The sequence below is a fragment of the Halichoeres trimaculatus genome, unplaced genomic scaffold, assembly GCF_033239565.1.
Source record: "Halichoeres trimaculatus isolate MK-OKI-2021-1 unplaced genomic scaffold, fHalTri1.1 fHalTri1_scaffold_19, whole genome shotgun sequence".
In the NCBI taxonomy this organism is placed as follows: domain Eukaryota; kingdom Metazoa; phylum Chordata; class Actinopteri; order Labriformes; family Labridae; genus Halichoeres; species Halichoeres trimaculatus.
In genome coordinates, this window is record NW_027437197.1 from 28,764,299 (window position 1) to 28,908,477 (window position 144,179).

Genomic DNA, 144,179 nt, shown 5'->3' on the forward strand with positions numbered 1-144,179 from the left:
AGACATGGGTCTGAAAAACCTGCCTTGGTCGAGACTGTGATAGCTCGAAGAAAGAGGATTGGTTAGTGAGAATTTCAAGACTCTAATGCAGCGGTTTTCAAAGTGTGAGGCGCGCCTCCCCTGGGGGGCGCCAAAGAGTTCCAGGGGAGGCGCGAGATGAGGAACAAAAAAAAAAAGCACAAAATAACAATAAGAATAAAAAAATGTCTGAACTAGCACTGAGCCGAACGTTGTAACAGCAGTCCCCCTTCACTCTAGCTGAAGATGTTCCGTACTCTAGGAGCTGAGGTTTGAGTGAGAAACCTAAAAAGTTTATGTTGCCTAAACTGTAAAATCTCAAACACTGTTAAAGATAACTAAGAGTATTGTCATACATGACTATATGAAACATTTGTGAACATTTTAAAGCAAAAATGGAGTCTGTAAATGGAAGCGTGCTGAAGTTTTAACATCTCAAAATGAAAGAAAATTCAGGGGGGACAGTCGAAGATTCCCATTCAATCGTTGTGGGATTTTTTCGTGAATAACTCAGCCAAAAATTCATGAAATGATGAGAAAAGTTATACCACACCATTCCCGATCAAACCCCACGTTTTGATAGATATTTTGTCAGGGTCCTCTCAAAGCCCTAGGAGGAGAAGCACACTGAAATTTTGTCTGGAAGATATTGATGAAGAAGAAGAAATAAAAGAGAGGGACAAATGGAAGAGCTTGTGGCAAAGCTCGTCCCAGGCCTGAGCCCCTAAAAAAGTAAAAGAACAATATGTTGAAATGCTAAATCAAAATTTCTAAATAATGATAGATTCTACATGAGGAAGATCTGGAGAAAGACTCTGCTGCTCCACAAATGAAGCAGCTGTCTGTTTCCTCCTTTCAGTCAGAAAGCTTTCTGTTAATATTGATGTTAGTTGAGCTGAATCTCACCTCTGAAGCACTCATGGACTTTTCCTGCTTGGTCCCTGCAGTCCTCATCCAGGCTTTGGTCTTTATCTGCCTCTTGGTCCTGGGACACATGGTCCTTTTCCATCAGGTACATCATCAAAATGGTCTCCAAGAGGCTCAGCATCATCAGAGTAAAAACCCCGATACAGTAGACGGCTGAAAGAAGAAAGCAGTGACAGAAAGAGCAAAGCAATCAGTGAGCTCACAGTGAGTTAGTAGGTGCTGCTAAAGATCCATCAGTTAGTGCAGGACTCTGAGCTCCTTTACCTATGAGTGGGATCCTGTCTGAAGAAGAAGGCAGAATATCATTCAGAATCAGCTGCATCACTGTGACAGCCAGCAGCACAGTCACCTTGAAGCTCAGCTTCTCACCTCCACTTTCTGAGATTAGGAAGGAGGCCAAGTCCAGACACAGGAAGAACAGGACAGGGACTATGAAGTTGGCCACATAGAGACCTGAACGCCTCTTTATGGTCATCTGTGAAATCATGGTTAAGATCAGGTTGGTCTTTTTGTTCCAACACTTCAGTTAAGAAAGCTGAACAGTCTTTGTGCCCATTGCATATCAATGAGCTGTTCAATCAGCAGGTTAGCATCATATGGGTTATCATAGAGTCAAAGTCTTTGTTTAATGCTCACTGTTTCTCTCTTTATAGACTGAACTACACTAAACTCAGTAAGCAGTGGGGACAGTTTGGCCATTTCAAAGCAACATCAGTGTTTGGAACCAAACTAGTGGAAAGGAGAAAAACTGGAGCTTTCCAGGATGAGGGGAGCTGAACAGGTGTGTGTTGATCCAAACAAGCAACGCTCTGCAGTTGGGCTGAAGCTGTAACATAGAAGAGGGGCTCAGCACACGCTGCTCATTGAGAAGCAGCTGGTGATGCAGATCAATTCATGCTTTAATGTCAGTCTCAAAACTCCAAAAAGAACGCAATTTTTTTGCTCATAAGTTTATAGGGGGGAAAAGGCATGAGAGATGTCTGAAAAGTCACTAAATATAGCTCTATTTGGGACATCAAAAGTATAGCGTTCTTTGATCTCTGAAAATTATACGATTTCTCGAGGTGGAGGAAATTCCTGGATCATTTTTGTGATTGGGTTACTCTAATTATTCGAGGAATTGTTTCAGCCCTACTCTGCAGCAGTCCATGTTGTTCAATCAGTAGAATCAACATGTGGATAGAGTCTGGCCTGTTTGGAAGAGATACATCAATAGGCTCTATGAAAATATGTGTGTGTGTGTGTGTGTGTGTGTGTGTGTGTGTGTGTGTGTGTGTGTGTGTGTGTGTGTGTGTGTGTGTGTGTGTGTGTGACTTCTACTATTGGTACTTACTCTGTAAACCAGCATGCTTGAGGGGAAGTGAAAAATTTTGAGCCCTGTAGTTTCCACGGTTACGTTCATGAGGAGCCACTCCGACTCAGTCTTCATGTAATCACGAGTAAAATTTAATATGTATTCACCAGGCAAACCTGAAAGAAGCTTCATATGGTGCACTGATGATGGAGAAAGAGAGAAAAGTGTGAGTATTTTCTTCCAGTTCTCACAAAGACAAGGTGTCTGGTCTTGGACTCCAGACCCTTTGACCTTGGTGAACTGTTCTGGATGTGTTCATTTTAGTCACTTTTTCCAGAGGGGATCAGAAATGGCTGCAGGAGGAAGTAATGGAAGAAACTGGACAGACCTTTAACCAATCAGAGCCAAGCAGCATGTGACCCAGGGTAACTCAGAGCAACTCAAAGCAACTCAGAGGAACTTAGAGCAACTCAGGGCAAATAAGGGCAACTCAGAGCGTTTCTGTAAAAAGTGTTGAAATTGTCTGTCAGTGAATGAGAAAGTTGAGCAGTTGAAAGAAAAGGGTCCGTCACAGATTGAACAGAACGTAGAGAGAACTTTAAAGATTATTTTCTATAAACACTATCAAAGTGATGTCCTCACTCTCTGTAAACTCCATCAGATTCTTTAGAAACCTCAGAGTAATCAAACTTCTGCACTCATCTCTAACCCCGAGGGCTCTTTCTATGCTCCCTATGTTGTATTAGTTTTTAAGAGACAACCCAAAAACTCAAGAACTGTACAGCAGCTTGCACAGCAGCCCTGTGCATCTTAGAGTGCCAGGTGACCGACATGGCTTTTCTGAAACTACAAGATTAGCCCTGAGTACAGGGGATGAAGCTAGACAACAACTAATGGGTGAGCTTTCTGAATGTTATAATGTTGCTGTTTACAACAATAAGACCTTAAAAGAACTCAAGAGTTTGAGTAACATTTCCACATTTGACAGTTGACATTCATGTTTGAGGCTAGCCTTGATAGAAATAACTTGGAAACTTGGAGGAAATTTAACTTGAGACGACATTTTTTTTTAAATTAATTTATTTATAAAGGGACCATGTACAGTACAAACATCAATTGGTGTTGCAACAGAAGTTTCTATTATGAACTCAAAACGGAAAACTGTTGCACAACTTCCAAATATGTAAGTAGAACAGCCAATCACCATGTTGTACTGAGGAAAGGAATGTCTTTCCAATCATCTGTTACAGAAGGAACACTAACACTAGGATATAAAAGATGCTGCCTCTGCCTTGGGGAAAAGGTTTTTGGGCCTTTGAGAGGAGTTTTTTTTTAGGCTGTTAGAAGATTGAGAAGGGAGAGGTGGTCATTGGAGCTGAGTGTGGGGAGACTGGAGTCGGTTGGCCCACTTTGTTCAAAATGGCTTCCTTTGAATAAAGATTTGGATTCAAGCTGACTGAACTCCTTGGCTGATTGAACTCCACATCTCTTATTTTTCAACAGTCGACGATCAAGGTCTTAGAAAATTCAGTGATGAACTGTTCAGGCAGAGGAAATTGGGCACACCCAATGGGAGGCCCCCAAAGCACTGGGAAAAAAAGTTACAATGGGGAGGGACAACTGCTCTGATCAATTCTACATTTATGAATATTTGAGACAATGTTAAGCCGTCTGTCACAGCTTTGATATGTCAACATCATCATTACATTTTTAGGATCAAATCAAATCTGAGATTTTACTTTCAGTTATGGAGCCAGCTAACAAAAAGATAAATATCTGCAGCGCTCAGCTCATGGCTAAAAATAGTCAGTCAGCTTATGTGTGATGGAGGCCAGCTGGATGCTGACAGGGTTAAGAGTTGTCTTTTACTTATGAATCAATAACAGCCAAGACATAAAACTTAATCCTACTCTACCCTTAAAGAAATAAAAAACAATAAATTAAACGTCAAGAAATAAATTGACTGAAAGTCAAATGATAATGAAGATGAAAAGATGGAAATATCTCTATCTGTAAAATGAATGAAAGAAATGTGTTTTCTACACGTCCAAAGGTCCCACACAGTCGTAGTTTAGGCTCAAACAAACAGATGGTTGTAATTAATAATAGACATGAGAAAAAAAGTCAAATGTGGAGCATGTTTGGTCCCTGATCCCAAGAATCAGAGATTTAGGGCTCTAATTTCGTGGCGCAGCGCAGGGGGCGCAAGCCTGGCGCAGCCTGCGCAGTGCTAATTTCGTGCAGCGCACCGCCGTGCGCTGCCACATTTGACAATTTGGTAGACCGTCTGCGCAGAGATGGGTGTGACGGCGCACCAGGGGGAGGTGTTGGCAGATTCATGTTGGCGCAGTGACAATTTCATGCCAAAAAAGTGCGCTGAAAGCTCACCAGCTCCAACCTGGTCTATCCTCGGCGCAAGGCGGAGCGCACCCCACGCAGCTGTAATTTGGTGACAGGCGCACATGTGCGCACATGTCATCAAAGCCTCAGAGGCAGGTTTCCAGAGTGTCAGGCACATTTTGATGCAGTAAACAATCACAGCAATCACTATTTAATGTAACTGTCTGAACCAGCAGATACATTTATATCTATATTAACTGTCCCGTCACATCTGATGTCAGATTGAAGCCGTTTGTCATAATGGAAAGTTAACCTGACGGCAGCTGGAAGTTTGATGCACATCTTACAATTAAACAATAAACAGCCTTAACATCTGATACTGAGTATATATCTGGCTTCTCTCATTTCATTAAATTCAAAGAATAGAGGGAGAGAAAAGAGGAAAAAAAAACAGACAAAATAAATGTATGTCACTCAGGATTTACCCGTGATTTCCCATATTTCTCTGTTTTAGTCTTTATTTTTAACATGATCTAAAAAGATGGAGTACATTATTGTAAGGAGGATGAGGTGGAGACACTGGGAGAGTTTACAGCGTATCACCAAAGGCTCTGCTTGGCGATGACAAACCAGGAGTGCAGGTGGATTAAAAGTATTCTAAATGGATAAGCCAGCTGTGTAACTGTCTCTTCATTTTTTACTCCGAATAAAGACAAAGGAATGGATTAAATCTGTCCCGGGAGCTGGCCCACAAGGTGACGCGCGTCGTGTCCTCCGATGCGCCCCGCTGTCCATTGACCTGCTGCAAGGAGAGCGGCTCTGACCGTCTCCGCTACCAGCACTCTCTCCGCGGTGCTGTGGATCAGTCAGACCAATAAGACGCTGCGCCTCAGTCGCAGGGCATTTAAAGGCGAGGAGAGGCGCTCATTTGATTGGTGAAAACAGCGCTCGGCTGTGTTAAACCCACTCACGGCTTTTCTCCTCCCTCTCTGCCATTTGCGCGGAGGGAGGCGTGGACGCGCAGCTCTGCGCTCATGTGTGCCTGTACTGCGCCTCTCTTGGCAATGCAAGAAACTTGCAAAGTGCGCCGGTCACGCCCTGTGCGCATGGCGAAGGCCGGCGCAGGGCAAGTGCGCCTGCGCCTGCGCCTGGTCTACGAAATTAGAGCCCTTAATGTTAAAAACACAAACAGTCAGAGTTATACTCACACTCATGTTGGATTGACTTGAATGTTAAGTTGCAGATCTGAGTGTCAAAGGGAAATCTGTAGAAATCCATCTTACAGGTGCTGACCAGCACCATGCCACTCTTTTGATTTATCCATCCATTAAACCTCATGGTGAGATACTGAGTGTTAAAGAGCTTATCTTTGTTTGTTCTGAAAGAGACAAAAAACAAGTGACTCAATAAGCATGTTGTGGATTCAAACTGATGAATCATTGGATGAAAAAGTCTCTTTGTGTTTTTGTTTGAAATGAAGGCCAACAGTTTGAACAAACACATACCTGAGTGGATATTCAGAGAAACATTTCAACTTTTTCATCTTTTGAGTCAAATGAAGCTCTGAGCTCATCTCAGTGACAAAACAAAAACACTTTGACGGCACAGACTGAGCCCTAACACCTCAGACAGCAGCATGGACACATGGAGAGAGGACAGGTGCAGAGGGACTTGGTACAGATCTGTGTCCTGGTAAACTCTGGATGTGGCTTTCAGTACCACCAGTCTGTCATCTAGATAAGATCTTCCTACAAGTTCAAAGGGGGACCTTTAGAACTGAATAGACTTGTAGTCAAGACCACCTTAACCGAGACCAAGACACTACCAAGGCAAAGGGTATCAAGACCAAGACAAGACCAATACCGAGACCAAGACAGACCAAGTCAAGACCAAGACATAATCAGATTGAGACCAAGACCGAGACCGAGACCGAAAAAAAAGGACTTTTGTTGGAGTTAACACTAACCACAATTTGCACGAGTTGTAGAAAAAAAGGACTGTACTAGGCCGCTCAATATAAATATTATATCTTATAATTTCAACTACAGGCAAAACAATACAAAGACTGTGCATGTCTTCTGTGATTGGCTATTGTGTGCTGGTAAAGATTGACATGACCACAAACTAATATGCAGTCAATCATGACATTTATTTAGTCAAACAATCCATAGGAACAAAACTGTAAACAAAATACACAGGCACGTTTAATCAAGTGCAAACAAAAATACTATACAAAAATGCTCAAATGTTCAAATCTTTACATCAAACTGCATTTATAAGAGGAAGAATTGTTATCCATGTTCCTTCACTTTGGATGAGTGCAATGGCATCCTGTAACAGTACTAAACAAAAATCCTACATTCAAAGCTGTTCATCGAAGTGCACATTTATTAAAGAAAGAACAAGTGATAACAAGTTTCTATCACTTTGGATGAGTGCAATGGTATCTGATAACAATACTATCAATAGCAAGAACAGTAGAACACAGACACCACGAACAAAGAACAGAAAGATGGATTACTGAATTGAAGATTAATCAAAAACTGTAGAATAGGCATTCTATATCATGTATGCATTTTCCTGTTGAGTAAATGTGTCCTCTGTGTGTTTTTCCATCTCTATTGTTTTGTGTGTGTGTGTGTGTGTGTGTGTGTGTGTGTGTGTGTGTGTGTGTGTGTGTGTGTGTATGTGTGTGTGTGTGTGTGTGTGTGTGTGTGTGTGTGTGTGTGTGTGTGTGTGTGTGTGTGTGTGTGTGTGTGGTGGAGGGTGGAAGCATGTCAGTAGTATGGGTATGAGCGTGCTTACTTGATGATGAATAGGAGGCAGTATTTCTGTGCTGGTTTGCGCATGTGTGCGTGAAGAGAGAGAAAGCGAGAGACACAGACAACAGTTCACATTTTAAAACAGCTGTTGATTGCACTTCAAGAAAACTAAAAACTGCAACGTCCTATGGCCTAGCAGTGCTCGATGAGGTCTCATTACAAGTCCTCCTCTGCTAAAAACTCTCTCCACTGGGGCAGACGAGGCAGGGACAGGGACAGGAGAGGACTTTTAAGGCAACATTGTGAAGAGTGGGAAAACGCTCTTGGTTTCTCAACCAAAAGGTCAGTGTTGTTAGCTGCTGGGATTGACTTATTAGCCCCAAAGTGAGACTCAAACATGTCCCTGTGCTTAGAACTGCTGTGCAGCAGGTTTGTGAAATTGGTGGCCTTAGCAATGGCTCTTGCTATTGCCTTTACTTCTTTCATGCCATCGTTAACTACCAGTTGGAGGGAGTGAGCAAAGTAAGACAAACCTTCGCCTGATGACCACGGCTGTTGAAAATTTTCCATGTCCTCCCACATATTTTTGTCATCAAGTTCATCACTGTCACTGTCAGGTTGCTCTGACTCTGGTATTCTCACTTTAAAGGTCCGCTTCATATTGGAGGCGTTGTCTGTCAGAATGTAGCTTATTTTGTTGCCAACGCTGTATTCCTCAACAATTTCATCAAATGCTGAGGCGATTCATTCACCATTGTGCTTCCCTGTAAAACGCTGACAGTCTAGCAAAAAGGATTTCAAACTGTAGGATTCCTTGTCCTTCCAGGCAATATGTGCAGTAACTCCAAGAAAGGAGCGAAGCCTCCTGTCGGACCAGAGGTCAGTTGTAGTGCAACACTTGGCTGAGCTTCCAGCGCTTTGATGATGTCATCCTTAACCCTACCTACTAGATAAGGTATCTGCTTCTCAGTCAGGCTGGTCCTAGACACTGGAGTGTATTTACAATCCATGACAGAAAGAAAGTGTCTGAAGTTAATATTTTCCACCAGGGACAGGGCAGACAGCATCCAATGACAAGATCCTGGAGGATGGCTTGTGTAATGGCCAGTTGCCTGGTTGAATGTGGGGCATATAAGTGAACTGTTTGTGCAAAGGATGATATCGATGGCTGAGTTGTGTCCGTCATTGTTACTGGTGGAGATCCTGCTTTGTACTCCAAGTACCTGCAGAATAGGAAAGGAGGAGTCTGTAAGACACCTGGGCCTTGTTCTACGAAGCAAGTTCAGTCTAGCGAGATAGCCTTGGAGCTACCTCGCTGAACTGAGCGCGGTAGCCGGCAATCTCGCTACACGGTTTTACAACGCTGGTTATCAACCTCATAAGTGGATCCAGCTAGGCAATGAGCGCGTGCACAGATATAAGGCGGAGCCCGCTGCATCTGACCAATCGCAAACTTGGAGCAGTCTGGAGAGTCAGAGCAGGCGGAGAGAGAAGGAGCGCATACTTCACTCAGGAGGAGCAGGAGGTGATCATGAGGAAGTATGACGAGCTGAAACATGTAATTAACGTTAAAAGCAGCACTGTCGCCGCTGCTAAAGCACGGAAGGAGTGCTGGCAGAAAATTGCTGACAGTCTAAATGCGTAAGTGTAGTGGTGTAGTGCAAATAAAATATTTTGTGCCATTCTCATCCTGAAATAGCACTGTTCACCATGCACTTTTACTGGAACATGCAACATATCTGATTTAGTTCTTACGTGAATTTATTCATTTTTTCATTCCTATCGTGTTTACATTTTTTGTGAGACATGTAGCCCACATGAGCCTTACATGAATTCCTGTCACAATTTTAATACGGGCGATAAAATATTGTCATGGAACAGAAGTGTTGGGCTTTGAAGATCTTATTACGGCAATGAGAGTTCTTTATTCCCTTTAACTACCGTTAGAAAGTGTCATGTACTACCAACCCCTCCCTGGAAAACCGGTAAGTTTCATCATCCGAAAAAGAGAGTGGGTCGGTCTCCGATGTCCATGGGATCCTCTAAGAACGGACAAGCCATTTTTTCGTGAGGGCTCATTGGTCAGTGGGCAGGGTTTTTATAATCCGCGAGTTCAATCTGGAACCTAACCTGCCCTGGAGCAGGTTAGCCGTTCAGCGTACGTTGCCATGGAGACTCGCCTCGCTGAGGAGTGATCCCGTGTCGTAGAACAGGGAATCCAAAACCTATCCTCAAAGCTACCTCGCTAGGCAGTAATCCTGCTTCGTAGAACAGGGCCCAGTTCACAGTCAAACCACAACAAAGTATCTTACAAGTAATATTAAATCTAAGTTAACAGTCTAAAAATCAGATCTTGTATAATAAAAACAGTATCCGAGCCAGAATGACACATTAACAGAACACCAGACACAACTGGTTGGAAAATGTTACCCTAATTATCTTTTACCGCATGGGGGAGAACACATATAAAGAAACAATACTAAATTACATTAATGATCTTTTTGGTCATGCTTAGTAGGTTTTCCCTCAAAAAGTTAGGGACACATAGATGACGACTGACTGTATAGTTATATTATTTAAAATATATCATTAGCTGTGTTTCTATCACAATTTTCTACAAACTCAAAGGAAAGTTGTTCAAGAAGTAGGAAAATAAGCGTCTCTGAGTGGTTATGGCAATGTTTTGAATTGTTTAGGGCAGGTATCTCAAACTCGTGCCATGAAGGGCCAAGAGGCTGCAGGTTTTCTTTCCACGTGTTTGAGATCCCTGGTTTAGGGGCTTGCCGTAATTGTACAGTCGGCCATGAGCCTAAACGTAACTTTTCCACTCTCGTGGTGTTTGAAGAACATTTGCCTGCTAGTATTCTGAAATTTGGTATTTTGGGTATTGTTAAAAGAATGTAACTGTGAAATGTTTCTGTCGAAAGTCTGTTTCAAAACCAGAGTTTTATTGATGCATGCCAACCGCTAGCATCTAAATGCAGTTTCCTGTATACGTTAGCTTCAAGCAAGCATATTTCGTTTTCGCACAGAAGGACGTGGTAACATGTTCAATGTATGAAACAGGAATCTCTCGTCAGAGAATAACATACATATTTCTGCATGTTCAGTGGTTCTTGAGAAGAACCTCAAACGAAAAATCCAGAATCACAGATTTTTCTGGGGAAACTGTTATCCATCTGGTAAGCTAAGATAGCTGGAGCATATTAGCCAGAACGAGCTTACCTTTCTCGGTGTTTTCGTTCCAGGTGTCTGGTAAATGTTGACGTGGTCCCCGCTGTCTCCGTTAAACACACTTTGCAAAATTTTCATTTAGCAGAATGTTTCTTCTTTTTTTGTTTTTTGACAAACAAAGTCTTCATGTTCTGTAAAACCAAACCTGACGACTGATGAGTTTGCTGACATGCTGCGTTCTCCTCGGTTGATTTCTGTGCAGTACAGGAGGAGTAGGCTGCGCGCTAACGTCATCAAATATACATAAATGTCATTGGTTGGATTTAAAGGGTGCGTAATAATAATGATGTTTCATTAACCTTGTGCTGCATTTAATAGGCAGTGTGTCTGGCTATTAAATGTTGCAAATCCCTCCAAGACCACAATGACAGTCCGAGACCCATCAAGACCCGAGAGACCCGAGACCAAGACAACACCGAGACCAAAGACGGTCGAGACCGTGACAAGACCGAGACCATAAAAAAGTGGTCTCGAGACCAGTCTCGGGATCGAGACCGGCCTCGAGAACTACAAGCCTAGAACTGAAACACCAGTACATCTCTGCTCTGGCTTGATAATACACATTCTTGCTTTAAGTGGATCTTTTCAGACCTGTTCAATCCTCTTTGTCTTTAGAGCTTGTCTCCCTCTATGTGTTGATTCAATGAATCCATTTACAATAAAGCAGGATGAAAACCAGCACAGGCTGAGTCTCCTCCATGCTAACAGGCTAACTGTAGAGTCACATTGGATCAAGGCTGCTTTCCAAACCGCATTGCTTTCTGCTGACTGCTGTTTTATGTAGTATGTAGTATGTTGTATGATTGTTCTGTAGGGTCTGTTTTGTAGAAAACTAGTCAGGTTTTCAGTTTTGGATACAGGCAATTAATTTCTTTTGCCTTTATTAGAAATGCACAACACAAAGTTTGGGTAGATCTTAACATTTTATTGATTTTGCTAATCATATCACAGCAGAATTTTCATATATGATTTTTAATCTCGCACCAAAAGTTGCTTTGTTTAGAACAAATAGATCTGGCAGGGGTTTTTATTTTTACAGCTGATGGAAAAAAAATCCACATAACCCACGTATGGAAAAAAAAAAAGTGAATTAGTGGTTTATATGAGCTTTAATGAATTAGTAGAAGTAAACACCTCTTCTACAACCAGAGGTGACAAGATTTACAAGTGTTTCTTTCCCATCACTTCACTTCAATCTCATGGATTGTCTAACATTAATGTTGTTGTGTTGTAGTTTTAAAGCTGACTCATTCCAGTAGATTGCGGTAAGTCACCAAAACCTGCCACCTGCCAAACATTGTTCGCACCTTGCATTATGGGAAAAAGTATGCCAAGTAGACAGGTCTGTTGCATACTGAGACATTTTTCTGGATCAGTAGGACATAAGGGGATTGTCGGCATACTGCAAATTTTGCAAGTTTTTGCATACTGCCTACTACAGACTGAATTTCAGCCAAAATAGTAGGTACTGCTAGTGTAGTATGTGGTTTGGAAAATAGCCCTTGTCTTCCTCTTCTTCTTCTTCTTCTTCTTCTTCTTCTTCTTCTTCTTTTTTTTGTTCTACTTCTTCTACTTCTTCTTTTTCTTTTGGGTTTATTTGGTGGTTGGCAAACAACAAAATGGTGCATTTCCACCACCTACTGGTAAGGAGTGTGGACCAGATTATCTAATACTAACACTTGAACAAACAAAACAAAAATAAAATAAAATAAAACAAAATAAAATAAAGGAAAAAAAAATTCTATCAGCTTTGTTGGACGTACTGAAATAATATCTTATAACACTTACTCTCTGACTCTTTCTGTGGAATTTATATAATATCTAAACACACATTTTCTCTCCTAAGACCGCAAACTAACTGCTCTCTTTTGGTTTCAAATCCTTGACAGTGCATTACAACATGCTCCACTGTGTCCTGATGATCACAGTTATCACACCTTCCACTTTCATGCTAAGCTATTCTAAATAAAGTTCTGTTTAACCAGCGTGTCCAAATCTTGATCTTGATATAATTTTTTCACTTTTCCTATTTAAACTTGCTCTTCTCATTTTCCCAAACTTCCATTGTGCTCTATAGTACCACCTCCTGGTTCCTTCTTCCTCCCATTGTTTTTGCCACACCTCTTTCAATCTCATCTTTACTATATCCTTCACCTCTATTCCACTGCAACCCACTGCTTTGTCTACTTGGTTGTAGTTTGTGACCTTTTTCCCCCCCTGTCTGTCTGTTCATTTTCTCTGGCCACTACATGTGCAGGTTCTCTTAAAAACAGGACTGTGATTCCTATCATGTGAATCCTGTACGGTGTTTGCTTCATTTCCATTAAAATATCTGGTCGGCTGTCGTAATGGTTGTTTTGCAAGCTAATAAGGGATGAACTGGAATCTGAGCAAATAACTGATCTTAACAGTCTTCTATCTTCTAGCCACTGTGTTGCTAGTAAAACTGCTACAACTTCCCCCGTGTAAACTTATAAACCCTCACTGATTCTCTTCCCCACTTTGATTTGATACTCTGGTACCGTAAATATGACTCCTACTTTGTTAACTGTTGGAGCATGGGGAACTATCTGATAATACTGGATCTGTGTTTTTGACAGAGCTAAACTTGATGCACTCAACAAGGAGCTGCAGGGAAAAGAGCCACACCTGTCCCATATTACCAACACAGTGAATGTGTTCAAGGAAAACAAAGGTTTATAACAAAAACTGAAAGAGCTTAGTCAGAAAGCCATGTGAACAGAGCTTTTTCAGCTGTGGAGGACATGAAGACAAACTTACACCTCTTCAATGGTTAAATCTGGTTTCCACAACAGCTCAGCAGGAAAAATGATCTCATAAGTCCTACAGAAACCTTTTGGTTCCCAGTTGATGAATTCATTTTCCCATTCCTGAAATGAACAACATGTAAAGTTCGGTTAGTTGAGTCATATGGTCTTTTAACAGAGAGGTGGTTTTTAAGTCAAACAAAAAAGTCATATGAGTGAACTCACCATCTTTATCCATAAGTAAGTGACTAATTCCTGTTCCTTTTCTTTCTATGAGAAGAGTAAAAGTCCTGATCAAGCACCAAAGGTCAGATAAGCTTACATTTAATTATTATCAATGCCAGCAACAGCTTTAAAAAACATCAGCAACAACAAAACTGAAAAAAACTAAGTCATGTCAAAGAAGAAGCAGGACAAATATAGGCTCATTACCAACAGGCTAGTCACGCGACTGATTCTAAAAAGGAGCCTACAGAGAGGATTTCATCATCTACACAACATGATATCATGAGGGGATCAGAAAATCTGGAGAAACCTCTGAACAACAGGGACAAGGACCAAAACCAAGACCAGACCTCAGGCAGCTCTGCATTAAAAACAGACATCACTCTGTCAAGGAGATCACTACATTAAGAAAAAACAGACATGACTCTGATTTGCAAACCATCACATTCTTTTTTCTTTATATTTTCAAACTTTTGGTAAATGAAAAAATTAAAATTTTTCTCTAATAATGTGTTGGAATTAAGTTGACAACTTTAAAAAGTTTCCACCAAGCAGCAACCTCTGGTCTAAGAATACCAGACAATGCATAAGTGCTAAAAACCTGCTGTTTCCTCAAGTGTCCACTTGAGGCTGGCTCTGGAAGTACCAGAAGTCACATACACACCAAGCTTAAAAAAGTTGTTTTCAAAGCAGAAATTAATTTATTTACAGCCTGGATTAAAAAACAAAACAAAACAAAAAAAAAAAAAAACGCCCCCTGTCTGAATTGCTACTTTTACTATCGGCACACAATATACAGGGGGTGAATTTTTTTCTAACTAGGCAGTTTAGGATAAGGATATAAGGATATTAAGATTGCAAGCTCACCCAATCAAAGGCACAGCACATGTCATGTGACTGACAGGTGCCCTTAAGCTGTACGCCAAGCCCTTGCCACATTCAATATGACCGCAATAGCCGATGTGCTTCATTCTCGTTTCAGAAACAGACAGGTGATTTTCCGGGAGACAATGTCCATGGTTTCCACAAACATTTGAAAATGTCAATTTAATATTCAGTTTTTAACAGATGGGGGCTCTGTGAGCTGTGAGTTTGAGACCTAAAAAAAAAAAAAAAAAAAAAGACGGAATACGAGACAGAAGCTAAACCATTCGTAGCTATGCAGAGCTGCTCTGAAGTACACTGGTAGCACAAAAAACCTTGACCAGCAGGCAACAAGAAAACACAGAGACAAGTTTGGCAAATTCCTGAAGCCCCATAACAACGAGCAGGAGCATTCTGCTTCAGCTGGCACACAGTGGGTGACGGGTAACATTATCATTAACTTTTATGGGCAACTCGGCCACAATTCAGCTTGAGCTAAGGATATCACAACATCAATAGCCTGTTTTATCGCTAAGGGCTTATGTCGGTACAATATAGTGGAAGACGAAGGATTTCAGGACTTGATTCATACGTTAGAGCCCAGGTACAAGATATTGTCCAGGCAGCATATCACCAACACATGCATGCCAGCGTTGTACGCCCAAGTGAAGAAACAAGTTGAAAAAGAATTGACACATGCAGAGCAAGTTAGAGTTGCAACCGATCCCTGGACGTCATGTTCCAACAAGTCTTGCGTAATGATCACAGTCCACTACATCTCCCCAGAGTGGCAGTTAAATGTGCATGTCTTACAAACCAGGGCATTCACAGGTTCCCCAACTGGGAAAAATATCGGTGCTCTGCTGAAACAGGTGTGTGTTGACTGGAACCTTCTTGATAGAGATCCAGCACTGGTAACACACAATGCCACAAACATGGTTTTTGGCTGGAGTAGAAGCAGAGATGACCCCTCACCTCACGTGCTTTGCACACGGTAAATCTGGCCACACAGAAAGCCTTGAGACTGGACACAGTATCAAGGTTGCTTGGAAGAGTGATCCTACTCTTTTGGCCCACCAGTCCCCATCCTGTTTGTAGAGGTTTCTGTGTTCACACTTAACACCCTACACAGTGATACAGCTTTGACAGAAGAAAAACAAACAGTAAATAAAGTTTAGAAACTCTTACCACGTCTAGAATGCTGTAGAGGTATATGTACAATGTCACGTTTATGGACCTTTTGTTGTCTTCGATTGGCCTGGCCTGGTAGAACTTGACTTTGTCAGTCAAATTTAAGTGGTTTATCACATCAACGTCAGTACAATGATCAAGCCAATCACCTAGAGAGTAGACAAGACATTTTCATTTAGACAGTAATTTCCCTGTAAAAGAAGCAGTCATTACATCTGACTGTAGACTGGAGACCAGTGACTTCATGTTTCTGTTCCTGGTCTAAATAAAATAATTCTGTGAACTGGTTTTACCCTGAACACTGTAAACTCAGCCATCTCTGCTTCAGATCAATATGAGCCTGAGAAACAGGCCCGTCTGTGTGCCAGCTCCTCTTGGGACAGGGTCTGCATGCAGAGCTGGAGGAGGCCACTGACTTTGATACAAACCACATACACTAATGAATACTATCAAATATTCAGCAGTGAGTTGGTGATCATCTTCACAAGCTGCTTCAGCAAACACCAGGAAATAAGTGGCAGCAACATCTCGTAAACACAGCAACTATTTCACTTTCCAAATATGCCATGGACATGGTTCTGGGTTTATTGAACCTAAAGATCAGGTTAACACAAACAAACAACTGTGCTTACCTTTCCTTGGGATTGGATCAACAACATCAGCACCATCAACAGTCTCTGTGTAACTGTCAGCACTTCCACCTGACACAGAAAGAGTTTTCCATGTTTATGTATTGGACCACTTAAAGCGCCTCCTTAGAAGAACTTCCTGTTTAAAGCATAAAACAAGCACCTAGACAGAAAGTGGACCCAGTCTGACAGGGCCCAGACTCTGGTCTAGTTCAGCTCAGTGAAAGGCTTTCTGCTCCTAAACATACATACCCTCCAAGTGGCTCTGGTTGTAGAGGCCTTCAGCATCAGAAGGCTGTGTGTAATTGGAGCTGCTTCCACCTGACACAGAAAGTGTGATCAGCTTCTGATTGAAGCGTTCGATCTTTGCATATAAATCCCCTCCTTTTCACAATCAATGCTTTTCCTGCTCACAGAGCTCACAGCTCACTGACACACCATCAACACTTTGCTTCAATGAAATCAACTCTGCATGAATGTTTGTGAATAGTTGGCATCAAAGTGTAGAGCTCCACAGCAGCATGCTTCAAAGAGAAGAGAGCCAGCTTACCTGTGGGGAGGAGCAGAAAGAGGAACCCTGCAAACATCCTGACCGTGGAACGTCTCCTGTCACTAAGGATCCCTGTTCCTCAGACTCTCTGCAAGATTCTGACTTTACACATCACTGCCTTGTTGTGGAAGAGGGCAGGCCACACCTAGAACAAAAGCTTTTTACCTTCCCCTAAATGGCATCAAGCTCAACCATTAGCCCACTGTGGGTAAATCCATTTTCTCCTCCAAACAAAGCAGTTTACTCTGCACATCCTCTGTGGTGGCTCCAAAGTTTACCAAAAAAAAGCTTTTTAATGGAAGAGCTTCACCCAGTTCCTTCCACACAGCCATGTGTCATAGCTCTTCAGTGCTGTTGATCTTTGAATCCAGCCCGTTTTGATCAAATCACTCCCTCAGACTCTCTTCGCAAAGACTTTGTAGACCACTTCAGGTGTCAAACTGATAATAGTTTGACACCTGTTTGATCCAATCAAAGACTGTTTTTAATACATTACAAAACTTGTTTTTACCTGAGGAAACACTGGACAGTTTGGTCCTGGTTGATGCTCAGATGCTTGTTAGAATTTTTCCCAAGTCAAACCAACAACCTGCCTTTTAGACCCAGCTCCCACATCACTTTTTAAAACCTCTTATGGATTCTTTGAAGATGAGCTCTTGAATATAGTAATGTGCTCCCTTCAGATGGGGACTTTCCCTGCTGTCCTTGAAACACCAGTACTCAGACTCCTTTAAAGAGGAACAACTGGGATCCTACTGTTCTTAATAACTACAGACCAGTGTCCAACTTACCTTTCTTATCTCACTGGGCCTCACAGGGTTTCAGAATTGGTTCCATGTTGATTTGGCTGTAGTTTCCTATACTGCTCTACGTGTAGGTCCCTGAACACTAAAGAGAATTAGTAAAATCTGGTCATTAAATGCTAAGAACAACAATTGCTCAATATAAATTCATGTAATGTCAGGATACAAAAATAGATACAAATTTCTTGTACTTTTGTATAAAACTAAAGATATTTGTACAGACTGCATGAATTTACACACAGATTGTAGGAGTGGATTTGTTTGAGAATTGTCAGCACGATCTGCATCAAGAGCAGGTCAGCAGATTCCTAGGCTGAAGCCCTGGCAAAAATGTAAAATAATGCACTTAAAAAAATTAAATTCTAAACAAAACCATGACACACAGCTGTGTTTCAAAAAAAAACTTGTGTGGCAGGGAGGGGGAGGTGGTCCCTAAACACTGGTGTATGCTAAGTAGGAAAACAACCTGACAACCAAATTGACCCGACAACGCCACTGGGGAGGTGTGCCCCAGGAACTAAATGAACACCTCAAAAAGCTAATGGCAACACAAGTTCAACAACTGAATTAAGACAGAGACGTGGTTCCAAAGAAAATTGTAAATTTTATTAATTATTAAGACTGGAAGTATCTGTGAAGAAAAGGGGGGGGTAGTTATTGCTGTGAAAAAAAGGTTAAATAGTCAATTTGAGAAAATATCAAAGTTTATTACAATATAAATAGTTGGTTTTGGAGACTAAAATGACACTTCCAATCACTAGTTAATTAAAAATCCTAAATACTAAAAGAGGACGTGAGGGGTGCCAGCAGAGGGGAGGCAGCCTAACATCAATGGGTGTGTTCCAGGAGTGCAACTACTCACCACTCGTGAACTCACAGCAAACGGCAATCACAGCAAACAGGTGCAAGACTATAGTGTCCCGGTGCGCTTACCACTACAAGACAGTGCAGGGAACCACCTAGAGTGCCTAGCGTCCACCACAGCTGGCAACCACTTCACTGTAGAAGGAAACAACAAAAGTATTAAACAAAGAAAAGTCAAAACCAGTTGGTCCAATATAAAAGGTACCTAAAAGCTAAAACAACTTCACAGGCAAAACAGCAGCCGATACCCGGCCAGCTCACTGGGACAATGAGAGAGCCAGGTCTCAAATCTTGTGCCACAAGGTGAAGCCCAACAGAAAACAGGCTAGATACAAGACATAACATGAGTTCTTTGAAAAATTGTTACATCTCAGCAAGGCTTGATGTTTGACTGAACCAACCACAGTGAACCAGAACCAGAACCAGAGTTCCCACAAGGCAAAGAGGCAGACAGGCAGACACACAGGCAGGAGGAACTATGTAAGAACCAGTCAAACTGTTAATTCCAAGTGAATGCACAATTACTTGGAACCAGCTTGAAATTCTTTGATTCTCAACCTACCTCCACACAAACCAAGTAGCAACCAACAAGCAGGCAAGACAAGAAGGGGAGCCATGTGGTCACAGGTGCTTTATATCTGGTTCAGCTAATTAAGGAGGAGGAGCTGACCTACTTCCAGAAGGCTGCATTCAAGTGCAGCAAAAGGGAAAACCAAACCTGGAGCCTCTGCTCCCACTACACTTGAATTTAATATAAACTTCCCCATAATGACAAACAAAACGTTTTAGGGTATTAACACTGCACAGTGTTCTAAGCATTGCAAGTGGCTGCATTAACTGCTCAAAATGCTGAGGAAATACATATCAAACCAGGATGGCAGGCCAGGGAACTATTTTTAATGGCTAACTTCATTTTTCTGTCTTCACTGTACTTTAAAAAGGAGCTTTGGTTTGACTTAAAACAGCATGCAAAAGAGGTTTTGGGCGATAAAGGTTGAAAAATTTGAAGACTCTAAGTCAGTGCCATCACTACCGACTGAGTTAAACTTCCACACTGTAACTAGAAAATGCAGAAACTGCGCGCTGAGAGTAGATAGCATTAAAAGATTGACAAGGTTGAACAGGAATTGAACAGAAGGTCGAACAGACAAAAACCCAACACAAGTCTCCCAACAGAAGTACAGTCTCAACGTTGTCCACCCACTCTTTTTAGTACTTCTAGTTTTAAATTATATTCTCCAATAAGAACAATTATCTTTTAACCCATCTAAAACCACCGGATCACGGGTGACATCGCTGCGCATGTGTATTTCAATTTATGGTGCTTAAAGGGTTTTAAGTCATCTCTATGTTCTGTTAATCTGTGCCTAGAAAATAGAATAGAATATAATAGAACAGAAAATACTTTATTCATCCCCGAGGGTAAATTCAGGGGTCACAGCAGCAATCAAGAAAACAAAAGTAAGAAAGTGTATAGAAAGTGCAAAAAGGTCCACAAGAAAATAGGTGACGACAGCCCATCCACCACTCTCCAGCCCAGCCGGTCTCCACCTCTACAGGGTCCAGGACTGAGCCTCCCTAGCAGTCTGTTCAGTCTCGGTCTCCTGGATCCTGTCTGCTCACAGCAGGCGAAGATCCTCCAATGAGGCGCCTGCGACCGATGTCAGCTCCGTCAGCCACGTCCGTGAACAGCACGATGCCACTCTGCCCTCTGGCAGCCCCTCTGCCGCTGGGCTAGCACGGCTAGCTCGTCCATCCCACCGGAGATAGATCCCACATTCCAACAACAATGGATGGAAGGACAGGTCCACGTCGTCACCTCCCAGCTCACACCCGAGGACCAGCACCTCCTCCTCACCTCCTCCTCACATGTAGGATCTCCAGACAAACACAGGAGAAAAGTAGTAAAAATATTGTTGAAGGCACAAAAAGTTTGGTGTCCATGACCAACAAATGAGCCATAAAAAGTAATGATCAACTCCAAATAGAAAGATGACGAAAAGAGATGAAAAAAATGACAAGAAACGGACAAAGAAGAGAGAGCTGCTGCAACAGGCAGCTACTTGGGCAGCGCCTAGCAACAAAAAATCAACACTCTGACTGAAGACTGACCCTCTTCTTTCAACTCCTCCACTTTTTCATTCACTGAAAGACAATTCTAGCACATTTTACAGGGACTCTCTAAGTTACTCAAAGTTGCTCTGAGTCATGTGCTGCATGACTCTGATTGGTTAAAGGTCTGTCCAGTTTCTTCCATTACTTCCTCCTGCAGCCATTTCCAATCCCCTCTGGAAAAGGGGACTAAAATCAACAGATCCAGAACAGTTCACCAAGGTCAAAGGGTCTGGAGTCCCCAGGCTAGTACAGGACTTCATGGCACCAAGATCAGACACCTTGTCTTTGTTAGAACTGGAGGGAAAGACTCACACTTTTCTCCTTTCTCCAACATCAGGGAGACAGAAACGGCTTCTTTCAGGTTTCCCTAAAGACTATGTATTAACATTTACTCGTTACCACATGAAGACAGAGTCAGAGTGGCTCCTCATGAACGTAACCATAGAAACTACAAGGGCCCATACTGATAGCATCCCGCCAAGCATGCTGGTTTACACACATTGACTCATTTTCGTAGACCTCATTGATCCATCTCTTCCAAACAGGCCAGACTCCATTCATATGTTCAGGGCTTGACATTAACACCCGCCAACCCGCCCACTAGCCACTTTGGCGGGCTGAAGTATTTAGTTGTAGTTTTCTGAAATGGCATCTGAAATACCAAACCAATTACAATATGAAATTCCAACACTACAACTCCCATAAGCACTGCCTGCACACAGTGTTTGCTCATTGGTCCATTTGCGAAGTCTTCTGCTGACAGGCGCCCAGACACACTTGTGTCCAGCCTCCATCTTGGAACATGTGACAGCTCCCAGTGTTTAGTGCCTGATAACATGATTTAAAAGTTCACTTGTGTCTTTTTCGCTCTCTATTGTGAACAGATTCCGGGATCTAAGTCACAAACTAGCTCCAAAACAGATTTCGGGATATAAGTCACAAACTAGCTCCAAAACTCCTATAACTTTTTAAAAGTGAGGACATTCATTGGATGGAGCTCATTTAAACTCACACTGCACCGATCTCACCAGCAACACTCACCTAGAGCAAGGGAGGGGAGGAGGAGAGGAGCGTACTTGGAGAAGAGAAACTGGTCACAGATATGAGGAGCTGAAAGAACAATATTGAAACCTCCTGGTGTACAAACATTTATCAAATTTATATGTAAAAAGTTTGCTCTGAAGATACTGTAAATAAACAAAATCATTCTAATTGCAAGAAACTTATGGTCCAGTGTGACTTATATCTGTTGTTTTCCTCTTCAGGATGCATTTTTTGACTGAAACAACTTCAAAAAAGTGAGCATTAAAAAAAGACGTGAGTCACTATCAGTCCTGCCACAAAGTCAATAAAGTGTTTTATAAAATCCTTATTGTACTGAGGTAGATGATAAACCTCGGCGCACAAGATTGACAGATTTGAATCGAGTATAAATGTCTGTAGTTCAAAGCTTGAAAAAGAGATTGACGGAGAAATCCGACATAGGAAGGATGACTTAAAAACAGATGCTATCCCACCACCTCTGCCTGAGGTTCGGGGTGAATTAACATAATAACAGTTTGGAGGAAGCAGCTCGGAGAACTTGAAAGACTCACCGGCTTGATTCCACGTCTCTGTCAGGAACATAAAATCCAATCTGCAGCTACTCATGGTTTGCTTTGTACAATCAAAATTAAGTATGGAAAATGAATCCTGATTCCGCTTCGCTACAAAATAAACCTAACAGAACAGTCATAGTACATACTACATTCAAGTGAAGTATGCAGTATGCAGTACCTACTACATACTACTTTCATACACAGTATGTAGTAGGTGAATTCAAAAACAGCCTGCGTTTTCCTCGTGACATCACACATATGTCTTTGCTCCAGTGGTTTCCATGGTGATGATAAATCTCCATTCATTTAAATGGGAGCGAAATAAAGGAATCTATTCATTTCCATTGGTCTGAAACTGCAAAAGAATTTAATACAGCCAAAAATATTGTGATATAGACCTGAAAAGTCATTTCTGCATAGTCCTTTTTAATGGGAAATGGGTAATCAACAAGTGTTATTTACACATAAACATCTACTTTATTGACTTCAGATGTTATTTCTGTGAACTTTAACTGTATATTACTCAACTCATCATGAGCAGAGATTCCATTCTAACCTTTTAGAGACTCTGTAACAATACTAAAAAAAATATGCCCCCAAAACGGCAAAACTCCCCCAAAATACCTTAAACAAAACACCAAAAGTGGCAGCCATCTTGAATTTGAAGGTTCAAATAAGGTCAAATCATTATCCAAACCTTAAATATGTATTTCTAAACAAAAATAAGGTCTGAAAACATGTATTGTTCATCATTGTAGGTCGAGCTTTCAAAAAGATCATTTCCATGACAGCCATTTTGGATTTTGGCCTCTAAAAAATTTTCCCCACCATTTTAAAAAATACACCCCAGCTAAATTGGTTTTTTAGCCCTACTAGATGACAAATCCATTGAGAAACGGACCTTCGCTCACCGCAGTCACGTTTCGCTCCAAAATGACCCAACTAAATAGTGATCTGTATTTACATGGTGACAGATGTCACACAAATGGGAATCTACTTTTACAGGACTTCAGGTTCCATTTTTCCTGAATCCTGCAGATCTGCAGCTCCACAAATCACACTCTTGGAGCCCAGTTGGTTTGGACCCTGACTCCAGAACCTGAATGAGAATCCACACCCATCGGACCAGAAAACCTCGGGATCTCTGTATAAACCAATCCATGTCCAGGCCTCACTTGGTTTCAAGCCCTGGATCTTCCGGTTCTCTGCGTGGTACACACTTTAAATATCAACAAAGGAAAGTTTTCTCACCTGAAAGACACAACAGACACAGAAAGATCCTCTCCATCAAGGTGCTGCTCTGTGGACTGTGCAGGACCACAAAGAAACCCAGGGGTTATGAAGATCCCACTTTAGGTAAAAACATGTAAATTCACCAGCTCCTCATTTCCCTTGTCTTCATGACCCATCCTCAGTCTCCTTAATCCTCTCTGTGCTCTAGTTCCTCTGATGAGTCCTAGAAATGTTAAAGAAGGCTCACCAAGGCAAAACATGTGGCCCATGATCCCAGAGCGAAAATAAACCCAGCCCTATTGAACAAGAAATAAAGGGTAGTCCACTCAAATATCCTCAAAGTAGAGAAGCAGCTGGCTCTGTGGCTTAGTTTGCCTTTTATTGACGGCTGTGTTGATTACACCAACACAGGATCTCAAAGAGACTTATAAAACAGTTATGTTAATTTATAATTTGAGTTCAGGTTAAAATGTTTTTAGATCATTTATACAGTGAATTACTGTTTCTGTTATCTGTTACTATGGGGGTGAAATCTGGTTAAAAGTTTTCTGGTATGTGTCCAGCCTTTGCTTGATTCTCAGTCTGTTCCAAAATGAACACCACATGTTGAAATACGATAACTTTTCTGTTGCAGGAGCACCCAGAATCTTTAATTCAACTTCATGTGTATGATGTACAAAACATTATGGAGTTTTTTTTCATTACTTAACTTCTGCACCAAAAAAAAAACAAACAACAACAAAAAAAAAATCATCAGATAAACACGGGATTGACTCTCCTTTCAAACACAGGAGACAGTAAAATTTATGCAGGAACCAACAGACATTAGTCATCCAGATGAATAGTTAAACGCAGGGTGCTGCCTGAAAAACAAGACGACAGAAGCTCATGTAGAGGACTGACAGCTGAGCCTGGAGAGTTAGTATCTTCCTGTGGTGTGTACTCCTATAAAAAACCTGAAATTCTGAAGAAATCTTTATTCTTTAATGATCCGTCAACTTTCCTGCTGATGACAACTATATTAAAGTTTCAGCCATACCTACTGGTCAAAAGCAGTACTACAATGAACTCTGTGGTTGAAACAATGGATGTGTGCTTGGCTTTGGGGCCAGGTCTCATGGACAATTCAACCTTCAAGCCGTAATGTAACATCTCAGTGTACAGCGGGGTCTCACATCCACTGTGTCCCCTCCTCACTCACTCATGGTTATAAAACACTGTCACAACAAAAGTGACTTTGCTGTAAAATAACAGTAACATACTGTCTGCAGTGTTACCAGTGTTTTACTTTTTTTTTATACATTCATACACTATGTTCCCATATACAGTATAATACTCTAAAAAATAAATTACAGTGCATGCCTTGTAAAATAACAGGAACCCACTGAGTAAAGAGGCAGTCAAAGGACGTCCTTTCAGTCATTTTTAAACGTCTAACTTTGGTCTCCAGACTGTTCCTCCAGACATGGTCTTAGTCTGACTGTCAGGGCCTCTAGCTCTGCTTAGTGGCAGCCTCCCTTTTTTCCCCCCTCCCTTCTCTCTTTTCCTTTTCCCAGGTGGGCGTGAGTGAGGTGTGTGGAGTGCAACCAGGTGCAGGCAGTTGGTAATCAACAGCAGTTTCCCTTCCTCTGCCTTAAAGTCAGTCTGCAGTTACCACTCGGAGCCAGACCGTTGCATACCCCGGTCAGTTTAGCTTGTTGCTAGTTTCCCACTTTACACTTTGGAATACTAACCCTTGTCTCCAATATCACAGCTTCTGGACCCACCCTGCCTGAATCACCCGTTTTGGAGCTCTCTAGCCTGAAGCCTCTCCTGCCTCGCCACACACCTCCTCAGCCTGCCTCCCCTCAAGCTCTCCTCGGTCAGGCTGTCCTCCAAGGCTGCCCCTCTCTTCCTGGGTCGGCTACTCGCTAGGGAGAATTCAGTTAAGAGGTAGTGCAGTTAGTTTTGCCCAGTTTGGCTTTCTTCACGCAGGTTGCGTGCCTCTTTCTTTAGCCTTATTCTAGTCACAGTTTGGGTCTTCATTTAATCTTTATTTAAATCTCAGCACAGCCTCAGTTAGCCGTTCAGTTTCCTTTGTAGCTTCTTAGTTAGCCTGACTCCTTTGTTGTTAGCCTCTAGTGGCCAGTGCCTGTTTTGTGCCCTCAGTTTTCGTAAATAAACCTTTTGTTGTGGATTTTCTGGTCTGCTGTGTCTCCTTGTTGTCCTGCATTTGAGTCTCTGATTTGCTCCGTGACAGTACGGTCTGGCCATGATGAACTCAGCGGACAACGAGATTAGCCCTGACCAAACACCCCCTGTGATAACCATTCAGCAAGCTATTGCTAACCAGGGAGCTGTCTTAGGTCAGCATGAAGATTTGTTACGCAGCCTAGTTGAGAGTAATAATGCATTGTTGAATCAAGTCTCCCTACTCACCAGTAAAGTCGCCACACTAACAACTCAAATAGCCCAGTCTACTGCTCCATCACTGCAGGCCCCAGTTCAGTCTCCACCCCGCCCTGCTGTGGCTAGCGCTAGTCAGGGTGCCAGTCAGCCATTTCGTGAGCCATTTGTACCTGTTCCTGAACGGTACGCTGGAGATCTAGGTTCTTGTCAGTCTTTTTTAACTCAAGTTTCGTTGGTGTTCGACCTACAGCCTCACTCTTATGCTGCAGACAGGTCTAGAATTGCATATTTACTTAGTTTGTTAAAGGGCCCAGCGAGAGAGTGGGGAGCTGCGGTTTGGGAGAGTCAGTCTGGGATCTGTGATTCCTATGTGGACTTCATTCAAGAAATGAAGAAAGTGTTTGACCATCCAGTCCGGGGAAAGGACGCTAGTAATAGACTCATCTCATTGAGACAAGGCATCCGGAGTGTGGCGGAATTTGCTGTAGAGTTCAGGACACTGGCAGCGGAGAGTGGCTGGAACGATGAGGCTCTACAAGGAGTTTTCTACAAGGGACTGCAGGAGAGTCTAAAGGATGAACTTGCCACTCGGGACGACGTCTCCAGCCTTGACCAGCTAATCTCCCTGGCCATCCGGCTGGACAATCGGCTACGGGAACGCCGGCGGGAACGGAATCAGCGCCCAACTGCGGCCACACCCCGTTCCTTGCTGTCGGGGCGATCAACCTCCATGCTGCCCCAGCCTGCTGACTCAGACCCTGAACCCATGCAAATTGGTCGCGCCCAGTTGACTCCACAGGAGAAGGAGCATCGTCGCGCCACCAATGCCTGCCTGTACTGTGGCAAGTTGGGCCACTACATCGCCAATTGTCCCACACGGCCAGCAAAAGGGCAGGCTCACCTGCTACCAGGGGACTGCAGGTGAGCCGCACAAGTATCACTTCCCCTCAGCGCCTGCAATTGCCAGCCTCCCTCTGCTGGCAGACCCTTTCCATCCCCATTACTACCCTGATTGACTCTGGAGCTGAAGAGAATTTCTTGGACAGCCAACTTGCCGCACAGCTGAATATCCCATCTACACCCCTGCATTCCCCTTTGGACGCCCGAGCCCTGAATGGCCTTCATCTAGCTGAAGTTCGCCACAAGACTGTACCTGTAACTCTGATTCTGGCTGGTAATCACAGAGAGACCATACCATTTCATCTCATTAATCATTCCAATCCTCCCTTGGTTCTGGGGCACCCCTGGTTACGGAAGCACAATCCCCAGATTGACTGGGTAAAGGGAGAGGTGAGATCTTGGAGCCCCCAGTGCCTTGCTAACTGTCTCCGTTCAGCTCAAACTCCAGCTACCCCCACTACTCCCGCACCAACTAAGGCCATCAACTTGGCATCAGTTCCCCAGGAATATCATGACTTGGCTCCAGTCTTCAGCAAGGAAGCAGCTCTCACTCTGCCCCCCCATCGGCCCTATGACTGTGCCATCAATCTGCTGCCTGGTGCCCCCTTGCCCAAAAGCCGGTTATACAACCTGTCCAAGCCAGAACAAACTGCCATGGAGACATACATCCGTGACTCATTAGCATCTGGAATAATTCGCCCTTCGTCCTCTCCAGTAGGCGCTGGTTTCTTCTTTGTGGATAAGAAAGATGGTTCTCTCCGCCCATGCATTGATTTCCGTGGCTTAAATGACATCACAGTCAAGAATACTTACCCCCTGCCGTTGATTAACTCAGCGTTTACCCCCTTACATGGAGCAACAGTCTTCACCAAGTTGGACCTCAGGAATGCTTACCATCTCATCAGAATCCGTGAAGGGGACGAATGGAAAACGGCATTCAACACCCCCTTGGGACATTTCGAATACCTTGTCATGCCGTTTGGACTCACCAATGCGCCAGCTGTCTTCCAGAGCCTGATTAATGACATTCTCAGAGACATGATCAACCAGTTTGTCTTTGTATACCTGGACGACATTCTGATTTATTCAAAGAACCTTGAGGAGCATACTCAACATGTGCGCCAGGTCCTGGAGCGTCTCCTGAAAAATCAGCTGTTTGTGAAGGCAGAGAAATGCCAGTTCCACACCTCCACAGTGTCCTTCCTCGGGTTTGTCATCTCTCAGGGGAGGGTGAAGATGGATCCTCAAAAGCTCTCAGCTGTCAAAGATTGGCCCCAACCAGACAACCGCAAGCAGTTGCAACGTTTCCTTGGGTTTGCCAATTTTTACCGGCGATTCATACGCAACTATGGCAAGGTGGCCGCCCCGCTAACCGCCTTGACCTCTACTTCAAGGCCCTTTAGGTGGACCTCTGAGGCAGCCCAGGCTTTCCGGGAGCTCAAGCATCGCTTCATCACTGCACCCATCCTGATTCAACCTGATCCCAGCCTGCAATTCATAGTTGAAGTGGATGCTTCAGATACAGGAGTGGGTGCAGTCCTTTCTCAACGCTCTCCCTCTGACAGCAAGTTACATCCCTGTGCTTTTTTTTCTCGATGCCTGTCATCTGCTGAAAGAAATTATGACATTGGAAACCGTGAACTGCTTGCAGTCAAGCTAGCCTTGGAGGAGTGGCGTCACTGGCTGGAGGGGGCTGAGCAACCCTTCATTGTGTGGACAGACCACAAAAACCTGGAGTATGTCCGCTCTGCCAAGAGGCTGAATGCTCGCCAGGCCCGCTGGACCCTCTTCTTTGGGAGATTCAACTTCTCTTTGACATATCGACCTGGATCTCGCAATGTTAAGCCTGATGCCCTGTCTCGCCAATTCTCTGTTGAGGAATCGTCCGGCGAGCCTGAATCCATCCTGCCTAAGACCTGTTTGCTTGCTTCTCTCACCTGGGAGGTGGAGTCTCAAGTTCGGCGTGCACAAACACAGCAACCTGACCCAGGAAATGGTCCTCCAAACTCCTTATTTGTGCCAGACTCAGTTCGCTCTCAGGTGCTCCAGTGGGCACATGCATTCCGCCTGACCTGCCATCCTGGAACGGCAAGAACCCTTGATGTCCTGCGCCAGAGATTCTGGTGGCCTACCATGGACCCTGACACTCGTGAGTTTGTGGCAGCCTGTACTGTCTGTGCCCGTAATAAGACCCCAAATCAGCTCAGTTCTGGTCTCCTCCAGCCGTTACCCATTCCACAGCGTCCCTGGTCTCACATCGCAGTGGATTTTGTTACTGGGTTACCCACATCACAAGGAAACACCACCATCTTTACCATTATTGACCGCTTCTCCAAAGCTGCCCATTTCATAGCCCTGCCTAAGCTCCCATCTGCTAAGGAAACTGCTGACCTCATGGTTTCACAGGTGTTCAGATTGCATGGCATTCCATCAGATATTGTGTCCGATCGTGGACCTCAGTTTATTTCTGAAGTTTGGAAGGCTTTTTGTACCGCCCTTGGGGCCACAGTCAGTTTAACGTCTGGGTTCCATCCACAATCCAACGGCCAGACGGAAAGGGCAAACCAGGCCATGGAGACATTCCTACGCTGCATCACCTCAGAGGACCCTACAGCCTGGAGTAGTTGCCTTCCATGGGTAGAATATGCACACAACTCCCGGGTCAACTCCTCTACTGGGCTCACCCCTTTTCAGTGCTCTCTGGGGTATCAGCCACCCCTGTTCCCCTGCCAGGAGCAGGAGATTGCAGTTCCCTCTGTCGAGACCTTCATCAGGAAATGTAAGAGGACTTGGAAACGAGCTCAGGCATCTCTTCTCCGTGCATCACAGAGGATGGAACGCCAGGCCAACCGTCAGCGTTCTCCAGCGCCCCCCTATGTTCCAGGTCAGAAGGTTTGGTTACGGGCCAAGGATCTACCTCTGAGAGTGGAATCAAAGAAGCTGGCCCCACGTTTCATTGGACCATTTGTGGTGGAGAGGGTTATTAACCCCAGTGCAGTCCGTCTCCAGTTACCTGCTACCATGAGGATACACCCGACATTCCATGTTTCCCAGATCAAGCCTGTGAGGGAGAGTCCCCTGGCCCCCCCAGTCCACCCCCCCCCCCCGCCACCCCGGATGGTGGACAATGCACCTGCCTACACTGTGCAGCGGCTCCTGGATGTTCGTAGGCGTGGGCGGGGACTTCAGTATTTGGTCCATTGGGAGGGGTATGGCCCAGAAGAACGCAGCTGGATTCCTCGGCGCCAGATCCTGGACCCAACACTCGTCCGGGACTTCAACCGCAGGCATCCTGATCGACTCCTTCGTGCACCTGGTGGTGCACGTAGAGGGGGGGGGGTACTGTCAGGGCCTCTAGCTCTGCTTAGTGGCAGCCTCCCTTTTTTCCCCCCTCCCTTCTCTCTTTTCCTTTTCCCAGGTGGCCGTGAGTGAGGTGTGTGGAGTGCAACCAGGTGCAGGCAGTTGGTAATCAACAGCAGTTTCCCTTCCTCTGCCTTAAAGTCAGTCTGCAGTTACCACTCGGAGCCAGACCGTTGCATACCCCGGTCAGTTTAGCTTGTTGCTAGTTTCCCACTTTACACTTTGGAATACTAACCCTTGTCTCCAATATCACAGCTTCTGGACCCACCCTGCCTGAATCACCCGTTTTGGAGCTCTCTAGCCTGAAGCCTCTCCTGCCTCGCCACACACCTCCTCAGCCTGCCTCCCCTCAAGCTCTCCTCGGTCAGGCTGTCCTCCAAGGCTGCCCCTCTCTTCCTGGGTCGGCTACTCGCTAGGGAGAATTCAGTTAAGAGGTAGTGCAGTTAGTTTTGCCCAGTTTGGCTTTCTTCACGCAGGTTGCGTGCCTCTTTCTTTAGCCTTATTCTAGTCACAGTTTGGGTCTTCATTTAATCTTTATTTAAATCTCAGCACAGCCTCAGTTAGCCGTTCAGTTTCCTTTGTAGCTTCTTAGTTAGCCTGACTCCTTTGTTGTTAGCCTCTAGTGGCCAGTGCCTGTTTTGTGCCCTCAGTTTTCGTAAATAAACCTTTTGTTGTGGATTTTCTGGTCTGCTGTGTCTCCTTGTTGTCCTGCATTTGAGTCTCTGATTTGCTCCGTGACAGTACGGTCTGGCCATGATGAACTCAGCGGACAACGAGATTAGCCCTGACCAAACACCCCCTGTGATAACCATTCAGCAAGCTATTGCTAACCAGGGAGCTGTCTTAGGTCAGCATGAAGATTTGTTACGCAGCCTAGTTGAGAGTAATAATGCATTGTTGAATCAAGTCTCCCTACTCACCAGTAAAGTCGCCACACTAACAACTCAAATAGCCCAGTCTACTGCTCCATCACTGCAGGCCCCAGTTCAGTCTCCACCCCGCCCTGCTGTGGCTAGCGCTAGTCAGGGTGCCAGTCAGCCATTTCGTGAGCCATTTGTACCTGTTCCTGAACGGTACGCTGGAGATCTAGGTTCTTGTCAGTCTTTTTTAACTCAAGTTTCGTTGGTGTTCGACCTACAGCCTCACTCTTATGCTACAGACAGGTCTAGAATTGCATATTTACTTAGTTTGTTAAAGGGCCCAGCGAGAGAGTGGGGAGCTGCGGTTTGGGAGAGTCAGTCTGGGATCTGTGATTCCTATGTGGACTTCATTCAAGAAATGAAGAAAGTGTTTGACCATCCAGTCCGGGGAAAGGACGCTAGTAATAGACTCATCTCATTGAGACAAGGCATCCGGAGTGTGGCGGAATTTGCTGTAGAGTTCAGGACACTGGCAGCGGAGAGTGGCTGGAACGATGAGGCTCTACAAGGAGTTTTCTACAAGGGACTGCAGGAGAGTCTAAAGGATGAACTTGCCACTCGGGACGACGTCTCCAGCCTTGACCAGCTAATCTCCCTGGCCATCCGGCTGGACAATCGGCTACGGGAACGCCGGCGGGAACGGAATCAGCGCCCAACTGCGGCCACACCCCGTTCCTTGCTGTCGGGGCGATCAACCTCCATGCTGCCCCAGCCTGCTGACTCAGACCCTGAACCCATGCAAATTGGTCGCGCCCAGTTGACTCCACAGGAGAAGGAGCATCGTCGCGCCACCAATGCCTGCCTGTACTGTGGCAAGTTGGGCCACTACATCGCCAATTGTCCCACACGGCCAGCAAAAGGGCAGGCTCACCTGCTACCAGGGGACTGCAGGTGAGCCGCACAAGTATCACTTCCCCTCAGCGCCTGCAATTGCCAGCCTCCCTCTGCTGGCAGACCCTTTCCATCCCCATTACTACCCTGATTGACTCTGGAGCTGAAGAGAATTTCTTGGACAGCCAACTTGCCGCACAGCTGAATATCCCATCTACACCCCTGCATTCCCCTTTGGACGCCCGAGCCCTGAATGGCCTTCATCTAGCTGAAGTTCGCCACAAGACTGTACCTGTAACTCTGATTCTGGCTGGTAATCACAGAGAGACCATACCATTTCATCTCATTAATCATTCCAATCCTCCCTTGGTTCTGGGGCACCCCTGGTTACGGAAGCACAATCCCCAGATTGACTGGGTAAAGGGAGAGGTGAGATCTTGGAGCCCCCAGTGCCTTGCTAACTGTCTCCGTTCAGCTCAAACTCCAGCTACCCCCACTACTCCCGCACCAACTAAGGCCATCAACTTGGCATCAGTTCCCCAGGAATATCATGACTTGGCTCCAGTCTTCAGCAAGGAAGCAGCTCTCACTCTGCCCCCCCATCGGCCCTATGACTGTGCCATCAATCTGCTGCCTGGTGCCCCCTTGCCCAAAAGCCGGTTATACAACCTGTCCAAGCCAGAACAAACTGCCATGGAGACATACATCCGTGACTCATTAGCATCTGGAATAATTCGCCCTTCGTCCTCTCCAGTAGGCGCTGGTTTCTTCTTTGTGGATAAGAAAGATGGTTCTCTCCGCCCATGCATTGATTTCCGTGGCTTAAATGACATCACAGTCAAGAATACTTACCCCCTGCCGTTGATTAACTCAGCGTTTACCCCCTTACATGGAGCAACAGTCTTCACCAAGTTGGACCTCAGGAATGCTTACCATCTCATCAGAATCCGTGAAGGGGACGAATGGAAAACGGCATTCAACACCCCCTTGGGACATTTCGAATACCTTGTCATGCCGTTTGGACTCACCAATGCGCCAGCTGTCTTCCAGAGCCTGATTAATGACATTCTCAGAGACATGATCAACCAGTTTGTCTTTGTATACCTGGACGACATTCTGATTTATTCAAAGAACCTTGAGGAGCATACTCAACATGTGCGCCAGGTCCTGGAGCGTCTCCTGAAAAATCAGCTGTTTGTGAAGGCAGAGAAATGCCAGTTCCACACCTCCACAGTGTCCTTCCTCGGGTTTGTCATCTCTCAGGGGAGGGTGAAGATGGATCCTCAAAAGCTCTCAGCTGTCAAAGATTGGCCCCAACCAGACAACCGCAAGCAGTTGCAACGTTTCCTTGGGTTTGCCAATTTTTACCGGCGATTCATACGCAACTATGGCAAGGTGGCCGCCCCGCTAACCGCCTTGACCTCTACTTCAAGGCCCTTTAGGTGGACCTCTGAGGCAGCCCAGGCTTTCCGGGAGCTCAAGCATCGCTTCATCACTGCACCCATCCTGATTCAACCTGATCCCAGCCTGCAATTCATAGTTGAAGTGGATGCTTCAGATACAGGAGTGGGTGCAGTCCTTTCTCAACGCTCTCCCTCTGACAGCAAGTTACATCCCTGTGCTTTTTTTTCTCGATGCCTGTCATCTGCTGAAAGAAATTATGACATTGGAAACCGTGAACTGCTTGCAGTCAAGCTAGCCTTGGAGGAGTGGCGTCACTGGCTGGAGGGGGCTGAGCAACCCTTCATTGTGTGGACAGACCACAAAAACCTGGAGTATGTCCGCTCTGCCAAGAGGCTGAATGCTCGCCAGGCCCGCTGGACCCTCTTCTTTGGGAGATTCAACTTCTCTTTGACATATCGACCTGGATCTCGCAATGTTAAGCCTGATGCCCTGTCTCGCCAATTCTCTGTTGAGGAATCGTCCGGCGAGCCTGAATCCATCCTGCCTAAGACCTGTTTGCTTGCTTCTCTCACCTGGGAGGTGGAGTCTCAAGTTCGGCGTGCACAAACACAGCAACCTGACCCAGGAAATGGTCCTCCAAACTCCTTATTTGTGCCAGACTCAGTTCGCTCTCAGGTGCTCCAGTGGGCACATGCATTCCGCCTGACCTGCCATCCTGGAACGGCAAGAACCCTTGATGTCCTGCGCCAGAGATTCTGGTGGCCTACCATGGACCCTGACACTCGTGAGTTTGTGGCAGCCTGTACTGTCTGTGCCCGTAATAAGACCCCAAATCAGCTCAGTTCTGGTCTCCTCCAGCCGTTACCCATTCCACAGCGTCCCTGGTCTCACATCGCAGTGGATTTTGTTACTGGGTTACCCACATCACAAGGAAACACCACCATCTTTACCATTATTGACCGCTTCTCCAAAGCTGCCCATTTCATAGCCCTGCCTAAGCTCCCATCTGCTAAGGAAACTGCTGACCTCATGGTTTCACAGGTGTTCAGATTGCATGGCATTCCATCAGATATTGTGTCCGATCGTGGACCTCAGTTTATTTCTGAAGTTTGGAAGGCTTTTTGTACCGCCCTTGGGGCCACAGTCAGTTTAACGTCTGGGTTCCATCCACAATCCAACGGCCAGACGGAAAGGGCAAACCAGGCCATGGAGACATTCCTACGCTGCATCACCTCAGAGGACCCTACAGCCTGGAGTAGTTGCCTTCCATGGGTAGAATATGCACACAACTCCCGGGTCAACTCCTCTACTGGGCTCACCCCTTTTCAGTGCTCTCTGGGGTATCAGCCACCCCTGTTCCCCTGCCAGGAGCAGGAGATTGCAGTTCCCTCTGTCGAGACCTTCATCAGGAAATGTAAGAGGACTTGGAAACGAGCTCAGGCATCTCTTCTCCGTGCATCACAGAGGATGGAACGCCAGGCCAACCGTCAGCGTTCTCCAGCGCCCCCCTATGTTCCAGGTCAGAAGGTTTGGTTACGGGCCAAGGATCTACCTCTGAGAGTGGAATCAAAGAAGCTGGCCCCACGTTTCATTGGACCATTTGTGGTGGAGAGGGTTATTAACCCCAGTGCAGTCCGTCTCCAGTTACCTGCTACCATGAGGATACACCCGACATTCCATGTTTCCCAGATCAAGCCTGTGAGGGAGAGTCCCCTGGCCCCCCCAGTCCACCCCCCCCCCGCCACCCCGGATGGTGGACAATGCACCTGCCTACACTGTGCAGCGGCTCCTGGATGTTCGTAGGCGTGGGCGGGGACTTCAGTATTTGGTCCATTGGGAGGGGTATGGCCCAGAAGAACGCAGCTGGATTCCTCGGCGCCAGATCCTGGACCCAACACTCGTCCGGGACTTCAACCGCAGGCATCCTGATCGACTCCTTCGTGCACCTGGTGGTGCACGTAGAGGGGGGGGGTACTGTCAGGGCCTCTAGCTCTGCTTAGTGGCAGCCTCCCTTTTTTCCCCCCTCCCTTCTCTCTTTTCCTTTTCCCAGGTGGCCGTGAGTGAGGTGTGTGGAGTGCAACCAGGTGCAGGCAGTTGGTAATCAACAGCAGTTTCCCTTCCTCTGCCTTAAAGTCAGTCTGCAGTTACCACTCGGAGCCAGACCGTTGCATACCCCGGTCAGTTTAGCTTGTTGCTAGTTTCCCACTTTACACTTTGGAATACTAACCCTTGTCTCCAATATCACAGCTTCTGGACCCACCCTGCCTGAATCACCCGTTTTGGAGCTCTCTAGCCTGAAGCCTCTCCTGCCTCGCCACACACCTCCTCAGCCTGCCTCCCCTCAAGCTCTCCTCGGTCAGGCTGTCCTCCAAGGCTGCCCCTCTCTTCCTGGGTCGGCTACTCGCTAGGGAGAATTCAGTTAAGAGGTAGTGCAGTTAGTTTTGCCCAGTTTGGCTTTCTTCACGCAGGTTGCGTGCCTCTTTCTTTAGCCTTATTCTAGTCACAGTTTGGGTCTTCATTTAATCTTTATTTAAATCTCAGCACAGCCTCAGTTAGCCGTTCAGTTTCCTTTGTAGCTTCTTAGTTAGCCTGACTCCTTTGTTGTTAGCCTCTAGTGGCCAGTGCCTGTTTTGTGCCCTCAGTTTTCGTAAATAAACCTTTTGTTGTGGATTTTCTGGTCTGCTGTGTCTCCTTGTTGTCCTGCATTTGAGTCTCTGATTTGCTCCGTGACAGTACGGTCTGGCCATGATGAACTCAGCGGACAACGAGATTAGCCCTGACCAAACACCCCCTGTGATAACCATTCAGCAAGCTATTGCTAACCAGGGAGCTGTCTTAGGTCAGCATGAAGATTTGTTACGCAGCCTAGTTGAGAGTAATAATGCATTGTTGAATCAAGTCTCCCTACTCACCAGTAAAGTCGCCACACTAACAACTCAAATAGCCCAGTCTACTGCTCCATCACTGCAGGCCCCAGTTCAGTCTCCACCCCGCCCTGCTGTGGCTAGCGCTAGTCAGGGTGCCAGTCAGCCATTTCGTGAGCCATTTGTACCTGTTCCTGAACGGTACGCTGGAGATCTAGGTTCTTGTCAGTCTTTTTTAACTCAAGTTTCGTTGGTGTTCGACCTACAGCCTCACTCTTATGCTGCAGACAGGTCTAGAATTGCATATTTACTTAGTTTGTTAAAGGGCGCAGCGAGAGAGTGGGGAGCTGCGGTTTGGGAGAGTCAGTCTGGGATCTGTGATTCCTATGTGGACTTCATTCAAGAAATGAAGAAAGTGTTTGACCATCCAGTCCGGGGAAAGGACGCTAGTAATAGACTCATCTCATTGAGACAAGGCATCCGGAGTGTGGCGGAATTTGCTGTAGAGTTCAGGACACTGGCAGCGGAGAGTGGCTGGAACGATGAGGCTCTACAAGGAGTTTTCTACAAGGGACTGCAGGAGAGTCTAAAGGATGAACTTGCCACTCGGGACGACGTCTCCAGCCTTGACCAGCTAATCTCCCTGGCCATCCGGCTGGACAATCGGCTACGGGAACGCCGGCGGGAACGGAATCAGCGCCCAACTGCGGCCACACCCCGTTCCTTGCTGTCGGGGCGATCAACCTCCATGCTGCCCCAGCCTGCTGACTCAGACCCTGAACCCATGCAAATTGGTCGCGCCCAGTTGACTCCACAGGAGAAGGAGCATCGTCGCGCCACCAATGCCTGCCTGTACTGTGGCAAGTTGGGCCACTACATCGCCAATTGTCCCACACGGCCAGCAAAAGGGCAGGCTCACCTGCTACCAGGGGACTGCAGGTGAGCCGCACAAGTATCACTTCCCCTCAGCGCCTGCAATTGCCAGCCTCCCTCTGCTGGCAGACCCTTTCCATCCCCATTACTACCCTGATTGACTCTGGAGCTGAAGAGAATTTCTTGGACAGCCAACTTGCCGCACAGCTGAATATCCCATCTACACCCCTGCATTCCCCTTTGGACGCCCGAGCCCTGAATGGCCTTCATCTAGCTGAAGTTCGCCACAAGACTGTACCTGTAACTCTGATTCTGGCTGGTAATCACAGAGAGACCATACCATTTCATCTCATTAATCATTCCAATCCTCCCTTGGTTCTGGGGCACCCCTGGTTACGGAAGCACAATCCCCAGATTGACTGGGTAAAGGGAGAGGTGAGATCTTGGAGCCCCCAGTGCCTTGCTAACTGTCTCCGTTCAGCTCAAACTCCAGCTACCCCCACTACTCCCGCACCAACTAAGGCCATCAACTTGGCATCAGTTCCCCAGGAATATCATGACTTGGCTCCAGTCTTCAGCAAGGAAGCAGCTCTCACTCTGCCCCCCCATCGGCCCTATGACTGTGCCATCAATCTGCTGCCTGGTGCCCCCTTGCCCAAAAGCCGGTTATACAACCTGTCCAAGCCAGAACAAACTGCCATGGAGACATACATCCGTGACTCATTAGCATCTGGAATAATTCGCCCTTCGTCCTCTCCAGTAGGCGCTGGTTTCTTCTTTGTGGATAAGAAAGATGGTTCTCTCCGCCCATGCATTGATTTCCGTGGCTTAAATGACATCACAGTCAAGAATACTTACCCCCTGCCGTTGATTAACTCAGCGTTTACCCCCTTACATGGAGCAACAGTCTTCACCAAGTTGGACCTCAGGAATGCTTACCATCTCATCAGAATCCGTGAAGGGGACGAATGGAAAACGGCATTCAACACCCCCTTGGGACATTTCGAATACCTTGTCATGCCGTTTGGACTCACCAATGCGCCAGCTGTCTTCCAGAGCCTGATTAATGACATTCTCAGAGACATGATCAACCAGTTTGTCTTTGTATACCTGGACGACATTCTGATTTATTCAAAGAACCTTGAGGAGCATACTCAACATGTGCGCCAGGTCCTGGAGCGTCTCCTGAAAAATCAGCTGTTTGTGAAGGCAGAGAAATGCCAGTTCCACACCTCCACAGTGTCCTTCCTCGGGTTTGTCATCTCTCAGGGGAGGGTGAAGATGGATCCTCAAAAGCTCTCAGCTGTCAAAGATTGGCCCCAACCAGACAACCGCAAGCAGTTGCAACGTTTCCTTGGGTTTGCCAATTTTTACCGGCGATTCATACGCAACTATGGCAAGGTGGCCGCCCCGCTAACCGCCTTGACCTCTACTTCAAGGCCCTTTAGGTGGACCTCTGAGGCAGCCCAGGCTTTCCGGGAGCTCAAGCATCGCTTCATCACTGCACCCATCCTGATTCAACCTGATCCCAGCCTGCAATTCATAGTTGAAGTGGATGCTTCAGATACAGGAGTGGGTGCAGTCCTTTCTCAACGCTCTCCCTCTGACAGCAAGTTACATCCCTGTGCTTTTTTTTCTCGATGCCTGTCATCTGCTGAAAGAAATTATGACATTGGAAACCGTGAACTGCTTGCAGTCAAGCTAGCCTTGGAGGAGTGGCGTCACTGGCTGGAGGGGGCTGAGCAACCCTTCATTGTGTGGACAGACCACAAAAACCTGGAGTATGTCCGCTCTGCCAAGAGGCTGAATGCTCGCCAGGCCCGCTGGACCCTCTTCTTTGGGAGATTCAACTTCTCTTTGACATATCGACCTGGATCTCGCAATGTTAAGCCTGATGCCCTGTCTCGCCAATTCTCTGTTGAGGAATCGTCCGGCGAGCCTGAATCCATCCTGCCTAAGACCTGTTTGCTTGCTTCTCTCACCTGGGAGGTGGAGTCTCAAGTTCGGCGTGCACAAACACAGCAACCTGACCCAGGAAATGGTCCTCCAAACTCCTTATTTGTGCCAGACTCAGTTCGCTCTCAGGTGCTCCAGTGGGCACATGCATTCCGCCTGACCTGCCATCCTGGAACGGCAAGAACCCTTGATGTCCTGCGCCAGAGATTCTGGTGGCCTACCATGGACCCTGACACTCGTGAGTTTGTGGCAGCCTGTACTGTCTGTGCCCGTAATAAGACCCCAAATCAGCTCAGTTCTGGTCTCCTCCAGCCGTTACCCATTCCACAGCGTCCCTGGTCTCACATCGCAGTGGATTTTGTTACTGGGTTACCCACATCACAAGGAAACACCACCATCTTTACCATTATTGACCGCTTCTCCAAAGCTGCCCATTTCATAGCCCTGCCTAAGCTCCCATCTGCTAAGGAAACTGCTGACCTCATGGTTTCACAGGTGTTCAGATTGCATGGCATTCCATCAGATATTGTGTCCGATCGTGGACCTCAGTTTATTTCTGAAGTTTGGAAGGCTTTTTGTACCGCCCTTGGGGCCACAGTCAGTTTAACGTCTGGGTTCCATCCACAATCCAACGGCCAGACGGAAAGGGCAAACCAGGCCATGGAGACATTCCTACGCTGCATCACCTCAGAGGACCCTACAGCCTGGAGTAGTTGCCTTCCATGGGTAGAATATGCACACAACTCCCGGGTCAACTCCTCTACTGGGCTCACCCCTTTTCAGTGCTCTCTGGGGTATCAGCCACCCCTGTTCCCCTGCCAGGAGCAGGAGATTGCAGTTCCCTCTGTCGAGACCTTCATCAGGAAATGTAAGAGGACTTGGAAACGAGCTCAGGCATCTCTTCTCCGTGCATCACAGAGGATGGAACGCCAGGCCAACCGTCAGCGTTCTCCAGCGCCCCCCTATGTTCCAGGTCAGAAGGTTTGGTTACGGGCCAAGGATCTACCTCTGAGAGTGGAATCAAAGAAGCTGGCCCCACGTTTCATTGGACCATTTGTGGTGGAGAGGGTTATTAACCCCAGTGCAGTCCGTCTCCAGTTACCTGCTACCATGAGGATACACCCGACATTCCATGTTTCCCAGATCAAGCCTGTGAGGGAGAGTCCCCTGGCCCCCCCAGTCCACCCCCCCCCCGCCACCCCGGATGGTGGACAATGCACCTGCCTACACTGTGCAGCGGCTCCTGGATGTTCGTAGGCGTGGGCGGGGACTTCAGTATTTGGTCCATTGGGAGGGGTATGGCCCAGAAGAACGCAGCTGGATTCCTCGGCGCCAGATCCTGGACCCAACACTCGTCCGGGACTTCAACCGCAGGCATCCTGATCGACTCCTTCGTGCACCTGGTGGTGCACGTAGAGGGGGGGGTACTGTCAGGGCCTCTAGCTCTGCTTAGTGGCAGCCTCCCTTTTTTCCCCCCTCCCTTCTCTCTTTTCCTTTTCCCAGGTGGGCGTGAGTGAGGTGTGTGGAGTGCAACCAGGTGCAGGCAGTTGGTAATCAACAGCAGTTTCCCTTCCTCTGCCTTAAAGTCAGTCTGCAGTTACCACTCGGAGCCAGACCGTTGCATACCCCGGTCAGTTTAGCTTGTTGCTAGTTTCCCACTTTATACTTTGGAATACTAACCCTTGTCTCCAATATCACAGCTTCTGGACCCACCCTGCCTGAATCACCCGTTTTGGAGCTCTCTAGCCTGAAGCCTCTCCTGCCTCGCCACACACCTCCTCAGCCTGCCTCCCCTCAAGCTCTCCTCAGTCAGGCTGTCCTCCAAGGCTGCCCCTCTCTTCCTGGGTCGGCTACTCGCTAGGGAGAATTCAGTTAAGAGGTAGTGCAGTTAGTTTTGCCCAGTTTGGCTTTCTTCACGCAGGTTGCGTGCCTCTTTCTTTAGCCTTATTCTAGTCACAGTTTGGGTCTTCATTTAATCTTTATTTAAATCTCAGCACAGCCTCAGTTAGCCGTTCAGTTTCCTTTGTAGCTTCTTAGTTAGCCTGACTCCTTTGTTGTTAGCCTCTAGTGGCCAGTGCCTGTTTTGTGCCCTCAGTTTTCGTAAATAAACCTTTTGTTGTGGATTTTCTGGTCTGCTGTGTCTCCTTGTTGTCCTGCATTTGAGTCTCTGATTTGCTCCGTGACACTGACATCTACTGGATGTCCATTTATGACGTCTACAGGACCTTCCTATAAGAGTGACCCAAAAAAAAGAAAGAAAAGAAAAAAGATATGTTCATGTTAATTCAGTCAGGAACTCTTTGTCTGTGTGGAGCACCATGACTTCCTCATTGGCTGTGCTGTATTCTTGAAGACACTGGACCACAGCCATAGACACAGTAGAACGGTTGTTCTCCTGTAGGAAAACAGTGTCAGCAAGGTGGGCCAGGATCCTCCCAGATTCATCCTTCTCCAGGAGGTAATGAAGATGTTCACATCCTCCCTCAACATCTGGAGTCTCCCACGAGCTTCTTTTTCTTTGAAGTAGACTGATCCTAGGTATTTCTCCCGAAGCTGGTGGAAACCAGGAATGGCTCCTCCTCCTCCTCCTCTTCCTCCTTCATGACACAACCAACTTGATATTTTGAATAAAGCTTTTACAGCATGTTTCAACAATAAATCAAAACTTCATGATGAAACTACTTTCTGAAGCAGAACACTAGGGAATTACAGCACAGCCCCAAAGTTCCAGAGTCTTTCAGTTCTCCCTGCTTACATCCTTTGCCAAATGTAGACCTAAGTACACATTAAGACTTGAAGGAAAAGTCAGAACCATTTTTTAGTATTCGTTCTTGAGAAATACCCGGCGACATGTGAACAAGGCCTTAATCAAACCAACAACCTCCCAAACACAAGTCTATTCTCAATACTACTACACCACACAGACAGACAGGCTTCTGTTTCATGAAGAGAGGACACTTGGAAATAACTAATCATAGACAAGGTTAAGAATGTATTTATTTAGCTTGTTAGTTAATTGTAATATGAACAAATCAACCAGCAAAATCACCTCCTCACTCTGAGTCTCATTTCTGTCATAACCCCTGCTTTACCTCTCTAAGACACACTTCTACAAAATGACCACTAGATGGCAGTAAACACTCAGGAGTAATGAGCAGAAGGTGGCGAGGGGCCTGTTGTGTGAACAATAGATCATAACAACATTTTCAAGGACACCTCAACCCTTAACTACAATAATACAAACAGTCAGCCTGGTCCTTCATCTCTTTTTAATCAATAAATGTGTCAAAAATGTATTTTGTGTGAATTATTTTGCCCCTTTTTTCAGGATGAATTCAAATCTCTCAGGAATTAATCTTTTTTATTTTTTAGATGCTTTAATTGTGTGGACCAACAAAATTAATAATTGAATTTGAATTTATTTGATGGGGAAGATGCAGTTTAACTACAAAGCATCAATCTGATGTGCTGCAGAGAGAGTTTATAGCGAGTGCTAATTTCCAACCCTTGTTCCTAGCAGGGCCTTTAAAAACTAGTTCATAAAATGTACATTTACCAGTGATAAAAGGGCAAGAAAAATTACAGGATAACAGTAACAGGCAGGCAAGACACCTGCACTCAAGCTTTGTGTCAGGTTAACCGCTTGTAGTGGCACTAAAAAAATACACCAAAGGCTAAAGATCAAAGATCGAGTAAAGTTTGCTTTATCGTCCAGACCCAAGAAGACAACTGAACACTCCAACATCAGGCTAAATAATTCATAAATAATCTGATAATGAGGCATTTTACTAGTGAAGTGATCTGTGTGCACACAGAGTGAACAGAGAGCAGGTTTTTTTCATGTGAACGTGTTAAACAGGTTAAAAACACAGACAAAGCTCTGTTACTGTTTTTTGTTTGATCAGAGTTATTACAGCACACATCTACAGACACACAAACAGCTGTTAGAGCTGACTGAAAAGATGATCCAGAGGTGACCAGCTGTCATCAGTGAAACATGTGGCTTCATGTGACACTGCAGAGGAGAGGACGTTTCATTGCTCTAAAAACAAATCTCCTCAATTCCTTTCTCCTCTCTTCATTTCCTCATTTCCTCTCTCCTCTTTTTATTTCTTTGCGTGTCTCCCATACATCTCTGGTAGGAGGGACTAAGACACAAGTGAACAACTCCAGTGGAGGAAGGAAAGATGAAACTTTGGAGCTTTGAGATGCAACCTATGAAACAATGAGGCCAACATGAAAAAGTAGAAAGCTGCAGTAATCTGTCTGAGTCTTGTTCCCTGTGAGAAGAAAACAGCAGCAAACTCCAGATGAAAGCAGAAAATTGTATTTGTTCAGTGTTTGCTGCTGAACACTCTTTATTTTAAAGTCACATATTTACAGAGATCTGCTGACTCGGAATCAGACTCCAATTTATTTCTAACACAAATAAACAACAGAAGGGACGGAAAGTCAAAGAAGAGTGTTTTATGGGATGAATCCTCATGATTGAATGCCATGTGCACTTAGTAAGAGCCCTCAAACTTTCCTTTACCATAACTTTACCTTCAGTCTGACTCAGAAATCTCCTTGAATCTGTCTTGAAGGATCTTAGCTGTTTTAAAATAAAACATAAAACACGGGGATGGTATGATAATAACCACGGGGAATTAGACAATAAAGGACTAACTGACATAAATAAAGAAATAAAGTTGTAAAATTCTACTAAAAAACCCTATTTGAAAGCCATATATTTGCTTGTTATCATCAAGATATGTACTGATGTTTTCATTTTAATGTAAAAAAGATGAAACTAAAGTGGGATTACAATGACACGTTTATATAACCATATACATAAACTTTAAATAAAACATGTATAAAAAAAAAATGAAAACATATAGTTAGCCTTACTTATGACAATACTGCAACTGATAGTGAGCCTGATTTTCCTAGGCAACATTCTGGTATCGACTTCTTCTTCTTCTTTTTTTTGTATAACAACAAAATAACAAAGGCATGTCCATCACCAGGGCTGTCGTCAGATTTGAAACACTGATCTGAGTGATTGTACTTAAAGCCAGAAAAGAAAGCAGGCTCTGTTATTTCAATGATTGTCTCTGAATTTCAATAAAATACATTTACAAAGTAAATTTTGGTGATCAGTCTTTTTCTGAAGATTGGTCCTGAAAAGAGGGGGTTGTCTTATAATCATGGTCATCCTATATTCAGGTCCATACAGTAGTTTCTTTTTACTTTCTCTTATTAATTTAGTACAATTCACCAACTGGGTTTGCTTGTTTGCTTTTCTTTTGTGATTCAACTTTTTTTTTTTTCCTTTAAGAAATTGACTCTACTAGTTTGGGAGGCTAGACACCCCGTGTGAGGGCCCTCCACCTTTTGCATGTTGGTTTGACTGACTCACAATAAGCTGCACCAGATAATAGTGAGGATTGTGGTGTGTGTGTGTGTGTGTGTGTGTGTGTGTGTGTGTGTGTGTGTGTGTGTGTGTGTGTGTGTGTGTGTGTGTGTGTGTGTGTGTGTTGTCCCTGCACTTTCCTCTGTGTAGTCTGCCTCAACTTGCTTTGAGTTGATTTTGTTTGTTTGGATTTCTTTTAGTTTAGTTGGTTAGTTAGTTTATGTTGGGGAGAGTCACAGTAGTTTTACATTTTTTTATTGAATTTGTTGTAGGCCTACATTAAGTATTGTAAAACTGTGTTCAACTGTGAAAATCTTAAATATTACTCCGCCCTGCCACACGTGTTTTTGCACAGTTCAGATGGTCAGTGTGACTGCGCTCTGAGAGACAGCTGCGAGCCAGAAGTCTGTCTGTGAGTGTTTTGGATAGAGGAGGGTTTCAGCACGTGCTGAAACATTTCACTCTGTGTGAACTGAACCTAGAGAATATATGAGCTGACTTTTATGAAATGAAGCACTGGAATGAGGGAACTTTTCCATAATGAGCTCATTTATTGACATGTTCCTGTAGTTCCACAGCACTACATGGATTTGATCTTTAACATAGACTGGTTCACATTAGTCTACTTCAAGATGTGTTTGTGGCCTTTTTCTGGACATGAGGACCACACATTAAGAAACCACACTTTAAGGGGTTGTTTACACAACAACGGTTTTAGGGTGAAACGCAAAAGTTTTGTTGCGCTTCGGCCCCACGTTTACAAGGAAACAGCGTTTCAGGCGACCTAAAATGCAAACTTTGAAAACGGCCTCTGGAGTGGAATTTTCCGAAATGCTGCCAACACCGTTGCAGTGTAAACAGTAAGCCAGAATTTTCAGTGGAGCAGATACAACAGGAAAACAGTACCGTTGTTACGATCTGTGCGAAACTCTGTTGAGCTTGTGCTGCTCAGTCTGGTGAATCTTCTGACTGTCTTTTAACATAATGTGCATCTGTTGCTTCACTTCAGCAAGTGAACGAGAGCTAAGCCAAGCAGATTGACCCCGTGCCTGAACTAACGCTTTGCTCGATATAGATAGATAGATAGATAGATAGATAGATAGATAGATAGATAGATAAGTAGATACATACATACATACATACATACATACATACATACATACATACATAGGATATGGAGATATAGATATAGATATAGATATAGATATAGATATAGATATAGATATAGATATGTGCATATCAGTGTTTATGAGGTGTTGTTATCATTAGTTGATGACTAACTGTTCATGCTTGGCTTTGATTTTCTTTCTCAAAGCAACATTTTCATGCTCCCTTCATCCTCTTTGACAGCGTCTATGGCCTGTAGGCCACAGATGGCAGCTTGCTGTGCATGCTGTACAATGAGAGACTGTGAAATGTCTCACCAATCCAATCCAGGCTTCAATTCAGGCTTGTTCATTCTCTGGATCACTTTCTTCTTCTGCTTCTTTCTAAGATAAAGATGTTGGTTTGTTTTCTACCTTTATTTATCCTCCATTTCTCCACTTCCTTTAATCTCTTTAAATCACATTTCAAATGTCTCTGAATAAATTCTTCCTCACAAATAAACCTGTCAGTGACAACACTTGTTGGAAAGTGACCCTGTTCTTCTACTTCCTTCTGCTTCATTATTTAGTTAGTTCAATCAGAGGAAAAGGGTTTAACATGGTTCTAGTTCAGAAGATTAAAGTGTGTGCTGAAGCCTGCATTATGACACTAGGTTTACATTTACAACATGAAACAGGAAAGAAAGAAATACAGTTTAAGAAGCAGAAAGCCTACTGACCACACATGGAGAATCAAATCAAATAGAAACACCACTGGTTCACAACATACAATAACTTCCATCCATGCACCCTAGCAGGATATGAGCTAAATTTCTTGTCTGTGAATTCTGTGATTTAACATTCTTAGCTTGACACTTCAGTTTATCTGGACATAGTTTTCATTTGATAGCTAAAGAAAAAGTATTGTCCAAGTTAGCTGTGTTTGTTGTTAGCCTGCTAGCTCAGTGAACATGTTGAGCACAGGTGGTCATTGCAAACTCTCTTCACTGTCACTGCTCTGTAGTGAATGAAAGTTGGTCAGCTCTCTGGGGCCCCCTTCGAGCTCGGGGCCCCAAACACTTGCCTGTCATGCTTTTTGGCATGTAGCACCACAGCATCTGTCGGTCCAAGACCAGTTCTGGACATCTACACAACGTTCAAGTTAGGTTAGCTGTTTGGACATCTAACTATGACCCCACTTGGACGACAATGTGCAGTTCAACTTTGGAATGTCAGCTTTTTGGACGTCAAGTGGACGTCTGAGCAGGAGAGAGTGAGTAAGTGAGTGAGTGAGTGAGTGAGTCCACTGAGCAAACAGACGTTCAAAGGACGTCCTTTGATGGTCCCTTTGCTCAGTGGGAAGGCTCTGTGAGGACCATCTGTTTGGGGGGATTAAAGTGACACCTGAGAGGCAGGGTACACCCTGGACTGGTCGCCAGCCAATCGCAGGGCTGACGCAGAGACAGACAACCATTCACTCACTCACTCACAATTACGGACAATGTAGAGTGACCAATTAACCTGGTGAGCATGTTTTCGGACTGTGGGAGGAAGCCAGAGTACCCAGAGAGAACCCACGCATGCACAGGGAGAACATGCAGACTCCACACAGAAAGGCCCACCGGCCAGGCTGGGAACGAACCGGTGACTTTCTTCTGCACAGCCCCTGATTTAGAAATTTAGAAAGAAGCAGTTATTAACTTCTGAATAACCAACAGGCAAATGGAAAAGAGTAAGACTGTTTGAGGATCAGGTCTAGAGTCCTCCCAGGGTCTTTAAGGAAGCAGGACTGATCCTCAAAATCAAGCCTTTAACTCTGACTTGTTGAATATCTGGACTCTATGACTCTCTGTACTGTTGGTTTCACTCTTTAGATGTTCTAGCGGTCTTCATGGAGCCAAACTGAAAACACAGATACCAGGAACACACTGGCAGCTAGGAGATAAACAATGAAGTAAATCCGGTTCAGTGTTTTGGTCTTTGTGGTCCAGTAGCCGGGCTCCTTTTCTTCCTTCCTGCTGCTGAGAAGCAGAACCACTGTCTTCAAAACCTCCCTCAGCTCATTGTTCAGACTCTGAAAGTCCTGGATCTCCTGGGTCAGCTGGCTGCTGCTGCCCTGAAAAAACAAACCATGGTGTATTAGAGCAGTTAGAGGAAGAAGACGATGGAAAAGAGGAGTCATTGAGATGAAAGTCAACAGTGGACCTAACACTCTGTCTGAGAAGCTGCTGATGGGGGGAGGTGTTGAATGAAGGAAGAAAGTGTCAAATCGCTGCAGCCTGCAGGAAGGCGGGGCTAGACGTCCAGCCCCGTCCACAAAGGTCCAGGTCCGCCCAACAATTCCAAATATAGAAATCCTCCCCAGGTTACTCCACCTCTTCCCATCGTGCTTTGGTGTCAAGATGGTTCATGTCGGTGAGTGAAATTACGTTGCTACAATAAATGCAATGAATGAAAAGCTTTTTTCATATCTCATGGCGATTCTGTTGCTGTATATTGCTGTTGTATAGCTTCAGGTTATTTTGGCAGGTTAATGGTCAACATTTAGCCTGTGTGGTAACATTATCCTACGCGATATTAGAGTCAGCGTTGTGAGTGTTAGCTTTAGCATTGTTGTTGTAACCATAGGTTGCAACCCCAATTTAGCGGTGTGTGTGCGTGTGTGTGTGTGTGTGCGGGGGTGTATGTCTGTGTTTGTCATTTTCATTGCGTATGTCGAAAGTGACGAACTTGGAAGTTACATTAAATAGTTACGTTATGTAATGTAACAAAAACGTTATCTAATGTGTTAAAGTTGTAGTTAAAACTTATTTGACTGAATGAATGAACCAGAATGTAAAAGAACACTAATGCTAATAGGCCTTGTGTGTCTTGAATCTAATGGTCAGTTGTTTCATTTTTTGTGTGTGGATATTTCCACAGCATCCCACCCATTTCTGAGTGACTGATGAACATGTTTTTCCTCCAGCAGAGTACCATAGTCCATGTAGTCCTTACCGGACCCAACAAAATCATAAATGTCTTTACCATCTACAGAATCATTTATCTGGAGCAGTCCACCATGGAGGTATGGTCTAAATTTAATGATTTCATTTATTTTACTTTAACATATCACGTAATAACTTTTACTACTACCCCTCCCTTTTCATCTCCCCATTACAAGTACATGTGCATCTAGTGTGAGGCTGTCAATGGCTCTAATGTAATAAATATTTTGTCTTTCAGAATACCCCATCTGCAAATGCAGCCTCCAATGCAGACCTGTTGCACATAGAAAAAATGAAGTTGGGCTTCAAATAAGAACTGTTAGTTAATTAATCTTTTATTTGCCCACAGGCTGTGCAGGAAGGGGGAAGAAAGGGGAGCTGCAGGGAATCTACTCTGAATGTATGCACCCTGGCTTTTGTTCCAAGTTCTGCCAAATTTGTGCTGGTGTTCCTGAGTGAAGACTCTTTTATTGGTCAGTGACTATTTTTATTTTATTTTTTAGAAATGGTCCCTTTTTTTTTACTTTGAAAACAAAATGACAACAAGTTATCAGTTATATTAAACATATACTCAACGAATACTTATCCTTCCTCTAGTTCTTCCAGACTGAGTAAATATGTTCATGACTAAATAATAACTGTAGTTATCATTGAAAAAACATTCTACTTTTGTATCGAAATTTATTGTCATGTTATGCTTTCCTTTTAGGAGTGGACAGCGAAGAAGAAGAAGAATTTCAGTCAAATGTTCATGTTTTGTATTATTTTGTGTGAATAATTGTTGAAACATCTGTAGTAGATGATTTATCAGTCTGTGGAGGCAAGTGTGTTGTTTTATGCTGCAGTCTGTTGGGGAGGCTGCATCATACACGAAGATGCAAGGCTGCTGGGTAAACTACTTATTCTTTCTAAGTCAGCCTTTAGTCAGAAAGTACACTGTTTCAATCGAGTTTCTGAAATCCCGACTGTCCTTGAACAAACCACAATGGCGTAGTGGATGTGGTCGGGGCTGGGTGTGTGAAGTTGGTGACATAGGTGGGGCTGAATGTCTAGTCCCACCTCCCTGCAGGTTGCAGCCGTTAGTACTGCTCAAGACTGCAACCAAAATGGTCGCATCATACAACCTTTTTTTCAGCCTCGCGTTTGTGCGAGTGCATATGTTGTAATGCTTTCTCTATCACAGTCACCGTACAAGACGTGGTTTAGTTTCGCCCTCTTTTTTTACTGGCTCAGTCAGGCTCCTTCACCTCTCCTGTTCTGAAGAAGGAGCACCATCGAGTACACGTGCAGCGCATAAGAGCATCACACACAGACAGACAGAACTTCACAACAACAAGCGTTTCACAATTTAAGAGCCAGCCTTCTCACTATAAGATTCACACTGCTCTAAACTCTCCTTATTGAAGAGGATGCTACATTAGAGCATGCCGGAGCTTATGTTAGATAGAGAGATCAGGGCTAACCCCAGGAAAAATCAGTCTTTTAACCAGAGCAAGAGTTTAACTCAAGACATGTCGGGTCAACACCTGAAACATAAAATGAAAATAAGAAAACAGCTAAGGCTCTGAGAAACTCCTCATCAACAAGTGCTGCACAGTTACCTGTCTCTGTGTCCGAGGTCTCCTGCAGCATCTTTGGATCAAACCAACTAAGAGAGAGGGGTGGGTGGTTTCTGAGTTTTCAATGCAACGCCCAAGAACAGGACTTGATTTGATTTTGAAAAATATCAGAGCTCACAGGATCAAACTTAAAGTTGTGGGATTATGAGGAAAAATCACAAGCCAGGGTAACAGCAGAAGAAAATGTTAAAACATGGGAGACTCCCTTCATGTTCAGGAGTGTTGGCAGCCTGTCAGCACTCCTGATTGGTAAAAGTAATGTGTTCATGTATGACACAGATTGACAAAGACAAAAAAAACAAAAAAAAAAAAACATTTTCTCTATCATTTTAGGTTATAAGTACATTTTGTAATTTCATTTAAAAATTTTAGTTATTGTTTTATGTAAAGCCTCAGTTTTTATTCTTTTGTTTGAACAGAACAATGAAACTATAATAACCTTGACATGTGAACACATGCGTGTCTGTTTGTCTCTTTATTTAAGAAGCATTTTTGTTGTCTTCTTTCACAGTTACATAAAAAAATAACCCGTTTTGTCAGCCAGAGCTTGTTGCAGATAAACTTCATATTTATAGTTAAACATTTGGCAAAATAATAGCTAGAGTTCCTACACACAAATAAATAAACAAATCAATCAATCAATTAATGAATAAAGGGTGTAGCCAAATCACATGCTGGTGCAACCAACTGAGAAAGTTGATCAAAGTAGTTCCACAGAAATACAGACCTGATCAAAATCTTAAGACCAGTTGAAAAATAGCTAGAATTTACCTTTTGCACATTTGGATCTTAAAGAGGTTTTAAGTAGAGCTACAATATGCAAAAGCAAGAAGGGAGAGTGTGACAAAAAGCACTTTGAAAATGTAATTTATTGAAAACAAGTAAACTGAAATAGGCTGTTTATCAGCTGATCAAAAGTTTAAGACCATCACTCAAAAAATTACAATAAACTCTCCAAACCAAAACATTTTTTTTTCTTAGTAGGTCTCAGAAATGAGTAGCTCCACCGTTCTTGTTAATCACTTTAAAAATTTGTTAGACATACTTGATGCAAGTGTTTTCAGGAAGCTTTTTGGAACATTGCTCCAAGTGGTGAAGATGGCTTCACAAAGAGCATCAACTGTCTGGAACTGATGGCCATTTTTATAAACTTTCCCTGCCATCCATCCCCAAATGTTCTCTATTGGATTTAAATCAGGGGAACATGCGGGATGGTCCAAAAGAGTGATGTTATTCTCCCTGAAGAAGTCCTTCATCCACCCAGCACTGTGAACTGCAGCGTTGTCCTGTTGAAAAAACAGCTGTTACCACAAAGACCAAGGCCCTCAGTCATTAGGGATGGCCACTGCAACATCTGCACGTAACCAGCTGCCGTTTGACCACCCTGCTCCACCTGAAGCTCCAGTGTTCACTGAATGAAAAGCCTCAGATCATGATGGACCCCCTCCACTGTGCCGGGTAGAAAACATCTGGATCTCCTTGTCATGCCAGTAACATTGAAAGCCATCTGGACCGTCAAGGTTAATTTTTTCTCATCAGAGAATAAAACTTTATTTCACCTTTCAATGTCCCATGTTTGATGCTCCCCGGCAAAGTCTGAAAGGGCAGTTTTGTGGTGTAGGAGACCAAGGTCTTTGGATTTGTTTTTTATTTTTGAAACACTTTTCCCACAGATGCTGTCTGACGGTTATTGCGTTGCAGTCGGCATTAGTAAGGGCCTTATTTTGGGCTGAGGACCGCCCTGTGTCTTGACAGACAGCCAATCGGATCCTCCGGCTCAGCGCAGGGGTGCAATTTTTTGGGGTCTACTACTTGACTTTTTTGGTCCATAATGCTCAGGATCTTTAAAAAAAAATTGGAATGACAGTCTTACTGTGTCCAACCTCAGCAGCAATGGCACGCTATGAAAGGCCTTGCTTATGCAGCTCGATGATCCAGTCAAGTTCAAGAAGAGACAGCTTCTTAGCTTTAGCCATCAGGAGAGCATGACCATGTGAATGTCTGACAGAAAATAAAACTTTTGAGCACATTTTAGCATCAATAGCCTGTGGTCTTGAACTTCTCATGGGGTGATAAACAATCTTTTACTTTCTTTCTTTCTTTCTTTTTTAATTATAAGTTCCAAATGTTTTTTGTCGCACTCCCTCTTCTTGGTTTTTCATTATTGTTGCTCGATTTAAAACCTCATTCAGGTCTGAACGTGCGAAATGCATATTATAGTGATTTTTCAACTGGTTTTAGGATTTGGATGGACTGGATACATTCCTCACAGTGTTTGGTCTATATTGACATGATAGCATCACACAGTTGCTGAAGATTTGTTGGCTGTGCATCCATGATGAGAATCTCCTGTTCCACCACATCCCAAAGGTGCTCTATTGGATTGAGATCTGGGGACTGTGGAGTACAGAGAACTCAATGTCATGTTCAATAAACCAGTCTGAGATGATTCCAGCTTTATGACATGGAGCGTTATCCTGCTGGCACTAGGCATCAGAAGACGATGTTGTGCTTTCCACACGAACTGGACGCATGGGAATAAGATGCATGAGAGCCGCGCAAGAGAACACGTGAAGCTTTTATGCTTTTTAACACCCCATGCGGCATCAAGAGTCGAAGAAGTTTGGCTTTGTTTACAACAGCTTTACAAATCTGCCCCTGAGATTTTTCCAGGTTCTTTTAACCAAATCATCTTCTCTGTCGAGAGTGGTCACGATTTCACACCATGAATTATTTCTGATCTTGGACCACTTCTGCCATCTGGCATATTGGAATATTTTTTATCTATAAGTAATGCAGAAATTTTCAGTGTGAAAAGGACCATGCAAGGGGGCGTAGGTGCAAAAAATCACGTCGTTTGTGACATGAAGCCACACGGACCCCGTGGATGCGTCAAGCATAAAGCAGCCTTTACACCACCACCACCTGTCTGAACCGTTGATAAAAGGCAGGATGTATCAATGCTTTCATGTTGCTGATGCCAAATTCTGACCCTATAATCCAAATGTTGCTGCAGAAATCCAGACTCATCAGACCAGGCAACATTTTTCCAATCTTCTATTGTCCATTTAGGTGAACCTGTGCACATTGTAGCCCCAGTTTCCTGTTCTTAACAACAGGAGTGGCACCCACTGTGGTCTTCTGCAGCTGTAGCCAATCTGCCTCAAGGTTGGACGTGTTGTGAGTTCAATGCTGCTCTTCTGCAGATCTCGTTTGTAACCAGTGGTTATTTGAGTTACCGTTGCCTTTCTATCAGCTGAAACCAGTCTGGCTATTCTCCTCTGACCTCTGGCACCAACGAGAGATTTTGGCCCACAGAACAACCATACCACGCTCAAAGTCCCTTAAATCCCCTTTCTTCCCCATTCTGATGCTCGCTTGAACTGCAACAGGTGGTCTCAACCATGTCTACATGCCCAAATGCATTGAGTTGCCACCATGTGATTAGCTGGTTAGAAATTTGCATAAACAAGCAGTTGGATATGTGTGCCTGATAAATTGGCCTGTGAGTGTACAACTTCATACTGACCTCTTTCACCCCTGGCAGCAGCTCAGGAGGCATCCCAGCAGGGGACTGGTCAAAGACACGCACACAAGGAATGGATTTGTTCATGTCTGTAAAGAATCATGGGACAGCTCAGAGCCTGAACAAAGAGACAACAAATTGAAATGATAGATTCTACATGAGGAAGATCTGGAGAAAGACTCTGCTTCTCCACAAATGAAGCAGCTGTCTGTTTCCTCCTCTGTCAGAAAGCTTTCTGTAATATTGACATTAGTTGAGCTGAATCTCACCTCTGAAGCACTCATGGACTTTTCCTGCTTGGTCCCTGCAGTCCTCATCCAGGCTTTGGTCTTTATCTGCCTCTTGGTCTTGGGACACATGGTCCTTTTCCATCAGGTACATCATCAAAATGGTCTCCAAGAGGCTCAGCATCATCAGAGTAAAAACCCCGATACAGTAGACGGCTGAAAGAAGAAAGCAGTGACAGACAGAGCAAAGCAATCAGTGAGCTCACAGTGAGTTAGTAGGTGCTGCTAAAGATCCATCAGTTAGTGCAGGACTCTGAGCTCCTTTACCTATGAGTGGGATCCTGTCTGAAGAAGAAGGCAGAATATCATTCAGAATCAGCTGCATCACTGTGACAGCCAGCAGCACAGTCACATTGAAGCTCAGCTTCTCACCTCCACTTTCTGAGATCAGGAAGGAGGCCAAGTCCAGACACAGGAAGAACAGGACGGGGACTATGAAGTTGGCCACATAGAGGACTGAACGCCTCTTTATGGTCATCTGTGAAATCATGGTTAAGATCAGGATGGTCTTTTTGTTCCAATACTTCAGTTAAGAAAGCTGAACAGTCTTTGTGCCCATTGCATATCAATGAGCTGTTCAATCAGCAGGTTAGCATCATATGGGTTATCATACAGTCCAAGGGCTCTAATTTCGTGGCGCAGAGCAGGGGGCACAAGCCTGGCGCACCATGCGCAGTGCTAATTTCGTGCAGAGCACCACCGTGCGCTGCCAATTTGACAATTTGGTAGACCGTCTGCGCAGAGATGGGTGTGACGGCGCACCAGGGGGAGGTGTTGGCAGATTCATGTTGGCGCAGTGACAATTTTATGCCAAAACAGTGCGCTGAAAGCTCGCCAGCTCCAACCTGTTCTATCCTCGGTGCAAGGTGGAGCGCACCTTCCCCAGCTGTAATTTGGTGACAGTCGCACATGTGCGCACATGTCAACAAAGCCTCAGAGGCAGGTTTCCAGAGTGTCAGGCACATTTTAATGCAGTAAACAATCACAGTAATCGCTATTTAATATAACCGTCTGAACCAGCTTATACATTTGTATATATATTAATTTTCCCGTCGCATCTCTGATGTCAGATTAAAGCCATTTGTCATAATGGAAAGTTAACCTGACGGCAACTAGAATTTTGATGCACTTCTTACAATTAAACAATAAACAGCCTTAACATCTGATACTAAGTATATATCTGGCTTCTCTCATTTCATTTAATTCAAAGAAAAGAGGGAGAGAAAAGACGAAGAAAAAAGAGACAAAATAAACATATGTCACTCAGGATTTACCCGTGATTTCCTATATTTCTCTGTTTTAGTCTTTTTTTTTCACGTGATCTAAAAAGATGGAGTACATTATTGTAAGGAGGATGAGGCAGAGACACTGGGAGAGTATACAGTATATCACCAAAGGTTCTGCTATTTGGCGATGACAAACCAGGAGTGCAGGTGGATCAAAAGTGTTCTGAATGGATAAGCCAGCTGTGTAACTGCCTCTTAATTTTGTGCTCCTATTAATGACAAAGGAACAGATTACATCTGTCCCGGGAGCTGGCCCACACGGTGACACACTTCGTGTCCTCCGATGTACCCTGCTGTCCATTCTCCTGCTGCTGCAGGGACAGCGGCTCTGACAGTCTCCGCTACCAGCTCTTTCCTGCATATCTTCCGCAGTGCTGGGGATCACTCAGACCAATCAGACGCTGCGCCTCGGCCGCAGGGCATTTAAAGGCCAGGAGAGGCGCTCATTTGATTGGTGAAAACAGCGCTCGGCTGTGTTAAACCCACTCAGGCTTTTCTCCTCCCTCTCTGCCATATGTGCGGAGGGAGGCATGGATGCGCAGCTCTGCGCTCCTCTGCACCTTGACTGCAACTCTCTTGGCACTGCAGGAAACTTGCAAAGTGCGCTGGTCACGCCCTGTCCGCACGGTGAAGGCCGGCGTAGGGCTACAAAATTAGAGCCCCAAGTCTTTGTTTAATGCTCACTGTTTCAGTTTCACGCTCAACTCAGTAAGCAGTGGGGACAGTTTGGCCATTTCAAAGCAACATCAGTGTTTGGAACCAAACTAGTGGAAAGGAGAAAAACTTGAGCTGTCCAGGATGAGGGGAGCTGAACAGGTGTGTGTTGATCCAAACAAGCTAATGCTCTGCAGCAGTCCATGTTGTTCAATCAATAGTATCAACATGTGAATGGGCTCTATGTGTGTGTGTGTGTGTGTGTGTGTGTGTGTGTGTGTGTGTGTGTGTGTGTGTGTGTGTGTGTGTGTGTGTGTGTGTGTGTGTGTGTGTGTGTGTGTGTGCGCGTGGGTATAGATCTGTTGGTACTCACTGTGTAAACCAGCACGCTTAAGTGGAAGCCAAAATTGTAGACCTCTGAGGTATCCACGGTTACGTTCATGAGAAGCCACTCTGACTCAGTCTTCATGGAATCACGAGTAAACGATAATATGTCATTATTGGTTAAACGTGAAAGAAGCTTCATTTGCCGTGCTGATGATGGAGAAAGAGAGAAAAGTGTGTGACTTTCCTTCCAGTTTTAACAAAGACAAGGTTTCTGCTCTTGGTGCCATGAAGTCCTGTACGAGGGGACTCCAGACCCATTGACCTCGGTGAACTGTTCTAGACCTGCTCATAGACCTGTGTGATGGAGGCCAGGTGGACGCTGACAGAGTTAGCAAGTTTTCTTTTACACTCACTGGCCACTTTATTGGCTACACTTTGCTGGTACCAGGTTGGACCCCCCTTTGCCTTCACAACTGCCTCAAGGTTGGACGTGTTGTGCATTCAGAGACGCTCTTCTGCAGATCTCGGTTGTAACCAGTGGTTATTTGAGTTACTGTTGCCTTTCTATCAGCTCCAACCTGTCTGGCTATTATCCTCTGACCTCTTGCATCAACAAGGCATTTCATCCACAGAACTGCTGCTCACTGGATATTTTCTCTTTTTGGGACCATTCTCTGTAAATGCTGGAGATGGTTGTGTGTGAAAATCCCAGTAGATCAGCAGTTTCTGAAATACTCAGACCAGCCCATCTGGCACTAACAACCATACCATGTTCAAAATCAATTAAATCACCTTTCTTCCCCATTCTGATGCTCACTTTGAACTGCAGAAGATCCTCGTGACCATGTCTACATGCCTTGATGCATTGAGTTGCTGCCGTGCGATTGGCCGATTAGAAATTTGCGTAAGCGAGCAGTTGGACAGGTGTGCCTAATAAAGTGGCCGGCAAGTGTGTATATGAATCATAAACAACCAGCATATGAAAGTTAATCCTACTCTACCCTTAAAGACAAAACAAACAATAAATAACTTAATGTCAAATAATAATCTTGATGGAAAAATGAAAATATCTCACTCTAAAATGAATAAATGAAATGTGTTTTCTACATGTCCAAAGGTCCCACACAGTCGTAATTAGGCTAGAACAAACAGCTTGTTGTAACAAATAGTAGACATGAGAAAAAAAAAAAAAAAGTCAAATGTGGAGCATGTTTGGTCCCTGATCCCAAGAATCAGAGATTTAATGTTAAAAACACAAACATTCAGAGTTGTACTCACACGGGTGTTGGATTGACTTGAATGTTAAGTTGCAGATCTGAGTGTCAAAGGGAAATCTGTAGAAATCCATCTTACAGGTGCTGACCAGCACCATGCCACTTCTTTGATATATCCCTCCATTAAACCTCACAGTGAGATACTGAGTGTTAAAGAGCTTATCTTTGATTGTTCTGAAAGAGAAAAAAAACAAGTGACTCTAAAAGCATGCTGTAGATTCAAACTGATGAATCATTGCATGAAAAAGTCTCTTTAAATGAAGGCCAACAGTTTGAACAGACACACACCTGAGTGTACATTCAGAGAAACATTTCAACTTTTTCATCATTTGAGTCAAATGAAGCTCTGAGCTCATCTCAGTGATTAAATAATAAAAACACTTTGACGGCACAGACTGAGCCCTAACACCTCAGACAGCAGCATGGACATATGAAGAGAGGACAGGTGCAGAGGGACTTGGTACAGACCTGTGTCCTGGTAAACTCTGGATGTGGCTTAAAGTATCACCAGTCTGTCATCTAGATAAGATCTCCCTACAAGTTCAAAGGGGGACCTTTAGAACTGAAACACCAGTAGATCTCTGCTCTGGCTTGATAATCCAGATTCTTGCTTTTAGTGGATCCTTTAAGGCCTGTTAAGTCCTCTTTGTCTATAGAGGTCATCTCCCTCCAAGGGTTGATTCAGAGAATCAATTTATAATAAAGCAGGATGAAGTCCAGCAGGCTGAGTCTCCTCCATGCTAACAGGCTAACTGTAGAGTGGGTGTGTCTCAAAGCAATAAACTGCAGTATCCTCTATCCTCTGCGTTACTGGAAGTACTTTGCCAGTCGCCATTTTGAAGACTGTCCCAAAGCGATACTTGTGCTCAGAGGAGAGAGGAGAGGGGATGAAGGAGACTGATCATGGGAGCGATGATTGAGGAAACACAAGAGCAGGCTTTGTGGAAGTCTTTTCACTGACAGACACGCCCCATATGGAATATCACTCTCGGGTTAGACGCTGCAGCAGTTCAGGCTTCTCTACATGAAACTTCACATCAACAGAGTTTCATGGGAGAGAAAAGACAGGGCTAAAAAGACGTCCAGAGGAAAGGCGAAAGGAACAGGAATAGAATAGAATAGAATAGAATAGAATAGAATAGAATAGAATAGAATAGAGGAACGGGATATTTTTACCGACTTATAACTTTTATCTCTCTGAGACACAGTAAACCAGGTTATATAAATACGTTTCAGAGTTCACCATTAGATAGACTCTAGATAAAGCATGAATAATTCATAAATAATCTAGTAATGATACATTTCACCAGTAAAGTGATCAGTGTGCACACAGAATTAACAGAGGGCAGGTTTTCTTCATGTGAACGTGTTAAACAGGTTAAAAACACAGACAAAGCTCTGTTACTGTTTCTATTTGATTAGAGTTATGACAGTGCACATGTACAGACACATTGGATCTGACTGACAGACGATCCAGAGATGCCGTCACCACTTAGACACATGGCCTCATGTGACGCTCTGGAGGAGAGTATGTCCCATTGCAGGGGTTTGGGGTTGGTGAGGAGCATAAGGAACTGTCTGATGATACTGGATGTGATACAGGTCAATGTGTTTAAGAAAAACAAAGGTTTATAACAAAAACTGAAAGAGTTTGGTCAGAAAGACATGTGCAAAGAGCTTTTTCTGGTGTGGAGGACATAAAGATGAACCTACACTTCTTCAATGGTCAAATCTGGTTTCCACAACAGCTCAGCAGGAACAATGATCCCATAAGTCCTACAGAAATCCCTCGCTTTCCATTCAATGAATTCATTTTTCCAGAACTAAAAAGAACAACATGTCAAGTTCAGATATTTGAGTCATAATTTGATCCTTTAATAGGGAGGTGTTTTTTAAGTCAAACAAAAAGTCATTAGAGAGAACTCACCATGTCTATCCAAAAGTAAGCGACTAATTCCTGTTCCTTTTCTTTCTGTGAGAAGAGAAAAAATCCTGATCAAGCACAAAAGGTCAGATAAACTTACATTTGATTAATATCAAAGCCAGCAACAGCTTAAAAAAAAATCTATCATGAACCACAAGGGCAGGAAACAAGAGGTGGTGGACCTAGATGCAGACTAAATAAAAGTTTTATTTAAAAAAAAATCCCAATATCAAACCCAAAAATACTGGAAAACTCACTGGAAGGCATGGCACAGCCACATGATATGAGGAGCTTAAGCAGCAGAGAGACTACATAGACAAGGGAGCAATCTGTTGTGGAAATTTTCCTGTTTCTGGTGAAGAATGAAATGGAGACTTTTTCCAGCCAGCACGGTTTTAATTTCTTTGCGAAGAAAAAGTCAACCCGCGAGTGGTCAGAGTGAAGAAAAGACCCCAAACATGGGTAGAGTAAACCATTTATACTTGAGGAAATGCCCCCCAAAGGTACTCTTAACGCCCCTCTGTCTGCTTCAGAAATCCACATCCACAGGAGATGGGGCGTCTCAAGCAGTAAAAACAAAGACAATGAAATTACAATTACACAATCAAATACAGGTGTGAAACAAGACACACAAACAAAAGGGAAACACAAGGCCAGGAGGAGAACTGAACCAACACATCTGGCAGAAACGAGCCGCAGAAGGAGAGTCAGAGTGAGAGCTGGAGCTAGAGTGAGAAGTATGGCGTCATATTTGTGACATATGTCGAGCGATAAAACACACATACACGCAAATTATCTCGTACGGCATGTGCAGAGTAAACTGCCGCACGCACTTTTTTATTCCTCGCCCGCACAAATTCAACAACCGAGAGCATACAGGGAGATGCAAGAGAGTAAAAATACACAGCTTAATCACCTTCTCTGATGTTTTTTGGTTTATCTGAGGGCAGATCAGACAGCAGCAGATTGTGCACTTACTGTCTCATTGAAACACACTGGAGTGTGCATGTGCGTGCGGATAAGATGGAGTGGATCATCAGCGATCTGTTACTTAAATAAAAAAAAAAAGCGCAGGAACATGTCTGTATAAACCTTCAATGTGAGTTATTTGTCTAATTTTTATATAGAGAAGTTCACATTTAAAAACAAAATATCAAACAAACAAATTTGAGACAATCTTTTATTATTTTTAGTTATTCCATTTTTAAAACCAGGACAGAAAAACATGTTTTTTTCTGTGTTTCTTTTATTCCATTATTCGGTTTTGGTTCTAAAGCAGAAAAACAAAAAAACAAGTCAGTTTTTTCATTTTTTTTTTATTTTGTTTTGAAACAGAATAATCAAGAATGAACCATACACGAATTCTTCCTGTCTATGGCGTAAAATTCTGAAAAGGGCACCCATGTGGGGGTGTGTTTCTCTTTGGTGTTGACCAATCATAAGAGGGCAGGGCTGGCCCCTTGATTCCGCCCCCAAACTGTCAAAAGTCTGTGACTTGAGCAAGCAGAGTGCACGGAGGGAGAGCGCTGCAACACCCCAGCGCGCGCAAAGCAGCTCCTTGTGCGCGTGCTGTAGAGTTTCATATACCTATCACTATGCATTCTTTTTTAGCTCTTGCTGGGTATTTTTACTCTCTTGCATCTCCCTGTACGCTCTCGGTTGTTGAATTGTGCGGGCGAGGAATAAAAAAGTGCATGCGGCAGTTTACTATGCGCATGTGGTACGAGATAATTTGCTCGTATGTGTGTTTTATCGCTCGCTCGACATATGACACATATATGACGCCATCGAAAAGACATCACTAGTGCTGGGGAGCTAAAAGGCTAACAGAAAAAACAGTCGTCAGAACATCGAAAAAAGTGTACACCCTTGTGGGAAAAAAAGACAGAGTGCATGGTGAAAACTACTACAGATCGATAGGATGGTAAGTTTGAAAAGAAGGAAAGTCCGTTACAAGGAAAACTATAAAGATAGTTGAGAGCTAATGACACAACCGTGCTGTACACAGAGTAAAGGAAAAAGTGGAAATGATACCACACACTCACGGTACCGCAGAGATCCAATCACACTTGTGAACCTAATGAAACAATACACACAATTAATTTGCACAGTATATTGTTTCATTAGATTCACAAGTGTGATCAATCTCAGATTGAGCCATTGATTAGTAACTTACACATTTGGACAGTCTGGTACACGTTGCTACACATTTTGTCTGCAGTTGGTATCTGCCATGGTGTGTCCTTTCTCAGTAATTTGTCTGTTTCTCCAAGTTTGTTATGCTCATGATTGCGATTGGTCGGCTGCTTCTGAGCCCTCTCTGTAAACGTGCGCATTCGTGACTCTCGAGACAGAACTGGGTTGAATAACTGTGGTGATCACTCACGTTGGGCTATGGATTATGCTGCTGTTGGGATTAGTTTACCGTGGATGGATGTGAGTTACCCATTGTAAGTTAAACGTGCTTCGTGCTTTAGGCAGCAGATGGAGCTTAGGCGGCACTGCATTAAAAAGAGACATGACTTTATAATGGAGATCACTGCATTAAAAAAAACCGACATGACTCTGTAATGGAGATCACTGCATTGATAAAAACAGACATGACTCTGTAGTGGAGATCACTGCATTGATAAAAACAGACATGACTCTGTAGTGGAGATCACTGCATTGATAAAAACAGACATGACTCTGTAGTGGAGATCACTGCATTGATAAAAACAGACATGACTCTGTAGTGGTGATCACTGCATTGATAAATACAGACATGACTCTGTAGTGGAGATCACTGCCAACAATAACAGACATGACATGGTGGACGGGCTGTCGGCATCTATTTTCTTGTGGACCTTTTTGCACTTTCTATTCACTTTCTTGCTTTTGTTTTCTTGATTGCTGCTGTGACTCCTGAATTTTCCCTTGGGGATAAATAAAGTGTTTTCCATTTTTTTATTCTTTTCTATGACACTGAACTTTTGGGAACTGAGGACAGTCAGGGTTACAAAATCTATTACTAAAATTCACAAGTCATTTATGTTAAAGAGACAAACAAAGGAAAAAAAAAAACAGACCAATATCAGAAAGACTGACTGCTATGCTGATATAAGTGTTGAATATATATTTTTTAGGGACAGTAAAAAAAAATTGAGAACTGTACAGCATCTTACGTAAAGCAGCCAGCACAGGCTAAAACTAAGGAATGCCTATCAGTTTAAACTCAGCTGCCAGTTGTCCCTCCTGCCCCCTAAGCTTTGGGGTATGAGTAAAATGACGACATTGCTTTTAAAGGGGACATATCACACTGATCCCTGATTTAATACTTACATATAATATGATAAATTTGAAAACAAGACCTTTCACCCCCTGAATTTTCAAAAAATGATATACCGTATTTTTTCTCATATCCTGGAACGAGATTTGATGCATCCGAAAATAGGTCATTTCCAGATGGTCGCGTGATTTCAAACGTGACGACATGAGATACCTTTCTTTCTATTGGCGTAATCTGATAAAGCAGCTCCTCCTCTGTGATGTCAGTTAGTCACACACTGAAGCGTCCTGAGATGATCTGTGTCGAGGTGGATTTTCTTCCTCCTGAGCTGCAGAACCGTCCGGGTCTGACTCGGGGTCTTATACAGAAGGACGTCTCCTACACTCTGCCATTTTATTAGTGCTATCAATGCCTTACGGTGAAGTTTTGGCAAACAGCAAACTCGCTCGGTCTGCCCCATCCAATATGGCGATTTTGTAAATACTGCCATGCTGCCAAAACCGCCCCCTGGCTCTACCCCCTCCGCCCCTCTGACAGAACTGACCAATCAGAGCACAGAGGGATGTGACGTTGCAAGGTTACTGGAGGTCATTCTCCAAACGGAGCGTTTCAACGAGATCTTCAGAATGGTCTAAATTGAGGATATTGAGAACGCTATTGTGGGGCAGTGAAGGAACTCAATGACTTGTACTGAGGGCAGAAATGCTTTACAGGCATCCTAGTCTGGCATAGTGAAAAGGAGAAACAAGCATGATATGTCCCCTTTAATGTCTTTAAGAGTACAGCGGATGAAGCTGGACACTGCCGAATGGATGAGCTTGCTGAATTTTGTAATGTTGCTGTTTAGATCAATAAGACCTGAAAGGATCTCTGAATTCTGAGTAACATTTTTACATTTAAAGATTTCATCAAATGAAGAAATCATCACGTCTCCTGTCCACTAGTGACAGAGACATTCTCCCTCTTGAAGTAGTGGATGACTTGCAGGTCCAAGGCCAGCTATGACAGAAATAACATGGAAACATCTGAGGACACTGAACCTGGGTCTACTCCAGATTTAGTTGTAACAGAAGTTTCTATTATGAACTCAAAACGGAATACTGATGCACACCTTCCAAATATGTACCTACGCACATCTTCAGTAAAAAGAACAGCCAATCACCATGTTGTACTGAGGAAAGGAACGTCTTTCCAATCATCTGGTACCAAAGAAACTTCTAACACAAGGGAATAAAAGAAACTGCTTCTGCCTTGGGAGGGAGGTTCTTCACAGGCTCTTTTGGTTTTGGGGAGGCTTGTGAAAAAGCTTTTTGGGCCTTTGGGGGGGAGGGAGGATGAGAGCTGAGTATGGGGAGATTGGAGTTAGTTGATTCACTGCAGACCATCCCAAAGAGGCCTGCAGGAGGCCTAAAGCACCAGAAAAAAGTTACGAAAAACTTTTAAAAGTTTCCACAAACAGATGGGGGCTTTGCAAGCTCTAGAATCTGGACTTGCTCATTGGTCCATGGTTTGACTACATACAGATTGAGTTTGAGGGGCCGTTTACACGACAACGGTTTTAGGGTGAAACGCAAAAGTTTTGTTGCGTTTCAGCCGACCTAAAATGCAAACTTTTGAAAACGGCCTCCAGAGTGGGATTTTTCTGATACGCTCCCGACACCGTTGCCGTGTGATCAGTTAGCCGGCATTTTCAGTGCAAATGCTAACGTCACACTCTGTCTCGCGCACACGCATACAACAGGACAACAGTACTGTTGTTACGATCCTCGTGAACTACAGTGTTGTGCTGCTCAGTCTGCTGTATCTGCTGACTGTCTTTCAACAAAACGTGCATCTTTTGCTCCACTTTTTAACTTAGTATTCCCCAATACACCAGATGACTGGCTCAACTCTACTTCGGTGGAGATCTCCCAAAAGCGGCTTCTGAGCAAGACAGCTATAGCACCACCTAAAGGCCTGGTATGCTTACTACAGCGTTTTCAGTCCATCAGTGTTTCCGTGTAAACGCAGATTTTTATCACTGCATTTTCACAGCGTTTTAGCATTTTCAGATGAAACGTTGCCGTGTAAACGGGGCCTGAGATCTACTTCCACAGACATAAATCCATAAAGCAGTGATATAGCTTTGACAGAAGAAAACAAACAGTAAGTAAATGTTAAAAACACTTACCACGTCTAGAATGCTGTAGAGGTGTATATCCAATGTCAAGTTTATGGACCTTTTGTTGTCTTGGATTGGCCTGGCCAGGTAGAACTTGACTTTGTCAGTCAAATTTAAGTGGTTTATCACATCAACGTCAGTACAATGATCGGGCCAATCACCTAGAGAGTAGACAAGACATTTACATTAAGACAGTAATTTGCCCGTAAAGGAAGCAGTCACTAAATCTAACTGTAGACTGGAGACCAGTCACTTCATGTTTCTTTTACTGGTTTGAATAAAATAGTTCTGTCAACTGGCTTTACCTCAAACAGCCATCTCTGCTTCAGATCAATCTAAGCCTAAGAAACAGGCCCGTCTATGTGTCAGCTCTGCTTGAGACAGGGTCTGCATGCAGAGCTGGAGGAGGCCACTGACACTTTGATACAAACCACATACACTAATGAATACTATCAAATACTCAGCAGTGAGTTGGTGATCATCTTCACAAACTGCTTCAGCAAACACCAGGAAACAAGTGGCAGCAACATCTTGTAAACACAGCAACTATTTCACTTTCCTAATATGCCATGGACATGGTTCTGAATTTACAGTACTTACTTTTCCATGGGATTGAATCATCATCACGAGCACCATCCACAGGCTCTGAGTAACTGTCAGCATTTCCGCCTCGCACAGAAAGACACATGTTGTTGTTATTTCCATGTTTATGTATTCAATCAGTGAAAGTTAATCAGAAAAGGAACTTCCTGTTTAAAGCATAAAACCAGCACCCAGACAAAAACTGGACCCAGTCTGACAGGGCCCAGACTCTGGTCTGGTTCAGCTCAGTGAAAGGCTTTCTGCTCCTAAACATACATACCCTCCAAGTGGCTCTGGTTGTAGAGGCCTTCAGAATCAGGAGGTTGAGTGTGATTGGAGCTGCTTCCACCTGACACAGAAAGAGTTCACTAGTTTTTTTTTATTTGTCATTATTTCCATGTTTATGTATTCAATCGGTGAAAGTTCATCAGATCATCTGCTGCACACTTTCATTATGCATGTTCCACAGATCAGGAGCAGCTTTTACTGTTGTCCTCAAAAGACTGGACTGAGATTTGATTTTTAAGTCCTAATATCAGTCAAGACAAATCTTCTTCATTCACGCAATGTTCAGCCTAGGGTGACGTCATCAAATCCATCTCAAAAGTCCATCCGTATGTTTGGACTTTTTACAGGTTTTTATTGCATTTTAGTATTGTTATTCATACTTTTGTGTTGTTATAGATAATATTTTAATTAGAGTTGTAAGGCACCAGACAAATACATCCAAGCTGAATTTAAGCACCGTAAAAGTTGTGCCAACTCTACACAAGGTGGCACATCGCTGGGGAGGTCAATAGCGGCGGGGAGGGTTTCTTCACCATCACGACTCTGCCTCTCTTACCGCTTCTCGAACCCTGAGGGATGAGACTTATGTCTGCGCCGCTGTTCCTGCTGCTGCACTGGCCCCACCTCCCTTGTCAGACCCAGTTCCAGCGGAGGGGACTCCCTCCGCTGCTGTTTTGGCTCCTCAGAAGACCAGCTCGAACCAGGCGGCACGGCCCACCTTATCTGGGATGGAAGGGTCTCTTAGGCTTCTACAACACAGGTGGAGCTCCAGGCATCAGAAGGCTTCAGTGCATGCGGATCCTCATCTCCTTGTCCTCTTTTCTCCCCAACCACATTAATTATCGGAGACTCCATAACCAGGTCCAACAGCTTTTTTAACGCCATAACGCACTGTTTTCCTGGCGCCACTGCCCCCGTCATCCTGGACAAACTTCTTCACTTACTCCCTTCCCTCCCCTCCTCTGTCTCTAAGATCTTGAAATCTGAAATCACTAAGATGGATTTTAACTTGCTTTTTAATGTATTAAAGGACACTGGTGTAACGTAAGCCAGGCTGGGACCTGGTTTCGCAGCTCTGACCTGGTCTCATACTTTAAACCCCCTGAGAGTCTCTCCCTGAGACACCCAGCTGATCGACGGGGATTCCCCCTCAGGCGCTGACGTCAGGAGATGAGCGCTGCTCACTGCTTTCCCTGCAGTGATTCAACTTTGGAACTCTGCCAAAGTTTCAACCCCACACCCTGCATCATCGCCGCTGTTCCAGCTGCACCTGCCGCTGTCAGAATCGATTCTACGGACTCAACTCATCGGACATCACCTCCGTGACATTCAGATGACCTGCAGTAGGCCTCCAGCTTCTCAGATGTGGTGACATCTGCAGACATCTGCAGCGGGACCCAGCCATCTCTGTCGCCCCCTCCGCTCTCGTCATCGGCCTCAGAACTTGTGTAAGACTGTCTTGCATTTATTGGTATATCGTGGTCAATGCCCCAGAGATCTTGGGTGGGTTAGTTAGTTTATGTGGGTTGGTTTATGTCATTTTTTTCCATTTATTCCAGTTTTTATGATCAGTTTCACTTTCCATTCATCAATGCATTTATCCTTTTATATCTTTTACCTGTTCATTTATTCATGCACATATTTCTTCTTTTAGTTAGTAAATAAACTTTTCATGTAAAAAGAAATTGCTTTCTGTCTTTGTGTGGTTGAAATTAACGACCTCTGTACACCGTTCAAAAGAATTCACGTTTGATGTAGCGGCCTTTTGATATTGAGACTTGATAATTAATAATTCTATGAATTATTAAATCACAAATTCGTACAGTAAACCTTTCTAGAGTTTCCCTGTTTCCCTGTCTCCAAAACTGGGTGGTGCCCCGACTTAAATTTAAACTCACCTATTGTAAGTTTAAATGTCTTTTGAAAGTTTTACTTTCGCTCCGGTGGAATGCTGGCATTCTGCTGTTAATAATCAATTAGTCATTCTTTGACACCGATTCACGCTAAACTGGAAAGACAGTTCTTTATCTCTGGCCAAATCCCCACACTTGGTCACGGAGCAGAACGTTTGGGCAGGATTCTCAGTCTTCATACCTGGCTCCAGTTTACCTGCCCTGCCTACAACAGCTTTATTGACAATTTTAATCTCTTTTGGGACAGAGCATCACTTTCAACTCATGATGGGATTTGTCCTAACAGGCGGGGTAGCTAAATACTTTATCACAACATCCAACACATGGTCCACTCCTCACCAGTTTGGCAGTTCGCACCCAGCAGCTCATTTTCCCACAAACAGGCCACTCCCCCTGCCACCACTCAGTAATCTCTGGTCACCACCAAGCACCCCGGTAAGCCCCGCCCACGCACCCACCAATCCCCGCCTTCCTCTATCCCTCCACATCAGCTCCATCTGTGAATCTTCAATTCCACTCCACACAACGTCCTCACGTTGTCAACCCCCTCCTCTAAGAAATTGTACCCCCTCCTATTTACTCCACATTCCCCTGCTTCCTCGGTACCCCACCCTGTTTTTAACAGTACATCTACAAATTTTGGTCTTTTAAACATCAGATTATTCAACAACAAAACATTTTTATGTCATGACTTTATTTCACAAAACAGCCTCACTACCCCCCCTGATTTTACTCACCTTCATCAGCTCTCTGGTCAGGGAGGGGGGGTGGCTGGCATTTACAAAGAGATTTTTAAATGCACCCCCAATCACATTCAGCACTTTTAGTTCTTTTGAGCACCTTGCATTCTTTTTCATACAGAAAGACCCTGTTCAAATTTTAATTATTTATAGACCCCCAAAATATACACTGTTTTCATTCAGGAGTTAGTTCATGTTTGCTGTCCTTCACAACCCTTGTCTGTTGATTTTATTGAAACTCTGGATTCCTTTAATCTAACTCAGACAATACAGGAACCAACCCACGTAAAGGAACATTGCCTAGATTTGCTTTTATTTACTGGACTTAGTCCAGCTTCGGTTTTAACTAAGGAAATCTGTGTGTCAGATCACAAACCAGGGGCGTCAGAAGCTTTTTAAATGTGGGGGGGACACACTGGTATGGGTTCCGGTGGTTAATTAGATGATATTTGCTGCATTCTAATGTATTTTCACAGGTAGTTTAACATCTAATTTTTACTTTTAAGACACATTTTTCAGACTCAACATTAAGTTCTCATTTAAATGTCAGCCTTTACCACACTGTCATAAAACTCACTGTCATGCCTAAGATAATGAGATGAATATGACAAAATTTACCACCAACAATGACTTTTTGGTTACATGTAGCCTTTTACAACACAAAATTACTCTGTCAAGCAGAGAACTTCAGAGAATGAACCAATGTGATGATGTTAACAACCAACAGTAACTTTAGTCAGTGAATATGTTTAAGAACAAGAGCAGTTTTGTCAATGTAATGGTGGCACATACAAACTGGTTTATATGTATAAATTGTGCCACTTAATAACTTGTGCCTCTTTCCTACACAAAACACCTAGAATAACATACATCTCTCTCTCTCTCTATTGCTTTGCTTGCCATGAAGCCATGGCAGAATGAGAAAAGTAAATAAAAGCTTGAAGATGTCTGAACAAACGTTTGTTCTAAGGCAGCTGTATTATTCATTCAGATTATAGACATTGCAGTTAGATAATATTTGTTCTAAATTGTTGCACATAGAGAGAAAAACACTTACTTGAGTTTGCATTTATATTTGACCTTTTTCAATAAGCTATTTGGTGTGTTTCATTTTTGTTACAAAAGTTCACTTTATTGATGTTCATTAACTTTTATGCTGTTATTCATTGCAGATTTTTATAAAAACTGCACTATTTTAATTAAAACATGTTCGGAAATTTTCCTTTTTTTAAGTGTCACTTATTTTCTGTTAGGGTTTTACATGTTTTATATGTTAGACATAGGGAAAAATGGTCTAACGTGCAAATTAGTCTAGAAAAAACAATGAATCATGAGAAAATCACCATTATGAGTTTATATTAAAAAAAATTGTGATTTGATATTTTCGCCATATTGCCCACCCCTAGCTACAATGATTATTCATTCATACATACAGTAACTTTTGATCTGGAGCCCATAGAAACTAAATACAAGAAACTTCAACTAATCAGCAATCATATTAGATGTTTGTAGAGCTGTGTGGAGTAATGTAAAGTCATCTTGCCCAAACCCATCCTGTAACTTCCAGCCCAGCACCGTAAATCGCTCACCTCCGTGACTGAAGTCTGTGCACTGTCCCTCACGTCACAGGCTGCTGACCCTGCTTCTGCTCCTGCCTCTGACTCGCTATCAATCTGCTGTCAAACAGGATCGGGATGGGTTCATTAAGCACTGTTTTTTTCTAAATATAGAATAAGTCAGCTAACGTTTCCATAGCAAAACACCTGTATTGTGGGTACATTTAGACCTACTTTCCGCTTCTTTGTTAAAAATTTTCGAATGTCTATTATGTCTGGGGAAGGAGCAAATATTGCAACAATTCATTATCTTACTTCTACTTTTCATCATTCTTAGCTGAACAATATAGCGTGGCCTCGTGTTAATATTCAGGACTAACATTACCTCCTGTGTCAAGCAGCCTGCTGCTCTCTCTCACTGCCTGAGATGCACCGTCCCTCACTTCATGCTGTGGTAGTTGAAGGTTGTCCGGAAAACATGGAGTGGTCTAGGGTAGTCGACTATGTATTTTCTATTTCTATCTTGTCTTGATGTTGGGTTTCTGCTAATAAAATTTTATTAACATTTACGGGTCTAGACCTGTAAATGTTTTTGTAAAGTGTCTTGAAATAACATTTGTTATGATTTGGCGCTATATAAATAAAGATTGATTGCTCGATTGATATTAGCGATTAAGTGGAATAGATTCTTTTACGAGGCAATAGAAACCAATATTGGATGAACCAATATTTAATGTTAAATGTGGGGGGGTCCAAATGAAGAATTTTGAAATCTGGGGGGGACACGACCCCTTCACATTGAATGGTGGCGACGCCCATGTCACAAACTGATTTTATTCCAGCCTTCTTTTGTTGATCTTACTCAGGGGCGTAGCTACAATTAGGCAAACACAGGCAGTTGCCTTGGGCCCCAAGATTTCCAGGGGCCCCCAAAGCATCTCTTAAAAACTGATTTATGAAGTTCTCTTCAATTGAAAGCATTTCTTTTTTCTTAATCTTACTTCACATGCCTCAAAATAAATCAAAAGACAATGGGCTCTAATTTCGTGGCGCAGCGCAGGGGGCGCAAGCCTGGTGCAAGTCTGGCGCAGCCTGTGCAGTGCTAATTTCGTGCGGCGCACCGCCGTGCGCTGCCAATTTGACAATTTGGTAGACCGTCTGCGCAGAGATGGGTGTGACGGCGCGCCAGGGGGAGTTGACGGTGCACCAGGGGGAGGTGTTGGCAGATTCATGTTGCCGCTGTGACAATTTCGTGCCAAAAAAGTGCGCTGAAAGATCGCCAGCTACAACCTGGTCTATCCTTGGTGCAATGCGGAGCACACCCCACGCAGCTGTAATTTGGTGACAGGCGCACATGTGCGCACATGTCAACAAAGCCTCAGAGGCAGGTTTCCAGAGTGTCAGGCACATTTTGATGCAATAAACAATCACAGCAATCACTATTTAATGTAACTGTCTGAACCAGCAGATACATTTATATCTATATTAACAGTCCCATCACATCTGATGTCAGATTAAAGCCGTTTGTCATAATGGAAAGTTAACCTGACGGCAGCTGGAAGTTTGATGCACATCTTACAATTAAACAATAAACAGCCTTAACATCGGATACTGAGTATATTTGGTTCTCTCATTTCATTTAATTCAAAGAAAAGAGGGAGAGAATAAATGTGTGTCACTCAGGATTTACCCGTGATTTCCCATATTTCTCTGTTTCAGTCTTTATTTTTAATGTGATCTAAAAAGATGGAGTACATTATTGTAAGGAGGATGAGGTGGAGACACTGGGAGAGTATACAGTGTATCACCAAAGGCTTTGCTTGGCGATGACAAACCAGGAGTGCAGGTGGATCAAAAGTATTCTGAATGGATAATCCAGCTGTGTAACTGCCTCTTAATTTTTTACTCTGGATAAAGACAAAGGAACAGATTAAATCTGTCCCGGGAGCTGGCCCACACGGTGACGCGCGTCGTGTCCTCCGATGCGCCCCGCTGTCCATTGACCTGCTGCAGGCACAGCAGCTCTGACCGTCTCCTCTACCAGCACTCTCTCCCCGGTGCTGGAGATCACTCAGACCAATCAGACGCTGCGCCTCGGCCGCAGGGCATTTAAAGGCGAGGAGAGGCACTCATTTGATTGGTGAAAACAGCGCTCGGCTGTGTTAAACCCACTCACGGCTTTTCTCCTCCCTCTCTGCCATTTGCGCGGAGGGAGGCGTGGACGCGCAGCTCTGCGCTCATGTGCGCCTGTACTGCACCTCTCTTGGCACTGCAGGAAACTTGCAAAGTGCACCGGTCACGCCCTGTGCGCACGGCGAAGGCCGGCGCAGGGCAGGTGCGCCTGCGCCTGGTCTAAGAAATTAGAGCCCTTTATCTTTAATGATGGTTTTGGGTACTCCCCCTCCCTTCTTATTCAACGAGCTATTCCATGTTACAACACATCTGAAAATTTGATTCAGGAAGACAGTGGTAAAAAACACTTTATCCCCAAATCAAACTGTTTGAGTTGGGGATAAACATTATTGTACACAATCTCTTTTTTAGAAAAATTACTCACTGGACAGGGGGTCAAATAAAAATACATTAACTTTAAAATAATAGTACCAAAAAGTATGGTAACTGTAAATATCACCTCTTTCAGTAGATTTTTTTCCAGTTTTATGTTATGTGTAACCTATGTTTACCGCTAAGGTTTACTTTACCATAAACTTAAGGATAACATAAGAAGAAAAGGCTAATGAAATCAGAAGATCTAAACTCAAAAAGAGGGAAATAAATAAGGTGGCAATACTTAATAAGGCACACAGACAGTAAATGAGGGTTTCCAAAAATGTTTTTGTATTCTCAACATAAAATGAAAAATAAAATGAAAACAAAAGAGGAAAGAAAATTTTTCAAGTTCTTCAGTTCTTTCTGTTTAGTAAGTTCACTTCACTTTGTCAATCCACAAAAGGTTCAAATAAGGCACACTTCATGTCATCAGTTGTTATGATTGTCCACCGGATTCAAAGTTCATAATAAAATAAAAAATGTTTTCTTCTTCAGAGATACGATCGTCCAAAAGCTAGAAAATAGTCTCTTTCAACTAATAAATCTTATCTGATGTGGTCCTTGTTTCACAGATAGATCCAATGTCCTCGTTTGTCGGCTTCAGCTCGCCATCCATCCACACCAGAAGGAAAAGGAAACTCAAAACATGGCCTGTATAAAAATAAGTAACACAGTAACCGACATACATGTCAGAATTGAATAATGTGTAAGTCCATAAAAGTGTTATCAGCAAAAATGAAAATTAACTTAAACAAACAGCATAGTGAATTCCCCATTTTTTTTTTTTTTTTTTTTTTTTTGACTAGTGACTCTTAAATGAAACAAGTCCTTAACTATTTCAATACAATGAAACAGGTTGAAAACAAAACAACATTCACCAATTCTTTAGTACGTTGAATAAACAACAATATCAGTAATGCTGTTGTTGAACATGAAAACACACACTTAATAACTTTAAAAGCATTACCTCAGGTCAAGTCTGTCGGTGTGAAAAACATTAGTCCACCTGGTGTCTGACCATCCAGAGGTCACTCTGGGGGCATGTCTTGGTCTCAAGTTGTAGGGTTCAGCAGGTACAGGAACCATGTCAGCCAAAGGTGAGTTTTGGGTTTGGGAGTCATGAGTCACTGAGGCAGCGTCAGCCGCTGAAGTCGGTGTAGAGTGAGTTCCATTAGGGTCAGTGTTCCAGTCATTTTCGTCATCAGGGAGAGACAAGGGGGTGTCTGAGGTTTCAGGGACGGGGATGCCCGAACTGCTTGGCTCTGGGACATTCAGGTCAGGGGGCAGGTCACTGTCCACAAACTCAGGGCTCTGGCAATTCGCAGGCACATGACTTGTACGTCCACGGGGAGAGGCTGTGTCCCATGTATGAAATGGCAGTAGATTCACCACATGGAAAACTCCTGCATCTGCTCCTGTGTCATTCCTGGAGAGTCTGTAGTTCACATCAGACAGCTTCTGGGAGATGCGGTAAGGGCCAGTGTAAAGTGGGGCCAACTTTGCAGTAAAATTGGTCAGCGCATCTGATCTGGGGTGAGATTTAACTCTAACAAGGTCCCCAATGTTGTAGGAGGCATGACGGCGTCTCAGGTCGTAGTAGTGTTTTTGACGTTTGTGGCTCTCATTCAGCACAGCTCGAGCATGGTCATGTGCTTCCTGAAGTGAGGCTTTTAGGCTTTCAGGATAGGGGACACCGGGGTCATCAACACCATCACTGGAGGGTTGAGTGACCAGGTCAAGGGGAGTGTTTAATTCTCGTCCATATAACATCATGGAGGGGCTTAGACCTGTGCTTTCATGATGTGCCGTGCGCAGTGCAAAACAAATCTGGGGAATGTACTTGTCCCATGCAGTATGTTTGTCTCCCACATAGGCACGAATGGCTGTTTTGAGAGTTCGATTCACTCGTTCAGTGGCGTTTGTTTGTGGATGATAAGCTGTTGTAAGTCTGTGCTCAGTTCCCAGTGTTGAAACAACATGCTCAAACAGTTCACTCACAAATGGTGTCCCTCTGTCAGAGATGAGAAATGAGGGGGCCCTATGTCGAGCAAAGACATCACTGATGAACTTGTTGGCTGCAACTTGTGCTGTAGCCTCTCTCACTGCACTGACTTCGATCCATTTTGAAAAGTAATCCACAAAGACAATGATGTAGGCATTACCACTTGATGTGCGTGGCAGGGGTCCAACATAGTCCACACCGGTGTACTCCCATGGTCTCTGAGGTTGAATGGGGACCATGAGGCCAGCTGGCTTTCTTTGACTTGGCTTAGTGGTCTGGCACACTGAACAAGAGACCACATATCTCTTGACATCAGAGGCCATGTTTGGCCAGAAGAACCTGAGTCTCAGGCGAGCCAGGGTTTTTGAAGCACCCAGGTGTCCAGCTGTTGGGTGGTCGTGGTAATACTTCAGCAGAGTACCACGGATGGCAGTGGAGGCATAGAGCTTCATTTGTTTGAGTGGATGCAGACCACATTTAGTTTTTGGGTCGTGAAAGTAGAGCAGCCCATCCAGAACAGCATAATGAGAGAGATCATTATTGTCCACATTCTGGCTGCTTTCCTCCAATTTACGGAGCAAATCCCCAGTTACAGGGTCATCCAGCTGCAGCTGTCGTACATGTGAGCGATCTGCCAATACTACCAAAGGCAAGGTGCGAAGGTCAAGGCTTCCAATGACAGCATGAGCAGGTAAGAGATCCATCGGAGCATCTGTAGCTGGGAGAGGATTCCGTGAGAGTGCATCAGGCACTTTGTTACGTTCACCAGGTTTGTGAACAATGATGAACAATGATGGTCCCTTCTTGGAGGCGAAGGGACCATCTGGCAAGCCTGCCAGATGGATTTGGGCGAGACATCAGCCACCTCAGGCTACTGTGATCAGAGTAAATGGTGACATGTAACCCCTCTATGTACGGCCTGAAGTGTTCCAAGGCCCAAATGACAGCCAAACACTCCTTTTCTGGGGTGGAGTATGGTTTTTCGGCCTTGTGTAGCGCACGGCTAGCATATGCTACAGCAACATCTTTGCCTTCATCATCTTTCTGCATTAGTGCAGCACCAAGTCCAGCATCACACGCATCAGTGTGAATGAAGAAGGGATGCTCAAAGTTGGGGAACCTTAGAATAGGTGCAGAAGTGATGCATTTTTTCAACAGGTCCAAGGCTGCCTGACATGTGCTGTCCCAGCTGAAAGGTGCATCCTTTTTTGTAAGTGCAAAGAGTGGCTCTGCATGACGAGCATAACCCTCCAAAAAGCGTTGATAGTAACCTGACAGGCCAAGGAACTGTCGCACATGCTTTGCAGAGGTAGGCACTTTAAAGTCCATCACAGCCTTGACTTTGTCAGGATCAGGGTATATGCCAGATGGAGTGACACGATAACCAAGGAAGGTGAGTTCACTGAGGCAGAACTGGCATTTGCTTGGTTTCAGGGACAGGCCAGCTGGTTTTAACCTTGCCAAGACCTCTTCCAGATCTGCTAGGTGCTGTTCAAAGGTTGGAGAGGCAACAACAATGTCATCGAGGTAAACTGCGCAGGACTTGTAAATGAGGCCAGCCAGGACTGTGTTCATAAGCCTCTGAAAAGTCGCTGGAGCATTACAGAGGCCGAAGGGTAGAACTCTGAACTGGAACAGTCCGCAGTGTGTGACAAAAGCTGTTTTTGGTCTTGACTCCTCAGCAACAGCCACTTGCCAATAACCTCGAGCAAGATCTAGAGTGGAAATGAACTTTCCTCTGGATAGGAAGTCAAGGGATTCATCCACACGTGGCAGTGGATATGAGTCTTTCACAGTCAGTTGGTTGAGACCTCGAAAATCAACACAAAACCTTGGCTCATGTTGGGGTCTGTTCACGATGACAACGGGGGCAGACCATGGCCCTGATGCTGGCTCAATGATGCCTTCCTGTAACATCTTCTAAACCTGTTCTTCGATTACTTTCTTTTTTACAGGTGAAGTTCGATAAGGAGGAAGGTTGACAGGCTTTGCATCTCCTGTATCAATAACATGTTCAGCTAGTGATGTGCGGCCCAAGTGACCATCAAATAGATCAGCGTAGTTTTCAAGCAACCTCAACAGTTCAGCTTTCTGCTCTTTCACCAAGCTAGCTTCATCAACTTTGTCATTTAGGGCTGATGGTGAAACATCAAGAAACATCATAGTCCCTGATTCAAAGTCACAAGTGTCTGACCTGTCATCCTCAAGATCATCAGGGAAAGGTTGTTTGTAGTCCATGAACACTGTTCTGGTAGGTACATGTATGATCAGTGAGGCACGTATCGCAAAGTCCATTCCCAAAACAATGGGGGAGGATAGTTCAGGGATCACCACAAATCTCTGGTAGAAACGCTTTCCCATAAATCCAATGGTAAGCCAGGTGATTCCTAGTGGGTCACAGTACGTGTTATTTGCCAGGAGAATGGGCAAACCTGACCAGGCTGTAGTAACTATTTTGCTTTGATTGCTTTCTGAAATCAAGTCCGCCCTCACAGCTGAAAGTGAGGCTCCCGTGTCAAGTGTGGCATCCATTGCTGCACCTTTAAAGTTCACTTTGACTCTCAATGGGGTGTTCCATGGAGACTGAGACGTTTCATCCTCAACGTGATTGAGCGCAGGCTGCTCATCCGAAACAGGAGGTAGGGGAGGCGGGGTCAGTGCCTGGGGGGAGGGTTGCCTCTGCGAAATGACCTCCCCCCTTGGAAGTTTCCCTGCCTCCTACTAGAGGGTCCCAGATCTGATGCTGAGCCACCCTCAGAAGTACTTGCTCCATAAGTGTTGGAGTTCAGGCCTTGAGGCTCAGTCTGCGGAGGTTCAGGTGTGGACTTGGGAGGACTCTGGGGACCCTTTTGGGTAATGGAGCAGTTAGGGCAGGTGCGAGATGTAAAACCTGGCATGGAGCATTTGAAGCAGTGGGTGCCACCATCATTAATCCTCTTTACCTGAGAACGAGGAAGCTGCATGGTACTGGGGCCAAGAACAGAGTGGAGTTCATGTGCTCTCAACATCAGGTCAATGATCGAGTCAACGTGTGTGCCAAAAAGAGCAACTCTGTATTTCTCCTGAGCGTGCTTACAGATCAGTTCTATTTGCTCTATATCAGATGGGGGGTTCCTCAGTTTCTTGAACTCACTGAGCATGTGGGCTACAAATGTGGGTAGGGGCTCCTCAGGACCCTGGACGCGGTCAAGGATGCCTCTCATCACACGCTCTTGGTTATCAGAGGGGAGGAAGACAGTTCTGAATAGCACACAAAAATCTGTCCATTTGACAACATGGTTATTGAGTGCACTGAACCATTTTTTTGCTTCTCCAGACAGGAAGCGTGGCAGCTCCCTAAGGATTTGAGCGTCTGACAGTTCAAGAGAGGACCTGTAAGTACTAACAGATTGCAGCCAGTCTTCTGGGTGGATCACACCGTTTCCAGCAAACACAGGAGGCTCCAGTTTAGCTTGGTGTAAAGCAGCTGCTAGGACCCTGGTTGTATTAGCAATGTCGAGAGAGTTTGACTGTTGGTGGTCTGCATACTCTGAAACTTTAGCATGAGATTGCGATGCCACATTGGAGTATGGAGGTACCTCAGTAAGAGAAGCAGGACATTGAGGGGTTGAGGTAGCCAATGGGATGGGGTTGGGGGGGTCATCAGGGGGCTTAGTAGCAGCTAACTTGTCATTTCTGTCCCAGTGTTCCAGAAGTTTCCCCTGTAGATCAAGAGACTCATGTAGGCACTGCTGAAGCATGTCGACTGAGGCCTGTAAGCTTTTCACTTTGTGTTCAAGGTCGGCGCTTACATGTCTTGTAACAGGCAGTCTCGGGAGAGCTGCAAAGTCAGTGTCATCTTGGGGGTCTTCAAAGTCAATAAACTGAGGAAACTTAGCCATGATGTTAACTATCAATGTCGTCTATAGTCTCTAAAGTTTTTCCCTTTTTTCAAAAAAACACTTAAGCCACTGCAGAAAATTGAAAACACAAATGTACTTAAACATGCAAAACCAAAAGGATTTTTTATTTTTTTATTTTTTTTATTTTTTTTAAGCAAACTGCAACCTTTTCAATCACTTGCAGAGATATATAGAAAAAAACACCAGCAAATTATCAATTAAGGCTTTGCAAGTGCAATATGAAGTAAGAATATTGCCACAATATAAGAGAAACAGACTCAAAAAGTTACTTCAACCGAGTATAACCCCAATAAATTGTTATTTCTTATTAATAAAGCAACTATATTGATCACTCTCAACTCTCAAATATTTATGAGTTTAACAACGCAGTCAGAATCCTTATGTTCATTACTCACAGTACTCAAATCACTCTCTTGTCCGTTTATCCCACGATCGCGGCAGGCATCAATCCACAGTTCAGTTCAGCTCCAAGAATCCTTAAAGTTTCATAGTTCATCCAAAGCCGGTAGAAATACAGAACGGGAATCCACACACGCAGCCGCCAGGCAAAAGGTGAGGGACAGATCCGGTGGCAGAGAAAAAGATCCAGCTCCAACCTCAACTGGACGTCCTCCTCCGTGCAGCAGGTCCAACGATGCCTGGAAATTCCCGCCGGCAGGCTGGTTCCCTCTCTCCTCCGTGCAGCAAAATGTGGTCCGTCTGAATCCTTGATGTTGCCGACGCACGCGGTGAGCTAGCGCTAACGGCTAACGGTGTTTACTCTCTTTCTGAGTACTGGAAATGGCTCGTAGACTCCGGATGATTTAGGAAGGTCCAAGGAAAAGATGTTCGGGCGCCAATTGTGATGGTTCTGGATACATACTTCCGTATTTAGTGAGGTTTTGAGAGCGTTGGAAGTTAGTAGATGTAGTCAAAAGTGCACAGCCACACAGGTCTGGGGTCTTTACAGTGCTCTTGTTTATTAACAAACGGCATAACCTTACCAAGCCCGGTTATACGGCTACTATTCCATCATACAAACAAAATAGCAAGTGCATATCCATACATCACTTGTGAGTCCAGTGATAGAAAAAGGAGTACGAGCTCTCGGAGTCAGGGATGCGTCCATAACGAGAGTGCCACTCAGACTGAAAACAAAGATGACAACCGCGGCCTCTGGTGACGTTGCACCGTGTTTCTTAAAGGTACATCACACAACACCTCAACTGTTACAGTTACCTACTCATACTCATTCATACAACAACACACATACCAACAGATGAGTGTACACTGTATTAGATTCATGCCAGTCACTATAATTAACTTACCAAGTCCAATCAAAATCTATTTTTAATACATCGGCTTGTCTCGTCCAGCACAACTTGGCAAGGTATAAGTTCAGTTTTTCCACTTCTTCGTCTTCTAAGTTCAGGTAGCACGTTTAAGTTCAAAATATAAGTTCAGTTAGCACGTTTATGTTTAGAGCATAAGTTCAGTTACTCCGCGTACTATTCAACAAGCTTTACTATAGATCAGATCTCAGATGATTCAATCTGGAGTCAAGTCGAGTCTCTCACACTATCAGCTGCGCCGTCTTATAGCTACACTTCCTGATTCACGCTGAATCCAGGAACGTGATAGGACAATTCACTTACCGCGAGATGTACAAATAACGCGAGATCTAATGTAACACGAAAATTAATATAGAGTTGAAGAACAAAGTAAAACTATAGAACTGGCAGAATTTTAACAATGCACATTCACCTTTACAAAAGTATCTAAAATAGTGACCTGGGTTACATATGCTTGATATTTACACATTTTTTCTTTACTAATTTTTTTTTTTTTTTTTTCAATATTTACCTGTTGTAATGTTTTTCACTTCATACTTTCTTGTTTGTTACTGTTACTCTGTAAATTCCCCACTGTGGGACAAATAAGCTGTCAATTGACCATAAAAGATTTCAAATCCAGGACAAGGTGGATTAAATTATGGATTCACTTTTTTCAGAATCAAACTAAAGTACAGAACTTGAGGAAATACATTTAGTTGCGTTAAGTTACCATGTACAAGATTAGCACTGTCTCGTGCCTTGACTCTGGGAAAGAGACAGTGGACCCAGGGAAGGCCAGTCTAGCTCTGAGGAAGATGAGTTACAAGGACATGGAGGGCCCCATTGACTGGGTTTGCCTTGGGCCCCCAAACCACTAAATACACCCCTGATCATACTCCTGTTCATTGAAGGGTTTTTAATCCAACGTCTGCCAGCAAGTTTACCAAGCTTATTGTTTCTGCATCTTTAACTGCCTTCAACCCAGAGGAGCCCCCTCGCAGCCTCAGATCCTCTGGCGTAGGCCTTCTGGTCATTCCAAAGTCTTGGCTCAAAACCAAAAGTGATCAAACTTTTTCCATCAAAGCTCCTCGACTTCGGAACGACCTGCCAGAGGACATAAGGTGTTCAGAGGTGCTTCCTTTACGTCTCTTTTAAAAACTCACTTTTATAGACTTGCTTTTATGTGATGCCATCTTTTTGTCTTTTTGTCCTTTATCTTGTCTTCTTTAGGGGCGTCGGTGGCGCAGTTGGAGAATGTGCTTAGTCGGTGATCGGAAGGTGTCCTTGGGCAAGACACTTAATCCCATGTTGCTCCCACTGCTGCGTCAGTGGTGTGTGAATGGGTGTGAATGGGTATGAAAGGGCTTAACTGTGTTAAATGTACTGATGGATAGCTACCATAGTAAAGATTGGATCCATCAGTGAGTGAATGTGAGGGCGAATGGGTGTGGATGGGTAGGTGTGACCTGTGATGTAAAGCAGCTTTGAGTGGTCCATGACTAGAAAAGCGCTATATAAGCTCAAGTCCATTCCATTTTTATATTTCATCTCTTTTATTTCTGTCTTACCTTGGTGTAACTGTTTTACCATTCATTATTTTATCTTCACTATTATTATAATTTCATCGTTTTATTATTCTTTTTACACTCTTATTATTGTCTTTTTATACCTGCTGTCCTGTTCTCTGCTTCCATATGCCTTTTATTTCCTTTTTATTGTCTTTTTTTTTTTTGGTGATTGATGTTTTTACCTTTTATCTTGGTCCTTATGCTCTCATTTTATATTGCATGGTTCTTGTATTGCCTGAGTTCATATGGGTTGAAGCTTGTGTTCCATGTTAAATGCTTGTGTTTGCTATTATGTTCATGACTGTCAAAGCATTTTGTAAACTTCTGTTTTTTGAAGTCTTATACAAATAAAATTATTATTATTATCATCATCATTATCATTATTATTATCAATAATATGGTGCTGCAGGGTGGCTCAACGTTTCGCACTGCAGCCTTACAGCAAGAAGGTCAGAGGTTCGATTCCCAGCTTGGCCGGTGGACCTGTCTATGTGGAGTTTGCATGTTCTCCCCGTGCATGTGTGGGTTCTCTGGCTTCCTCACACAGTTCCAAAACATGCTCACCAGGTGAATTGATCACTCTAAATTGTCCCTAGGTGTGAGTGTGTGCGTGAAAGGTTGTCTGTTTATGTGTCAGCCCTGTGATTGACTGGTGACCAGTCCAGGGTGTACCCCGCCTCTCACCCAATGCATTCTGAAGTTGGCCTTCCAATGATTCTACAGCTGTTAGCCTCCCACTGAGAAACAAAATCCCTTTCTTTATACCGTTCAATTGGCTCTGGTTGTAGAGGCCTTCAGCATCAGGAGGCTGTGTGTGATTGGAGCTGCTTCTACCTGACACGCTCACAGAGCTCACAGCTCACTGACACACCATCAACACTTTGCTTCAATGAAATCAACTCTGCATGAATGTTTGTGAATAGTTGGAATCAAAGTGTAGAGCTCCACAGCAGCATGCTTCAAAGAGAAGAGAGCCAGCTTACCTGTGAGGAGGAGCAGAAAGAGGAACCCTGCAAACATCCTGACTGTGGAACGTCTCCAGTCACTAAGGATCCCTGTCCCTCAGACTCTCTGCAAGATTCTGACTTTACACATCACTGCCATGTTGTGGAAGAGGGCAGGCCACACCTACAACAAAAGCTTTTTTTCTTCCTCTAAATGGCATCAAGCTCAACCATTAGCACACTGTGGGTAAATCCATTTTCTCCTCCAAACAAAGCAGTTTACTCCTCTGCACATCCTCTGTGGTGGCTCCAAAGTTTACCAAGAAAAGCTTTTTAATGGAAGAGCTTTACCCAGCAGCTTCCACACAGTCATGTGTCATTCCTCTTCAGTGCTGTTGATCTTTGAATTGAAAGGAAATGGTGTTTTAAATTTATCTCCAAGTGACAATCTTACTGTTTTTGCCTTACTGCAATATCTGTTAAAAGGAGCAGGTACTCTATAATTGTGCACTCTTTTTTTTTTTTTTCCTGACTACCGCCTTCTACAAATAGAGAGGGTACTCTACAGATATTATTTGTCCCTCAAAGCCATGCTCTAATTCTCTGACGCCTGGATATCTCAGTTACCTTTTCACCATTCCCAGAGTGTTGGTTAATCGAAGAGATGATGACCAGGATGCATCCAAGTTCTTGGTTAACTCAGATTTTATGATAACAGCAAGTCAAGAACATGCGACAGAGCTCTGGGTTCCTCTTTAGCTCTCCCTAACAGCCCTGATACAAATCTCAAAGCCTTCCTTTGAAGAAGAACTTTGGGTTACTCTCTCTTGAACCCTTCTATAGTTTAAGATCAGCCTATTCTAGACATTCAGTTTCAAATCTGAAATGTTGTTATTTTTGGGGTGAGCCAGTGATGTCTCCTCTCATTTCCCAGCATCATCCTGTGTTTTCCTAATAAAGGTTAAATGTACACTCACACACATCACACACTTTCATGCTGCCTTATTAAAAATGTTGTCTGCTGCCAAGGTACTTTATATCCTACTCCCCTTCAACTCAAGGCCTGCAGCTGCATCTCCCAAGTTTCACTTCAGCACACACACAGCACATTCAACAGTTATATTATGCAGTTATTTTCTGAAAACTCAACAGAAACCCTCAGCAGTCATTAGATAAGTAGATGGGTAAACAATATTAATCATTTAGCTTTAAAACAAAACCTTTCATGTTAATGGTGTCCACTCTTCCTTCGTACTGAGTGATCTGTAGTCTCTCAGGAGCCCTCAACCTCCTGCAAGTACACACATTATCTATTATATGGCTGCAATAAGCACAAATTAATATAAGAGCCGTGAGAGTAACACTATATTCAACGCTACATCTGTGTGCGCGAGTGAACTCAGCGTAAGCACTGCACTGACCATCATCACAGACTCCACAAGCTGATCAGGATGAAGTTTAAAGCAAATATAAAACACAGAGTGACAGGGGCACTTCTGCTTACGCTGACCTTATACACAGAAAACGTGCATCTGTAAACACAGATGAATGATCAGGGAGCGTGGAATTGTTTTTCTCCAGTAACTCTGCGTCTTGTGCGTCTTGTGCGTCTTGTGCGCGTCTTGTGCGCGTTCGAGCAGAGCTCCGCTGTGCGCAATGCTGAGAGCTGAGAACTGTGAACGGCAAATACCCACCAGAGCTCTCTCTTTTATTATTTTAGACCGTGACATGATTTCAACCATGAGTGTGAGTTCGTTCACATGAGAACACGGAGAGATGATTTGCTTCTGAAAGATAAGTGTTTGATTCTGGGCAGCGTCAAAAATGTCTGTGGCATTCTGAAAGTTTTAGTTTCGTATAAGAGCTATGTGCAAAGTAATTTAAGCCTGAAACATCGGAAAAAGAAAAGATCATAATTCAGAAGGTATGGCGGTTTTTACTTTGTCGTGGCGGTGTGCCCCGATCCTATACATGTAGCGGAAACCCAGCCATACGATGCGTTCTGGGAGCACTTTTTTAAAATAAAGATTGAACATGAAGGACTGAACTGAATACAAGAAAAACATGTTGGAGGCTCCACAGTCCTTAACACAGCATCTATAACATGTTGAAACGTTTTTATTTTTACAAAATTTAATCCCCACCCCCACAAAAAATCAAACTATTTTGGAAAAGCTTTGGCGGCCCACTTGCAGTACCTTCGCGGCCCACCAGGGGGCCGCGGCCCATAGGTTGGGAATCACTGTTCTATTGCATTTGAACACATGAGTTCTTGCCAAGATAGTCAGGCATTGGTCAAAACCTCTTGCCTGGCCACTGGCATGTGCAGTCTTTACATCACTGACATGTAACATTTAGAGTTGAGCCTTGCTGAACTTAAGTCTGTGATCCTGGATCACAGACTATCTCACAGAGAGGCCACAGTTTGTCAGGTTGGGAAACTGCGTCTCTGGGACGGTCATGAGCAGTACGGGGGCTCCGCAAGGAACTGTTCTGGCTCCATTCTTATTCACACTTTATACTGCAGACTTCAAATACAACTCTGAGTCCTGCCACATCCAAAAATACTCCGATGACACTGCTATTGTGGCGTGTATCCAAAATGGACAGGAATCTGAATACAGGGATCTGATAAAAGCTTTCTGTGACTGGAGTCATAGAAATTGTCTCCTACTGAACACCTCAAAAACAAAGGAAATGATTGTGGATTTCCGAAAGTCTGGGCTCTGCCATCAGCCAGTTAACATCCATGGGGTGGATGTGGAGGTGGTGCCAACCTACAAATATCTTGGTGTACATCTGGACAACAAGTTGGACTGGTCCCTTAATACAGATGCACTCTTTAAGAAGGGGCAGAGCCGTCTCTTTTTCTTAAGGAAGCTCAGATCAATTGACGTCTGTGGTAAGCTGCTGCAGATGTTTTATCAGTCCGTGGTAGCCAGTGCTTTGTTTTATGGTGCAGTCTGCTGGGGAAATAGTTTAAAGCAGAAGGACAAGAGGCGACTGGAAAAACTGGTGAAGAGAGCTAGCTCCGTGGTTGGATCCAGTTTGGACTCACTGGAGGCTGTGGTGGAAAGGTATACACAGAAGAAAGTGGAGGCTATCATCCGTCACTCTGATCACCCACTTCACACCATCATAATCCAGAGAAAAAGCAGCAGGGGACGTCTTACCTCTGTGCGCTGCAGGACCGAGAGATACCGAAGATCGTTCCTCCCTGCAGCCATCAGAGTGTACAATTCTTTTCTTGGAAGAGAGCCCAAACAACATGAATTTCCCTTCGGGGATTAATAAAGTATATCTTATCTTATCTTATCTTATTAAAAAAAACAAAAACAAAACATAACAATCTGAAATCACATATTCTCTTACACAGTCTTATCACAACACTTCTTTAACAACATATTGTTACTATCTCAAGGTCACAGGTGTAATATAGGTTAATTTTAGATGGGGCAAGGCTTGCCCCTGCTCTTTCACTGCATTTATCTGTCTTTCAAGATTCAATCTCTGCATTCTGGCGGTAATTTTTCACTTTATCCATAAACAAAAGTTGTCTCATGTGAGCTTGCATTAATAAAGACAAATGAAATCTTGTTTTGACATTACAATAATTTATTGATAGTGAATCATCAGTGTTAGAGCTGCATGTGTTGAAGAAACAGGGGCTGAGAGATGGAGGGGAAAGAAAAGAAAAGAAAAAAAAAACTCAAGAAGGTCTCAAGGACAATTTTCATTTGCCGTAATTATTTTTTAGTGGCTGACCTGTTAACAAGTAAGGTACCAGTGCTGGTATGTCGTTGTTGCCAGAGTTACATGGTGACAGTTTGAATGTGCTCACAGTTCTGTCAGAACAATGGCTGCATACAGTCTCTCAAACTTGTGATAGCAGTTGGTTGCTAGTCTTCATCCTCTGATTCAGGGCTGGTGAAGCCATCCCACTCCTCAGCGTCCACCTGCAAATCGAGAAGATCTCTTTCCATGGCAGCTCCCCCACTGTACAAATTCACAGCCTCTTTGTGTTCTAGTTTGACTGTGTGCAACCTCTGACTGAGGACACTATGGAGACCCTGTGCTGCATCCATAGTTAGTTCACCAAAATCTGTGTGAAAATGAGAGGAAAACAAAAATGAATTACACAGTAGCAAGGTGCAAGAAAAGTAAAGGCAATTTACACCCTACAACAACAAATAAACACTACAAGGCATAATTGCATCATAAACAAGATCATGTTAGAAATAAATGTGATACTTGGTTAATGTTTGATATGGTGCTTAATAAGTAGTCAATTGATTGGAAATTCATTGTTGTTTACCATATAATGAAATTCTCAACAATGTTATGGGAAAAAAATACTTCTGCTTTTTCACTTCAGCATTGTTGTGTTTCACAAAGAAAAGCCATGTATCATTCAGTGTAGAAAAAATAACCAATACATACTTCCACTTTTAATGCTCTCTGAAGTCTGTGCCCTGAGTGTTTCAACTACTTGGATTTCCTTTAGTAGGTATCTGATGTGCTGAGACATATCTCTAACCAGGATGATCTGCTCCTCCATCAAGCGCTGCAGCAGCATTACCTAGTCAAAAACAGACCTTTTCAGCCAGAAGGTGTTGCCTAAGGTTAAGGAAAGGAAAGGACAAGTGAGCCAAAAATCATACACAGTACACAGTACACAGTACACACACACACACACACACACACAAACACACACACACACACACACACACACACACACACTATACTGTATATATTTTATAAGAGTGTATTCATGACCCAGTGCCATTGTATTTGGATGGAGATGTGAAATTTTGAACAGTTTAACAGTGCTGATGTCACCAAACCCTTTTCTGTCCTATATGTTTTACTCTGAGTTGTGTTTTGAAAAAGATATTGAGTAAAACTGATATCGTTTAGAGCTGCTGTCTGTTATTTTGGAAAGTGGGATCAGTGAAATCTGGAATTCCCACGCAAAAAAAAAAATAATATTCAGCAAAAAAAAAAAGATTTTCTCTCAATACGAAGGAGGATCACGGCATGGGAAGTAGACTTTGTCATACCTCCATGTTGTCCCTCCCATGGTAGGATGCAGCCATCAGTCAGACTGCAAGCTAACTCAACGTCAATCCGACCTTCCTCCACTAAGGCGTTGTATTGCAAAACCTGTTCTCGAAGCTTCCTCTTTAGCTCTGTCATTTTCTTCCTTTGCCTCAGTCTTGCTTGACTGCTACCTGCAAAGTCAAATTAAATGAAAAATGAGCCAGATTTGTTTCCAGAGATTTTCTACTGAAGTCCACATAAAGCTCACACAGACACTCCACAGCAACTACAAAAAGAAACAAAATCATTACAACTACTGGGAGTTTCGTACTATCAGTGATATTCTTATAATCATGCTTTGAAATAACTCTGTTTGCTGACTTACCATGCAAGCAGTAAAGATCCTGCTTCTTCCTTAAAAGGACCCTCTCTAAATAGGGGGAAAGACATTGAGAAGTGATCTGTAACGGCTTTAGCCAACTTATGTTGTGAACATTGAAGTCAGTCATTAACATCAAAACATTAAGTATTTTATGTTTTACCTGTGACTACCCATTATCTCACATCACACACCCACTGCTGTTCAGTCTCCTGGTCAAGGTGGTGTGCTCAGGATGTTGCTCAGGGCAGCAGCTTGCACCTTTGCCCTGTCTGTTGTCTTTTTAATAGAGAGAGGGGGAAAAAAAAGAAAAAAAAAAAGAATCAGACAAAAGCTCCACAATACAAGCACCGTGTGTTTGTAATCAGGATAAGAAAGAATATAGAAATCTATATAAATGTGAGGTAAACCTCAAAATACAGGCAAATGAGAGAACTGTTATTACCCTTACTTTGACATATCTCTGTGCTAATGCCTGATGAAGGCTGACTCTCTTTCTTCTATTCCAACCCATGGACTGTTGGGTCAACAAGTTGACTCTTCCGAATTAAAACAGAAGAATACACAAGGTAACATTTAGTGAATGAAAAACCTGACAAAATTAGACCAGTTTGTACAGTATGCTGAACAAATGAAATGTGTTGTACTGTGTCCAACATAGGTCAGCTTTATATATATATATATATATATATATATATATATATATATATATATATATATATATATATATATATATATATATATATATATATATATATATATATATATGTTAATGTTTATTTCTGGTGTGTTGTTCTTTGCACTCTGTTTCCTCAACATTGAATTCGCTTAAATAATTTTTACAGTGAAGTAAAATGATAATTTCTGTGGAGATGGAACAAAGAAACAGTGTTTTTAAATTCTCTAATATATAAAGTACAACTGCCTTAATCGCCAACTGTGTTGAGAGTGCAATACAGTACTAACCTGCCTTTGTCATGTACTTATTTACCAGAGCTGCCCGAGAGAGAAAGCTGTTCACCTCTAAGGCAAATATGGCAAGTTATGTTTAGTGTCCTTTACATAACTTGTCAGCTATAAATGAATTGGAAACAAATATAATCTAATATTTTTTTCCTGATAATTATTTGTAAGTAAGATTATAACATTCACATTGAAAAAAAATAATAATAATTTGAAAAACATTTGAAATTAACATCAGGGCCTGTACCAATCCAAGATTTGGTCTGTAAACTGTTGAATATGAGATGCCCCACAAGGCCATCTCAATTTAGTAACAAAGAATAAGAGAGATATTTTAGACATACATTTTGGTTTTATTTAAAATCCAATTTTCCTAATTGCAGAATTTTATTTTTATAGTCCAATGAATTGTTCACCGTTAACTATTTTATATACAATAGATGGTCTGGATGGTTTGAGAGAAAAACCATGCATTTGTCACTATAAACAGACACTTTGCTTTTCTGTAAATATGTCCAGGCCTATCTTTCATCAGAATTCCAAGCCAAACAATTTGATCTCCACTTCTTCTCCTACAGAATTTCCAGCTCCATCCTGGCTTCTGCCACCCCATCTCACCTGCAGGACATATGCATCATCACTCTAATATTTGAAAAATCATGTTAGAAATGGTCTAACATTATAAACTTAGGGGGAAAATTCCCCCGCACAAACAGCTGAAAAGCAATTGATTGAGGTTAACATTGAGCACATTTAATTTGATCGACCTGTCGACCATTTCCCTGTAGTCACTGCAATACCAGAATATAATCACAATCATTTACCTTGCATTTCACAGTATGGGCCTTAGCATGCATAACACTAAGAAATGGCTGCATTTCTGTTAGTGGCTGAAGCTCTGGTACCCCCTGCACAACTTTTTTTCAAGTATGGCCAGTGTCTAAAAAAAAGAGAGAGAAAAAAAGTTGTCACATTTTGTGAATATTGAAATGCCTTTTTCAAAGTGACCTGACAACAAGAAGAATCTATAATCAAACAGTGAAAAGATGAGGCACTGGTAAAGAGTTTGACATAAAACAGGATTACCTGCATGTCACATCCATACAAAACAAAGTCACATTGGCCTTCTTTGCTACATCTCTTGGTATGAACATGGGGTAGGCAAATATTTCACCACAGAAGTGGTTAAGTCCCCGCAAGAGAAAGCCGTGCCTGCATTAAACAGAACAAAAACCTGGTGGTTAATCAGCAGATCCAGAAAAGCCCTGCTCAAGCACCTATCTCTATCATCTGAGTGCAAAGAACAAAATACAAATCTTGCCGTTACAAAGGATGGATAATAACACAAAACCAAAAGTGTGAATAGCTTATTATTCAAAGAAATTAATCTTGCAAGCAGGCACACAGCTCATACCTGCAGACGGCAACTTGAAGACCCTCCTAGTTTCAGGCGACCCTCCTCCTCCTCCGATACTTTTTTTTCTTATGCCCAAGGGGAAATTCAGAAATAATGATTCTTACCATGTACCATTAGATCCTCATCAGACGGAGATATACACGACTGACAAGGTAATTAATGCCTGTTATATGATAGGCCATATAAAACGATGTGTTTTTGACGTGAGGAGTCAGGGGAGAGCCCTGCTTTTTAGATGAGTAAATAAGGGCAGTTAAGGATGTTGGAGTGCGCAGCTGTCCTGCATCACAAACAAAACTCCACGGGAGCCTCCTAATGTCAAACTCGTCGAGTTCGCCTGACAGTTGCATCTCACCAGAGTGCGGTTGCTTTCACACCAGCTGGTGCGCACCAGAGTGCGGCCAGAGCCGAACCGAGATCACCTCCTCTGGCCGCGCCAGTTTGGTGCGCACCAGAGTCTGATTTTGGTTTCACACCAACCCAAACGGGACCAAATATAGGTCGATCTAAATTTGGGTCGACCTAACACTGTAGGTGTGAAAACACCCTAAGTCTCAGCAGTTGGTCCTTAATAGATTAGGTTACATTTTTATGGGATATTCGATAAACCATAAGGATAATTTGCAAGTTATGTTTTAATGTAAATAGTCCTTGCTAATTGCTAATGCTAATTTGTAGACACATTGTTTTTATCAAAAAGAAGACAAAATCACTTCTAGCATTGATCCTGGGCAGAATCAACACCTAACATGAAAACTTACATTTTAAAAAGGGAAATAATCCTCATTTGGGTAAAAAAAAAATATTCTGTTTTTTTTTAGATAAATTCAATCACTATAAAGACTCATTGGCAGCTATTTACATGAATACATATTGCAAATGATCCTTGGGGTTTCTTGACTGTAGAGTATTTAATAAACATCCTTCCTGCTTAAAATGGGGATCTTTGGCAACATTTTACAGTCCTTGTTCTCGACAGGGAAAAGTCTTACCTTCCTTGAATAGCCATCTATGCCCCCAAAGATAACCAAGTTATACCTAGGTTAGAAGATAAGAATCAACTCCTAAGCACACTATATAACATCTCTAACAGCACAGGTCTCACAATACAACATCTCTGAGGTTGTAAGCAGAACAATGTCAGTTAATGGCACTGTAATTCGATGAAGTTCAATGTGATCTATTATTCTGGTTGATATAATACAATTCACAAAATACCAGATACACAACTAGACATAAAAATTTAATGAACACCTCAAATACAGATTGTGGGCAGACATACCTAATAAGCTTATGATTAGTGTCAATGTGCACCATGTATTTTGGGTAAGGAACCGTGTAAGTCCTTCTCACCACACAACCCAGGTGGGTCATTCGGAAGGGTACACCCTCGCTGTCAACACGATGCATGGATGCATGGATGCATGGATGCATGCACTTGGTCCTATTGGACTTTGTGTCCCAGTGCCAGCAGAGCACCTTGGACTACTCTGCTCCCAGCATCTGGCATTGTGCTCTTAATTCTGGTGATTAATGAATCTAATTCATCATCACTGCATAAAACCAAACATAAAACAAAATTATGCTAGCAGACAAACTCTAACCCTCCCAGGTTAAGGGGCTGCATCTCCAAGATGTGTACCAGTTGGTCATGCAATCTCTGAAGGATGTCACGCTTCAATGAATCCTAGGAGAAAAAAAAAAAATAAATGAATGATGCTTCTATGGAGCCTTGTACTGTTCTAACCCTCTTTGTCGTCATGTGCAAAACTTAAGAGGTTTATGACACGGTTACAGGGTCCTGTCCAGCCAATGACAGGGGCTAAAGAGTAAACTTTATGATGCCTGGGTGTACATGCACAGGGGTAGTTTACACACTAACCACTAATCTTAGGATATTATAAACATTCCCATTTATCCTTAACTTAGAATGTAATGGACACTGTAACTTCTCATAGCAGCATTAATACAATCAGTAACCTTCTCATGGCCTCTCTCACTCTACCAAGATATGTAGCACTGCCACTGTTGGATAAGGAAGCTGTCAAAAGATTTGTGTGTGTTCATGTAAAAATCTGTGTACATATTAGAAATGTGTGCATATTAGTCTACAGTTGTGCATTCATGCAAGGTTTTTTTAAACTGTTATTTAAATTTTAAAGTCCCTGTAAATCAAATTCAGCCATTTTCTTCTAAACACAAAAAATATATGACAGTTTGTGGCTAGCCAGGTAACCAGTCAAGTCACCTCCAATTTGCCTGTGCATAGTTGCAGTGCCCACTTTACTCCCGACAGTTAGAAAAACTATCACATAGCAAAGTCTGGATTTCTAAAGAGTCCATTGCTGGGGCTGAACCGACCCTCTCCATATCGCCGACCGTGTGCGCCATCAGGGCCACTGGCATTATGTACTCCCCGCTGACCCCCTCCATCCCGCTGACAGCAGGTGCTGTCATCTCCGGCACTGGTATTACTTGCCCGCCAGAGAGCAGAAGTGTGTGCTTATATTTCACAAAGTGCATCCAGACTTGCTCATTTCAAACTGTAAAACAAAAAATTATTATGGTCCTCTAAGTGGCTGTTACCAAGAGGCTGACGAGAGGATGTGTGAGTGTATTGAGAAATGTAACAAAGGCATGCCCATCACCAGAGCTGTCATCAGAATTACATTTGAAACACAGATCTGAGTGATTGTACTTAAAGCCAGAAAAGAAAGCAGACTCTATTAGTTCAATGATTGTCTCAGAATTTCAATAAAATACATTTATAAAGTAAATTTTGGTGATCAGTTTTTTTCTGAAGATTGGTCCTGAAAAGAGGGGGTTGTCTTATAATCATGGTCATCCTATATTCAGGTCAATACGGTAGTTTCTTTTTACTTTCTCTTATTAATTTAGTATAAGTCACCAATTGGGTTTGCTTGTTTGGTTTTGTTTTGTGATTCAACTATTCTTTTTTTTTTTCCTTTTAAAAAATGACTCTACTAGTTTGGGAGGCTAGACACCCCGAGTGAGGGCTCTCCACCTTTTACATGTTGGTTTGACTGACTCACAATAGGCTGCACCAGATTATAGTGAGGATTGTGGTGTGTGTGTGTGTGTGTGTGTGTGTGTGTGTGTGTGTGTGTGTGTGTGTGTGTGTGTGTGTGTGTGTGTGTGCGTGCGTGTGTGTGTGTGTGTATGTGTGTGTGTGTGTGTGTGTGTGTGTGTATGTGTGTGTGTGTGAGTTGTCCCTGCAACTTTCTCTGTGTAGTCTGCCTCCCTTCTGGTGGCCTCAACTTGCTTTGAGTTGATTTTGTTTGTTTGGATTTCTTCTAGTTTAGTTTAGTTGGTTAGTTAGTTTATGTTGGGGAGAGTCAGAGTAGTTTTACATTTTTTTATTGAATTTGTTGTAGGCCTACACTAAGTATTGTAAAACTGTGTTCAACTGTGAAAATCTTAAATATTACTCCGCCCTGCCACACGTGTTTTTGCACAGTTCAGATGGTCAGTGTGACTGCGCTCTGAGAGACAGCTGGGAGCCAGAAGTCTGTCTGTGAGTGTTTTGGATAGAGGAGGGTTTCAGCAAGTGCCGCTCGTTGAGAAGAACTAGTGATGCAGATCAATTCATGCTTTCACGTCTTCAAACTCCAGAGAAGTCACTAGATTTGCTGCTTGTTGCCTTTTTTCAAAAAAGTGGTACATGAACTATTGGCCAGAATCATCACAGCTCAAAGAAATCAATGCTGATTGACCCCGTGCCTGAACTATCGATAGATAGATAGATAGATAGATAGATAGATAGATAGATAGATAGATAGATAGATAGATACATACATACATACATACATGCGTACATGCGTACATACATACATACATACATACATACATACATACTTACATACATAGGATATGGAGATATAGATATAGATATAGATATGTGCATATCAGTGTTTATGAGGTGTTGTTATCAGTAGCTGATGACTAACTGCTCATGCTTGGCTTTGATTTTCTTTCTCAAAGCAACATTTTCATGCTCCCTTCATCCTCTTTGACAGCTTCTATGGCCTGTAGGCCACAGATGGCAGCTTGCTGTGCATGCTGTACAATGAGAGACTGTGAAATGTCTCACCAATCCAATCCAGGCTTCAATACAGGCTTGTTCATTCTCTGAATCACTTTCTTCTTCTGATTATTTCTAAAATAAAGATTTTGGTTTGTTTTCTACCTTTATTTATCCTCCATTTCTCCACTTCCTTTAATCTCTTTAAATCATATTTCAAATGTCTCTGAATAAATTCTGCCTCACAAATAAACCTGTCAGTGACAACACTTGTTGGAAAGTGACCCCGTTCTTCTACTTCCTTCTGCTTCATTTTTTAGTTACTTCAATTAGAGAGAAAGGGTTTAACATGGTTCCAGTCCAGAAGATTAAAGTGTGTGCTGAAGCCTGCATTATGACACTAGGTTTACATTCACAACATGATACAGGACAGAAAGAAATACAGTTTAAGAAGCAGAAAGCCTACTGACCACACATGGAGAATCAAATCAAATAGAAACACCACTGGCTCACAACATACAATAACTTCCATCCATGCACCCTAGCAGGATATGAGCTAAATTTCTTGTCTATGAATTCTGTGATTTAACATTCTTAGCTTGACACTTCAGTTTATCTGGACATAGTTTTCATTTGATAGCTAAAGAAAAAGTATTGTCCAAGTTAGCTGTGTTTGTTGTTAGCCTGCTAGCTCAGTGAACGAGTTGAGCACAGGTGGTCATTGCAAACTCTCTTCACTGTCACTGCTCTGTAGTGAATGAAAGTTGGTCAGCTCTCTGGGGCCCCCTTTGAGCTTGGGGCCCCAAACACTTGCCTGTCATGCACCAAAATGTCTGTCGGTCCAAGACCAGTTCTGGATGTCTACACAACATTCAAGTAAGGTCAGCCGTTTGGACGTCTAACCATGACCCCACTTGGACGACAATATGCAGTTCAACATTTGAACGTCGGCTTTTTGGACGTCAAGTGGACGTCTGAGGAGGAGTGAGTGAGTAAGTGAGTGAGTGAGTGAGTCCACTGAGCAAACAGACGTTCAAAGGACGTCCTTTGATGGTCCCTTTGCTCAGTGGGAAGGCTCTGTGAGGACCATCTGTTTGGGGGGATTAAAGTGACACCTGAGAGGCAGGGTACACCCTGGACTGGTCGCCAGCCAATCGCAGGGCTGACACAGAGACAACCATTCACTCACTCACTCACAATTACGGACAATGTAGAGTGACCAATTAACCTGGTGAGCGTGTTTTTGGACTGTGAGAGAAAGCCGGAGAACCCAGAGAGAACCCACGCATGCACGGGGAGAACATGCAAACCCCACACAGAAAGGCCCACCGGCCAGGCTGGGAATCGAACCGGTGACTTTCTTAGTGTGAGGCTGCAGCGCTACCCGTTGCGCCACCTTACAGCCCCTGAGAAATATCATTTAGAAATTTAGAAATAATCAGTTTTGAACTCCTGAATGACCAAAGGGGAAATAGAAAAGAGTAAGACTGTTTGAGGATCATGTCTTGAGTCCTCACAGGGTCTTTAAGGAAGCAGGACTGATCCGCCAAATCAAGCCTTTAACTCTGACCTGTTGAACATCTGGACTCTATGACTCTCTGTACTGTTGGTTTCACTCTTTAGATGTTCTAGCGGTCTTCATGGAGCCAAACTGAAAACACAGATACCAGGAACACACTGGCAGCTAGGAAATAAACAATGAAGTAAATCCGGTTCAGTGTTTTGGTCTTCGTGGTCCAGTAGCCGGGCTCCTTTTCTTCCTTCCTGCTGCTGAGAAGCAGAACCACTGTCTTCAAAACCTCCCTCAGCTCGTCACTCAGATTCTCTGAGTCCTGGGTCTCCTGGGTCAGCTGGCTGCTGCTGCCCTGAAAAAACAAACCATGGTGTATTAGAGCAGTTAGAGGAAGAAGACGATGGAAAAGAGGAGTCATTGAGATGAAAGTCAACAGTGGACCTAACACTCTGTCTGAGAAGCTGCTGATGGGGGGAGGTGTTGAATGAAGGAAGAAAGTGTCAAATCAGCCTTTCTGAGGCTTTCAGATGACTCAGACAGTTACACTCCAAATGATTCAACCCTGACAGGAAATGAGCTCCATGAGCAAAATGTACAAACTTCCATCTGTTAGCAACAACAAATCAAAAGCTATGCTGTCACCTAAAGCTGAGTCAAGGTTTGTTCTAGGGGCTCTGGATCTATGGAATGAAGAGAATATGGGGCAGAGAAGGATGAGGGCTCAAGACGAGAGGGTAACGAGAGGGTAAGGCAGGGCTAGACGTCCAGCCCCGTCCACAAAGGTCCAGCCCTCCCCAGGTTACTCCACCTCTTCCCATCGTGCTTTGGTGTCAAGATGGTTCATGTCGGTGAGTGAAATTACGTTGCTACAATAAATGCAATGAATGAAAAGCTTTGTTCATATCTCATGGCGATTCTGTTGCTGTATATTGCCGTTGTATAGCTTCAGGTTATTTTGGCAGGTTAATGGTCAACATTTAGCTTGTGTGGTAACATTATCCTACGCGATATTAGAGTCAGCGTTGTGAGTGTTAGCTTTAGCATTGTTGTTGTAACCATAGGTTGCAACCCTAATTTAGCGGTGTGTGTGCGTGTGTGTGTGTGCGGGTGTGTATGTCTGTGTTTGTCATTTTCATTGCGTATGTCGAAAGTGACGAACTTGGAAGTTACATTAAATAGTTACGTTATGTAATGTAACAAAAACTTTATCTAATGTGTTAAAGTTGTAGTTAAAACTTATTTGACTGAATGAATGATCCAGAATGTAAAAGAACACTAATGCTAATAGGCCTTGTGTGTCTTGAATCTAATGGTCAGTTGTTTCATTTTTTGTGTGTGGATATTTCCACAGCATCCCACCCATTTCTGAGTGACTGAAGAACCTGTTTTTCCTCCAGCAGAGGAATACCATAGTCCATGTAGTCCTTACCGGACCCAACAAAATCATAAATGTCTTTACCATCTACAGAATCATTTATCTGGAGCAGTCCACCATGGAGGTATGGTCTAAATTTACTGATTTCATTTATTTTACTTTAACATATCACGTAATAACTTTTACTACTACCCCTCCCTTTTCATCTCCCCATTACAAGTACATGTGCATCGTGTGTGAGGCTGTCAATGGCTCTAATGTAATAAATATTTTGTCTTTCAGAATACCCCATCTGCAAATGCAGCCTCCAATGCAGACCTGTTGCACATAGAAAAAAAATGAACTCGGGCTTCAAATAAGAACTGTTAGTTAATTAATCTTTTATTTGCCCACAGGCTGTGCAGGAAGGGGGAAGAAAGGGGAGCTGCAGGGAATCTACTCTGAATGTATGCACCCTGGCTTTTGTTCCAAGTTCTGCCAAATTTGTGCTGGTGTTCCTGAGTGAAGACTCTTTTATTGGTCAGTGACTATTTTTATCTCAATACAATTTTTATTTTATCTTTTAGAAATGGTCCCTTTTTTTTACTTTGAAAACAAAATGACAACAAGTTATCAGTTATATTAAACATATACTCAACGAATACTTATCCTTCCTCTAGTTCTTCCAGACTGAGTAAATATGTTCATGACTAAATAATAACTGTAGTTATCATTGAAAAACATTCTACTTTTGTATCGAAATTTATTGTCATGTTATGCTTTCCTTTTAGGAGTGGACAGGGAAGAAGAAGAATTTCAGTCAAATGTTCATGTTTTGTATTATTTTGTGTGAATAATTGTTGAAACATCTGTAGTAGATGATTTATCAGTCTGTGGAGGCAAGTGTGTTGTTTTATGCTGCAGTCTGTTAGGAAGGCTGCATCATACACGAAGATGCAAGGCAGCTGGGTAAACTACTCGATGGTAGAGACATGTACACAGGTTTACAACAGCTTTACATATCTGTCCCTGAGATTCTTCCAAGTTCTTTTAACCAATCATAGAGAGAATCACAGCAGTTTGACAGAAACATAACATCATGCCGACCTCTTTCACCTGTGGCAGCAGCTCAGGAGGCATCCCAGCAGGGGACTGGTCAAAGACACGCACACAAGGAATGGATTTGTTCATGTCTGTAAAGAATCATGGGACAGCTTAGAGCCTGAACAAAGAGACAACAACTTGAAATGATAGATTCTACATGAGGAAGATCTGGAGAAAGACTCTGCTGCTCCACAAATGAAGCAGCTGTCTGTTTCCTCCTCTCAGTCAGAAAGCTTTCTGTTAATATTGATGTTAGTTGAGCTGAATCTCATCTCTGAAGCACTCGTGGACTTTTCCTGCTTGGTCCCTGCAGTCCTCACCCAGGCTTTGGTCTTTATCTGCCTCTTGGTCCTGGGACACATGGTCCTTTTCCATCAGGTACATCATCAAAATGGTCTCCAAGAGGCTCAGCATCATCAGAGTAAAAACCCCGATACAGTAGACGGCTGAAAGAAGAAAGCAGTGACAGAAAGAGCAAAGCAATCAGTGGGCTCACAGTGAGTTAGTAGGTGCTGCTAAAGATCCATCAGTTAGTGCAGGACTCTGAGCTCCTTTACCTATGAGTGGGATCCTGTCTGAAGAAGAAGGCAGAATATCATTCAGAATCAGCTGCATCACTGTGACAGCCAGCAGCACAGTCACCTTGAAGCTCAGCTTCTCACCTCCACTTTCTGAGATCAGGAAGGAGGCCAAGTCCAGACAGGAAGAACAGGACGGGGACTATGAAGTTGGCCACATAGAGGACTGAACGCCTCTTTATGGTCATCTGTAAAATCATGGTTAAGATCAGGTTGGTCTTTTTGTTCCAACACTTCAGTTAAGAAAGCTGAACAGTCTTTGTGATGTGACGTCCAAGGCCTGTTGTGTGTGTCCAGCCCTCCTCTCCTGCTGCTGGAGTTTGCTGCCTTGTTGCAGGTAGCTGTGGGAGGAGTTTAACCTGGAAGAGAATGGGTTCCTGATGCAGCACACCTGAGGCTGGGCTCAGGAGGTTTTAAAAGCTAAGGTGCCCTTCAATAGCTCTTTTCCCTGACCTGCAGACTGCCTTCACCTGTGTTTGTATTTTCTGTTACAGGTTTTGATCTACTTTGGAATACACGCCCACACACTCACTCAACACTGCACACACGCACTGATTCTACATATACTGATAGTCATCTCTTGGTAATTTATTTATCTTATTAAAGAATTTTTGCAAATCATTACAGACTATGTGTGGTCTCCCTCTTTTGTCACACTCTTTTTGAGTCAGGTTTGTGACATTGCCCATTGTATATCAATGAGCTGTTCAATCAGCAGGTTAGCATCATACGGTTATCATAGAGGCCAAGGCTCATACTAAGTGTGACGTCAAAAATAGTATGTAGTGCGTTCACATTAAATAGTATGAAAAGATTGTGTGCGAGAAATACAATTTTACAATCGGTAAAAATTTTAAGTATGGGAGGTGGGCATACTAGTCGCACTGACACGCCCCATAATGCATTGCGAGCCCCATATTTATAAACGTAAATTCAGAATGAGATGACAAGATGAGAAGCAACTAAAATGGGCTTAGCTCTACAGGGAAACCTAAACGTAAGTACAAAGAAATAAAGTGCCTGAGGCGATGGACGGATCGTCTTCAGTGTCTGCGAGCAGTAAACATTTTTTTTAATTTTTTGAAGAGTGATGAATTCGTCTTGAGACCGGTATTAGCTAAAAATCATCCACTAGCGAACTTCCCGTTTTCAAAATAAAAGCACCCGTTTTTCTCCTTTAAGTTCTTTAACGCTTTTGGCTGGGTGACCGTGAGAGGGAAACATAGCCGCAAGCATAAAAATCGCACGCCGGACAACCGTAACGTTCACATTTCCAATAAATATGCCCCTCTTAGCAACACACCTGCTAAGAAACTCAACACTCTAGTGATTGGTGACTCGGTAGTACGGAATGTGAAATTAGCGACGCCAGACACCATAGTTCAGTGCCTCCCGGGAGCCAGAGCGGGCGACATTGAGGGCAACTTAAAACTGCTGGCAAAGGATAAACGTAGATTTCGTAAGATAGTTATACATGTCGGCGTTAATGACTCCCGACGTCGCCAGTCGGAAGTCACAAAGATTAATGTGGAGTCGGTGTGTGCTTTGGCCAAAACTATGTCTGGCTCCGTAATTTTCTCTGGCCCCCTGCCAAACAGGGCAAATGATGAGATGTTTAGCCGTATCTCCTCATTCAACTGCTGGCTGTCGAACTGGTGTCCAGATAATGGCGTGGGTTTTATTGGCAACTGGCGATCCTTCTGGGGCAAGCCTGGTCTAATTAGCCTGAGATGGCGTTCATCCCACTCTGGATGGCGCAGCTCGTTTAACTAGAAATCTGGCTGATTTTATTAGTTTACCCATCTGACAACTCAGAGTGGAGACTAGGCAGCAGAGCAACAGTCCTATACGCTCCTCTGCGTTTCCCTTAGTGCAGTTTCCCAGCCACTCCTGTTGTAACATAGAGACTGTGTCGGTTCCCCGACCAAGACCCTTTTTCTATAACAATAAAAATAACAATAATAACAATTATTATTATAACAACAATAATAATGATAATAATAATAATAATAATAATAATAATAATAATAATAATAAAGGAGTGAATTATGATAATCTTATAAAAATTAAAACTTCCGGTGCGGATGAACCTCATGACGTTAAAGTCAAATGTGGTTTGTTAAATATTAGATCTTTATCATCTAAAGCTGTGCTAGTTAATGAACTTATATCAGATTATCACATTGATTTACTTGCTCTGACTGAAACCTGGCTGTGTGAGGGCGAATATGTTAGTTTAAACGAGTCCACGCCTCCCAGTCACCTTAATACTCATAACCCTTGAGACACAGGCCGTGGGGGGGGAGTGGCAGCTATCTTTAACTCTAGCTTTAATATTAGCACTAGACCTAAACTAGGCATTAGCTCTTTTTATAAGTCTTTTTCTCAGTTTCTTGCATCCAGCTGTAAAAACCGCGCAACCGTTTTTGTTTGTTATCGTCTACCGGCCTCCTGGCACGTACTCTCAATTTCTCTCCGACTTTTCAGAGTTTCTTTCTAATATCGTTCTTCTTTTGGATAAAATTATCATTGTCGGTGACTTTAATATTCATGTGGACGTCGTTGACAATAGTCTTTGTATTGCCTTCATGTCTTTACTGGATTCTTTTGGTTTCACACAGTATGTGAACCATCCTACTCATCGCTTTAACCACACCTTGGATCTTGTTCTTGCTTATGGCGTGGAACCTGTCAACTTGGCTGTCTTACCGCAGAATCCTCTTCTGTCGGATCATTTCTTCATTACTTTTGAATTCTTGCTGTCGGATTTCTCACCTGCGAACAAAATCATCTTGTCCAGGAACTTGTCTGACAGAGCTGTAGACATTTTCAAGGAAGCTATTCCTGCTGCCTTGAATTCTTGCTCTACTTTTGCAGAGAGCTCTTGTGCTCCCTCTCAGCTTGATCAGCTTGTTGCGGATACCACGGGTTCTCTTCAAGCCGTCCTCGATTCAATTGCTCCGCTCAGACAGAGGACTCTCAGACGACATCGTTCCGCTCCGTGGTACAACGCTCAAACTCGTGAGCTCAAACAAAAATCGAGGACATTAGAAAGAATATGGCATTCGACTAAAACAAACGAATCCTGCTCGCGTTGGAAAAATAGTCTAAATGAATATAGAAAGGCTTTGCGACTGGCATGTGCAACTTACTACTCGACTCTTATAGAAGAGAATAAAAACAATCCTAGATTCCTTTTCAGCACTGTAGCCAGGCTGACAAACAGTCATAGCTCTACTGAGCCATGCATTCCTCTATCGCTTAGCAGTGAGGACTTTATGAGCTTTTTTAACAATAAGATATTAAAGATTAGAGATAAAATTAGTAACGTGTTACATGCAACCGCGATAGAACCTTCGATCGATGGCGAATTTGCGGAAACGTCGCTTAGAGCGAATACACTCCTGGACTGCTTCTTGCCTGTGGACTTGTCAGAGCTGGATTCAACTGTCTCTTCAGCCAAACCATCAACTTGTCTTTTGGATCCCATCCCAGCTTGGCTGCTGAAGGAAGTCTTTCCCTTGGTCGGATCTTCTTTACTAAGGATGATTAATGCGTCTTTACTGTCGGGCTACGTGCCCCAACTTTTTAAAGTTGCTGTTATTAAGCCTCTTCTTAAAAAGCCTACACTTGATTCAGGCTCTTTTGTCAACTACAGACCGATATCTAACCTCTCTTTCGTTTCTTGGAGAAAGTTGTTGCGAATCAGCTCTGTGATTTTCTTCATAGCAACAGTCTCTTTGAGGTCTTTCAGTCTGGGTTCAGAGCCCACTACAGCACTGAGACTGCGCTGCTGAAAGTAACCAGCGATCTACTTTTGGCTTCGGACAGTGGTCTTCTTTCTGTGCTTGTCTTGCTTGATCTTAGTGCCGCTTTTGACACTATTGATCATTGCATTCTTCTGCGGAGATTAGAGAGTCTTCTTGGTATCTCAGGAACCGCTTTAGCCTGGCTTCGATCGTATCTTTCGGATCGACATCAGTTTGTTCATGTGAACGTCTCTTCTTCGCACACCAGGGTGCAATATGGAGTTCCTCAAGGTTCAGTGCTCGTACCGATTCTTTTCATCTTGTATATGCTTCCTCTCGGCACTATATTGAGGAAACACTCCATAAACTTTCACTGCTGTGCAGATGACACTCAGCTTTACCTGTCAATGAAGCCTGAAGAAACCAACCGCTTATCTAAACTTGAAGCATGCCTCAAAGACGCAAGGTCCTGGATGAGCAGAAACTTCTTACTGCTGAACTCAGAGAAGACTGAAGTCATTGTTCTTGGACCTAAACATCTCAGAGAAGCTTTCTTGAACAACATCGCCGCCTCTGACGACATCAGCTTGGTTTCCAGCACCACTGTCAGGAACCTGGGAGTTCTTTTGGATCAGGACCTGTCCTTTAACTCTCACATCCAACAGGTCTCAAGGACGGCATTTTTTCATCTTCGCAATATCAAGAGAATTAGACACATCTTGTCTCGGAGCGATGCTGAGAAACTAGTCCATGCTTTCGTTTCTTCTAGGCTGGACTACTGTAACTCTCTTTCATCCAGCTGTCCTAATAAGTCTATTAGGACTCTTCAGCTGGTTCAGAATGCTGCCGCTCGGGTACTGACTTGGACTGGGAGGAGAGAGCACATCTCTCCAGTGTTAGCGTCTCTACACTGGTTACCTGTAAAATCTAGGATAGAGTATAAAATTCTTCTTTTGACTTACAAAGCGCTCAATGGCATCGGGCCATCGTATCTTAAAGACTTAATCGTTCCGTATACTCCGTCTTGGTCTTTGCATTCTCAACATGCAGGTCTGCTCGTTGTACCTAGGGTCTCAAAAAGTAGTATGGGAGGTCGAGCCTTTAGTTATCAGGCTCCTCTTCTTTGGAATAACTTACCGGTTGAGGTCCGGGGAGCAGACACGGTCTCAACCTTTAAGTGTAGACTTAAAACTTTCCTTTTTTATAAAGCTTACAGTTAGAGCTGGATCAGATCTGAACCAGCTCTTAGTCATGCTGCTATAGGTTTAGACTGCTGGGGGGAACTGACACACAGGGCTCCTGTTTCCCTCTCTATCTGTCAGTCTAACTTCTAGTCTTACTGTCCTGTTATAGTTACTGACCATACACCTCTCTGAGAGGATCTGAGTTTGTCTTGTAGGTTCCTGGGGATCGGTGAAGTAGATGGCCTGCTGCTGTGCTCCTGTCCGACACCAGCTGCTACTGCTTTGGATTGTTGCTGGGAGTGGCCTGCTGGTTTCTCCTTAACTGTTGCCACAGCGCCAAACTTCAGACTGCGTCTGTCTCTCTCTCTCTCCCTTTCTGTGTGTGTGTGTGTGTGTGTGTGTGTGTGTGTGTGTGTGTGTGTGTGTGTGTGTGTGTGTATGTGTGTGTCTGTGTGCGTATGTGTGTATCCCACCCTGTAAATGTTTTTGTAAAGTGTCTTGAAATAACATTTGTTATGATTTGGCGCTATAAAAATAAAGATTGATTGATTGATTGATTGATTTTGTAAATTTGGCTCTTGTTTTGGAGCGGACCGGAAGACTGTCTGTGTCTTCGATAGCATATTGGCGCTCTTAACAGAATGTCCGAAATGTCGAAATTAAATTTGTATCCGTGTGTTTTGTGGCCCAAATGACCACATTTTGGTATTCTACGTGAGGACTTTCTCGCCTAAAATGTTCTTAAAACTTTCAAATATGGCGAATCAACTGAGATATTTGATAGCCTGGTGTGCTTCCATAGACTTATGTGTGCTTCTAATTTTTGTCGTCGGAGGTTTTGAAATGCATCATGGGAAACCGAGTAGTATACTACAGTGTAAACGGTTGGCACTCTAATCATACTTATAGTATGTAGTATACAGTATATACACAACGACCATGTAGTGTGTAGTATGTTAGTATGCCATTTCGGACATAGCCCAAGTCTTTGTTTAATGCTCACTGTTTCTCTCTTTATAGACTGAACTGCACTCAACTCAGTAAGCAGTGGGGACAGTTTGGCCATTTCAAAGCAACATCAGTGTTTGGAACCAAACTAGTGGAAAGAAGAAAAACTGGAGCTGTCCAGGATGAGGGGAGCTGAACAGGTGTGTGTTTATCCAAACAAGCTAATGCTCTGCAGCAGTCCATGTTGTTCAATCAATAGAATCAACATGTGAATAGAGTCCGGCCTGTTTGGAAGAGATGGACCAATGGGCTCTGTGTGTGTGTGTGTGTGTGTGTGTGTGTGTGTGTGCGCGCGCGCGCGCCTGTGTGTGTGTGTGTGCGTGGGTACAGACCTCTACTGTTGGTACTCACTGTGTAATCCAGCACGCTTAAGAAGAAGCCAAAATTGTAGACCTCTGAGGTATCCACCGTTACATCCATGAGAAGCCACTCTGACTCAGTCTTCATGTAATAACCAGTAAACGATAATATGTCATTATTGGTTAAAGCTGAAAGAAGCTTCATTTGCCGTGCTGATGATGGAGAAAGAGAGAAAAGTGTGAGACTTTCCTTCCAGTTTTAACAAAGACAAGGTTTCTGGTCTTGGTGCCATGAAGTCCTGTACTAGGGGACTCAAGACCCATTGACCTTGGTGAACTGTTCTAGACTTGCTCATTTCAGTCACTTTTTTCCAGGGGGAAGAAATGAAAGCAGCTGGACAGGCAATGTGCCAGCTTTGTGTGATGGAGGCCAGGTGGACACTGACAGGGTTAGCAAGTTTTCTTTTACACTCACTGGCCACTTTATTGGCTACACTTTGCTGGTACCAGGTTGGACCCCCCTTTGCCTTCACAACTGCCTCAAGGTTGGACGTGTTGTGCATTCAGAGACGCTCTTCTGCAGACCTAGGTTGTAACCAGTGGTTATTTGAGTTACTGTTGCCTTTCTATCAGCTCCAACCTGTCTGGCTATTCTCCTCTGACCTCTTGCATCAACAAGGCATTTCATCCACAGAACTGCTGCTCACTGGATATTTTCTCTTTTTGGGACCATTCTCTGTAAATGCTAGAGATGGTTGTGCGTGAAAATCCCAGTAGATCAGTAGTTTCTGAAATACTCAGACCAGCCCATCTGGCACTAACAACCATACCATGTTCAAAATCAATTAAATCACCTTTCTTCCCCATTCTGATGCTCGCTTTGAAATGCAGCAGATCCTCATGACCATGTCTACATGCTTTGATGCATTGAGTTGCTGCCATGTGATTGGCCGATTATAAATTTGTGTAAGCGAGCAGTTGGACAGGTGTGCCTAATAAAGTGGCCGGCAAGTGTGTATATGAATCATAAACAGCCAGAACATGAAAGTTAATCCTACTCTACCCTTAAAGATAAAACAAACAATAAATAACTTAATGTCAAATAATAATGTTGATGAAAAGATGAAAATATCTCCAACTCTATAATGAATGAAAGAAATGTGTTTTCTACACGTCCAAAGGTTCCACACAGTCGTAATTAGGCTCAAACAAACAGCTTGTTGTAATAAATAGTAGACATGAGAAAAAAAAAGGTCAAATGTGGAGCATGTTTGGTCCCTGATCCCAAGAATCAGAGATTTAATGTTAAAAACACAAACATTCAGAGTTATACTCACACGGATGTTGGATTGACTTGAAGGTTAAGTTGCAGATCTGAGTGTCAAAGGGAAATCTGTGGAAATCCATCTTACAGGTGCTGACCAGCACCATGCCACTCTTTTGATGTATCCATCCATCATACCTTATCGTGAGATACTGAGTGTTAAAGAGCTTATCTTTGTTTGTTCTGAAAGAGAAAAAAAGCAAGTGACTCTAAAAGTGTGCCGTGGATTCAAACTGATGACTCATTTGATGAAAAAGTCTCATTGTGTTTTTGTTTGACATGAAGGCTAACTGTCAGGATTCAAAAAAAGGACTCAGGCGCAGAGAAAAACCAGGACAAAAAACGGAATCCAAGCAAAAGTTCTTTACTTAATAACTCAAGAAAACTCCTAACAAGGTCTGTTCCAAAATTCCAAACAAGGTCATTCCAAACAAGAAGTTCAACAGGCTTCAGAATAAAACAGTCTTCGGAGTACAACAAAACCCCAAAAAGACAAACAAAACTCTTAGGCTAAATGGCGTGACCCAATGATGCAACTCAGACAATCTGACAGAAAGCTGGAGAACAGACATGGCATATATACCCAGGTGAGGCTGATACTCTCTCAGTCACAGGTGAGTGATGTCAAAGGGCGGGAAAAGAACAAAGACAGGAAGTAAAACCACACATCACACAAAGCAACAGGATTTACAAAATAAAACAGGAATTGAACACAAAATACACTAATGATGAAGAGAACATTACAGCCAACAGTTTGAACAGACAGATACCCAAGTGTGTATTGGGATAAACATTTCAACTTTCTCATAATAGGCTAGGCACTACCCAAGTAGCTGCCTGTTGCAGCAGCTCTCTCGTCTTTGTCTGTTTCTTGTCATTTTTTTCGTCTCTTTTTCGTAATCTTTGTATTTGGAGTGGATCATCACTTTGTATGGTTCATTGTCGGTCACAGACACCAAACTTTTTGTGGCTTCGGCGATATTTTTGACTACTTTTCTCCTGTGTTTGTCTGGAGATCCTACATGTAACCATGGCTGCATTGTTTACATGCGAACTCAGCTGTTAGCAGCCTGTAGCATGCCAATGCTAACTGGTGTAGGGCTTGATGATTTCCCTCGAGCTGAGGAGGAGGAGGTGAGGACGAAGTGCCGGTTCTCGGGTGTGAGCTGGGAGATGACAACGTGGACCTGTCCTCCCATCCATCGTTGTTGGGAACGTGGGATCCAGCCCCGGGGGATGGACGAGCTAGCCGTGCTAACCCAGCGGCATCGTGCTGTTCACGGACGTGGCTGACGGAGCTGACATCGGACGCCAGCGACACATCGGAGGAGCTTCGCCTGCTGTGAGCAGACAGGATCCAGGAGACAGAGACTGAACAGACTGCTGGGGAGGCTCAGTCCTGGACCCTGTAGAGGTGGAGACTGGCTGGAGAGTGGTGGACGAGTGGTGGACGGGAAGTCGTCATCTATTTTCTTGTGGACCTTTTTGCACTTTCTATACTCTTTCTTACTTTTGTTTTCTTAAATGCTGCGGTGACTCCTGAATTACCCCTCGGGGATAAAAAAAGTATTTTCTATTCTATAATATGAGTCAAATTAAGCTCTAAGCTTATCTCTGTGACAAAACAATAAAAACACTTTGACTGCACAGACTGAGCCCTAACACCTCAGACAGCAGCATGGACACATGGAGAGAGGACAGGTGCAGAAGGACTTGGTACAGATCTGTGTCCTAGTAAACTCTGGATGTGGCTTAAAGTATTACCAGTCTGTCATCCAGATAAGATCTCCCTACAAGTTCAAAGGGGGACCTTTATGATAATAATAATAACAATCAACTTTATTTGTATAGCACTTTTCAAAAAAAGTTACATAGTGCTTTACATCATAAAAGCAACCAGTAAAAATAAAGAAATGTGAGGAAAAATATTAAAATACATAAAAGACTAATGCCCCGGCCACACCAAACGCGAACACGCGAATTTACTTGCGCGAATCGCCTTTCACGCACCGCGTGAACGCCTGAGTCTCGCCGCTGGACTTTTCTGACAAGCTGAGGGGCGAACGTGCGTTAGCGCGGTACTGCGCATGCGGAGTAGAGAGCTCGTTCATTTAAAGACCGAAAGTCCAAAAGAGCAGCTGAAAAACAATGAGCTGTGGTTTCCAAAGCATGACAGGAGAGTGTGTGAAAGCTTTGGAGATCACAATCAATGCCTGCTGTCTCTCCCTGGTAATCCACCAGCCCTGCTTGGCTGTTCCCTGCGATCTCATCCTCGATCCCCCGAACCTCCGACCCCCCGAACTCCCGACCACCCGAACCCCCGACCCATGTTCCCGGAGGTCTCCCTGGAGATAATGAAGGGGTGCAGGAAAGAGAGGACCGCAGAGAACTTCCATCTTTTCCCTGGCTCTGCCCCTGCCCCGCTCTTTCCTCCTCTCTATCAGGCTCAATACTCCGCTGAGGAAAACACAGTCGGACTCAGTGATAGCCCGTACAGGCAAATCCAGCTGGGAACGAATGTTTTCAGAACTTACCTTCAAAACCTGTCTCCTCAGAGACTTTCAACCAAGCCTGCTCCTGTTCTTCCGGTCTCTGTAGAGTACACACCTCGTATCGTATAACTCTGGATGATGACACACCGCACAGATTGTTTTCTCCTCCATCCTCCGGCGGAGTTGGAGCGGAGCAGGCGGCAGTTGCCCCCTAGCGTCGTCAAAACAATGACGTCGTGGCGGAATATTTTGAACTCGAGCGAATTCGCGTCTACCACCCAAACGCGCCAAACGCGCCGCCCGAGGCGAATCGGCGGCTTAACGCGTCTTTGCATTGACTTTGTATGTAATCACGCTGCAAATTCGCGTTTGGTGTGGCCGCACCATAAGAAACATCACCAATAAAAGAAAAGTATACATCTGTTAAAATAAAAGCATTAAGGATTGAAACAATTAAAGCAACAAAGGATAAAAAATCTAAAAGGATTTAAATACTGCCCCTGATACTGTCACTTAAAGATAAATAAAAGTAAAAGCAGCATTTTGACGATTAAAACACGCTCAGCTAAAATCTCTGATAAAAGCACATCTATAAAAATGTGTCTTTAAAAGAGATTTAAAAGAGGATAAAGTGTCTGCCATTCTGATTTCCTCAGGCAGGTTGTTCCACAGTGTGGGAGCTCTGACAGAGAAAGCCCGGTCACCTTTGGTCCTCAGCCTTGACTTCAGGACAGCAAGGAGAGCCTTGGCTGAGGACCTCAAGTTGCGACTAGGCACATATGGACTGAGGAGACCATAAATGTAATTTAGTGCAAGACCACAGTGTGCCTTAAAAGTCAGCAATAAAATCTTAAAATCATTCTGTAATTTATGGGGAGCCAGTGAAGAGAGGCTAAAATGGGAGTTATATGTTCTCTCCTTTTGGTTCCTGTGAGGAGTCGTGCTGCTGCATTTTGGACTAGCTGTAACTAGTTTTAGAACTGAAACACCAGTAGATCTCTGCTCTGGCTTGACAATCCACATTCTTGCTTTAAGTGGATCTTTTCAGACCTGTTCAATCCTCTTTGTCTTTAGAGCTCTTCTCCTTTTAAGGGTTGATTGAAATTTGCCTTTCCACATGAAAAATGAAGAATCAGTGAAATAGCAGCTTCCACTACCACCTGCTAGCTGTGACAGCAGCAGAAACTGTCCTAACAAAAACAACCTTTCAGAATTATAAGAGTGCTGTAGGGCTACCACATCAGTTATAAATATACAGATTAAGGGTTTTACTGGTCTGAAATATCTAAAGAAATATTTTAAACATTCTGTTCTAAACCAGTCTCCCAAACTTTAGTTGAAATGGGTAAAAATTAGATGAATTTCGTTCAATGCCTATTTGTTCATTTATCATGATGACTTCATGAACATCAAAATAAAATTAGATGAAAGCTCTTGAGCCAAGAAAGAAAGCATGGCCACTGTGGCAACAAAAAGTAAAAGATCAATCAAAATGCAGGAATTAAAAATTCATTCAATTACAGATCAATCATACACAGAGCTGCTTTTAGCATCAGCAAAACTCTTGTTTAAGAAGACTGTTTGGTACAGCTTTTCAAACCCAAAAAGATTACAAATTCACAGTAAACAAGGTACACACTGTGGCCTTGGAGAATCTGGTGAAAGAAAAACCCAACTTCAAATATCCGTCGTTATCACTGTGCAAAATACGTAGGGGTCTGAGACCCCAAAATTGATATATGAGACCTGCTAAAAGGCTCAACGGCAACATTTCCAGAGGTCTCTTAAGAAGTACATTTCGCCATACATCGTTTAGCTGAGTTCATATGTTCACATACGTGTGTGTTTGTGGACACATGCCCCTGAGGGATACGTGAGTGTCTTGTTTGGTTGCAGAGCAGAGCAGTTGTCCTGTAGCTGCCTGCATGGTTGCGCGTTCACAACTCTCCTCCGCTCTCTACAAAGCGCATGGCAAAGTTCCATCCCGATGCACACAAAGGATAAACAAACACGTGTGTACGCACACACAGAGACGAGCATGCAGACAGCATCAGGGAAAATAATGATGAAACTACAGTGCATTTGTTTCCATAATTTTTGCACTCAGTGCTAATTCAGACATGTAGTTTCTCTACTTGGGCCTCCCCTGGACCTCTTTAGCAGCCCCCAGGGGAGGCGGGCCTCACAGTTTGAAAACCACTGATGTAAATAAATGTGAAGTTAGGTCCAGAGTTTATCCAAGACTGTTGTGGCTGACCAAGCTTCACAACCTACTCCTACCACAACCAGCATTTAACAGCAAAACAGTCAAAAACACAAACACTGGTCCTGAATCAAGTCTCACAAGAGCAAGAGTGGAGCCACATATTTCTGTACAAAACTCTTTAAGCACTTACTAGCTCCAACTACGTGTCTTCCTCTTGAATATTTAATTAGCCACCATCAACTCTCAGTTCTCATGCATGCGTCAAATGGGCTGTGAAGTGGGAGTGAGTGCTTCAAATTGGCAGCTCAGCCCCACCCCCCACTCTCTGCTCCACGTACTCTACTTATGCTGCATTTGTATTCAGAACTGGAAAGTCTGGAGTGGGAATGGCATCACCTCCGAATTTAGCATTCCAGTTGGCAAGTCAGAAAAACTTGCCATAACAGTAGTATTTCTGTATATCAACATTAAATAATACTATATACATGGCTGACTTATTGCAACAAACACTAGTCAGAAATTCTAAAATTAAGAGAATCTAACAGGAGCTTAGCTACTATTTACCCTGGAACCTCAGAATATCCAATTTAGAACTCAGGGATGGTGTGGGTGCTCCCGCTTCCACGTCGGAAATTCTGACCTTGGTGGGGGGGCATTCCAGTTGGGTGTTCCCACTCGGAACTTGGAAATTCCAACAAATGCAGCACTGGAATAATGGCCACTTATCAACTTCATGCACACCGAAAATGTGCTGTGATAGAGAGAGAGTGCTTCTGATTGGCTGCTAAGCCCCATCCCCACTCCAAGTCCCCGCTGCACATGTGCAGTGAAATTTGATCCTTCTCCTTTGTGTGTGTGTGTGTGTGTGTGTGTGTGTGTGTGTGTGTGTGTGTGTGTGTGCGTGTGTGTGTAAATTATACTTGTTTTTGCAGCTAGGTCCTGACCGTATGAGAGGCAGATTTTGCAAGATTTTAAACTGCAGTTATAGCACAAAAACCTTGATGGCTCTGAAAAATCTGACAATGCATTGAATAGCACAAGGCTTTGATGAACACATATATAAGTATTTTAATCCCGTACTGTTAAAAATTAGCAAGTTACAGCGAGTTAAAAACGGGGTACTGTTTTACGTCCATGGTGATAAATCGGGTAAATTATTAGCTAATCAACTCAGAGGATTTAAAGCAAAGGGTCATATTACAAATATTAAAATGGAAGATGGCAACATCACCTCAGATCATGCTAAGATTAAAGATACATTAAGGAATTATTATTTCCAACTGTACACCTCTGAATTCCCAAGCAAGACTAAAATAATGGATATTTTTTTAGACCAACTCAATATTCCCACGCTTTCCTCTAACAGTAAGATGAGGCTAGATGAACCCATAACAAAAGAAGAGATTGATGCTATTTCGTCATTGCATTTTGGAAAATCCCCGGGACCCGACGGGTTCCCTGGGGAATTTTTTAGGGTATTTTCCTAATTACTTTCACCATAACTTAGCATAGTGCTGTCCGACTCATTCATGCAGGGTAAACTTCCAACTTCATTTTATGAAGCATGTATCACTCTCATTGCAAAAAAAGATAAGGAATCTAACAGAGTGTTCTTCATACAGACCGATTTCTCTACTTAATGTTGATGTTAAAATTTTGGCCAAGGTTCTGGCCCGAAGATTAGAGAATCTCTTACCATCGATCATATCTGAAGACCAAACAGGCTTTGTTAAAAACCGACACTCCTACTTTAACTTACGGCGGTTATTCAATATCCTATATCCTCCCCCCTGTGCTCCTGAGTGTATCCTCTCTCTAGACGCTGAAAAAACGTTTGACTGGATAGAGTGGGTATATCTGCTTGCAACTTTAAAGAAATTTGGCTTTGGTCCAAACTTCATATCCTGGATGAAGATATTATATTTAAGTCCCATTGCTTCAGTCCTTACTAACTCCCAGTTGTCACAGCCCTTTAATCTCCACAGGGGAACCCGTCAAGGATGTCCCCTAAGTCCCCTCTTATTTGACCTGGCCATAGAGCCATTGGCAATAGCAATCCGCAGTAGCAAGGATATTTCTGGAATAAGGAGGAATGGAGTGGAACATAAGGTGGCCCTTTATGCAGACGACACGTTGAGTTTTATTTCATATCCAGGTACTTCCATACCCGCAATGTTGTCTTTACTGCAGGAGTTTAGCCAGTTCTCAGGATACAAATTAAATTTAAATAAATCAGAAGTCTTTCCTGTCGGTGAGGTTGTCCCAGTGTCAGACTACTTCAACTTCCCTTTTAAGATTGTGGAAAACAAATTTACTTACCTTGGGATTACAGTTACAAAAAAGCACAAGTGCCTTTTCAAAGAAAACTTTCTCTCTCTGTTAAACCACTTCCGGAGCCGTCAAGGAGATAGGACGGAGGAGATGTGAAGTTATCGCTTTGGGTCTTTTTCAAACCGTCGCCTACACACTCTCCCTACCCACTACCCCTTCATTTGTGCATCCTAGCAGAGGGTCCGCCACATTAAGGGCCATCCAAAATCGATCCCCAGGGAGGGGTAGTGGGTTACAAAACCCTCCAAAAGCAAGTCTGCATGGACGTCGACTGCACAAACACTGTTAAACTAACACAAATATTTGATGATTTTCATGCAGATGTTCACAACTTTAGATGTACATGTCATTGATTAAGGCCTGCCTTACATTTTGACACCTCATGTTTATTTGAGTGTTTTGTATTTACAGGGACTGTCAAAAAAAAAAAAAATCATTCAAGCGAGAGTGAAACATGAAAACCTCTTCAATAAAAAAGAAATGCAGCCAAAGAAGCGTGGGAGTAAGTTTCTTTTGTCTTTTCTATGTTTTTTTTTCCTTTTTATATCTGTTTACACCTGAGAGAGGGAAGTTTCTGTCCCAAAGCTGTATTTATACCCTACACCCTTGTGAGGCCTGAAACCAAAAGGTTTAACACTCCCCTCTGTAGGTAGGGCCAGGTAAAGTTTCCTGTCTTTATAAGGCCAGGTGGGAGCAATCAGTGCCTCCCTTTGTCTGAATCCTGGTAGCAGTGTGGCAGGACTGCTTGTTGTGTGCAGGTAAGGGAAAGCTTGGGAGAAACTCTCAAAATAACAAGATTCCAGTCTGAAACCCAATGTATTGTTGTAAATTTAGATGCTGGGAAGCTGTTAACGGATGAACTTCAACTGTAAAGTGCCTGGTAGGCTTATGTACTGTAAGGTAGGCTTTAAATGAGGATTTCCTGGTTGTCGTTATAGGCTGAACACTAATAATGCCATTCATTCTCTAGGAGTTCTACAATTGCCTCCCCCCTTCTTGTTGGTTTCTCTTAATCAGGGCCCAGATCAAGCCAGGTAATATAGATGGGAATGGTAAAGTAGGAGGGTTATCACCCTCTGAGGTATTTTAGCTGTTTTGATTATGATTTTCACTTATGTTTCTTTAATTTCAGATTTAATTGCCAGACTGCTGTTTTGCCTTCGTCGTCTTTGTGTTCCAGTACTCCGCTTTCTTCTGCTTGGCTCAATTTAGCCAGGCTTAGCTTTGGGCCTAAGCCAGTCTGTTTGGACTTTTTATTTGCTTGTTGCACTACTGTACAAGATTTAAATATTTGCTTTTAGGCCAATCCCTATCAGGATTCTAGTTCTCAGGGTAAAGCATTTTTGTGTCTCTTGTGTATTATTGACTTGCTTCTGTTGGAGCACTTGTTTTCTGTCCACAACTGAACAGTGTAGCATATGCTACCTTTTTGTAATACTGGACCAACTGATATTTTCCTGGTTTTATTCTTTTCCCTAACAGAGGCACAAGCCACAAGTCCACCTAGTGGTGTGCAGTGTGGTAGGTCTGGTGGTGGTCACCTGGATGCAGTGGATATTTCACAGTGTAGGTTTGTAGTGAGTATTGCAGTGCCTAATTGCAGTGGGTCCCTACAGTGAATTTGAAGTGAGTATTACGGAGCCTGATTCCAGTTAGTGTTTATAGGGCCTGTTTGTAGTGATCAGTCTCAGCGTGTCAGTTCACGAGGCGTTCACTGGGTAATCTTGTGGGTGCACATAGGACCTCCCCACAGTAGGTACCCTGTCCAGGTTTTGTAATTTAATTAACACTCCTAGCCTCTTTCTTTTTAAAAAGCTAGCGTTTTTACTTATTTTTTATCAACCTTGTGGAAATAAATTATTGTTCTAACTACCTGTGTTTTCCTTTCTTTCAGGCATTTTAAACTTTAGAAGTACATGAACATAAACTGGTAATAATAAACTCAATTCGTTAATCAAATGCACGTCTCCGGCTTTTCCTCGAACCTCTAAATTTTGTTTAGTGTCGACCCATCAAAGAAGGGGCGCTTCCAGGCCCAAAGGTCTATTGAGACCCTATGTGTATTTAAGGGTGTGTCTGGTCATACCCTGATGAAGAGAACTTCATTCAACTGCGAGTGTGACTCTGTGACGGAGTGCACTCCGTCATGGAGAGGGAGTGTGTAGGGGGCAGTTTCGAAAAAGGCCCATAGAGACGCACCCATTGTGTCATCTTTGTTGTATGGCCTTTGTCTCTTTCTTACTGCCCTCTGCTGGTTTGGGGGTGCAGTGCAGTTCCTTTTATTGCTTCTCAGCACTGCTTTGGTTTATTTAATCTTCATGAGACTAAAGCTGCAGAGGAAATGCAGACAACAAGGGGGCATTAATGGTTTTGGTCCTTCTGGTTGAAAAGCACCCTCAGAAAGTGATGTTCCAGAGACACCTGAACTCTAGGGGGACAGTCAGCACCACTCTCTGATCTGAAGAGGCTCAGAGGGGTCAGGGTATTGGGGTCAATGAGGAGCATGAGGAACTGTCTGATGATACATACATACATACCAGCACAGTGAATGTGTTCAAGGAAAACAAAGGTTTATAACAAAAACTGAAAGAGTTTGGTCAGAAAGCCTTGTGCACAGAGCTTTTTCTGCTGTGGAGGACATAAAGACAAACTTACACCTCTTCAATGGTTAAATCTGGTTTCCACAACAACTCAGCAGGAACAGTGACCTCAGAAGTCCCACAGAAATCCCTCGGTTTCCAGTTGATAAATTTATTTCTCCACCACTTAAAAGAAAAAGATGTAAAGTTCAGTTAGTTGAGTCATATGGTCTTTTATTAGAGAGGTGGTTTTTAAGTCAAACAAAAAGTCTTTAGAGTGAACTCACCATCACCATCCAAAAGTAAGCAACTAATTCCTGTTCCTTTTCTTTCTACGAGGAGAAACAAGAAAGTCCTGATCAAGCCTCAAAGGTCAGATAAACCTACATTTAATTATCATAAATGCCAGCAACAGCTTTAAAAAAAAACATTAGCAACAACAAAATTCTGAAAAAGCTGAGTCATGTCAAAGAAGAAGCAGGAGAAACTATGAGTCATTATCAACAGGTTAGTCACATGAGTGAGTCTAAAAAATGAGCTTCCAGAGAGGATTTTATCATCTGCACAACATGATATCATGAGAGGATCAGAGAATCTGGAGAAACCTCTGAACAACAGGGACAAGAACCAAAACTATAACCAGATGGACCTCAGGCAGCTCTGCATTAAAAACAGACATGACTCTGTTGAGGAGATCACTGCATTCATGGAAACAGACATAACTCTGCAGAGGAAATCACTGTATCAATAAAACAGACTTTACTCTGTAATAGAGATCCTTGAAAACTTTTGTGAACTTAAGAAAGTTAGGGCTAGGAAGTCTTCTAAAATAATTCACAAGTAATTTATGTTAGAGACAAAAGAAAGGAAAGACAAACTGACTGATGAGAAAGAATGACTGCTGTGTTGAAATTAGTGGATAACTTGAGGTCTAGAAACTGGACTTGCTCATTGGTCCATGGTCCGACTAAACACAGAGTGAGTTTGAGATCTACTCCCACAGACATAAATCCATAAAGCAGTGATATGGCTTTGGCAGAAGACAAAAAAAAATAATTGAAGGTTAAAAACACTTACCACGTCTAAAATGGTGTAGAGGTATATAAACAGCGTTACATTTGTGGACCTCCTGTTATGTTTAGTTGGTCTGGCCTGGTAAAACTTGACTTTGTCCGATAAGTTTAAGTGTTTTATTACGTCAGCATCAGCACAATGATCAGGCAAATCACCTACAGAGAAGACAAGACATTTTCATTAAAACAGTAATTTCCCTGTAAAAGAAGCAGTCATTAAGTCTGACTGTAAACTGGAGACCAGTCACTTCATGTTCCTGTTACTGGTTTAAATAAAATAGTTCTGTGAACTGGTTTTACCCTGAACACTATAAACTCAGCCATCTCTGCTTCAGATCGATCTGAGCCTGAGAAACAGGTCCGTCTGTGTGTCAGCTCTGCTTGGGACAGGGTCTGCATGCAGAGCTGGAGGAGGCCACTGACTTTGATACAAACTACATTATTCATAAATATATCTGCAGTAACTAATGACTGAGAAGAGTCACAAAGCATACAGTGACTTCTTTTCCAGCTCAGCATGGCAGAGTGTGTGAACATAGCTGTACCCAGAGTCAAGAGGAAGATTGAAAAGAAGAGCAGCTTGTGGCTTTAATTCAAAGAAAATGACTGAACATTAAGTTTTCCTTCATTCAGCTCCAGTGTTTGGTCAAACGAGCTAAATGTCATGAGAATTAACCAAAAACTTGAAGAATGTGAAAAAGATTACATAAAACAATAATACAGTCTGTATTTTACACAATAAAATTTAAATAACCTAAATAACCTTCATTTATGAATCACCATAACCTTCATTTATGAATCACTTTAACAAATAAAGGATCTTACCTTCCTCAGAGTCGTACTGATCATCAGGAGGCTGAGTATGATTGGAGCTGCTTCCACCTAACAGAGAAAGAGTTCACAGGTTTTCATGTTGTCATTATTTCCACGTTTATGTATTCAAGCAGGTTTTTGGGACCACAAGGTGAAGGTGATCAGCAGACCTCAGGGACCGCAGTGGAGTGTAAATATTTAAAAGGTCAGGTACTGAGGTGCTGATCCATGTAAAGATTTAAACACAAACAATAACATTTTAAAGTGAATTCCAAAATAAACAGGAAGCTAATGGAGGGATGATGTGTTCATGCTTTCATGATCCTGCTACAAGACAAGCAGCTGTATTTTAGACTAACTGTAAGTGCCAGGGAAGCCTGATTAACACCAACGTACAGAGCATTACAGTAGACCAGGGGTCACCGACTACATTTGTCCAAGGGCTTTTTTTTTTTTTTCAGCAGACTCTGTGAGGGCCAGATGCTCTTGTGAAATAAATACAATTTTAATTGTATCTTCAGTAAATTCTTAATTGATACAATATTATTTGATACATTCATTTCCATTCCACATTTATGTTATTTTTACCATTTGACAGTTAACAGGCTCATATAACCTGTACTGCAGCAAGCCACCAGGGGGTGATTGCAATATTAGGCGTCATATTTGTGAGTCTGTCAATCACCATCAACTGTGGTGTCATTGGTTGTGCAGAACATCAACAGAAGAAAACTGTCCGATTATATTTAGAAAATGGCACTCTCAAAAAAATCTTAAGCGGAGAGTTGATTTAGAAAACCGCAGCTTTAATGAAGAATAGACAGAGAAGTGAGCCCTAAGATCACAAGTTACTAACGGGGTGGAGGGAAAAAAGCTGATTAAGCTGACTAGGACAACAAAAACACAGGTCAGAAAGATGAGGAATAAAACCACCACTGCCAAGCAGATGAACAAAAACTAAGCAAGAAACCCTCCAGATAAAAAAAAAGAAATACTAAAGATGGCAAGGTTTGCTTGACGGAAAGAGCTGGGATAGAAACAAGACCCAGAGTCTACAATTTAGAAACTGCCTGAGAAGGCACTAGGAAACACTACAAAACAGGAACTCTGAGCAACCTCTCACTTTCTCTGAGGGTGAGGCAATGGGTGTGTCTCAAAGCGATAACTTCATCCTCTCTCCTCTCTCCTCTGTGGCACAGGAAATACTTTCTAAATCGCCATTTTGAAGACTGCCCTAAAGCGATAATTGTGCTCAGAGGAGAGAGGATGGAGGAGACTGATTGGAGGAGCTATGGTCGAGGAAACACGAGAGCAGGCCTTGTGGAAGTCTTTTCAATGACAGACACGCCCCCATATTGAATATTACTCTGGTTGGACGCTGCAGTGGCTCAGACTGCTCTACATGAAACTTTACAAACACAACAGAATTTAATGAGTGAAAAAACTAGCTGAAGACACACTGAGGATCGTTCAGAAACAGATCATGGAGCTGGGATTAAAAAGTGTTCGCTGTGAGTTTAAAGCACAAAACACTGCACACAACCATCATCAAATCAATATAACAGAGGATTAATACAGAAAACTGACTGATAAATAATATCTTCCTGAGACACAATAAGGTGGGTTATATTAATAAGCTTCAGAGTTCACGATTACATGGGCTCTAGATAAAGGCTAAATAATTCATAAATAATCTAACAATTACGCATTATACCAGAAAAGAGATCCATATTAGCTTCTTAACAGCACACAGAATAAACAGAGTGCAGGTTTTCTTCATGGTAACGTGTTTTATAAACAGGATAATGGAACAGACAAATCACTGTTGTTCCTGAAATGGATACATACCCCCACCAGAAGGCTACATTTCTGCGCAAGTACAATCCTGACTTTATCAAGTACAGCTTCGTGATGGAGGCAACGAGGCAGAGCCTAGGGCTCAATGTGTTGAGTGTGGGCTAACACTATCAAACGGAGCACTGAAGCCGTCACAACTGAGACGCCATCTAGAAACCAAACATCCAACGCTCGTAGGAAAGCCGGTGGAATTTTTCATGAGAAAGGAAAATGGGCTACAGATGCAGAAAAGGTCATTTGTGTCACTGACTGGCAACTCGAAATTTGCTTTGAAAGCAAGCTACCTCGTAGCCAGATGGGTGGCATGGAGTAAAAAAGCATTCACCATTGCAGAGGAGTAGGTTTTGCCAGCCGCTGTGGATATGTGCTGTGAGATGATCGGAGAGGCTGCTGTGAAAAAGTCACTGACCATTCCACTCTCAAACCACACAGTAAGTCACTGAATCTTGGACATGGCCACAGATATCCAGAATCAGCTTTTCTTGAAAGGCTCAAAACTAGCCCGTTTTTCTCATTGCAACTAGAAGAGTCCTCTGACGTCACAAATGCAGCACTGCTTCTGGTATTTGTACGGTATTGCTGGGACAAGGTTGAAGATTACCTTCTTGTCTTGCCACTCAAAAATGTGCTGTTGAAGCACTTTTTTAAATTAATTTGCAGGTTTCAAAACTGTATTTTAGTTTGCACTTTACTACAATTTTATTGACAGTTTATTAATTTAGGAATTAAATGTTTTAATGTATCTACTTTATCACCTCTTATCACCGTTTTCATCATTTTTATGAGTCTCCGCTATTTTGTTTTTGTAAATTTGAGAAATATTGATTTTTGTGTAACTAAGCCTGACTTTAGGCCTGTTCTATGGCAGCAAGACCAGTTCCAGCCTTTTCAGCATGTAGTATTATGTGCTGTTTTATTTTTGATTAATAAATATCTATGTGATGAGCACATGGTTTCATGTCATTAAACACAGTTTGAAATACACTAAATATAGTCATTAAATACAAATGAAATCAGGAGTAAGTTTACCAGTTCGGTGTAAATATGGTAATAGGCCCCGGGCTCTGGGCTCTGGGCCCCTCTGTGCTCAAAAGGTTGGGCCCCTTGGTCAAAAAGGTTAGGAATCCCTGATTTAAGCAATACAGTAACTCTATAAGAGATACGTTTAGATGATGGAGAAGCTTATGTAAAGTAAAGAGAATTAAATATCAACAGACCATGGGCTCTAATTTCGTAGACCAGGCACAAGTGCAGGGGGAACTGCCTTGCGCCGGCCTTCGCCGTGCGGACAGGGCGTGACCAGTGCACTTTGCAAGTTTCCTGCAGTGCCAAGAGAGGCTCACTGAAGGCGCAGAGAGGCGCAGAGGAGCACGTCCACGCCTCCCTCCGCACAAATGGCAGAGAGGGAGGACAAAAGCTGTGAGTGGGTTTAACACAGCCGAGCGCTGTTTTCACCAATCAAATGAGCGCCTCTCCACGCCTTTAAATGCGCTGCGGCCGAGGCGCAGCGTCTGATTGGTCTGACTGATCCCCAGCACCACGGAAAGTGTGCTGGAAAGACCCGGTAGCGGGGACTGTCAGAGCTGCTGTCCCTGCAGCAGGAGAATGGACAGTGGGGCGCATCGGAGGACACGAAGCGCGTCACTGTGTGGGCCAGCTCCCGGGACAGAGGTAATCTATTCCTTTGTCATTAATAGGAGTACAAAATGAAGAGACAGTTACACAGCTGGCTTTATCCATTCAGAATACTTTTGATCCACCTGCACTCCAGGTTTGTCATCGCCAAATAGCAGAATCTTTGGTGATATACTGTATACTCTCCCGGTGTCTCCGCCTCATCCTCCTTATAATAATGTACTCCATCTTTTTAGATCATGTTAAAAATAAAAACTAAAACAGAGAAATATGGGAAATCACGGGTAAATCCAAAGTGACATACATTTATTTTGTCTCTTTTTTCTTCGTCTTTTCTCTCCCTCTTTTCTTTGAATTACATGAAATGAGAGAAGCCAGATATATACTCAGTATCAGATGTTAAGGCTGTTTATTGTTTAACTGTAAGATGTGCATCAAACTTCCAGCTGCCGTCAGGTTAAATTTCCATTATGACAAACGGCCTTAATCTGAAATCAGATGTGAAGGGACAGTTGATATAGATAGAAATGTTTATGCTGGTTCAGATGGTTACATTAAATAGTGATTGGTGTGATTGTTTACTGCATCAAAATGTGCCTGACACTCTGGAAACCTGCCTCTGAGGCTTTGTTGACATGTGCGCACATGTGCGCCTGTAACCAAATTACAGCTGTAGAATAGACCAGGTTGGAGCTGGCGAGCTTTCAGCGCACTTTCTGCACTGTTTTTGGCACGAAATTGTCACTGCGCCAACATAAATATGCTGACACCTCCCCCTGGTGCGCCGTCAACTCCCCCTGGCATGCAGTCACACCCATCTCTGTGCAGACCATCTACCAAATTGTCAAACTGGCAGCGCAAGGCGGTGCACCACACAAAATTAGCACTGCGCAGGGTGCGCCAGGCTTGCGCCCCCTGTGCTGCGCCACAAAATTAGAGCCCTTTGTGGGGTAAATCCTGCTGTTAATGATCACTGTCCATTCTTCACCTGTTTGTCTGCTCTGTTTCTATTTTTACAAGGGTGTTAAAAAAGTGTTTTTACTGCTTTGACTGAGGTTATTACTCAAGAGCTTTTTATCTGTGGTTTTAAACACACCCGCCAAAACAAAGAGAAGAGTCAAGTGCTGAACTTTGTGCTGGGCCAAGCTAAGATGGGGGTGTATGTAAGCCGGAGGAGGAAGGTGAAGGGGGCCGAGAACTCTGGAGGACTAAAAGTGCCAAAGTGAAATATATAAATAAATCGTTAATCAAATAAATAACTAATTAATCAAATCATTAATTGTGTCAATTATTAGTAAATATTGGAAATAAATTAATACATAATCAAGTATATATAATTATTGATTGATTAAATATAAGTGTTATGAAATATTTAAATAATTATTGAAAGTGTCATTAATTATTTAAAATTTTCATGTGTCTAATGTAAACCTAAATTTAATTATTAATAGTTACTCATTTAATTAACTGTTGAATTATTTACTGAATTAAGAGGAGGCAGGAGGAAGGGGGCTCTGGTCTTGCCACCCAGTATGAGGGAAGCAATGGAGAACTTCTATGTTAGCAAACACTCTCAAGCAGACCTTCAGTGAGAGCTGCTCTGTTAGTTTCTTTTTTTTTTTTTTTTTTTTTTTTTTTTAATTCTTTTATTTTCCCCTTGTCCTGTTCAGCGTCACGACAACAGAATTATGGTCTGGCTGCCGTATTGTGCAGAACACATTTGCTTTTCCAAAGGGAGCCGTTAATGTATAGAGCTGCCCTTGAGTGTTAAAATAATACTCTTTATTAGTGTTTTTTTTTTTTTTTTTTTTTAAATTATATATTTATATTTTATACATAAATACACATACATATATATACATACACACACACATACGTATGTATGCACATACATATACATACGCATACATGTATCCATACAGTTTCCCTCCCGTATATTGCCAAGTTTGAAGATTACTGCTTAACCAGAACAAGGTGATATCAGGAAAGAAACAGTGAAAAAGGAAAAGATTGTAGAGAAGAGACTAGACAGGGGGGGAGAGAGAGACAACAAAACAACAGTAGAGAACAACCACAACAACTGAACAGATGACTACAGACAGGAGAAACAAATAACCAGCTACTGAGCCTGAAAGGAGACAGTATCCTGGGGTCTTTGAAGTCATAATCACAAGAAGAACCTGGAGAGATGAACTGGAGAAATCATGAGTAGCAGTGAGCACAACAATGACAATTGCAAAGAGGTACATATACGTATATAGATCTATACACAGACTCATATACTCACCTACACATATAGGGCTACAGGTGGCAGTATAGAAAATTGGGTTTGATTTGGGTCAGGTGATCATGCCAAGGAGTGATCATGCAGATGTGGCCCCGCTGCTCCCAGAGGCCAGACATGCACTGAGATAGCCCTCATCCCCGGGCGTCCCGCAGCCACAACAGAGCACAGGTCCCAGACAGACCACCATGGAGACAGCAGCACGCCAATCCAGGAGGAGGCAAGGGGGGAGCGTCCCGGGAAGGCTAGAGGCAGGCCCCCGACACTGCAGAGGGAGGACCCCAGGGGCCAGGGACTGAGGTCTGCAGGCCCCGCTAGACGCAGGGCCCCCGATCGAGTGCAGGGGGTAAGACCAGGGGTCACCTGTGCCCAAGGGCCACTCACCCCCGAGGATGGGGGGTTCGGCCAGGCACCCGGGAGGACGGACCCAGCCCAGGCCACCACCTATCACGAGTCGGTGCCGGCCCCCAGCGCACCCGGTCAGACACCAGAGACCACAGAAGTCCTCTCCCCAGAAACCCAGCATCCCCCGTACACAGCCTACTGTCCCAACCCACCCCTATCCCCCTCTCATCTTTATCACAGCTCACCAGCCCTCCACCGTGGACCCTGACACCCGCACATAAACATTCTGTCCATCCATACCCATACGTTCACACAACAGCACAACAACACCACAGCACCACAAGACGACCACACAATATCACAACACGGCATATATATATATATATATATATATATATATATATATATATATATATATATATATATATATATATATATACATATACATACATACATACACATACATATACACACACACATACACATACATATATATATTCATACATATATAAATAATTTTAAAAAGAGGATTAAATAAATAAATAAATAAGTAAATAAGTAAATAAGTAGATATAAAGCCATGGGCATCCTCCGGGGCGCCGCGGGACCCCTGCTGTGCCACTCGCCCAGAACCCAAGGCAGCGGATCCCCTTTTTACCCCATGCCCCAGGGGACATGGTAGAAACAGGGGTGTGAGAAGAGCCCCCTGCCCTACCTCCCCCGCTCTGTAGTGTGTGGATGTTTGTGATCCTAATGCAGTTAAAAAGAAAAGTTAAAATTGGGGAGTGGACGGCCTCGTAGCTCATGGGGCAGTGCCCTTCAGGTGGTTAGCTCAAAGTGCCCTGCCTACCATATACCACTTGGCCCACCCCAAGGGTCTCTGTGTGTGTTGTGTAGAGTAGTTGGTATCATGTAGGGATGTCTAAGTGTAAGTAAAATTGAGGCGCAAGTCTTATCAGGGTGTAGCAGAAGTGGTCCCTAAGGACCTCTACCACCGCACCTGACGAACGTGCACCTCAAGGTCCTAAGTGTGTGGATGCTCTAGATGAGCGGGGGAGTGAGGGCTGTGGGGCAAAGTAAGACCAGAGAGGAGAAAGCTCCCCTCTGGAGGGTGAGCCGCCCTATTGGCAGCAATAGGCACCCCTGTTCCCCGGGGCCCACCGGGGCAGGGGGGGCCCAGGATCCGCCAGACTCAGAGCACCGGGCCGTGGCAGCCAGAGGGTCAAGGACACCCCGGACCACCCTGGCCCATTGTATATTAGAGAGATATATACTATTATATAGTAATATATAAATAATAATAGAAATAATAATAATAAAAATAATTATGGTAATAATAATAACAATAATAATAACACTAATAATAATAATATTATTCCATTGTTTAGAAAAATTCACACATGTACATAAACACAGACCTGCACACACACACATCTGAACGTACCCCCATCTGCCCACAAGCACACACAACACACACACACACACACACACACACACACACACACACACACACACACACACACACACACACACACACATACACACACACACACACACACAGTGGGGGCTGGTTAACCCTCTGGCCTGTTAACCCCCTCACCCCTCCCACTTAGGCCTCCATGGTCTCTAGAGCAGGGACCGGACGCCAGAGGCAAGCCCCGACCCGTCCCCATGGAGGCGAGCCCGGGCAGGCCCATGCCCCCCTGGCCCGGGCCGCCCCCCTCCCCAGGACAGAGAGCAGCCCTCAGGCACCAGGGCCCACAGCCCACCTCCCAGCACACGTCAGGGGTAACCCAGCTGTCCAGCCTGGTGCCGGCAGCCCGCGTCCAAGGCCCACTGTCAGCCCCCACTCACCGCTGCCAGGACAGCCCCAACCCTCCCAACCCCCCCGGCCACCCCCACCCACCACCCCCCCCCAGCCAGACCCACCGCTGCCCCCACGACAGACAGCCCAGCCCGGCACCCCATGGGACCACCAGAAGCCCGGGGAATCCCAGCCCTCCCAGCACCTGTCCAACCACCAGTAGACGCGGAATCCCTGCCTATCACCTGCCTAAGTGATGGAGCTAATCACAGGGGACCAGAGAGTGTAAACATCTTCCGATTTGTGCTTAGAGGAGGAGGCAGACATTATTTCATTGCTGATGTAGTCTAATAGAAGGTTCTTAAACTGATTGGTGGACAGATTTTTTTTGCTTTTCCAATTCAAGAGGATTGTTTTCTTTGCGATGCATAGGGCAGTGAGGACCAAATATGCAGAGTTATAGTTCAGAAAGGTGTCATCCAGGTCCCCAAGAAGGCATAGTCTGGGGCATACAGGGATATTACACTTAAACCATGTGGAAAGGTCTTCACACACCCGGAGCCAAAAGTTCTGAACAGGTGTACAGGACCATACAGCATGTAAATAATCATCAGGTGCGTTACTGGTGCAGTGTGAGCAAATGTTTGATTTTGTTAGACCCATCTTGAACATCCTGTGTCCTGTGTAATGGATTCTGTGGATAATTTTGTATTGTATAAGTTGTAAACTTGAGTTTTTAGTCATTTTAAATGTGTTTGAACATATTTGCGACCAGCTGTCATTACTGAGACTAGCAGATAAATCTGTTTCCCACCTTATTGTTGGGAGTGAGATGGAATCCTCTATCTTGACTAGTTGTCTGTATATCTTTGATAACAGTTTTGGGGCACTAAGATTAATAAATTCAGCAACCCCAACAGGAAGTTGTAAATCCAGCTGGTCAGAATTATATTTCTTGCTAATTATGGATTTCATTTGTTGGTACTCTAGGAATTTGGCGCTACTGATTTCATATTGTTTAGTGAGTATGTCAAATGATATGAAGTTTCTGTTTTGAATGATATGTTCAAAATGTTTAATACCTTTAATATTCCACTGGGTAAAGTTGATCATTTTCTTATTTTGTAGGATGTCAGGGTTGTTCCAGATGGGTGTAAACTTACACGGAATGATTGAAGACTTGGTTAATTTAAGGAACTCCCACCAGGCTGTAAGAGTGGAATTAATGTTAATTTTTTTGTAACATTTATGATGTCTAACGGTTGAGCTGATAAATGGCAGATTAGAAATTATTAGGTCATCACATAGTGCTTGCTCTACATCAAGCCATGGTTCATCTAGTTGGCTGGGATTCAGCCATTTTGAGATATATTGCAATCTGTTTGCTAGGAAATAGAGTTGAAAATCGGGCAAATCCAAGCCACCGTTGTTTTTAGTCTTTTGTAGAGTTCTTAAGCTGATACGTGGAGGTTTGGCTTTCCAGAGGAACTTATTGATGACTGAGTCTAACGATTTAAACCAGGCGGAAAGGGGTTTGGTGGGGATCATTGAGAACAGATAGTTGACTCTAGGTAGAACCATCATTTTTATGGTGGCAACTCTCCCCATGAGTGATATGGGTAAGGATGTCCACCGTATGAGGTCATCCTCTATTGTTTTAAGAAGCTGGACATGATTTAGTTTTATTAGTTCAGAAAGACAGGGGGAAATGTTTATTCCTAAGTATTTAATATTCCCCAAATTTAGATCAATATCCTGATTATTCTGGAAAGTACAGTTGATGGGGAGAACAGTAGTTTTTGACCAATTTATGGAGTAATCAGAAATTGATGAAAATTTCTTAATGAGTGTGATTGTATGAGCAAGAGACGCTGCTCTGTTAGTTTCTTTGACAGGGGACCACCGAGTCCGGCAAGCCTGCAGACCAAAGTCATGATTGTGACTCGACCAGCATAAGTCCTGCCCACTGAGTTGATGGGTGAGAGTGACAGATAAAGTGAATTCATGATGTACTGCTGAGCGGTAACCATGGAATTTTTATATGAATAATTCAATAATTATTTAAATGAGTAATCACTTATAATTCAATTTAGGTTTACATTGGACAAATTATTGATTTTAAATAAATTATGAAACATTTAATATTTCTTTAAGTATCCCATAACACTTTTATAATTAATCAAATTATTATATATTAAATAAATTATTTCATTGATTTATCCTTAGTTATACATAATTATTGACACAATTATTTAGTCAATTAGTTAATTAATAATTTTATAAATGGTGTATTCATGTCTTTCATTTTGGCAATTTTAGTCCTCCATAGAGAACATCTCTGCAGTCACTGTGTGAGGGTCTCATCAGGTCCAGGTTCAACCTTGACCTCAGCTTTCATAGACAGTCAGAAGACCTGGACTCTTTCAGGACCATGTGGTGCTTTAAGGGCATTTTGAGTGATGTGGCAGATGGTGACCTGAAGTTTGGGAATGTGCTAAAACTATGATGTTTTTATTTAATTATTTATTTATTTATTTATTTATTTATTTATTTATTTATTTATTTATTTATTTATTTATTCAATATTTAGACAAAAAGTTTGTTGAAATAATAATTTTGAGTTGAACTGAATTAGTTGGGTAACTTGTGTATGAGCAGCAAATAAAGTGGAGTTCAAAAAAAAAAAAAAAACTGTCTGTCTGTCTGTCTGCCCGTCTGTCTGTCTACAGGGAAACGCGCTATGCCTCAGGTTGTATTTCCATCCTTATGCCATTGAAAGTCATTTCCACTCCTGTGGATCTTTTCTTTTGATCTGGTTCAGATGAGTGAGTGATTTATTGTTGCATTATGTGTGTGGTGTCAGTGAGACTATCCAACTGCTACCAGCCAATCAGAAACCACGTTTGGTCAAACAGGCAATTTGATATGAGAGCAAACTAAGCAGCTATGAAACAAACAAGACGACGTAGACCTATAATATAGTCTGCACCAATCTGGCAACAATAACCTCCATTTATCATTCATTTAACAGACAAACAAACAAACAAACAAAGGTCCTTACCTCCCCTTGAGTTCTGATCATCAGGAGACTGAGTTTGATTGGAGCTGCTTTCACCTGACACAGAAAGAGTGCACAAGTTTTTTATTCTGTCATTATTTCCATGTTTATGTATTCAATCAGTGAAAGTTCATCAGATCATCTGCTGCACACTGTCATCATGCATGGTCCACAGACCAGGAGCAGCTTTTACTGTTTTCCTCCAAGGACTGGACTGATGTTACATTTAAAACCCTATTGTATGGAGAGAATTTTGTTCCTATATTATTCAATCAAAAAGAATAGATTTGAAGCAAAAAAAGAAAAGAGATTTGTAAGCAAAAGAGAATAAGTGAGAAATTAAAAAAAAGTTGAGATCAAATAAAACAGGTTGCAATTGAAAAAAAAAAAAAAACGGAGGACATACCACTTCCCTCTTACACAATGCCTGGAGTTAAGTTGATAGCCTCTGGCTACACCCGCCGTACACTTTCAACAACAACAACAACAACAAGACAATATTATGAATTATAATGCCCTACTGCTGCAAGCACGCTAATTAGCATGGCTGTCTCTGCCAGTCACGGCCTGAGTATAGTAATGTTAGCTAAGTTAGTGAGTGATTAAAACATTTTGTTCCACGGTACACGCGGTGTGATTGTTTCTACACAGTACAACAGTACAGGGTTTCCCCCAGTGTATTATAAGCCTGCTCTCCCCACCCTAGGCTAACATTGTTTTTAATTTTTTAATTGACTTTTCGCACTCTATCAACACATGATTAGGTGTTTTTTTATCATCACAACTTTGTTGAGCATAGTCGCGCATAACGGGACATGTCACGGACGTCATGCTCATCAGACCACTGCTTCACCAACTGACTGAGAGGTCTGCACCAAGCTGTTAACAAGAACCGAGCCCTGGCTCCACAAGGCTCAGCCAGCTGCTGTAGCATGGCTGCTAGCTGTTAGCACAGAGCTCAAAGCTTCTGTGAGCTAAAATGCTTTCCCCACATGTGAAAATGATCCATCGTTTGATTTTTAGGCTGGTAGGGTTCGCGTTCATTTTCACTCAGGTCCAAACAGTTTGGACAGTTTGAACCTACAGCGGCTGTTTTGTTTTTTGTTTTTGTTTTTGTTTTTTGTTTTTCAATTGCAACCTATTGTATTTTGATCTCTACTTTTGTTTTTAAATTTCTCACTTATTCTCTTTTGCTTACAAATATCTTTTTTGGTTTCAAATCTCTTTTTTGGTTTCAAATCTCTTTTTTGGTTTCAGATCTATTCTTTTTAAATGAATAACATAGAAACAATATTCTCTCCATACTATTGCAGCCAAGACAAATCTTCCTCGTTCATTTCAGTTCAGAGTTTAGAGCTTTTATTGTCCCTCCAGGGGTAATTTTGTTTTTTCACAATGTTCAATGTTCAACCCAGGGTGACATCCTTAAATACATCTTTAATCCAAACATGGAAGTCTTTGAAGACAGGAAACTCCAATCAGAAAATGTGGAGCTTTGAAGAAATGCAGCGTGACTTTAAATAAGTCTTAAAAACAGCTGCATTGTGACGTTGGGCATTCTACAGCTGTTAGCATCCCACTGAGAAACAAAATCCCTTTCTACACACCCTCCAAGTGGCTCTGGTTGTAGAGGCCTTCAGCATCAGGAGGCTGTGTGTGGTTGGAGCTGCTTCCACCTGACACAGAAAGCATGATCAGCTTCTGATTGAAGCATTCTATCTTTGCATATGCATCCCCTCTTTTCAACAATCAATGCTTTTCCTGCTCACAGAGCTCACAGCTCACTGACACACCATCAACACTTTGCTTCAATGAAATCAACTCTGCATGAATGTTTGTGAATAGTTGGAATCAAAGTGTAGAGCTCCACAGCAGCATGCTTCAAAGACAAGAGAGCCAGCTTACCTGTGAGGAGGAGCAGAAAGAGGAACCCTGCACACATCCTGACTGTGGAACGTCTCCAGTCACTCAGGATCCCTGTCCCTCAGACTCTCTGCAAGATTCTGACTTTACACATCACTGCCTTGTTGTGGAAGAGGGCAGGCCACACCTAGAACAAAAGCTTTTTTCCTTCCTCTAAATGGCATCAAGCTCAACCATTAGCACACTGTGGGTAAATCCATTTTCTCCTCCAAACAAAGCAGTTTACTCTGCACATCCTCTGTGGTGGCTCCAAAGTTTACCAAGAAAAAGCTTTTTAATGGAAGAGCTTCACCCAGGAGCTTCCACACAGCCATGTGTCATTCCTCTTCAGTGCTGTTGATCTTTGAATCCAGCCCGTTTTTAACAGAGATCAAATCACTCCACAGACTCCCTTAGTAGACCACTTCAGGGGTCAAACTGGTTTTAGAAGTTCCCTTATTTGATCCAATTAAAAACAGTTTTAATACATTAGAAAACTTGTTTTTACCTGAGGAAACACTGGACAGTTTGGTCCTGGTTGATGCTCAGATGCCTGGGAGAGTTTTCTCCAGAGTCAAACCAACAACCTGCCTTTTAGACCCAGTTCCCACATCACTTTTTAAAACTTTTTATGGATCCTTTGAAGGTAAGTTCTTGTATATAGTGAACTGTTCCCCACAGACGGGGGATTTTACTACTGCCCTTATAACACCAGTCGTCAGACCTCTTCTAAAGAGGAACAAGTGGGATCCTAATGTTCTGAGTAACTACAGACCAGTGTCTATCTTACCATTTTTAAGCTACATTATAGAAAAAAAAAACGTTTTTTTTCGGCAGAAGGATTTTTTCAAGAGGCATACTATCTTTGAGAAATTTCAATCTGGATTTAGGACCAACTACAGTACAGAGTACACAGTACAGTACCTTGTCCTACTGGATGTGAGCGCTGCTTTTGATACAGTAGATCACAGGATTCTTTTAAACAGGCTCAGACACTTGGTGGGCCTCTCTGGTCCTGCCCTCTAATGGTTTAGTTCTTATCTCACAGACAGAAAAGTTCTGATAAGTTTGAACACATGCTCCTCAAGGATCCATGGAATTGACTGTGGTGTGCCTCAAGGCTCAAGTTTAGGCCCTGAACTTTTTAACTTGTACATACTCCCACTGGGAAATGTTCTCAGGAAACATGGCCTCATTTTTCACAACTATGCTGATGACACACAGCTGTACATATCCATATCTCCTGATTGCATTGGGCCAGTGGATGCTCTTTTTAGACGTTTTTCTAAATTCAATCCTGGATGGCTGAAAACTTCCTACAGTGCAACCAGGACAAGACTGAGGTTTGAATTATATTATAATTATGATCACAAGGCTCAGGGAGAGAAACTTGTATCAAAATAACATACACTGAAACTAAATCCTTTAGGTCAAAAATCTGGGTGTCATGTTTGACTCAGTTCGACTTTATTCCACACATTGAACATGTAGCAAAAACAGGATTTGATCATTTGAAGAACAGAGCCAGAGTCCACCCCTGTTTCTCCAGTGCTAACACAGAGATGCTAATGCATGCTTTTATCTCCAGTCCTATTGACTATGGTAACGCCCTGCTTTCTGCCCTTCCAAAAAGAAACATCTCAGGTTTACACGTTTTAAAGAAATCAGCAGCACGTGTGCTGACCAAGACCAGAAAGTGGGCACTTACTTCACCAGTTTGAGATTATTGAGTTGGCTCCCTGTGTGTCTTAGGAATGGTTTGAAGGTCCTTTTAAAGGTTTTTAAATTAGGAGTCTTAGATCTTCTTATCTTTCAAAATTGCTTTGACCATTTGAACCCTTGTGGACCCTGAGACGGCGCCTATACAAGATGAATGCCCTCGATGAATATTTAAAGATACCAACTTCACGATGGACCAAGAGGGGAAACGAGCCAACAGAAGAAACTTCAGTCAGTGATAGGTGGAAGTGTTGATAGGTGAGGTGGACACACAGAGTCTTAATTCTGGGCACAGTGTGGGCATTACTAAGGCCAGAAAGGATAAAGAGTGGGAGCCTGTGGCTGATGCTGTGGATGATGTTATCTCAGAGGGTGGGACTGTGGCTGTAGTCAAAAAGAAATGCTTCGACATGAGAGTGGAGATGAATAGATGTATCACTCTCCATAGAAAGAGTGTCTGTGTGACAGGTGGGGGAGACGACACACCTGAGCTCACGCCTACACACGAAAAGCTGCTGATCATTGGAGGATCCCTCCTGAAAGGTGTGGTGATGGAGGTGGAGTGGGACACAGCACCAAATAGAGCAAGGTTAAAATCAGCTGGTAGTGGCACATTCTTGTTTTGTACCAAGTAGTGCAGCACAGCACACACCCTCATTAACATGTAAGGTTTGTTTCACAATGACAGAACAGAATTGATTCAATAATGTAGGCTACTTGTGTGTGTGTGTGTGTGTGTGTGTGTGTGTGTGTGTGTGTGTGTGTGTGTGTGTGTGTGTGTGTGTGTGTGTGTGTGTGTGTGTGTGTGTGTCTGTGTGTGTGTGTGTGTGTGTGTGTGTGTGTAAGTGTTTGTGAATGAGAGTCTTTTTGCTCTGATTCTCATTAGCACAGGAAGAGGTCTTTTGTAGGAAATGGATGTATAATGGCTCTTTTCAATGTAGGCACACACAGGCACACATATGATGCCATCTTCCCTGCTGCACCCTCTTTAATGCATCCAACCTTCAGTGAATGCTTCATGCACTATATATATGTTTGTTTTTAGGTTTGTCCAAGGCTTCACAACACACAAATCTTTTCTACTGAAATTTCTGTCATAACCAGCCATACTTAGGAAACGTCTTAGTGATCTCCAGGTGGAGGGAAAAGGAAACTCTACAATTGGAGTGATCTCGCCCTTTAGGAGATGTACCTGGCCCTGGCCCACCTGTCAGCCGAAATATGTTACAGTGGCCTGATTTGGTCACATTTGGCCAGATTCAGAGTGAGTGACGCGTCAGCGAGCCTGCAGATCACTGGTGGTGATGTAAACAATGAGGTCATCTAAGTAGGCATTACAATTTTCAATCCCTGCCAAAACAACACTCACTAACCTCTGAAAGGTTACAGGTGCATTACACATGCCAAACACCGTAACAGTCAGTAACGTGCGGTGAGGTCCATGACGAGGGAGGCAGGCAGCCAGCTAAAGTTGAAATTTCTATATATGTGTGTTACATATACGGTGCACTGCTCACATTTGCTAAAACAAACTGTTACTGGCCAGCCCTGCCCCTTTAACGCAGTGACAGTCTGTACTGTGTGTGTGCGTGTGACATAGCAGAAGGAGAGACGGTCTGAGTGCATGCATGGTGTTTGTGGGGCGGGAGTACATTATTTTGGTCTTTGTTTCCTCAATAAATGTGCGGTTGTGCACAAGGTGCACCTTTTTTTCCTCCTCTTTAGTCTTTTCCGTCCCTCTGGCCCGGACTCCTAGACATCGGTTACCAGCAACGAGCCAAGTAAATAAATGTTAATCAGCTTTCCCATCTACGGTTCAGAGACAGACTGAAGTCCCGGAGTTAACAAGACAAAATACCAATTAAAACCCAAAACATACGTTTACATGCATTTCTAAACGATTTACATCACAGGAGCAAGAGCAAAATACGAACAAAAATAATCTGTATCTCAACAACACAAGAACACAGGCCAGGCACCTCCGGTATACTCTATTAAGCATCTGCACTAACAAACTATCACGAGACCTTAAAGAGGGTGCGATATTACAACCTGCAGAGGCAGAGAAGCGTTGTGCCTCATCAATGCCCACGTGAGACCTTAAAACGAATGCGCGAACCTGCAAAACGTTGTGATTTCAAGTAAACGGTCTCTCTCTCTCTCGGGGTCTCTGCCTCCAACGCACATTACAAGCATGAAGCCAGCGCAAAACGCTGTCTGTCCCCTCTGTTAGCCTCCCTCTTGTTTACAAATCATCAATTTCCTTTTTTTATTTTTTAATCATGACAAATTGTATATGAACGACTGAATTGTTATTATATATATATATATATATATATATATATATATATATATATATATATATATATATATATATATATATATATATATATATATATATTTCTTGTTTGCCGAGGGGAGGCACTGCCTCCCCTGACCGCCCACGTGAGATTTCAGGTGCAGGCTTGGTTAAAGGCACCTGCCAGTAACCTTTGACCAAATCTAACTTGATTACAAACTTTGCTGTTCTTCAGTTATCTTCACAGTCTTCTATACAAGGAAGTGGGTAAGAGTCAAGAACAGTCAGTGTGTTTACATGCAGTCAGTAACTCTTATTTATTTGGAATACTAGCAATGACCAGGTAAAGGCAATGTTAACACCAATAACCCTTTTGAAAAACCAAATGTGCTCATATTCTGGTTTTTAAAAACATGAAAATCACCCCTAGGGTACTCCTTTTCTAACCCGAACATTTGGTCATGTATACACCTATTGGGATATCCCCTTCGAAAGGAACATTAATTTGTGTTTTGAGTATGTTCTGTCTGCAAGGAATCTTGGTCCTCTGGGTGCAGGAAGTCCACCATGCTGCTGTTGTTGTTGTTGCTATGGATACAGCAAGTTGAAGCAGAGATGACACGCATTGCATCATGACGTCCATGCACCAAGATGCTGCCCATGCATTGTTGTTTTGATCGGGATATCATGGAAACAGGAAGAACTCTGTTTGCTCACATATGCAAACAGGTTGTTCTGAATGTTCCAGAAATATGAATACTGACCTTAACCCAAATATAGACTGCATGTTAACAGCATTAACCTCTCTGAAATCTATGATGAACTGTGGAGATCCATCTGATTTCTCTTCCAACAGGCAGGGGGAGCACAAGGAACTGGAAATGGGCATGGCTAAGCCAGTTGTAACCCAGCTCACCATTTTGTACACTTTGTAAATGTGAATGTGCATAGGGTAGTGGTATTGCCAGTTCTTTGATTCTACTTTATTTGTTCTCAAATTCTGTATTAATTCTCGTTTTACATTAGATCTCATGTTATTTGTAGGTCTTGTGGTAAGTGTATTAACCAATCAGGTTCCTGGATTCAGCGTGAATCAGGAAGTGTAGGCACAAGACGGCGCATTTGATAGCCTGAGACACTCGACTCTAGACCGAAACATCTGAGTTACTGCATCGATAAAGCTTAGTAGATAGTACGTGGAGTAACTGAACTTATACTCTGAACCTAAACGTGCTAATTGAACTTACAGGATGATGGAGTGGGGCGTGGGGAGTGTGGGGCTATAAACATCAATGAAGAAAGATGGACGAGTAATTGTTATCAATGTTTTATTTATTTCATCATTTGTTAACTTTTTTAATTTACTTGATAATTTATTATGCTTATGAGTATTTAAGTTTAACCTTATTTTTATGCAGGCCATGTTTTGAGTTGCCTTTTCCTTCTGGTGTGGAGCGATGGCGAGCTGAAATGACAAACGACAACATTAGAATCTGTCTGTGACTCAACGACCACATCAGATAAGCTTGTCTTTTGAAAGAGACTATTTTTTAGCCTTTTGGACTATCATATCTTCGGAGGAGGAAACAAAATGTTTTTGTAAGTATTATGGACTTTGAATCCCGTGGACAATCATAATTACAGATTGCATGAAATGCCTTTTTTGAATTTTAAGTTTAGTTGATTACTGGGTTTGGGAGAGTGAAGTGTACTCACTGAAAAAACTGAAGAACTGGAAATATTTTGAATAGAATAGAATAGAATGGAACTTTATCGTCATTGTTACAAGTACAACAAAACTGAAGTCACAGCAGCAATCAAGAAAACAAAAGTAAGAAAGTGCAAAAAGGTCCATAAGAAAATAGATGATGACAACTTGTCCATCATTGTCCAGTTCAGCCAGCTTCCACCTCCACAGGGTCCAGGACTGAGCTTCTTCAGTCATTCTCCATCTCTGTCTCATGTATCCTGTCTGCTCACAGCATGTGAAGTTCTTCCAATGTGGCGTTGGTGTCTAATGTTACCTCCGTCAGCCATGTTTGTGAATAGCATGACGCTACTCTGCCCTCTGGTATTCCCTCTGTTGCTGGATTAGCACAGCTAGCTCGTCCGTCTTAGTGGAGGCAGATTTAATGTTCCCAATAACGATGGATGGAAGGACAGGTCCATGTCGTCACTTCTTAGCTCACACCTGAGAACCAGCATGTCGTCCTCACCTCCTTCTCCTCACCTTATGGGATCTTCATCAGGCCTTACACCAGTTAGCATTGACATGCTACAGGCTGCTAACAGCTGAGTTCACATGTAAACAATGCAGCCACTGGCTAGGTCCTCACCTTGTCTGTGTTACGAGGATCTGGCAGTAGGCCCTGGCAAGAAACAACATGCCAAAGAAACACTACATGATCTTGAGCTAGATAACACATTTTGGGATTCAGCCTGAGGCCTACAGCCTCTATTCGGGAAAAGACCTCCTTCAAACTGCAGAGGTGGTCCTAAAAGGTGGGGCTGTATATCAAAAAATCGTCCAGATACACCATGCACACCTGCCAAGGCAGCCCTCTGAGCACCAGCTCCAATCATGCGCTGAAACGTTGCAGGTGAATTGGTGAGACCCATCGGCATGGACCTCCACTGGTAGAGGCCCCTGCCCGCCGTGAAGGCGGTCTTTTCTCTGTCCTCCTCAGCGACCTCCACCTGCCAGTAGCCATTAGAGAAATCCAGTGTACTAAACCACTGGGAGCCTGCTAGTGCATCCAGAGTGTCATCGACCCTGGGAAGGGGGTGCGAGTCTTTCACTGTTATGCTGTTCAGGCGACGATAGTCAATACAAAACCTCCACTCACCATTTTTCTTTCTCACCAGGAATACAGGTGAGGCCCAGGGGCTGAAGCTTTCCTCTATGACTCCATCAGCCAAAATGGTTTCCACCTGCTGATCAATTTTTTCTGTTTTTTCTGGTGAGGTTCTGTAGGCACGCTGGCGCAGTGGAGGATGATTTCCAGTATTGATCTGATGCGTGATGAAGGTGCATTTGCGAGTCACCCCTTTTGATGCTAAATATCTCCTTGTGTTCTGCCAGCAATGCTACTAATTGTGCTTTCTGCTGCTGACTGGCTGGAGACTCTTCCAGTGACGTGCCAGGAACATTCAATCAATCAATCAATCAATCAATCAATCAATCAATCAATCAATCTTTATTTATATAGCGTCAAATCATAACAAATGTTATTTCAAGACACTTTACAAAAACATTTACAGGTCTAGACCCGTAAATGTTAATAAAATGTTATTAGCAGAAACCCAACATCAAGACAAGATAAGGAGTCTTATCTTATCTTAATCCACCATGAGTAAAGAATTTTGCAGCATTTAGCAAGTTACAATGGCAAGGAAAAACTTCCCTTTAACGGGCAGAAACCTGGGACAGAACCAGACTCATGTTCGACAGACATCTGTCTCGACTGTGTTGGGGTTAGAGAGACAGATAGAGGAGAGAGAGTGGGAGAGAGAATGGGGGGGGGGGTAGGGATACACACACACACGCACACACACACACACAGAAAGGGAGAGAGAGAGAAACAGACGCAGTCTGAAGTTTGGCGCTGTGGCGACAGTTAAAGTGAAACCAGCAGGCCATTCCCGGCAACAATCCAAAGCCGTAGCTGCTGGTGACGGACAGGAGCACAGCAGCAGGCCATCTACTTCACCGATCCCCAGGAACCTACAAGACAAACTCAGAGCCTCCCAGAGAGATGTATGGTCAGTAACTATAACAGGACAGTAAGATAAGAAGTTAGACTGACAGAAAAAGAGGGAAACAGGAGCCCTGTGTGTCAGTTCCCCCCAGCAGTCTAAACCTACAGCAGCATGACTAAGAGCTGGTTCAGATCTGATCCAGCTCTAACTGTAAGCTTTATCAAAAAGGAAAGTTTTAAGTCTACTCTTAAAGGTTGAGACCGTGTCTTGATGGATGAAACAGCTGCGACAGTCTCGACTGGGACCTGGGGGAGCAGAACAAGCTCAGACTCTTCCACAGAGAAAAACTCCCTAAGGTGTGTGCCCTTTCTCATAGTGATGTCCTGAACTGTAGGGTTCAGCACACAGGCTGTAGTTATTCCATCCTTCACTAATGTCACTGTGTGGGCCACAACACACCCACTTGCACTCTGGGGGTTGGGTGCTAAGTAGCCCACAAAGTTAGGAAGATGTTCAGCTGGTCTGCTGGGAGAAACACTGACTGGCACTAGCATTTCACTGAGAGGGGGCAGTGTAAAAGCAGTGGCCACAGTAACATTGCAACACTCAAGAATCAAGTTTTTCGTACTCAAGAGTAGAATACTTAGTGTCCCATAGTTGCAGTTTGCCACGTGCAAAATCCAAAAGGGGGTGGTTAGCCACAAGGAGGTCCAGGCCAAGCAGTGCGGCTTGTGTCGATCCTCTCATTACGTAGAAAACATGCTGCCAGGAGTCATTTCCAAGGAGTCAGGTAGCAAGTCCGCCTTCGCGCAGAGCTGGGACTGACATGCGCAAGTCAGCACTGATCATTGACTCTGTTGAACCTGAGCCCACCAATATGTTGATTTCTGTCCCCTCAACACTCCCTCTCGCATACGAAGTACACTGTTGAGGTGTCATTTCTGGTGTACGTACCTCACATGTTGATGAGACAGGCATTTCTTTCTCTCCGTGGCCCTTGAGTGTATCAGCTGAGGTCTGGGCCGCGACATCACCTTTTTCCCGGCTGGCTAGCTGGAACTTCTCTTTTTGGAGAGAAAAAACGCACCCCTCTCTTCCTCTGCTTTTCCTCCTCGAAGTGGGACCTTGAGGGTCTGGGGCTCCGCCAATTTGGTGAGCTTGCTCGGTTATCATAATGCATTCGATGGTCTGGTCTCTCACTGAAGCCTCGCTCAGCTCCCTGTTCGAGCCAGCTGTGATCAGGGGAACGCCCCCTCGGTTCACCCCGGGGACGATGGGACAGGCAACCTTGCTCCCCACAGGTACACTGACACTGACCTCCACATGGTGGATAAGTTTTCCATTCATCCCTCCAGGTACTCGATCGCTGTTGGTTGTTTTCCTCCACCAGTCGTCTCATTTCCATTCTCATTTCTCTCATGTCGTCGGTTAGTCTGTCAATAGCTCTATACAGCCCACCTCCATCAGATATGGATGACACCATGGCTGCTGCCACACCTCCCATAAGAGGCTGACGTGTATGCTGGTTGCCATAATCCATCTTTAAGGCTTCTCGGGCCATCTCACAGCGTCCCGCAATAATAAGGGCCTCTTCCAAGTCCATAGCTCCCTGCTCATGACATTTAGCTTTCAGTTGGGAGTCGAGACCAGCCAAAAATCTGCAAAATTTCTCTTCTTTCTGAGCGATGTCACCATACCCTGGGAATGCTTTATGAACCAGCTTGCTTATTTCTGCTGCATATACTTCCAGACTCTCACCAGGGGGACGAGGGCGGGCTGCAAGATTTGCTCTGAAACGGTCGAGAAAATGTCGCTGTCCAAACGCCTCCTGTAGTTTCTCTTTCACTGCTGAAAAATCTGCTTGCACAGCTGCAGGGAGACTGTCCCAAAGGAGAAAGGCAGCTTTGGTTAATTGTGTCGGCAAAATCCTGGATAGTTCCTGATTATAGTCACCACAGCCTCCGACAAGTGCTCTCACTGCTACTTCATACTGTCTGATCGAGCAAGGAAAACTTTGTTGTTAGTCTCCAGCAAAGGCAGGCGGTAGGTCAATCCTCAGGTTCCCGGAGAGAGGTCTCTCTCTGTAACGCTCGCTGCAGACAAGCGGGTCCTCCTCGTATTTCCACATATCGATGTTTTATCTTCCTTTATTTCACAGTTCGTTAGCTCTCTCATAGAGAAGAATAGAATAGAATAGAAAATACTTTATTTATCCCCGAGGGGAAATTCAGGAGTCACCGCAGCATTTAAGAAAACAAAAGTAAGAAAGAGTATAGAAAGTGCAAAAATGTCCATAAGACATTAGATGACGACATCCCGTCCACCACTCGTCCACCACTCTCCAGCCCAGCCAGCCTCCACCTCCACAGGGTCCAGGACTGAGCCTCCCCAGCAGTCTGTTCAGTCTCTGTCTCCTGGATCCTGTCCGCTCACAGCAGGCGAAGCTCCTCCGATGTGTCGTGGCGTCCGATGTCTGCTCCGTCAGCCACGTCCGTGAACAGCACGATGCCGCTGGGCTAGCACAGCTAGCTCATCCATGCCTTGGAGCGAGATCCCACGTTCCCAACAATGATGGATGGAAGGACAGGTCCACGTCGTCACCTCCCAGCTCACATCCGAGAACCAGCACGTCGTCCTCACCGCCTCCTCCTCAGCTCGAGGGAAATCATCAAGCCCTACACTAGTTAGCATTGACATGCTACAGGCTGCTAACAGCTAATTTCGCATGTAAACAATGCAGCCATGGTTACATGTAGGATCTCCAGACAAACACAGGAGAAAAGTAGTAAAAAATACCGCCGAAGCCACAAAAAGTTTGGTGTCCGTGACCAACAATGAACCATACAAAGTGATGATCCACTCCAAATACAAAGATGACGAAAAAGAGACGAAAAAATTACGAGAAACGGACAAAGACGAGAGAGCTGCTGCAACAGGCAGCTACTTGAGTAGCGCCTAGCAACCGAGAGGAGTCATGTCACAGTTTATAGCTGTGTCGGGTCAGGTGAGGTCCAACAATCGCTACAGACGTCAAGCTTGAGCTACTCTTCTGTAAACTAGCAGCGGGAACTGAGCTACATGGAGTTAGCGGGTGCTAACTTTAGCAACTGACTGTTTCTTTAAAAGACCGTGTTCTTAAACTCACACACTTTTCTTGCAATGGGAGAAAGTTGGGACGATCCCACCACTGCTACCAATGTAATCGAGGGTCTTTCCTGACGCCTATACTGTTTGTTATAGAGAAAATAGAAAACCACGAGGGAACTTTCATCCAGATGTTCCAATTTTATTTCTCCGCTATAACACGTTAGCGTCACTTCCAGCCACACACCAGCACTTCCGTTTTTGTCCTTCAAAATAAGACACATAAAATGGCTTACAGCGGTAATACCTAAAGAAGGAAAAGATCTAAAACACTGTTCATCTTATAGACCTGTGTCCCTCTTAAACGTAGATCAAAAGCTTTTTACATCAATTATGGCAAATAGACTTTCATATATACTACCTCAAATTATTAATTTACATCAGACAGAATTTGTCAAAAGCCGTCTTTTAGTCAACAATATTCAACATACTCTTAATGTAATTGATTATAGAATAAAAACAAAACAACAAATGTTAATATTGACGTTAGATGCTGAAAAGGCCTTTGATCGGGTGTCATGGCCCTTATTATTTGTAGTGTGTGATAAATTTGGCTTCCACCAAACTTTTATTAATTTGATGAAGAATATGTATAAAGAACCAAAAGCAAGAGTTAGAGTGAATGGGATCCCTTTTAAGACTTTTATTCTAAAAAGAGGAACAAGACAGGGAGACCCTTTATCCCCACAACTATTTGCTTTATACAAAGAACCATTATCGGAGAGGACTCGGGTAAGTGAGAAGATAAAAGGTCTCATCATTAAGGAAGATGAACAGAAATTAGCAATGTACGCGGACGACATTATAATGTACCTCACAGATATACATGACTCATCACCTGCATTACTAGATGAAGTTGGAAACTATGGAATACTGTCTGGTGATAAATAAAATTTAAATAAAACTGAAGCTGAATGGTACCCATTTGGAGAGGCACCTTAAAAACAGTTTGACTTCAAATGGGACTGGAACAAAGTGAGATATTTAGGAGTTATGATACCCAATAATTTAGACCTTATATATCATTGTAACTTCGGGAATCTGGAGAATTTAGTAAAGCAGGATCTAAAAAGGTGGAAAATCTTACCTCTCACTTTATTTGAAAAGATAGATATTATTAAAATGAATATGCAGATGTTTCCTCTGTATTCCTTTCACTCTCCATCTGTAGCAGCTCTGTGTAGCTACTTCGGTTCATGCAGGTATCCTTTTGGTTCCAAAGTGAATGAAACTTCATCATTGCTGTCATAGTCACTCATTTTGAATTTCCTACGCTGCCTCACAATCCTTAGAGTACAAACAAAAGAATTACGATACTTGATCAAACTTACACAAGGCTGAAACCAGCGCTCGAAGCATAGCTTGTTTACATTCCCTACAGCTGAAAGGAGGAGGGGGGATGGAGCACACTAGCGCTGCGCGTAAGGACACATGAGTTAGTTAGGTCCAGATAAATGTTTATATTTCCGAAGACCTAATGCACTTAAAAAATATTTTATGTATCGTACTCATAAACTGTGGTATTACTTTTTGATTTTATTTCTTGTAGGCAGAGAAAATAGCCTTTGAATTTGGTACCATCTGTCCCTGTTAGCGTCTATTTCCTCGTCACCATCGATTAAAGTTTGTGTCTTACTGAGGGAGAGGAGACAACTTTCTACTGTATCTAATGTCCTTAGTGGTCACATAGAGCTCATACAACCCCACTTCAAAAAAACTGAACTATCCCTTTAAGTCAGCTGAATCACCTAGTACTTTGATTTTCTCAGACTCCAAAAAAGCATAGACTAAAACACAAAGTACTCAGTAGACGATACTTTTAAAATCTGGAGAAGAATATGTAAAATAACTAATGTTAAGGAACAGGAAACCACTTGTCTAAGAGAGATAGCTTGGGACCCAGATTTTAAGCCAAACAGTATCAATGAGGTGTTCAAAAAATGGGAGAGTAAGGGCCTCTCTAGATTTTATCAAATGTACGAGGAGGAAGTAATGGATTAATTTGAAAATATAGCAAATAGATATGGTTTAAACAAGAATCACTTTTACAGATATTTGCAAGTGAGAAATTATTTAAAGGAAAAAGTCCAAATTACATTTCTTGGAGATCTCCATCCCCTTCTGAGACATAGGATAAAGGCAACTGAAAACCAGAATTTGAAAAGTATAGCTGGACAAATGTATCGAATACTTCAACCACTTCACATTCCGTTGCTAGGCGCTGCCCAAGTAGCAGCCTGTTGCAGTAGCTCTCTCATCTTTGTCCGTTTCTTGTAATTTTTTTTCGTCTCATTTTTGTAATCTTTGTATTTGGAGTGGATCATTACTTTGTATGGTTTATTGTTGGTCATGGACACCAACCTTTTTGTGGCTTTAGCGATATTTGTACTACTTTTCTCCTGTGTTTGTCTGGAGATCCTACATGTAAACATGGCTGCATTGTTTACATGTGAAATGAGTTGTTAGCAGCCTGTAGCATGTCCATGCTAACTAGTGTAGGGCTTGATGATTTTCCTCGAGGTGAGGAGGAAGAGGAGGGGACGACATGCTGGTTTTCAGGTGTGAGCTGGGAGGTGACGACGTGTACCTGTCCTTCCATCCATCGTTGTTGGGAACTTGGGATCTATCTCCGGTGGGATGGACGAGCTAGCTGTGCTAGCCCAGCGGCATCGTGCTGTTCACGGACGTGGCTGACGGAGCTGAAATTGGACGCCACATTGGAGGAGCGTTGCCTGCTGTGGGCAGACAGGATCCAGGAGACAGAGACTGAACAGACTGCTGGGGAGGCTCAGTCCTGGACCCGGTGGAGGGGGAGACTGGCTGGGCTGGAGAGTGGTGGACGAGTGGTGGGCGTGTCGTCATCTATTTTCTTGTGGACCTTTTTGCACTTTCTATACACTTTCTTACTTTTGTTTTGATTGCT

General features: G+C 43.3%; 1 protein-coding gene and 1 long non-coding RNA gene across 2 annotated transcripts; both read right to left on the reverse strand.

The window, feature by feature from the left end:
- Nucleotides 1–47,270: 47,270 nt before the first annotated feature.
- Nucleotides 47,271–82,168, reverse strand: LOC141808854 (5-hydroxytryptamine receptor 3A-like). Its single transcript, XM_074695600.1, has 12 exons — nt 82,102–82,168; nt 65,567–65,635; nt 65,305–65,373; nt 64,714–64,865; nt 59,279–59,323; nt 59,065–59,174; nt 57,356–57,525; nt 56,124–56,284; nt 54,078–54,288; nt 53,793–53,966; nt 53,527–53,612; nt 47,271–47,507 (listed from the first exon to the last, which is right to left on the reverse strand). The coding sequence occupies exons 1-12, from the start codon at nt 82,136–82,138 to the stop codon at nt 47,271–47,273; spliced, it is 1,521 nt and encodes a 506-aa protein (XP_074551701.1). The 5' UTR covers nt 82,139–82,168.
- Nucleotides 82,169–98,573: 16,405 nt separating this feature from the next.
- LOC141808711 (uncharacterized) lies at nt 98,574–106,161 on the reverse strand. The gene is made up of 3 exons (XR_012599917.1): nt 106,030–106,161; nt 104,745–104,905; nt 98,574–98,640 (listed from the first exon to the last, which is right to left on the reverse strand). It is a non-coding gene; the product is annotated as an uncharacterized LOC141808711 (long non-coding RNA).
- Between the last annotated feature and the right edge of the window lie 38,018 nt (nt 106,162–144,179).

Bases quoted from the DNA above. Each gene is read 5' to 3' on its own strand.
- LOC141808854 (XM_074695600.1), bottom strand. From the start codon at position 82,138: ATGTTTGCAGGGTTCCTCTTTCTGCTCCTCCTCACAG. The intron at 65,636-82,101 runs GTAAGCTGGCTC...TTTCTGTGTCAG, and splicing joins CTTTCTGCTCCTCCTCACAG to GTGGAAGCAGCTCCAATCAC. The intron at 57,526-59,064 runs GTAGGTTCATCT...TTTCTCTTTCAG, and splicing joins GATTTGACCATTGAAGAAGT to AACAATCAAAGATAAGCTCT.